The sequence below is a fragment of the Dysidea avara genome, chromosome 15, assembly GCF_963678975.1.
Source record: "Dysidea avara chromosome 15, odDysAvar1.4, whole genome shotgun sequence".
In the NCBI taxonomy this organism is placed as follows: Eukaryota; Metazoa; Porifera; class Demospongiae; order Dictyoceratida; family Dysideidae; genus Dysidea; species Dysidea avara.
The window spans coordinates 6,757,671-6,892,985 of record NC_089286.1 but is presented as its reverse complement, the minus strand read 5'-3'; the positions used below and the strand labels follow the sequence as shown (position 1 = coordinate 6,892,985).

At 37.6% G+C, this 135,315-nt stretch overlaps 5 protein-coding genes and 2 long non-coding RNA genes across 8 annotated transcripts in view; 3 read left to right on the top strand and 4 right to left on the bottom strand.

Moving 5' to 3' along the window:
* Positions 1–11,835: 11,835 nt before the first annotated feature.
* Positions 11,836–15,639, bottom strand: LOC136245238 (uncharacterized). Its single transcript, XM_066036728.1, has 5 exons — positions 15,635–15,639; positions 14,369–15,564; positions 13,920–14,042; positions 13,618–13,859; positions 11,836–11,901 (listed from the first exon to the last, which is right to left on the bottom strand). Exons 1-5 carry the CDS (start codon positions 15,637–15,639, stop codon positions 11,836–11,838), a joined length of 1,632 nt encoding a protein of 543 aa, XP_065892800.1.
* A 5,301-nt stretch (positions 15,640–20,940) lies between these two features.
* Positions 20,941–23,670, top strand: LOC136245500 (uncharacterized). The gene is made up of 6 exons (XM_066037036.1): positions 20,941–21,490; positions 21,546–21,719; positions 21,774–21,962; positions 22,083–22,215; positions 22,269–23,116; positions 23,175–23,670. Exons 1-6 carry the CDS (start codon positions 20,999–21,001, stop codon positions 23,628–23,630), a joined length of 2,292 nt encoding a protein of 763 aa, XP_065893108.1. The 5' UTR covers positions 20,941–20,998; the 3' UTR covers positions 23,631–23,670.
* A 34,084-nt stretch (positions 23,671–57,754) lies between these two features.
* LOC136245846 (unconventional myosin-XVIIIa-like) lies at positions 57,755–66,930 on the top strand. The gene is made up of 12 exons (XM_066037317.1): positions 57,755–57,865; positions 59,523–59,680; positions 59,908–59,994; positions 60,666–60,767; positions 62,679–62,849; positions 63,782–64,051; positions 64,968–65,084; positions 65,143–65,307; positions 65,395–65,451; positions 65,520–65,605; positions 65,657–65,744; positions 66,341–66,930. Exons 1-12 carry the CDS (start codon positions 57,811–57,813, stop codon positions 66,803–66,805), a joined length of 1,821 nt encoding a protein of 606 aa, XP_065893389.1. The 5' UTR covers positions 57,755–57,810; the 3' UTR covers positions 66,806–66,930.
* A 3,239-nt stretch (positions 66,931–70,169) lies between these two features.
* LOC136245095 (P-selectin-like) lies at positions 70,170–99,893 on the bottom strand. Its single transcript, XM_066036612.1, has 5 exons — positions 99,738–99,893; positions 86,148–86,522; positions 85,340–85,723; positions 78,293–78,679; positions 70,170–71,028 (listed from the first exon to the last, which is right to left on the bottom strand). The coding sequence occupies exons 1-5, from the start codon at positions 99,811–99,813 to the stop codon at positions 70,331–70,333; spliced, it is 1,920 nt and encodes a 639-aa protein (XP_065892684.1). The 5' UTR covers positions 99,814–99,893; the 3' UTR covers positions 70,170–70,330.
* On the bottom strand, positions 71,036–76,241 carry LOC136245096 (uncharacterized). Its single transcript, XR_010695735.1, has 3 exons — positions 73,748–76,241; positions 72,549–73,404; positions 71,036–71,774 (listed from the first exon to the last, which is right to left on the bottom strand). It is a non-coding gene; the product is annotated as an uncharacterized lncRNA (long non-coding RNA).
* A 26,254-nt stretch (positions 99,894–126,147) lies between the features above and the next one.
* LOC136245623 (uncharacterized) lies at positions 126,148–128,292 on the bottom strand. Its single transcript, XR_010696021.1, has 2 exons — positions 128,135–128,292; positions 126,148–126,386 (listed from the first exon to the last, which is right to left on the bottom strand). It is a non-coding gene; the product is annotated as an uncharacterized lncRNA (long non-coding RNA).
* Positions 128,293–131,497: 3,205 nt separating this feature from the next.
* The window catches only part of LOC136245058 (uncharacterized), a 29,312-nt gene continuing 25,494 nt past the window's right edge, over positions 131,498–135,315 (top strand). Inside the window, exons 1-3 of one of the 2 annotated variants that reach the window (XM_066036568.1) lie at positions 131,498–132,497; positions 134,450–134,554; positions 134,785–134,931. In XM_066036568.1, coding sequence (XP_065892640.1) covers positions 131,625–132,497; positions 134,450–134,554; positions 134,785–134,931 — 1,125 coding nt within the window. In that variant the 5' untranslated portion in view covers positions 131,498–131,624. The remainder of the gene's footprint in view (positions 132,498–134,449; positions 134,555–134,784; positions 134,932–135,315) is intronic. The other variant, XM_066036567.1, reaches the window with a different exon arrangement.

Here is a 135,315-nt window from a genome sequence, read left to right as displayed (position 1 = left end):
TCGTTTGGTGCTGAAATCACGACTGTAGGGTAATCATGTATGGTGAAATCGATGATGTGAATCTTGAGGTGATTGAGTGAATACTGAAGCGATAACAGGGCGATCAATGTTCGGAATGCACAAAGGAACGCAAGGCATACACCTGCGGTTGCGTCTAACCGCATGCGATAAAAAAAAAATGAAACTTCCCCTTTGATGTCGGCAAACCTCGATCACGAAACAATCGGCATGGATTTGCTTCACTGCTTGTGTGGTAGTTACTAGTGACACGATGAGTTCAACTCCAGAGTTTCAGAGGGATAGCGTAAATGACGGGTGGATTACAGGAAGGCCGAATTTGACAACGTTCGTTCTTGTAAAATCCTCACGTAGTGGTCGCGTCATTTATTGTCTGCGGCGCGCGTTTCTGCTTTACTGGCCGCGCGACTCACTACCGTGAGTCTTGATAATAAATCAATAATAAAGCCAACTACGTGTAGCATATGCGAGATCGAGATACTCTAATAGAACAGTCACCCTAATAGAGCATTCAGCTACGTTTATAATTTACTCCATTAGGCCACTCCAATTGGTAATTATGTTTCTGGTCCACCGCCCGCATCCTTTTTTGGAGAAAGTGAAATTTCAGAAATACAAGGGTAAAATGCCCACATCAGCTTTTTGAAAAACCTGGCAAATATTGGGCTGCAACAAGTATGCTAAATCTAACTATCTAATTGCCATAATTTGTATTTTATCAGTGAAAACCTGCAAGAAATGGGCAGAGTGCATAGTACAGATCGATATACTCTAATAGAACAGTCACAAAAATACTCTTATTGAGCAGTCACTTCATTGTTGCTTTGTTGCTGAATTCCGCCCGCCCGCACCTAAAACAGATTTTCAAAGGACCAGAAACATAATTACCAATTGGAGTGGCTTTATAGAATTATATTACATTGCAAGTTATTCTGTAGGGAGTTCAGCTACAACCAAGTCACCCTGTAGTCAGATCAGCTAGAAGAAGGTACCTAATAGAGAGTTCAGCTACAAAGAAACCATCATGTAGAGAGTTCAGCTGCAAACAAATCACCCTGTAGAGAATTCAGCTACAAACAAATTGCCCTGTAGAGAGATCAGCTAGAAGAAGTTACCTTGTAGAGAGTTCAGTTACAAAGAAACCATCGTGTAGAGAGTTCAGCTGCAAACAAATCCCACAGTAGAAAGTTCCACTATGAACATATCACCCTGTAGAGAGTTCAGTTAGAAACAAGTCATCCTGTAGAGAGGTCAGCTAGAAAAAGTACCTTTCATTGGGGCACTATGTACATTGTCCCTACTCTAGCTTAAAATCCCTAGTGTTTACTTATAACTTGTTAAAGTGATGATTGCTTTATTAGGATAAATAAATTTTGTTTGACTAGTTTCTGAAAACCTCAGAACCCTTGGAGCTAACCCTGAATGAACTCTTACTGATATATATACCCTTTCCTCTAACTCCACTAGGGGGGCCCTCCTGAAAAATCTCAATCCTTAGTGAGACTTTGTCTAGTTCACGATATTGTAATAGTTCTTCAACTGCCTGAAAAAAACAATTAACTGACAGGAAATTTTTAGAGAGCAGCTCACATCTTCACTCTATTCAGACGATTCCCATGTGCATTTCCATTATTGTTATCTTGGAGCACAATAGGGATATAACACTTCTTATTGTTTTACTGTGATTTAATATCGTGCACTACTCCAGCTTCTTTCAGTACTTTTTATGGATGTTTTATGGCCCCTACTCTAGTTGAAAATTCCAATTTTTTTGAAATACTTACATTAGTAAGAGTCCACCAGGGTTAGTTCCAAGGGTTCTGAGGTTTTCAGAAACTGGTCAAACAAAATTTATTTACCCTAATAAAGCAATTATCACTTTAATGACCAAATTCTCAGCAATTCCTTATTGAATCACATCATACTAACTGTACGATACACAGAACTACTTAGTAGTCATATATCCAGTATTCTCTATAATCTAAGGAGCTCAACCATGTTTTTTTATGTTCATTTAATAACGACAACAAAGTTATTATACAGTTAGGTAAAATTTTTGACCCAAATCAGCTTGGACAAGCAACTAAATCCTAACTGATTGTCTGCAGTATTATACTCCACTATACTCCACAAGTGTAAGGAAAGATTAAGAATTTTAAGTTCAATTGAGAACCATTGAAATAACAAGTAAGGAGGTCGCCTAGACCTAAAGATATATTAGTGGACTTCAAAACTTAATTCTTATACTTGTTGTTTACCTTTTTGTAACATTATTATGACTGGTGAATCCATGCATACTGCATGAGATGTGAAGGGAATGGAGCCAGGCTTATTGCTTTCATCTGAATACATGCCACAACTGTCAGTACTAAAATAGCAAAGTTGCCATTATGCTTCATTTTCAGTTATGTTCAGCCGATTATACAGCATTACAAAATGAAGAATACAAGGAGTAGGACCTGTGGGATCAATCCAGTCACAATGGTAAACTCAAACATAGGGAAGCCGCATCACCTGGTGCACCCACAAATGACACTTTGTAATGTCAGCAAAGATAACTGGAACACAAAGGAAGACACAGGTAAGTCCATGAAGTATGCATTGTATGTACTGCAGTATGCCATAAAGCACCTGTTGGGCTGAAGTGATGTCAAAACATCAAGCCTATGGCCTTAGCTGTTATTGACTGAAAGCGTATCAGTCAGTCAGTCAGACTGTACAAACTTCCACAAAATTAAAAAATTTAAATTGTAGCAAGCCTTTGGAAGTGTTTCAAATCATAGTGAAGACACTATTGGGCTAATCAATACTACTAAGGTGCCATGAAAGTATTGGTAATATCTTGGCCAGAAAAGTACAAATCTACTGTGACTGTGTCCATTTTCAGTAATAGTCCATCTTGCTAAGAAATGTACAAAATACATTCTACATTGCAAGGCTAAATTGTATCTATGTTAAAGCATCCATATTGTGAAATATGCATGCCTCTATAAAAATTATAATTGTGAAATTAAAAGCGGTAGCCAAGACATGGTTGCAAAAGTGTGCATGTGGAAGTTGTGGTAGAAAATTAAAACCCACAATTGAGTGTTGAAAGTGTCTGTATAAAACAAACCAGTAAGTTTAACAATGGATCATCGTAAGTATAGCCAAAGTCATTCATTTTAATTTTTGTAAAGGGTTCTACTAAACTAGTAGGTACCCTTGTATTGTCAATGTGTTTGTATGTGTGAGAATTGGTAATACCCTTGGTTACTGGTGGGTCATATAACAATATCAATACGATATGGACTAAAATTGGCCAATATTGATACTTTTTGATACGATTGATTTGCATGTGTAAATTTTTCTTACATGATTAGATAGTAGGTATATGGCTATGACTATATATACACAATAGGGATTTTCCCATCCACATACACAGAGTAATAGTGATTTGCGAATTGCTGAAGGTAATGAAAAGCTTATACTGATGTGTTGAACAAGTTAAACATACATTTCAAAAGTTAATACAAATCACATGGTTAGGACTGAGCGATTGTGACATTTTACTACCTTCACTATTGTAGGATGCAGCATAATTATCATGATTATGATAACTATATCACGATGTTACAACTTTACATGGATAAATAGCACTGTATGCAATACTTTGTATATAAATTATTTATTTTAACAATATACAATGAAATTGTTACAACTGTTTAGCAAACAAACACCAGAGTGCAGGGGGGGGGGGGGGGGGGGGTGGGTCTTTGGGGTCTCGAGACCCCCCCTCCCCCCCCCCCCCCTTCAGGTTGAACCTCGAACAGGAAATCTAAGACAGAAAGTGCACGGAGGAAAGCAACAGATCGCGAAAGATCGATATACCCTAATAGAGCAGTCCCTAACTATTTGATATAGCATCACGTGATGATAGCTCACGTGATATGGATTGTTTAAAGTTCAGCAAATGGCGGAAGACACACGCTTACTGTGCGTAGAAGAGCTGGCAGCTGCAAGGGAGCAATGGCATTTGTAAACTGATGTTGTTGTAAAGGTACGTCTGATTTGTATATAAAGAGTGTTTTAACTTCCGGTACTTTTCTTTTGTGGTAATGAGCCTTATCCACAATGACGTTTTATGACATCACGAGAATAAAGATGGCCGTGATAGTTGGGGACTGTTATACAGGCGCCTATGGAGAAAAATTTTAATTGCTCATATTTCAGCCAGAAAAGAAGATAGCGAGTTCTAAACAACAGGCACAGTCAAATTTTATATAAGACATTACGATGAACGAGTTTTGTCGCGTTTCAATTTTTTTTCTAAATAGCGTACGTTTACAATAGCTTTTGTTACTTCATAACCATACCTGTCGGTTAATGGTCAATATCTCCATGCCTAGCTAAACTGTGAGCGATCGAAAATTTTTCTCCATAGGCGTCTGTATAACAGTCCCCCAACTATCGCGGCCATTTCTATTCTCGTGATGTCATAAAACGTCATTTTGGATAAGGCTCATACACCTGACTCCGCCTTTGGTCAATATGGGCACGTGATATCACTCGGCTGTTCTTGAGACCTCACCCAGAAGTCCCCGCACTCGACAGTGTGGTTTACAAAGTGACACAGTAGTTCGCTACTGCAGTAGTTCTTCAGCAAGACCAACTTCACTCGCACTTGCACAAGGTTCACTTTTGGTGCCACTTCTGCGAAGGTGCTGGACGGAAAGCAAGAAGTGTGATCGAAAATTATTCGTCATGACTATACTGTGTGCCAGAAAGTTGTGCAAGCTATAAGTCTACAATAGCATAGTATAGCAATAAGCTGCACAAACAGCAATGTAGGTTTCCAGTTAGTTATAGCTAGATACACATATCATGCTTGTTAAAGTTTTCCTAAGGGCACATTTTATGTATGAATGCTACGTACAGACGTATATATATTAGTCCGGTAGTCAAATGCAAAAAAAAGCCATGTACCCGAAAAAAAATGGTATAAAAGAAGTTTTGGTATCATTCTGTGTGAAATTTAATGGAGAATAACATATTCAAAATCCCAAAAAATCCATCTTGGGGAATTTTCTTTTACTGTTGTTTAATATTTGCATGTAATTTCTGTAAGAAACGGTTGACAGCTGGTGTTTAATAGAATAGTAATCACCAGCTACAGCTTACTTGTTGAGTTGATATCTGAGGAAAAATGGATCACAAGCACAGTGCTATGGTTGTGCATATGCATTAGTTTGGAATTGGCAAGTCTAAGTGATAGCTGGTGAAAATAAGTTTGTACATGTACATGCAGTGCTTAAAGGACCCTCTGTGTAAAGTACACTCTACATTTAACCTACTTATGAAGGACAGTTTCTGAAATTCCTGTGAACCTCTATGATTACAATTTTACCTCTAAAAAGGAATAACAGTAAAATTTCAATCCTCTTGCTTCCTCCAACAACTTCATCTCTTATATTTTGTCTTAAAGAAACATGACAATATCAAATCTCACGTATATGGCCAGCACATTTGTGAGGTTGAACATGCCACTTTTAGATGCACCCATCACAATTAGCTCACGAAGTCATTATCTTTTATAAGCTTTAGGGTTTTCTTTTGTCCACTAAGTGAGGGATGAGTATTTGGTAGTTTTAGGTTTGCTTCATGGTTGCATGTCTTGGATTTTCATTGCTTTGATCAGCTATCCACTGTATTTGTAGGGCATGTTCTTCTATTGGTATATACACTAGGGCTCCACTGTTAGTGGATTTAGTGAGTACGGAGTCCCTTGTCTTAGTAATGTTTGGATGTTGTCTCTTTGATGGTCCTTATGAATATTTTAATATCGGTATCATGATTATGGTAAATTTTATATCGATACATCTGTATAATCACACACATTCCTACTGGAAAACTGAACAAAGTATATTGTGATAGCTGTACATGGCAGATGACATTAATGATTTTAATTCAAAAATGGCTGGCACAAAGTTTGTCAACAGTAGTGTGAGTACCTCTCCGACACTGGATGTCTCAAGGTAAATACCCACCCATGCCGCTAAGTGCACGTCTTTCAAATGTGTTAATTCACAATCCATGAGAAGTCTTCCTTAATGGCTAACGATCTTAAAACCTCAGTGCCAGACTCAAAATAACCCAGTTGGAATATTCTCAATTCTGCATTTTGGATTATATCAATCCACCCTGTAAAAGGAATGATTTAGCTAAGCATCTGCAAACACTGTGTCACTATACCTGAAGGAATGCCATTACACTGTTTCAGTCTACTGTGCAAAATATCGAAAGACCTGACTGGTGCATCAACAGATGAACACAAAGGCAGAGACACTTGAAATGACAGTGGCAAAGACACCTTCAGCACTGACACATCTCTCAAAGGAATTGAAACTGGTAGCCTCTTAGGTTTAGGCTGCCAGTGTTTGTTACTATGAAGTCTAAGCTTTCTGTGACCTCTCCTATCATTCATCTGCAAAAAAATCCAGTGCAAACTATAGCTATATGCATAATAATAAAGCAACAGTTCTGAAAAGGAAATACTTGCATTCACTTGAAGATTCAAGGATTTCGCCTACATCAGTACAAGTCAGCAGCCTTAAAACTATCCTATTTTGTTTGTATACATATGAATTACAGGAAATACTTAAGAAAGAAAGTTAGTAGCCTTTAGAAAATGACCTGTAGGCCTCAAAACTTAATACCTCAAAATCGCTTGTTTCGCAGTTGCGCTGCAATTTGATGGCATAAAAGGTAAAACTAAGGGTTTTAAGTTGCATGATTTTGTCCGCCAATGTCTCAGCTTTCAAACAGTGTAGTTTACATCGAAAAATATCGCTCCCACACTGCTCTACGAACCCCAAAAGTCGAGGGTACAACTAAAAAGCCATTTTTTGCATAAACCGCGTCAAACGCTATTTGTTCAAAATTTTGACGATTGTATGCAAGTAATACAACAGTATTGTTCTTACCACCACGGTAAATCCTCTTCATGTTCACAACTAGTAGCTTATCTACCCGTTCTTTTCCTTTCTTCCGTCGGCGAGGTGAAACCTTACATATCAAAGCGAAAGTGTTAATTATTACAATGCTGACGGCTCGCGATTTTTGTATTGAAGTGTGTCCGGTTTCCAATCCCGGATAAGGTATATATTATCTATGCAAAGACCTAGGGATTATTTTCACTAACTCATTGTCATGGAGAAAGCATTATGAAATGATTTCCTCTAAAGCCTACAAGTCACTTGGACTGCTACGCAGAGTATTCAAAAATTCGCATTGTCCTCAGGCTAGAAAATCCCTATACATATCATTAGTGAGATCTAAATTGCTATACTGCTCCACATTGTGGAGACCTTATTTGTTGAAAGACATAGAATTAATTGAGAAGGTACAAAGGTGTGCTACTAACTTCATACTCTCTGATTACACTTCAGACTACAGGACTAGATTGACCCAACTTGGTATGTTGCCATTGATGTATATTTATGAAATATCTGACATCCTCTTTTTCATCAAATCACTTAAAACTCCTACAGATAAGTTCAATATCCTGAACTATGTCAGCTTCAATACTGGTTCTACTAGATCTTCTGGAATCAAACTACACCACAAGACAGCCCATACCAATGCAGCTATGAACTCCTATTTTTTTCGCCTACCTAGACTATGGAACTCTTTGCCAATAATTGATCATACACAATCACTAACTGTAATAAAACAGAAATTGAAGAAATTTTTATGGAATCATTTCCTAGCTAACTTTGACAATTCACCCTGTTGTTTCCATTACCTTTGTCCCTGTTCCCGTTGTTCCAAAAATCGTGCATCTAACAATTTTAACCACTTGTAACTAAGTATGTAGATGTTGTGTATAGTTATTTTTTAATGTATGTTAGGCTATCAGTGTAGGTCACTGGTAGACCCTCAGAATTATTATTCTGTAAAGCATTATTATTATTATTATTATTATTATTAAGTCATTCACTGTTACACCCAACAGCGCCTATAATTTTATTTATGATTATTCCTTGCACGTGACATCTGTTGTTCAAATCATAGATAATAGACACCCCATACTGGATTGGAAACTTCTAAGCGCCACCTAATCTATCCGCGCTTCGCGCCCCTTATACTGTACACAGTACCTGGAGTATATTTTGTAAGAACATGTTTTGTTAACTGGTGAGTAGTAAACCTACCGCTATGGAATATAAGGTTTGGCCTATTCATAATGGGTGTACTGATGTGTAGCTATTAGCTATAAGTTTGATGAGCTGGGTGGAGGATAACCATAAACTTCACATAATTGAACTCGGCAAATCCGGCCTACGTCTGTACGTAGCATTCATACATAAAATGTGCCCTTAGGCAAACTTTAACAAGCATGATATGTGTATCTAGCTATAACTAACTGGAAACCTACACTGCTGTTTGTGCAGCTTATTGCTATACTATGCTATTGTAGACTTATAGCTTACACAACTTTCTGGCACACAGTATAGTCATGACGAATGATTTTCGATCACACTTCTTGCTTTCCGTCCGGCACCTTCGCAGAAGTGGCACCAAAAGTGAACCTTGTGCAAATGCGAGTGAAGTTGGTCTTGCTGAAGAGCTACTGCAGTAGCTAACTCCTGTGTCACTTTGTAATTCACACTGTCGAGTGCGGGGACTTCTGGGTGAGGTCTCAAGAACAGCCGAGTGATATCACGTGCCCCAAAAAAATCACGTGAGCTTGGGCTAAGGTCTGTTCAGAGTTCTCTGCCAGACCTGGGATTTTCTTGTTTTGTATGCTTTGTAACTGATTGATAGTGATCTACAAACAGTTTTACGGTCGTTAGAATTAAGATTGCTGACTACTAGTTCAGAATTCGCCGGAGTGGCTTTTATTAGAATTGTCATTGTGCCCGCCAGAAAATGCCAAAAGATCGAAAGAAAGAGCGGCGAGGCAAAGATAAACCTTATGTTAAAGGTACCCAGAACGAAGCTGCAACTCATGATTCTGACGACGAACCGGAAACGTGTTGCGTGTGTGAAGAGGTTATAAAGGAGTCTACACAAGATGGCCAGCCTGGTGATGAAGCAGTTTACTGTGAAGGTGGTTGTGCAGCATGGTTCCATCGGAAATGTTCTGGACTCTCAAAATCTGCATATGCAATGGCTGGTGAGTCTGAATCACCATTCTACTGTGTGTATTGTATGCAATCTATGTATAAAAAGGAATTTATTGAATTAAGAGAACAAATTCACACTCTAACTTTTAAAATTACTGAACTTCTGGAGTCTCTACATAGTCAAAACACAAATCAAATTGCACATTCACCTACTAGTGTTACTCCAGCCTTGCCCCCTACATCCAAAACCTGTCCTACCACCCCAAAACTAAGTAAAAATCTAACAACTGATAGCCGAAAATATAACATTGTGCTGTATGGCTTAAAAGAATTCCCAAAGGGGACTAGCAGATCTGCCCGTATGAAGCAAGAACTAGACCAAATCGTAGAAATCCTTACTGGTATTGGAAGCAATATTGGACCTCAAAACATCCAGGACAGTTTCAGACTTGGAAAGTATAATGAATCAGCCAATCGTCCTTGTCCTATCTTGGTTAAGCTGAACAGATCTTATGATGTTTCTAACCTTCTGAGTGCCAGAAAGAATCCTCCTAAAGGCCTAACCATAAAACCAGATCTTTCACCAGAAGAGAGAGTTGCGGATACGATATTGATGAAAGAGAGATGGAGATTGATACAAGCTGGGAAAAATAGAAAAGACATCAAAATTGTTAGCAACAAATTGCTTCTCAAAGGAAAGTTGTATGGAAATGTAGTAAACTCAGAATTTATCCCTAGCTCTCAGGATAATAATGCAGGGGCAACACAACCACAGGCAGCTAACACCCAGGCAAATAACTCCTCTACTATGGACACAAATAACTCAGACAATTGACTAGCTTCATTAAACTGTAATCCAGTAAATCATTGTAACTTGCACAATAGTAATAATCAACCCCCCGAAATTAATAATTCCCCACTTAAAGTAGTAATCACAAACTGTCAAAGTATCTCCGGAAAGAAGGCTGTTCTAGATAATCTGATTCATGAATATAAACCTGGCATAATAGTTGGCACAGAATCATGGCTAAATCCTACCATTTCATCATCTGAGATATTTGCACCACAACACTTTGAAGCATTTCGACGAGACAGAAATGATGGTTATGGCGGTGTCTTTCTGGCATGTAGTAAGATGTACAATTGGGAAAGCTTAACTCTTACAACCAATGTTGAAGCAGTTGCTTGCAAACTTCAGCTAAATCATCACCTACTTATAGTACTGGCTGTGTATAGACCACCAAATAGTGATGCTGCATATCTTCAGTCATTGTGTAATCTTATACAGGACATAATAACTGACTTCCCTGGGGCAATTATTTGGATTGGAGGAGACATAAATCTCCCTAACATTGACTGGCTTACAAATTCACATAATGGAAATAATTACCCTGTGTCTTTTTGTAACTTAGTACTGGAACTGTTCTGTGATTCAGGTATCTCACAAATGGTATCCTTTCCCACTAGGGGAAATAACACTCTGGATATTTTTGCTACAAACAGGCCAAATCTTATAAATAAATGTATCCCCATCCCAGGAATCAGTGATCATGATGCAGTTTATGTTGAATCATTCATTACGGCAAAGTACAGGTGTCCAGCTAAAAGAAAACTTTATCAGTGGGCAAAAGCTGACTTCCAACTGTTATCACAAGTTATTACAGAATTTACTTCAAGTTTCACTAGCTCTAATACAACCACTTCATGTGTACAGAAGATGTGGAATGACTTCAAAGCAATGTGTATGGATTGTATGGAGCTTGTGCCTTACACATATCCTAGTTCTAGATTCAACCAACCATGGGTCACCACCAGAACCAAACGTATCTGTAGGAAAAAGAAAAGGTTATATAATAAAGCCCCGTTCTACTAGGTTAGCAAGTGATTGGTCCAACTACAAAAACATAAAAAAGTTATCTCAGCATGAATGCCGCAGAGCATACTACAATTATGTGTCAAGAATATCTGACCCTAGAGTGAACAACAAAAAGTTTTGGTCTTTCATTAAAAATTGTCATAAAGATACTACTGGAATCACAACCCTGACAGTTGAAGGGAACACAATCACAGATGATACAGATAAGGCTAATGCTCTTAATGATCAATTCAAGTCTGTGTTTACAATAGAAGATACTTCAGTAACACCAGAAGTACCAGGCCTACCTATTCCAGATATGGACTGTATTGAAGTTAATGTTGAAGGTGTGACACAAGTACTGTCTAACTTGGATGCTCAAAAGGCTGGTGGCCCTGACAATATTCCAACCAGATTTTTGAAAGAATTCTCTTCAGAACTAACACCTTGTCTTACAATATTATTCCAAGGATCCTTAGAACAAGGAATTATCCCTGATGATTGGAGGAAAGCTTTTGTAGTACCTGTTTTAAGAGAGGGGATCGCTGTTTACCAGCAAATTATAGACCAATTTCTCTTACCAGTGTTGTGTGCAAAACCCTAGAACATATAATATCTTCAAATATCTACTCTCATTTAAATAAACACAATGTTCTTGCTGACCAACAACATGGCTTTAGATCCAGAAGATCTTGTGAAACCCAGTTAATTGAAACAATTGATGACTTTGCCACTACTCTCAACCTATCAGGACAAATAGATGCAATTTTCTTAGATATTTCCAAAGCCTTTGATACCATACCTATAAACAGACTCTGCAGCAAACTTAGTCACTATGGTATTTGTGGAAATATATTAAGATGGATTAAAAGCTTCCTGACGAGATCCCAACAAGTTGTTGTGAATGGTGAATATAGCCAACTGTGTAAAGTAACTTCAGGAGTGCCACAGGGGTCAGTGTTGGGACCACTCTTGTTTCTATGTTACATTAACGATATTGCACACAATATTTCATCAAAAATTCGGTTGTATGCAGATGATACTTTACTCTACAGAAGTATTCATTCTGAACAAGATGTGGTAGCCCTTCAGAATGATTTGGATACTTTATCACAATGGGCTGATGTTTGGCAGATGTCATTTAATCCTTCAAAGACTGAATTTTTGAGAATTACCAATAAAATGAATTATGTTCAATCATCCTATTACCTATCTAATACCTTAATACCATCAGTAAGTCATACAAAGTATCTGGGTGTCATTATCGACAAAAATCTTAAATGGACACAACATGTTAACATGATCACTGCAAAAGCAAACTCAGTAAGAAGTCTTTTACAACGGAATCTAGCAAAGTGTCCTGCAACAGTTAAATGCTACTGCTATAATACATTTGTTCGTCCCATTCTAGAATATGCCAGTACAGTGTGGTCCCCATACCATGAACATAACATCTATAAATTAGAAATGGTACAGAGAAGAGCAGCAAGGTTTGTGATGAATAACTATAATAGAACAGCTAGTGTGACAGAAATGTTGAACAGTTTACAATGGCACACATTGGAGAAGCGAAAAATAATTTGAGAGCCTCACTAATGTATAAAATAATTAATGACATGGTAGATATTAATGTGCACCAACAGTTTAGACCAAGCAACACCACAACTAGAGGTCACCTTCAAAGATTTCTGCAGTTGCCAACAAGGGTAGATACTTATATGAACTCCTTCTTTCCTTTTACAATAAAATTATGTAACCAACTAGATGATCATATTATCCAAGCTCCATCTCTTGATTTATTTAACAATTATATAAATTTGTGAATAAGTAGCTAACTACATATGTACAAATATACTCATGATTGATTATTATTATTATGATTATTATTATTACTGAGCAGTCAGCCCTGTTGGTGTGCTCAGATTTGCCCGAATACATGTAACACAATTACAATAATGATTGTAGTCCAGTTCTAAAAATGTCAGCATCTGCAACTTCAACAAGATCTACTGGTAAGGAGTTCCAATCATTAATTGTTCTTGAAAAATAACTATTTTGGTGTGCTGTGGTAGATACATGTGGTAAGATGTAGTGGGGCAGTGGATGGTACTATCTCGTGGATCGTGATGTTGGTAGGTAGTATGGAGGAATTGTAAGTGATATTTGTTGATAAAAAATTTTGTGTAAAGTTTGTAGTCGAGATAATTTGCGGCGAGTCTGGAGAGTTGGCCATGAAAGCTGATTTAACATTGAGGTGACAGAACTAAGTCTACCATAATCATTCATTACCCAGCGTGCTGCTCTTCGTTGTATTTTTTCTAGCTCTACAATATCTCCAGTTTGGTGAGGGTCCCAGACGTCAGATGTATATTCTAGTTGTGGCCTGACCATTGTTAGATAAGCAGATTCTTTAACTTGTTCTGAACATTTGTTTAAGTTACGTTTCAGGAAATTAAGTGTTTTAGATGCTTTAGTAACAATACTAGAAATGTGTGGTGACCAAGATAGTGATGTATTAAGGATTACTCCCAAGTAAGTATGTTGATCAGATAGATTTAAGATGTGATTATTGAGGGTATAGACGTGATTGAATGGTGTCAAGGATCTTGTACAACGTATGACAGTACATTTACTAACATTGAATCTAAGTTGCCAGGTGTTTGCCCATTCTGATAACCTATTCAGGTCTTCTTGAAGCATGTTGGCATCTTCTGCACTGTTAATAACTCTGTAAAGTAGACAATCATCAGCAAACAAGTGGAGTGGTGAGTTGATATCTTTAGTAATGTCATTAATGTACAACAGAAACATTAATGGTCCGAGCACTGTGCCTTGTGGTACTCCAGAAAGCACCGGTACTGGACTTGAGGATTCGCTATCTAACACAACACACTGAGAGCGGTGAGTAAGCCAAGTTTGGATCCAATTGTAACTATTACCATTAATTCCATAGAATCTTAATTTGGTTAGTAGTCGCTGGTGTGGTACTGTGTCAAATGCTTTGGAAAAGTCTAATAGGATGATGTCTATTTGTTTTTGGTGGTCTAAAGCAAAGGAGATATCTTCAGATAGTGTGATGAGTTGGGTTACACATGAATGGTTAGCTCTGAATCCATGTTGATTTTCAATTAATATGTTGTTCTGATTTAGGTGGTTCATGATAGAGTGATATATATGATATGCTCCATGACTTTAGCACAAATGGAGGTTAATGAAATAGGACGATAATTAGCAACATTACTACGACTACCCTTTTTATGTACAGGACATATATTAGCTTTTAGCCAGTCATTTGGTAAAAGACTTGTAGATAGAGATTGAGTAAAAATTATATTTAATATCGGTGTTATTTCATCTGCACAGTGCTTTAAGATGTAAGGTGATATACGGTCTGGTCCACTGGCCTTGTGTTCATCAAGTGATGTAAGTAATTGGTATATTCCAGCTTGAGAAATAGATATATCAGGCATGTTGGGTACATCAGTATGATTATCCATAGTTGGTATTGTTGACAAGTTTTCTTCTGTAAAAACTGATTTAAAGTGACTATTCAAAGCATTAGCTTTATCCTTTGCACTATGAATTGGTTGATCGTCTACGAATAATGCAGGTATATCAGGTTTGTCTTGACACTTGACTTTGATGTATTTCCAAAATTGTCGTCGGTTACCACTAAAGGAGTTATCAAACAGTCTTTTATAGTAGTTGTTATGTGCTTCTTTCAATTTAGTGTTTATGGAGTTCTTTGTTTTACGGTAAGCATCCCAATCATGTTGCAAATTACTTCTTTTAGCTTTGTTGTATAAGCGTTTTCGTTCTTTCATGTCTGCTTTAATTTGCCTATTTATCCATGGTAGTCTATTACGTGAGTTGTTCACTTTGTGTGGAACATGATCAATAACTGCTTTGTCAACTGCCATCTTGAATTCCTGCCATAGTTGATCGACAGTTCTAGATTGAGGATCACTGTTCAGAAAATTATTACTAAAGGTTGCAAGATTATTTTTTATTGACTGGAGGTCACCTTTATGATATAGTGCAACACTGTGTTGATTTTTACCTGTTGTTGGCTTTCGAGTTATGTGAAGGTCAAATATGATTGCATCATGATCAGAGATGCCAGGTACAGTATTAAGATTAGAAATATTCGGATGTGTACAAAAAACTAGATCCAATATATTATTCTGGCGCGTTGCTTGATGTACAAACTGCTCAAGACCAACATCATTGATTATTTCTAAAAATAAGCTATTCAGCCTACTGCCATAAGTTGGTATACTAATTTGGCCATAACCACTATTCCAGGTAATACCTGGGAAATTGAAATCTCCCATTAGCAAGATGTTAGGTAGAGTCTTAGATTGGTTCAACAGGTTAGATAATGATAGATGGAGTTGCTCTATTGGATACAAGTCAGATGTTGGAGGGCGATAGAAAGCACATATGTGGATAGGACTTTGGTTGGGAGGTGTTAGTTTAATCCAGATCAGTTCGGCTTCTGTGTCCAAAGATGGTTCTTCTAGAACTTGCAGCTGCTTCTTTATGCACAAAAAAACTCCTCCGCCACCCAAGGTTCGGTCTTTCCTGGACACATTGTATGTATCAGGAAATATCTCAGATGTATAGAACGATTGGTCAAGATGAGATTCGCTACCACATATTACATCAGAATTGTGCTCGTTCACAAGAGCTAAGAAACTGGCTTTTTTTGCATCACTTCGCAAGCTACAACAATTCAGATTTAAAATTTTTAGTTGATGAGTAGTCAATTGGGTATTATTAATAGGTAAAAGGTCAGAATTATCACTCAAAAGATTAATATTAAGATTATTTGTATCAGGAACTATTCACTTCTCCAACAGGGGGAGCATTACTTGCACTAGTTAGGTTACGATATCTTCTAAGTACAATTTCACCGTTGAGTATTATTAAATTCTTCTCACCCCTTTCTCTCCTTTGCTTTAGTTCTTGTACTAATTTCTTGTGCTTGTCACGCTGAAATTTGGTCATGTCAGTAGAAACATAGATATTCTTATACTGGGAGTGACGTCGGAGATAATAGGAATGAGAAACTATGAATTCTTTATGAGACAAATCATCTAATACAATAAGTAATTGTCTAGTTTTGTCTTCAGTAGGTTTGCCCAGTCGTAGGATTTTGGTGACTTTTACGCCAGTGTCAAAGACAGTTTTACAAAGGTCTGTAAACCATTTCTCATCTTGCAATGGGCTTGTTTCAGGTAAATTGTAAATTATCACATTGTTTTTTCTACGTTCTCTGTCATCCAACTCTTCAGCAACAGTAAGAAACGTTGATGCTGGTGACTCAGGTCGTACAATAGATTGGTTCTCCACACTGATTAATTCTGAGGTTGTCTCAACTTCACTACGTAGAACATTGTTTCGAGACTTTAAATCATCAACTTTCATGGACACCTCAGAAACCAACCGGTGTAGGTTTGCTTGTTCAGCTTGTATTGTTCTCAAAGAAGGAATGTCGACCTGCTGCTCAAGGTTGGCATGGTGGGCATATACAAGTTGCTTCATGCGACTATTACAATGGTTAGCCTCACAGAAATACGACAAATTATTGATATTTGCACACACATCACTAAACTTATCATATAATTCATTAGAAATACCCTCACATTCTGCATGAGCCCATATTCCACACAGGTCACATTGGACAGCATTACTTTCTGAGAGGCAAGCTTCACTACAGTGTGGACATCGCGTGCCAGGAAGGGACGCCAAAACATCATTTCTATTGACTGGGGACGAATCTCCTTGGTACTTCTTTGCCTGATTAGTCTCAGGAGACACTGACCCTGGGCTTAGTTTTCTTTTTCCACCATCAGCCATCGTTTAAAGATGCTAGTTCCAATTGACGCGTACTATCTGTCATAAACGAAACACACAAGAACGGGACAGCAACTAAACAGTCAAACCTTCTCGGGTACCGTTACGAAAATCACCATGGTACCACAGCTTGTAGATTTGTGATGGTCAGGAAAGAGAAGTTCGAAGAGGAGAAAAGTAACACCGCCACGATCACGTGAGACTAGGCATTGAGCTTGTACATTAACAAATATATATATATAGTCCAGTAGATAAAACTTGTAACCCGGAAAAAAATGGTATATAAGAAAGTTTGGTATCATTTAAAAGCTCTTTTCTCATAGAACAACATATCCAAAGTCCCAAAAAATCCCCCTTGGGGAATTTGTTTTATATCAGTTTAAAATTTCCAAGTGTTTTCAATCAGTATGTGCAAAGAACAAGCAGCTGCTAACAATCGTGACTGGATCTGCAAGAACCCCACATGTCAGTACTAGTTCATTTTTCTGTATTTACATTTTCTTTAGATAGCCAAGGAATGGTAAACTGACGTTTCAGCTCTAGAAGCCAAGCACTTTTGAAGTGACAGTGCTACAAAGTGGTAATAACAGAACTAAAATCAATTTGTACAGTGACAATAAAGAATATAACCTACAGGCACTTACTTAAACGGTCACAACTTACGATTGCAGTACTCTATCAAGATGCAACTTGCATCATCAGATTCTCCATGAACAGGCAAATCCATTGCTGGGTAAGTTTTGTTTTCCAGGCCCTTCCTACAACCATCGCTAGGCAAAATTGACAACGTGAGAACAAAACTATGGTGATCCGTTTGTTCAACACAAGGTAGACTAATGCTCATACTTTTTGTCTCCTTGGGGGTACAGACATGAAACAAAGATTTACAAACTCCTATTGCTTTGGGGATCACGATGCTATCAAGGTTTTTGCTGTTAGCACCTTCCTTCATTGAGAAAGAAGCGCTCACAAAATTCCAAAACATTTCACCCAATGGCATTGCATTCATAAATCAGGGGGAAATCGCAGCTATTTTACATGATTACACATGAAACTACAAATTGTGACTATAAACTATAGCTACATGTATAACAACTATGATATGACTATAACAATGAGAGTACAATTATGGGGAAAAGAAGAAGTCATCCTCCAAACCTTGTGAGCCCGATATCATAAAAATAATCCTAGCATTGTTTGTTCAGCATTAACACACTGAAAGTTGTTGATGTAAGTTTCTCCTAGCCTCTTTGAATGGAACTACAATCAGTAATGGGTCTAAGAATTGATCTCGGAATTGATGGTGCAAAAGGTGTCCTTACCCCAAAAGATTCCACAACTAGTGGAATGAAATGATCTCCTCTTAAAAGCTATATATATTACTCTAAACACTGAGTTCAATAGCAGAGACTTGTTCACAAATGATTGTAGTAATTGTGTTGACAAATTGTGACCAAATCTGCAAGAATCCTACATGTTAGTGTAAACCTAATTTTACAGTAGCTACCTATAGAATGCAGGAGTTATATTTGATCCTGATTATCAACATGGCTATCCTGCCTATTTTGGTGTCTCTGTCTGAAGTACTACTCAGTCTGCATATATTTTCCTTCTCTGCTTCCTGTGTTGCCCATGGGGTGGCTGCTGCAGCTGGATTGGTGGCTAAGGATACTACTGAAGCATCTGGCTCCTATGAAAAAGTAGCTAAAGAAAATTCTGATCTTTTAACTAGCAAACTGATGTGGACATGGTGTGGCTGGCTAATAGTTTTACTCAATAGGATGCCTCACTCTGCTGCTGTCGTTTACACCAGATATAGGTAGTCACCTATCAGTTGCAAGCTTTCTTGCACCTTTTCATTTGGAAACAACTCCTGTCTATTAGATGCTAAAAGACATACTGTAATTATGGTTGATTTTATTCTGCAAAGTTACAGGGAAAGCATTAGCTAAGACTTCTTAGTATAGTGATAATTGGAAAGCTGTTTTTCAAAATGATAGCATTGTGCACAGTTCTCCTTCACTATACCAGCAACAAAGAAAAGCTGCACATTACATACATAGGTAATCCTGCAAACTAACATGTTATGTATGTGTAAGTTAGACAGTTTATGCCTCCGCCTCCCATTCAATGATAAGAAGCTACTGCTTGCTCAATACTGATGCTAGCTCCTAATCTCACATCCTCCTGATTACTTGAACTGTGCATTAGTTAATTATAGAAATTTTGGTTTCACAAACCTTACTTGGATCTCTGAGATCAATGCATACTGAGATGTAGTACAGGTGTTTGGTTATTCAGAGTATATGTATCTCAGCCTTCCCTGGTGCCATCAGCTTTTAAACTACGTAGCAAAAGCTAATTACCTGCAGCTTTCTTTACAACAGCTGTGTCGTTATCAGTATCAGGATTAAGAAAACACTTTCAAAACTGCGACACTCTCTTTAAAGGGTTTGATGCTACAGTATGTGCCTTCATCCTTTATATTGCTCACAGTTTACCTCTAAAGACTGATTTAAATCACAGGTCCTATGGTGCCATCTTTTGCCATAAAATCATTCTGGTCATTTGATATTGAACATGTACTGAGTCTCACTTACATACTCTGATCTTGAGAAATATTACACACCCTTGCTCTGCAGTTTTATTTGAAAATGACAAAAAAAAGCATGATCAATATTTTGATCATTGTGTAGCTATAACAAGATCAGTGCTTGTGGTTACATACATAACTACATTTTTTATGAATGCATCTCACACACAGAGGCTAAAGTTTAATGCAATCATTCACTTATTCGTAACAGGAAGTGAATATCTGTACATTGATGTACTTATCAATATTATTCCCCTCCTCTCCCCTTACAAGAATAATAGAGGGTGATAGTAGCTAGCCATGGCTTCTGAGCCTATGTACATATTATGGTCATAGTGATAATCTCGTTATCGTGTTCTACTGTATTTAAACAATGCCCCTACAGTAGCCCAAGTATATAAGTGCATGGGGATATGATGGCAAATGATGCAATGTGCGTAGGGAATCTGATTGTATAATAGTAAAATCCCTTACTATGGTTTCTGGGAGGTGAAGCTGATCATGCATTTATAAAAGAGAAACTCTGAAGCCCTCATCTGCTCTTTTGAAAGACATTCTGACATCTCTTAATTCAGGTATTGGTTGGATTGCTGTATGATATTAAACATGCAATGGAAATTTTATGTTTCCTGTAGTTTCAGATGTATCAAAATTCTACATACAAGCAAGGTTTGCGAAGGCAACTGTGATGATGCATTCTTGAAGCTCCCAAACATTCAGAATGGCGAACTCAAGGATAATTCAAGTAAGCTGTCCTTTCTGCATACATTTAACTGTATGTAAAGTCAATAGAGCATGACAAGTTTTATGTGTGCATACCTTTGTTGTGTCCACGATACTTTGATGTGAATAACTTTTGTAGGAACCAGCACTGTGGCAGCACTGGACACCGCAAGGACTGGTAGCTTATCCATCTATCATGTTGAGTGTGATATATTGATGAACAGTACAGAAGAGTCCAGGCTGTGCATATGTTGTAAGAAATACAAGAAAACGCTATCAGCTATGCTGTCATGTTGCCGAAAAGATCAGAAGACTCATCCCAGCAGTCATACAACTTATGCGAATTTAAGTGCGTCTGAAAAAGATGAGCGATTGAGAAATCTACACCAGGAGAGCAAAAAAGCAAAGCTTCGTGTTTGTCGATTACAAGAGAAGATTTCAACTGCAGCTACCCAAGACGGTGTAACCTTAAATGTTGATCTGCATGATGATATGAAGGCTATGATGGATGCAACCACAAAGCAAGTACATTCTATGTATCCAGAAGGATCTTTTCAATGCCTTTTTTGGGACCAACAGCAAACAGCATGCTCTATAAAGGACTCTCGGTCAATGAAGTGGCACCCACTAGTCATTAAGTGGAGCTTGTATCTCAGACATTTATCTGGAAAATCATATGAACCACTGCGGAAAACAGGGTGCATCAAACTGCCTTCACAAAGAACACTGCGTGATTACACCCACTATACATCAACTACCATCAGCTTCTCTGCAGAAACAGATCGAGAGCTTTACAACATTGTTTTTTTGAGTAACTAGCTTAACAGATATGTCTTCTTAGTCATGGATGAAGTTCATATCAAGACTGACCTTGTATATGATAAACACCAGGGTTCTTTAATCGGCTTTGTCAATCTAGGCAACACTAACAATAGACTGCTTGAATTTGAGAATGCTTTGGGTGAGACACAACATGAACAACAACTCGCAAGTTCAATGTTGGTGCTAATGGTGAGAGGCATTTTTCAGAAGTTGAACTACCCATATGCGCAGTTTGCTTGTAACAACCTCAGTGGAGAGTTGATGTTTGACCCTGTGTGGGAGGCAATATCAAGGCTTGAGAGAATGGGCTTTCGTGTTTTAGGAATTACGTGTGATGGTGCATCACCAAATCGTCGATTGTGGAAACTCCACAATGCCAAAGATGAAGTGGTCTACAAAGTACCCAACCCTTTTGCACGAGAGGGACCACGTGACTTGCATTTCATATCTGATCCTCCTCATTTGCTAAAAACAATTAGAAATAGCTGGAACAGTAACAAACGAAAATTATGGGTAAGTTGATAGCTATAGCTGCAATGAGAGTACGTTATTTTCCTTTTACATTTAGTGCAATGGTAAAGAAATATCGTGGGGGCACTTAGAACAACTTTACCTTGATGATACAGGAGGATCACAAGCAGTACCCCAACAAGGAGGAGTTATTAGACAAGTGAAAAGACTGAGGTACGAGCATGTTTATTTAACGACGTTTTCGAAGATGAGAGTGGATTTAGCTGCACAAGTAAGTTCACAAGAATGTGGTTAGCATGCTGTATACTGCATTATACATGTGTAGGCTCTTAGTGAGACAGTGGCTAAGTCGCTTGAAGAGAATTATGGTGAAGAAGTACAGGAAACAGTCAAGTTTGTTAAAATGATCGATAAGTTTTTTGATTGCTTCAACGTATCCAATGCTGTTACTGGATACCACAGCAGGAAATCATTCAAAGATCCCTACACTTCTAGAAAGGATTTTCGTTTGCAAGTATGTTATTGGTATTATTATAATGTATGCATTGGGGTGTGACATTGTTTGTAGACAGTAGACCATTTTAGAGAACTACTTAGTAGATGTTGTACTTTATTGTTTGCTTATGCATTGCAGTGGCTTGAAGAAGAATTTATGCCTTACTTGGAGAACTGGGAGAAAAGTGTCTATGAAAGGGAAGGATTTTCTCCAAAACAAAAGGAAATGATGTTAATGCCTAGGGAAACTCATCTTGGCATCACTGTCACAGGTATTGCATGCAGTAATAATATATTATTTTAATTATCAATTAATCTTTTTTAGTTAAATCATTTGTGGAACTGGTTAAATACATATTCACCATACCAGGAGTTAAATTCTTCTTGAGTGAGAGGCTTTGTCAAGATCCTCTTGAAAATTACTTTGGCTGCCAAAGGCAACATGGAGGGAGACATGAAAACCCAAATGTCAGTGATTTTTGTAAGAATAGTCAGGCACTGAAAGTAATCAATTCTGTTTGTGGAAGCATTTCAAAAGGAAATTGCCGTGGCAAGAAGCAGTCTATAGATATAGAGCAGGAGAGCAGGCCATTTAAGAAACGGTGCAAGGCTAAATGTAGGGACAAATCTTATTCTAAGCTTATAAAGCCACCAAGAGTGTTCAAAAGCAAATTGCAGTTACTGGCAGCCAAAAAGGTTTTTAAAAAGTCATTTGCTCCAAGAAAAGAATTGTTTACAGCTTCAAAATATTTGGATATTTCTGTACAGAAAGTTGTTACTGTTGATATGCCTGCCAGTTCAAGCGATAACCCTAACAGTAATGATGTGCCAGCACCAGTACTTAATGAAAAAGCAACATCAGATGTGACAGAAGCCTCCCATGAATCTTGCTCGAATGATCAGGTGAAAAGTCATAAGCATCAGCAAACTTCTGCAGAAGTAGACATTGTTGAAATGGATGAAAAGGATACACTTGCTGGCAGTCACGATAGAAATGATGTGACAGAAATGGAGATATCATTTGAGCAGAAGGCCCATTCTACTGATAATGATATGATTAGTGAGGCACTAGGACCAGGACCTGCGGAGGAAGAATTATCAAGGTGTTGTACCATTACTTTAACACGTCATGACTTCTGGACTTTAAAAGATACCGGATGGTTAAATGACCAAGTAAGGCTATTCGTGATGTAGTACTTATTTTTTATATGCTGCCATTTTCTTTTGCTAGGTGATAAACTGCTACATGAAATTAGTAGCTGAGGCCAACACAGATGTCTACGTATACAGCACATTTTTCTATCCAAAGCTTGTACGTTTTGGTTCCCAGGCAGTGTGCCGGTGGACAAAGGAAACTGATTTATTTAGCAAGAGGTTGTTGTTGGTTCCAGTGCACCTTGGAGCACACTGGTGTTTAGCAAGCATAAGCACAGCTGATCTACAGATTGTTTATTATGACTCGCTGCATGAACCAAATCCAGCATGTTTGGAAACATTAAAATCATATATTTTAGAGAAATCATCCAACTGTGCCTCTACCACGGAATGGAATTGCTCTACTTCGCAAGGTGTTCCACAACAGACAAATAATTCAGACTGTGGTGTGTTTGTATGCAGAATTGCTCGGTGCCTGGCTAACAAAACTTCTTTCAACGTTAGTCAATGTGATATGGCTAGCATTAGGTGACAAATGGCATTAGAATTACTTCTGCAAAGCTGTTGCCTTAAATTCCATTTTTATTATCAATTAATTAATTAGTATTTTGCTTGTACCATTTACTGTGTTGTTGTAATCACAAAATAAAGTTGTGTTATGCATAGCATTGCAAATGTTAATAATATAACATACTATAAGCTGCTATCATACAAGTCTCTACGTAAGCTTTTTGACCGCTGTGTACTCTTTTTTGCTGACTGCGTAAATTTCTCCATCCAAAAGCTCGCATATGAAAAGTCACATAAAGCTGCACTATTTCCTTAAGAAGTGCACTATGTACCTCCTTCTCACCAATCTCGAAATCTGCAGTGGAAATCAGCCAATAAAACTCAACATCATCACTGGAGATAACTTTTTCAACAATCTCCTCTTTTTGTCCAGCTGCTGGGTTGCTAGCAAGTAACATTTTTAGGCATTCTCTCACTTCTTCTATTGCAATAAACAATATAAATGTTGTTTCTTTAACATACCATAGCCCACCTCTATCTAGTGCTAATGTCCATTCTTCAGAACTGCCACATTCACTATGTTCTTCGGGTGTGTCCTTTGTTAAAGCTATCAGGCACAATACCATCTCTTCCTTAAGCTCATGTTTACTGCGTTCGATTTTCTTACATAAATGTCTACAAACATAGCCGGCAGCATAACGAAGAGCATTGCCTTCGCGTTTTGTTACAGCTGGTGCTGGATCAACCTTGGTTTCAGCTGTACACCCTGTCACATGATCACCAATGTATCCCCTGAACAAAATATCAGATAAATGCTGATACAGGATAGGTGTAGCAGCCACATTAGCGGAGTCCAAAAAATTTACCCAGTCCTCTCGAAATTTCTCTGAAGAGCACAACAGAACAAAGTTTCTCACGATTGCATGATTTCTTCTTACAAGAGCTCATTGCCTATTTCAGGTCTTCTAATTTCAAAACAAATGTTGTAAAACAGTTATTGTTGGCAGTATCAAGACACCAGTCCAACAGAATCTGTGCCGCTTTTCTTGCTTCAATTGCTTCTGAGGACATTATTTTAAATGAATCATCATTCAATACGCTTCTGAGTGCTTCCACAAAAGCATCTTTTGCTTTGGGACCTGCATTGAAAGAAAAAGACAGGTATGGTATAGCATAGTAAGGTATATATTATCTATGGGTATAGCTAATGAATGGCTACATCAACATAACTTGCACACAAACAAGGCCAGGCTAGGCACACCAGTGATTGAATGTTTAAGCTGTAAAAATACCCAAATTTTGCTACCAGCGCTGGTTGTTTATTATTAGCTATAATGACAACGAACCAGCATCGTCATTTCCATCGGATTCTCCGCTCTTCCGCTTCGAGCTCTTCTTTCTAGCACGAGTTCCAGCATTCGCCATTTTATAAAACACGGACTGAATTACGGAATTACGTTTCACTAAACTCGCGATACTACAACGCTGAGTGAACTTGTTGATAGGTGTTGATTGCCTCCGTTTCCAATCCCGGGTAAGGTATATATTATCTATGGTCTTTGCAACTGGATGATTCATTGATTATATGGTCATTTATGATGTACTGAGAGTTGAATTTTAATACGATGGAAGCTCATGAATCAAGACACACATTCAAACTTTACGCTGACCTTCCTGGTTATCTAGCTAGTTCCAGCCCCCCTAGTACCATCCCAACCAATCTTTCCTCCACCCTCAGCAGGCCTGACTTGGTATTGGTTTCTAATGATTCCATTTGTTTGTTCGAATTGACAGTACCAACTAATACCCAGCAACATCTTCTTGCTGCTAGAGCTAGAAAGGAAGATCGATATAGCTCCTTGCAATATGACCTCCAGCTTTCTGGGTTAACTGTCAATCTTGTTCCAATTGAAATTGGTTGTTTAGGCCATTTTTTGCCAGAAACAATTGCTCAAATGGCTACTGCTTGTGAAGTGCCAAAGAAAACCATAAGATCCTTGTTTGAGCAGGCAGCTCGCATTGCTGTGTCCTGTTCTTACAGAATTTTTAATTCTAGAGCCTCCCCGGGCTGGGATCTTTTAGACCACCTTAGGTAAACTTTAAGTATTACATATGTGTAGATATAGTTGTTTTTTTTTGTGTGTGTGTGTGTGTATTGTAATTTAATTTACCTTTAGTTAATGTAAGTCTTGCCAGGGCTCCTGTACTGATCCATCAGCACATGGTACCCCTGTGTCTAGGCCCCTGTATGCTTGTAATGTATATTTTGTCTTAATCATTAAGACGTTTATTCTCTCTCGTGCGGCCCAAGAAGCCGGCGCGTAACACCCGTGAGTATATTGACGGAAGAAAGAAAACGCAATTTTCGCACCTCTGTAGCTCTGTGCTGCCTTGATGAAACAAGACAAATTTTGCTGTGGACACTCCCTCCACCTTCAGCACTCCACATTCCAAATTAGAGCGAAATCGCTTCAAGTGTTCCCGAGATATGCGACTTCAAAAATTGGCCTAGTTTCTTCGTTTGTTTTTTTTTCTTCCTTTTCGCACACTTACAAAAATTGCTATAAAACGTGAACGTTATATCCGATTGCCTTGAAATTTGGCACACAGAAGGGGGATATAAAGGCGCAACTCTGTACCAACTTTGGCTAGGATACGATAAACAGGAAAAGCGTTATGATCGATTATTTACGAAAAATAATACCAATATGTTGTCACGCCTACAGGATAAACCGCGTATGGGAAGAAGCTGAAAATCGGTGGGTGAATAGGTTAACTATTGAACCTCAAACCTTTTGTGGTTTGAAAGAAATCGAGCTAAAAACCAGGACGATATAACGAAAAAACCAACAGTGTGTAACAATTACGCAATCGAGATTAGCTAATAAAAAACGACTACTTGCCACGCCTACCAGATAAACCGCTAGGGGGAATGCTTTGAAAATCGCTGTATAGAAGGAGTAATCATCTTAGAAAGGCTCTTCAATGGTGTAGAAGAATCAGATTTAAAGCCACGGAGTTATAACACGAAATCCAACTTGGTGCAGCAAGTGCGAGATCGAGATACTCTAATAGAGCAGTCATCCTAATAGAGCTTTTTTTTTCTTTTTTTGAAGATATAAAGAAAATAAGATTAGAACATACAAATAACAGTTAAACAATTAAATCAAAAACTGAGTCTCTGATTGCACCAAGCGTCCAAGGCCACAGGAGCACTTTTGATGTAACGACCTTGTGAAGATCGTGCTCCTCTAATGCATTGGATTGCTGAACGCAGTAAACAAAATGACAATCTACATCTAATTCATCCTAGTACTGTGGCATAAGGGTCATTCCATTTGTCAGACAATAAACTCGCCAATCGCTTGTAAAAAACACTGGCTTCATGGCCCATTCCCCCGGAAGCAGAGAACACTAGAGGGGTAAAAGAACTGTGTTCCACTTCACGGATTCGCAACTCATAAGCTCTCTTCTTTGTTATTTCGTGTTTCCTGTAACATAACTGAAGGGTGGTTCCACTGTTGGATGGTGCAAGTGGGTTAAAAACTCTGACGTCCATATAACATTTTTCATAACGACCACCCCAAAATCCATTCATGGCAATGTCCAAGCGTGCGCCATCCTGAGTGTTGGCTGTCTTCTGTTGAAATCTTTCATCACTTAGAGGCTGCAGATGAGGCTCAACCTCCACATCATGGCACACTTCAGATAACAATTCAGCTGTGATATCCCTCACTTCGTTGTGGCGTATAGAAGGGAATCCACCCTTTGGACAAGATAGGGCATGATCAACAGAAAAGTTGGTACCACACGCACAGTGGGAAGGTGTACGAGAGGGCATCCAGCCATACCTCAAAGCAAGGCCATCTTGAAAGGCAGTCTTGTGTAGGGAGAAACCATGTTCCTGCACAGGTAGGGCAGTAAGCCAGCTTGAAGCACCCTTTTCCTGTGCTAAAGTAACAGCCCTCTGAAGAGTGGGAGTAAGCTTAGAGAACAGTTCCTTAGAAAGAATGGACAAATTGATAGTCTTGGATTGTTTAATTTCAAGCTTACGGGAGTACAGACTACAACGAGTATCGGTAGTATAGCCAAAAAAATGAGTGATCGTAAGGGTGCTGTGACATACATTGAAGCAGAAAACTCAATAGTGATCCTAATAGAGCAGTCACCCTGAAGAGAATTCAAGAGATCAGCTAGAAACAAGTAACCTGTATACAGATCAGCTAGAAACAAGTCACCCTGTAGAGAGATCAGCTACAAACAATTCACCCTGTAGAGAGATCAGCTAGAAAAATCAAGACACACGGTAGTGTGTCTTGCGGCCCAAGAAGCCGGCGCGTAACACCCGTATTGACAGGAAGAAAGAAAACGCAATTTTCGCACCTCCGTAGCTCTGTGCTGCCTTGATGAAACAAGCCGTTTTTTGCTGTGGACACTCCCTCCACCTTCAGCACTCCACATTCCAAATTTGAGCGAAATCGCTTCAAGCGTTCCCGAGATATGCGACTTCAAAAATTGGCTCAGTTTCTTCGTTTTTTTCTTCTTATTTTTCTTCCTCTTTTCGCACACTTACAAAAACTGCTATAAAACGCGAACGCCAAATCCGATCGCTTTGAAATTTGGCACACAGAAGGGGGGTATAAAGGCGCATCTCTGTACCAACTTTGGCTGGAATACGATAAACAGGCAAAGAGTTATGAGCGATTATTCACGAAAAATAACACCAATATGTTGTCACGCCTACAGGGTAAACCGCGTATGGGAAGAAGCTGAAAATCGGTAGGTGAATAGATTAACTATTGAACCTCAAACCTTTTGTGGTTTGAAAGAAATCGAGCTAAAAACCAGGAAGATACAACGAAAAAACCAACAGTGTGTAACAATTACGCAATCGAGATTAGCTAATGAAAAACGACTGCTTGCCACGCCTACCAGGTAAACCGCTTGGGGTAATGCTTTGAAAATCGCTGTACAGATGGAGTTATCATCTTAGAAAGGCTCTTCAATGGTGTAGAAGAATCAGACTTAAAGCCACGGAGTTATAACACGAAATCCAACTTGGTGTAGCAAGTGCGAGATCGAGATACTCTAATAGAGCAGTCATCCTAATAGAGCAGTCATCCTAATAGAGCAGTCACCCGAAGAGAATTCAAGAGATCAGCTAGAAACAAGTAACCTGTATAGAGATCAGCTAGAAACAAGTCACCCTGTAGAGAAATCAGCCACAAACAATTCACCCTGTAGAGAGATCAGCTAGAAAAAGTTACCTTGTAGGGAATTCATGCAACTATAGAAAGAGATAATTCAGCTAGAAGAAATCACCTTGTAGAGTTCAGCTACAAAGATACCACAATGTAGAGAGTTCAGCTACAAACAAATCACCCTGTAGAGAGATCAGATAGAAGAAGTTAACTTGTAGAGAGTTCAGCTACAAAGAAACCATCATGTGGAGAGTTCAGCTGCAAACAAATCACCTGTAGAGAATTCAGCTACAAACAAATCTCCATGTGGAGAGATCAGCTAGGAGAAGTTTCCTTGTAGAGAGTTCAGTTACAAAGAAACCACCATGTAGAGAATTTGTTTACAAACTAGTGACCCTGTAGAGACATCAGCTAGAAGAAGTTACCTTGTAAAGAGTTCAGCTACAAAGAAACCATTGTGTAAAGAGCTCAGCTGCAAAAAAAATCACCTTTACAGAATTCAGCTACAAACAAATCACCCTGTAGAGAGATCAGCTAGAAGAAGTTACCTTGTAGAGAGTTCAGCTACAAAGAAAACATCATGTGGAGAGGACAGCTACAAACAAATCACCTGTAGAGAATTCAGCTACAAAGCAATCTCCCTGTAGAGAGATCAGCTAGAAGAAGTTTCCTTGTAGAGAGTTCAGCCACAAACAAATCACCCTGTAGAAAGATCAGCTAGAATAAATTACCTTGTAGAGAGTTCAGTTACAAAGAAACCACCATGTAGAAATTTCAGCTACAAACTAGTGACCTTGTGGAGACATCAGCTAGAAGAAACTACCTTGTAGAGAGCTCAGCTACTAAGAAACCATTCTGTAAAGAGCTCAGCTGCAAACAAATCACCTGTACAGAATTCAGCTACAAACAAATCACCCTGTAGAAAGATCAGCTAGAAGAAGTCACCTTGTAGAGAGTTCAGCTACAAAGAGACCACCATGTAGGGAGTTCAGCTAGAAGAAGTCACCTTGTAGAGAGTTCAGCTACAAAGAAACCACCATGTAGGGAGTTCAGCTAGAAGAAGTTACCTTGTACAGAGTTCAGCTACAAAGAAACCATCATGAAGAGAGTTCAGCTGCAAACAAATCTCCCTGTAGAGAGTTTTGTTAGAAGAAGTTACCTTGTAGAGAATTCAGCTACAAAGAAAACATTCTGTAAAGAGCTCAGCTGCAAACAAATCATCTGTACAGAATTCAGCTACAAACAAATCACCCTGTAGAGAGATCAGCTAGAAGAAGTTACCTTGTAGAGAGTTCAGCTACAAATTTAAAGAAACCATCATGTGGAGAGTTCAGCTGCAAACAAATCACCTGTAGAGAGTTCAGCTACGAAGAAACCACCATGTAGGGAGTTCAGCTAGAAGAAGTTACCTTGTAGAGAGTTCAGCTACAAAGAAACCATCATGAAGAGACTTCAGCTGCAATCAAATCTCCCTGTAGAGAGTTCAGTTAGAAGAAATTACCTTGTAGAGAGTTCAGCTACAAAGAAACCATCATGAAGAGAGTTCAGCTACAAACAAATCACCCTGTAGAGAGATCAGCTAGAAGAAGTCACCTAGTAGAGAGTTCAGCTACAAAGAAACCTCCATATAGAGAGTTCAGCAGCAAACAAATCACCCTGTAGAAAAATCAGCTACAAACAAATCACCCTGTAGAAAGATCAGCTAGAAAAAGTCACCTTGTAGAAAGTTCAGCTACAAAGAAACCACCATGTAGGGAGTTCAGCTAGAAGAAGTTACCTTGTAGAGAGTTCAGCTACAAAGAAACCATCATGAAGAGAGTTCAGCTGCAAACAAATCTCCCTGTAGAGAGTTCGGTTAGAAGAAGTTACCTTGTAGAGAGTTCAGCTACAAAGAAACCATTCTGTAAAGAGCTCAGCTGCAAACAAATCACCTGTATAGAATTCAGCTACAAATAGGGACCCGCAGATTATGCTGGTATAATTATGCGCATAATAGGTGTCTGAAAGCATTGAGCATAATGCTAGCATAATAGGTAGAATATTTGTGAATTCTTGCTTATCAAAATAGCTATCACAAAAAATCGATATACTCTAATAGAACAGTCAGTAACTCTAATAGAACAATCATATAACTGACTGTTATATTAGAGTATATCGATCTTTTCTGTGATATGCATTTTAACAAGTAAGTTTGTGCTTCAGCCACTTATTACGTATCCATAAATTGGAAATTATTACTAGAGCATGGGAACTGAAGCATAAATAATTGGGCATAATTTGAGCATAATGGGTAAGTATTGAGCATATATTTAAGCATAATAGGTAAATTTTTTAGCAGTGCAGCATAGCATAATAGGTAAAATTATGAGCATAATCGGCGGGTCGCTAGTTACAAACAAATCACCCTGTAGAGAGATCAGCTAGAAGAAATTACCTTGTAGAGAGTTCAGCTACAGTAAAAAGAAACCACCATGTAGAGAGTTCAGCTGCAAAGAAATCACCCTGTAGAAAATTCTGCCACAAACAAATTGCCCTGTAGAAAGATCAGTTAGAAGAAGTTATCTTGTAGAGAGTTTATCTACAAAGAAACCACCATGTAGAGAGTTCAGCTAGAAGAAATTACCTTGTAGAGAGTTCAGCTACAAAGAAACTATCATCTAGATAGTTCAGCTGCAAACAAATCACCTGTAGAGAGTTCAGCTACAAACAAATCTCGCTGTAGAGAGATCAGTTAGAAGAAGTTACCTTGTAGAGAGTTCAGCTACAAAGAAACCATTCTGTAAAGAGCTCAGCAGCAAAAAAATCACCTGTACAGAATCCAGCTACAAATAAATCACCCTGTAGAGAGAACAGCTAGAAGAAGTTACCTTGAAGAGTGTTCAGTTACAAAGAAACCATCATGTAGAGAGTTCAGCTACAAACTAGTGACCTTGTAGAGACATCAGCTAAAAGAAATTACCTTGTACAGAGTTCAGCTACAAAGAAACCATCATATAGAGAGTTCAGCTGCAAACAAATCACCTGTAGAGAGTTCAGCTACAAACAAATCTCCCTGTAGAGAGATCAGCTAGAAGAAGTTACCTTGTGGAGAGTTCAACTTCAAAGAAACCATCATGTAGAGAGTTCAGCTGCAAACAAATCACCTGTAGAGAGTTCAGTTACAAACAAATCTCCCTGTAGAGAGATCAGCTAGAAGAAGTTTCCTTGTAGAGAGTTCAGCTACAAACAAATCACCCTCTAGAAAGATCAGCTAGAAGATGTCACCTTGTAGAGAGCTCAGTTACAAAGAAACCACCATATAGAGAGTTCAGCTACAAACTAGTGACCTTGTAGAGACATCAGTTACCTTGTAGAGAGTTCTGCTACAAAGAAACCATCATGTAGAGAGTTCAGCTACAAACAAATCACCTGTAGAGAGTTCAGTTACAAACAAATCTCCCTGTAGAAAGATCAGCTAGAAGAAGTCACCTTGTAGAGAGTTCAGTTACAATGAAACCATCATGTAGAGAGTTCAGCTGCAAACAAATCACCTGTAGAGAGTTCAGCTACAAACAAATCTCCCTGTAGAGAGCTCAGCTAGAAGAAGTTTCCTTGTAGGGTTCAGCTACAAACAAATCACCCTGTAGAAAGATCAGCTAGAAGAAGTTTCCTTGTAGAGGGTTCAGCTACAAACAAATCACCGTGTAAAAAGGTCAGCTAGAAGAAGTTACCTTGTGGAGAGTTCAGTTACAAAGAAACCATCATGTAGAGAGTTCAGCTGCAAACAAATCACCTGTAGAGAGTTCAGCTACAAACAAATCTCCCTGTAGAGAGATCAGCTAGAAGAAGTTTCCTTGTAGAGGGTTCAGCTAAAAACAAATCTCCCTGTAGAGAGATCAGCTAGAAGAAATTACCTTGTAGAGAGTTCAGTTACAAAGAAACCACCATGTAGAGAGTTCAGCTTCAAAGAAATCACCCTGTAGAAAATTCAGCCACAAACAAATTGCCCTGTAGAAAGATCAGTTAGAAGGAGTTACTTTGTAGAGAGTTCAGCTACAAAGAAACCATTCTGTAAAGAGCTCAGCTGCAAACAAATCATCTGCACAGAATTCAGCTACAAACAAATCACCCTGTAGAGAGATCAGCTAGAAGAAGTTACCTTGTAGATTGTTCAGCTACTAACAATTCACCCTGCAGAGAGGGAAGCAAGAAGAAGTCACCTTGTAGAGTGTTCAGTTACAAAGAAACCACCATGGAGAGTTCTGTAATAAATATATGTATTATATATATAATTTGTACATTTACTGATAAAATCAGAAATATTTACAGTACATCTGCTTCATCTTTTCTTCTTCCTGTGGTAAAGAAAAAAAAGACAGGTTAAAAAAGTCCCAAAGTCGGCCTATCCTTTGTGGTATACAAATACAAAAAGAAATGAAATCTAATCCAAAACAGCCAAGCTGTAAAAAAAAACAGTACGGCCCTCAAAATGGCTATGGTGAAAAAAGATGTGAAATCCAAGGTGGCGGCCAAGAAATGGCTGTGATGGTAGGTTAATGGTAAAAAATTTAATAACGGCAATTTAGGTGAATTTTTTGCCAAGACCAAGCGGCACAAAAATTCATCTGAATTGTCGTTATTAAAATTTTTACCATTAACCTACCATCACAGCCATTTCTTGGCCGCCACCTTGGATTTCACATCTTTTTTCACCATAGCCATTTTGAGGGCCGCACTGTTTTTTTACAGCTTGGCTGTTTTGGATTAGATACGAATTTAGAGAGGTTAAATGACAGCTTGACAGTTGTGGAGGACTCGAGGGGGGGACTGGTGATGCCAGTGCTGGTACGTGGTGTTGTATGGCTTCTCGTATGGATGTATGTATTTCTGTGTATATAGCTTTGGCTGATTGTTTCAACCTGAGCTAGTTGGCCCCAAAAGTGGGGGGGCCAAAACATACTTTTGAAAATAGTGTTGGGGCCATAGCTCCCCCGGTTCCGATGCCCTTGGTAGGAATTATTCACATAATGAACTGTCTTAGAAGTGTAGGCTTGTTCTGTGGATCATGTTCTTCCACAATATTCTGTGCAAATATTTTGAATTTATTATACATTTACATGTGATGTTATAACATCACAATTATTTATATTACATATCAACATCACAATGTTCACAGACAATCACGATTAATCCCACAATTGATTTAATCTCCCAGCCCTACACATGATGTGTTGATTTATATATTTAAGCAAAAATAGCTTATTTATTTTTGTGTTGCAGCTCCTTGATCATTGATTTGATTCTTAATACATTACTAAGGTCTGTAAGAAAATTCATGTGAGCATTTTAGGTGTTAAGCATAACAACAAATCCCACTATTGATGTTAGTACAGTTGTGTGAGAGTACTATCTATCTTACTTGTTGACCTTAGTAATATCACTATAACTACCCTAACTACTTCTATTTGAGATGTATGAGCATCCTGGGGCAAGCCTGAGATATGAATAATTATGATGCAGGTAGTTAAGGTCTTTGCTATAAAGCTACATGTTGAAGGATGGCTAGCTGGATTGATAACGCATTTTTCTGTACTCAAATATGATGATGATCTCTAGCTGGCTACTGTACTTATTATTTAGGTAGCTATAAACTGTTGATTTTTACAGTACCATGACTGTTATTGTTGGGGTCCGGTACTTGGTGTGTCTCACTAGCCAGTAGCTGTTGTTCCCTTCTTCTTTGGGGTAAATAGGTAAATTAAAGCATCTTCAATTGCAGCATATTTGCTTCTGTCATATTCCCTTCGTCTGGCTAATCTTTCTCCTCTTTGTTCAGAAGTTTTGTGATTTCTTCTTGCCCTATACTGTACCTTCTACTTAGTCTTTCTTCTTGTTCCACTCATGACACAATAAATTATCCACCAGATGGAAGACCAGTACTATATGGTGTAGTGTTGTGTATTGGTTCACTGTACAAGCATCTTGCTAATGTGAAACTTTTTAGAATGCTCGAATGATTGGGTTCTGGAGAGACACACCTTCTGAGTGCTGTATTTGCATACACAAGTGTAGGCAGCACTTTAAGTGTTATTGGAGCATGAGCCCCACACTAACAAGAAAACTCCAGAAGCTTGTATGGTCAACCATTCCACCATTTATGATAATCAATGGAAAACCCCACACTATAGTGAGAAAACTCTGAAGACTCGTATGGTCCATGCTGTATTAGTCTCCCGACATGCCTCCCTCGTGCTGTCTTTTTCAGATACACATGTTGCGATGCTTTATGTATTAAAGATCTTGCATAACATGGTTCTATGTTCCAAAACATCAGTTTCTTGCACTTGTGGCCAAGTTATCTATACAACAGGTCATTATTCAGTTTTCATACAAGGTGAATTTAAAGAAGGATGATAATTCCTTATTGAATCACATCATACTAAGTGTACAATACACAGAACTACTTAGTAATCATATATTCAATAATCCCTGTAATCAAAAGAGCTCAATTATGTTTTTAAAATAATAATCACAACAAAGTTTTTACACAACAAAGTCAAAATTTGGTCCAAAGCAGCTCAAAGAAGCAACTAAATTCTAACCAATTATCTGCAATAGTATACAAGTATAAGGAAAGATTAAGAATTTTAAATTTGATTAGGGTTCATTGAAGTAGTGAAACAAGTATAACTTCAGGTGTAGGCCATTTCCCTTTTTTCGCTGCTTTTGTTTCTATGATCCCTAATCCTTATACTTGTTGTTTACATTATTATGGTTGGTGAACCCACACATACCACCGTAGGGAATGGAAAGAGCCTATTTAACTGAATGCTTGCCCCAACTATCAATTACTAAAATAACAAAGTAGCCTTTACGCTTTGTTTTCAGCCATGTTCAGCCAGTTACACTGTGTTACAAATGAAGAACACTAGGAGAAAGACCATCTACAATCAATCCAGTCACAACAGTAAGCTTGGACAATTCCCATTCAAACTTAGGGAAGCCATCATGCGGTGCTACCACAAATTGGCACCTTGGGCTGCCAACAAAGAGAAATGGGACACAAAGAAAGACACAGATAAGTTCACGAAACATGTGCTGTGGTATGCCAAACGGCACCTGTCGGGCTGAAGCGACGTTGAACAGTAAATGTTGAATAGTAAAAACATCAAGCCTGTAGCCTTAGCTATCTAAAACTTGTAAGTATTACTTAGAAAAACTTTTTCTTGTTTGTTCACACCCAGACACATACAGACAAACACAAAATCATTACTTTCCATCTGATGTGAGCTAACCTTATTGGAAGTGTATAGTAGTGAGGTGTTAAATTGTTAGTGTCACACTTGTAACACATTAGGAAGCTGGGTCACTAAAAACTATAGCCTATAGGTGTAACTGTCAGTGATGTGATAAACGAGCTTATAATAGTGAACAAGGTAGGAGGGTGTTTGTACACTGTACTAAGTTTACTCCATCAAACATGAATAGTATTAGAATGTCCCTTTTACAGATGGAGTATCATCAGTTCCACTGTCACAATAATAATCATTTCCGATGAATGCTGAAATTGAACCATTGAACCAGTGAGAAGCACAAGGACAGTAAATGCCTCCAGGTGTTGTTTTAGTTGGTGATCTCTGATAACCAGTGACATAAGCCCAAATATGCTGTCCATTATTTCCATGGGTAATTTGCACTCCTTCCATAAATATTTCAGGATGTTTTTGATCATATATATATATGGGCAAAATTCATCAGGGGCTGCTACTTGATAGCCTATCATTCTACCACATACCTGACTGTATGGTATTCCATGAGTAGAAAACTTAGCAGAAGCACATCCAATACCAGTCAAGCCACCACAAGAGCGTATTGGGGTTTCATATAGCTGAAACTCTCCAGGACATGATGATGTTTCAGAAGACATGTTGACATAAGCCACTCTGGTCCACCCTTGGCTACCACAACGTTTGTTCTCCATGTCACAGTAGACCTTCTCAGTAGAGTCTGCCAGTACATAGTAACCAGAAGGTGTATCTGGGAACTTGGTGAGGATCTCTTCACAAGAAGTGTACTTCAAATCATTGGTATAGACCTCATCCTGGCATTGTTGTGATAAGCAGAGCAGACCACTAGCAAGCACCACAAGTAGTTGAAATAACAACATTTTGTCTTTCTCACTTCAAAGCGCTGACACGCAGCCTAGCTAGCATGCCTGCTTTTATACTCACAGAATAGCCACTACAAGATGTGGGCTAAAAATGTTATATAACTTAAGGCACATTAAATGAATCAAAATGAGGTATGCCATAAAGATTATTCCTAGAAATCTAGTTGACAGTTATTGTTCACTTCAAAGTATGTAGGAGATATGTGACAGAACAAGACAAGACACTGAGTCTCATGTTTCCTCTCTCTCTAGCCAATATTCTGACTCTCCTAAACCATTTTGGAGGTGGCTTAACTCTTCCAAGGGTGTTAGATCTCCTATACCTACTTTACTACACAATAATGCCAAGGTGACTGAGGATTCTCAGAAGGCTGAGGCATTTAATACTTATTTTAGTTCAGTGTTCACAGTGGATGATGGCTCTGATGTTTCAAAGTTAAACGAATCTTTATTCATTCACCCATCAATCATAGATTCTATAAAATTTACTACTGAAGACATATATGAGGAATTGACTAATTTACACTGTGACAAGGCCTGTGGCCCAGATCTGCTTCCATCGTGATTACTGAAGCTGGGTGCTGAATTTATTGCTCCTTCATTGGTTCAACTGTTTCAACAGTCACTGTCAACGGGTAAATTTCCATTAGATTGGATTAGTGCCAATGTTGTACCAGTTCATAAGAAGGGTGATAAACACCTTCCAAGTAATTACCGTCCAATTAGTCTGACATCCATCGTTGTCAAAATTATAGAGAGAATTATTCATCGCCAACTTATTGCTACTCTAGAACATCACGATATCCTTGATGATTGTCAGTTTGGTTTTCGACACAAACATTACACTGTTTCACTACTATTAGAAGCAGTTAATGACTGGGCTGTATCTTTAGAGAATCGTAACAGTACTCACTGTGTATTTCTTGGTCTGACAAAGGCTTTTGACTCTGTTTCTCATCCCCGATTGCTGTTAAAGTTAGAAGCCCTAGGAATTTCTGGTGACATTTTAAATTGGCTTAGAACTTTTCTTACTGGACGCCGCCAGCGAGTTGTTGTCACAACGTTGAAACCGGGTCACTACTGCTGACCCGGATGACCCACTGACCCGGATAGCAATCCGGATTTGACCCGGATTAATTAAAGCCGAGACGTGTTTCGGCTAGTCTCGAGCGAGCGAACGAGTCTACACTTTGAGCGTTCGATTCGTGTTGAGTGAATATTGCAACTTCAGCCTAGCTGTAGGTTGAAGACCAAAAAAAAAAAAAAGGTCTTCACCTACTGACAATAGCTACCCCTCACCATAGATACCCTCGGTTTCGTGCTACATACTACACTTACTAACAAATGGGCGTGGCTGAGCGTATGTTTGTAATGCGAAAAGTGGGCGTGGCTCACGAAAGAGCTACGCGATAGCGTTTATAAGTTTCCACGTCGTCAAACGAACAATTTCGTTTCTCACGTGATCCAATCCGGGTCAGAAAAAAAAAAAAAAAAAAAAAAATCCGGGTCAGACCCGGATAAATTGTAAACCGGGTCAGACCGGGATGACCCGGAGAAAATGTGACCCGGATGACCCGACCCGGTTTCAACGCTGGTTGTTAATGGTCAGTTCTCTTCTTAGGTTCCTGTTACCTCGGGTGTGCCCCAGGGCTCAGTCCTAGGTCCTCTATTATTCTTATTATATATCAATGACATTTCCTCTGTAGTAGCTCACAGTAAAGTCAAACTGTTTGCAGATGATGTCACTATTTATAAGGAAATATCCTCTTCCAGTGATGCTGCTTTGCTACAGGTTGATCTATCTAGCATAGCCCAGTGGGCTAAGAAGTGGCTCTTGCATTTAAACTCACTGAAATGTGATAGTATTGCAATTTCCAACAAACGTTCTCCACCCTTACCATCATATCATCTGGATTCTTCAGCTATTTCACATCATCCTGTAGTACGATACCTTGGTGTACTAGTTGTTGACTACAAACTCAATTGGAATGAACATTGTAAATATGTTTCTTCTAGATCATTAAACTTCCTTCGTCATCGTCTCTACAACTCTTCAATATCAATTAACTCCATTGCTTACAAGTGTATTGTCCGGCCTGTCCTGGAATATGCCTGTCCAGTGTGGCATCTTTACTCTAATACCAATGTCAATCTTTTGGAATCCATACAATGTAGGGCTGCCTGTTGGGCTTCCAATAGTAGGTGGAATCCATTATCATATTGCTGGAGTAAATCTTCTGATGACTGTATACAAGAGTTACACTGGCCTACCATCAAGCAGCGCCACAAGTATTTCTCCATTTGCCATGTACATGATAGTCTGCACCACAGAAGCTCTTTACCTTTTCACAATCATTTTCAGTTACCCAAAACCTCAACTCGATCTCATCCTCTATCGATCCGGCCAGTTGTATCTACTATTAATTCATATCGCTTCTCTTTTTTTGTAAACAACCCTTTTCTTTGGAACACCATACTGCATTCCATCCTACAGATTAGGAAGTCAAATCTATTCCGTGCTGCCCTTCGCCGATTTCTATTCGAATAACTTTCTCTTTTTTGTCCTGTTGTGTATTGCTCTGTTATTAGCTATCTGTCTCGTCTTAGTTATTGTATTCGTGTACATTTAATGTTACTGTATGTATGTTTAATTGTGGGGAATACGTTTGCAGGCTTGTCCTTCTGTATGACCCTGTCATTTTGACAAAATTGATAATAATAATAATAATAATTAATAGTCAATACGACATGTAACTTGTTCAACGCTGTGGGAAATTTATTCATTTCTAAGTAATGCTAATTATCAGAGGGTATAGTCATGAAGTGTAGCATTGTGCTTATTTGGTAATTTACTACTCTAGAAAGTGTTTCAGCTACTGCACCCATCTTTTGGATGGAGTAGCTAGCTACTCACTCTACTGTTTAGATTATTTAAGTATAATTCACCCTCCCCCAATTAGTATACAAACTATCATCAGGGTGATTCTACGTAGCTTTCTCCCAACAGGAAGACAAGCCCCCTTGTCTTCTTGTTGACTCTAGAGGAGAGATGTCGCTTCAGTGGCTTCCTAGGCTAAGCTGTATGTTCAGGTTTCTCTTCCAATAATAATACAGGCCCTTTAGACTTCTTATTTCCAAAGCAAAAGATTTATAGTTGTACAGCATGATTGACTACTTTACCCAACACATTTTCCAGTTGCCGACCAACATGTTCATTGTCCACATGTTCATTTTCCAAGAAACACAAAGGAGTGCTGAATGAAGCCCTATACCACCAAAGCCAGTAGATACTGTTGTCATTCTCCCAAATAATTGATGGTTAACATTTTACAAGTCCTCTCAACTTTATTTCTTGAAAAAAAATTATTAAATTACTACTTGAAACTTTGCACTCACCTAACAAATTATCCAGTTACTTCCTTAGCAACTTAGAAGGCACCATTCACTTATTGACTATTAAAACGATAAATATATTGTTGATAATCACATTTAAATACTAACTATACACACATCTGGGCATACACCACATTTACAAGTGAGCTACCAATATCCACATTGTTGGGTTAGTCCTATACCAATTTGGTAATTGGTATAGGGTTACCAGATGAGCACACGTTTGGCAAAACATGCATGTCATAATAAAGGTACCAACACTGATAGTGAACCATTGACAGTTAATCTCGTTCACATTGTGATCCACAAATATTTTATATAATATCTTCTCCTATAAACATGTGGTTATGCACAATTGTGGTGCATGGTTTAGAAAGTGTATAGCTAACATGTCTTTACATTAATAGGTTTTTACCACTATATTATTGTCTACTAGGAATTGTATTTGATCTGTGCAGTAGCTATTGATTCTATATAGTACTTATGTAGAAATGATATTATACAGTAGATGTCCTTCAACTAAGCCATAAACCTTATTATGTTGATGTAATAACTGTCAAATCAGGTTTCTATGAAAAATATAGTATTTTTAAAATTGTTAATTTAAAAGTGAAGTAGGGATTTATGCAAAAAAAAGTAGTGAAACAAGAGATAAATCATGGTGTTACAGCATAGCTCAGTGGGAAAGTCCCTACTTTGGCATTGAACAAAATAATAATAGCTAAGGCCCCTATTTGGTGATTATTAGTTTCTCATCCACCGCCCGCATCCCTCTTAAGCTACTGCATGGTAAGCCATTATTTACTCTGCGCATGCTCAGAAGAACACGTGATATCAAGCTGTTATAATTTTTGTTGATGAACGCTACAATGCGCTATATATCACCAGGAGAGCTGTTGTTTTCCTTAGCAAATTGCTGCAGTGCTAGTTGCAATCGTGCTCTATCGACTTCATCAAAGCAGGCTTTCAGTTGACTGTCGAAAAACAGTTGGCGATCACGAAAATTAGAATCAGCTGGTGAAGGAAATGTTTGTAGTAAGAAAGAAAGACAATTTGGACAAGGTCTGTACATCAGTGTGTTAATATTATAAAATAATGGCATAATGGTAATACCCTCCCGCCCGCATCATAATAATTAGAAAGGCTGGATGAGAAACTAATAATCACCGAATAGGGGCCTAATGTGTCAAAGTAGGGATTTCCCACTGAGCTGTGCTGTAACACCATAATTCATCTCTTGTTTCACTTTTTTTTTTTGCGTAAATCCCTACTTCACTTTTGAATTAATAATTTTTATACTAATTTGTTCAGTTTTTTTGTTGTAGCATAGTTAGCTACAATGTAACTTGTATTAGTCCACTTGTATTTTCTGCATCTGTAGGTATGGGAAAGGCAGATACCATCACTTATAAACAACTTGCCCATTTGCTCAATGAGAAGTGGAGTTCCCCATATTCTGTGGTGATGGGCAGGCTTTGCTGTAGTTTGGAGTTCTCCTTGCTGCACTCTTCAGTAATGTGTATCAGGGGATCATGTTCTAGATTCAAGCATTCCTGTGTGCCTCCAGCCGTTGACCTTGCTGTTGCTGATGGGTACCTGTCTTCTTTAGAACAATATTATTAATTTTATATTGTATGTGCTTGCTTCTTTTTTTTATAAAAATAACTATGTCTACTATAACAATGTAACTTGTAACTGTTATATCATACATGACTGTTGTATTAGAGTTACTGTTGTATTAGACTCATTTAGAGTATATCTCGAGTCAGCCAAGGGGTGTGCAGCTAGCTAGACCTGAGGTGATCTTGTTTGTTGTTAAGTAAATAGCTAGCTAGATTGTTAAGAGGTCGGGTCTCAGTACTGTTTTGCTATTATTCCACCAGATCTTATTTGATGGGCGTTATGGACCCGCCTATCATGCTCAAAATTTTACCTATTGTGCTATGCTGCACTGCTAAAAAAATTTACCTATTTTATATGCTCAAGTTTTATGCCTCATTTCTTATGTTTTGCTAGCTAATAAATTTGCAATTAAAGTGGCTGGAGCACATCTTTGCTCTTCAAAATTTACATGTAACAGAGAAAATCGATATACTCTAATAGAACATTCAGCTGCCTGATTGTTCTATTATAGTTATTGACTGTTCTATTAGAGTATATCGATCTTTTCTGCGATATGTATTTTGACCACCAAGGGTTTGTAGCATGGCTCAAATATTTCTTCCTATTATGTTAGCATTATGCACAATGCTTTCAGACACCTATTATGCCAGCATAATCGGCGGTCCTTAGTGGGCGTGGTCGAAAATCTATCGTGAACCCGATCCCAATCGTGAAGTTGCAGATATCTAGCTAGCAAGTGTACCTCTCACAGTAGTGCCAGGACTGAAGCGCTTCTGAAATCCAGCTCTGAAATAATTCTATGGCGTCTAAATATGCTGCTGAAAGGAAGCGTTGATACGGAAAATTAACACCTCGATATGGTTTCGTTGGATAAAGAAGACCAGCAGCCTGATTGAAGATGCCAAAAAGGCAGTGGTTACTGAACCGAAAGTCGGTTCAATAACGGCGGGGCTATTGAACCGACAGTCACGTGACACTTCCAAAAGTTGACTTTTACAGGCTATTGGAAGGGCCAACTAATTCCAAACAACAAATAAAACAGTAGAATGGATCACTATCGAATCTGGTCTGCTTTAAAAATCACGTGATCCATGCACTTTACAACTGAAACGTTTAGTTTATTTATTTATTATTACTCAACACTGCTGATGCGTTCAGGAAAAAAAAAATCACACATGTACATTACTACAATAATTAGAAACGTTAACTGAGAAAGAGTCAGAGTCGTTTAAATCAATTAGGAATTGTGGCAATGAGTTCCAGTCTTGAATTGTTCTGGAGAACGAGGGGTCCGTAACGCAGTATTTAGATTTGAGATTTGAGAAATCTTAAGAAAGATTCAAGATTTTGACTGAGATTTGAAAAGATTTTACAAGATTTTAAGATTTCAGTTAAGATTTGAAATACTTTTAAATACTATGTTGTAGTGCTGTGGAGCCGTGTTCTGTACCTGGTATGAGTCGAGGTACGAGTCTACTGAAGAGGCTACTCTTTAGCTATTGCAATACTGCATACTACCAGCAATAGAGCTTAGTATATGTGGCTAATTTGCCTAGTTAAATTGCAATTGGCGGCTTTGCCCGCTGACACGTAGCAAGTTAGCCTATAGCTAATGGAACTGTTCCCAATGCATCTATACAGTTGCCTCACATAGTAAGTAATTATGACTAAGAGCTAGCTCTCCTTATAGTGATCTCAGTAGTGATGAGAAAATGCCTAGATCTTGAGTTGTACATACTTCATTTGTACTGAGCAACCAAGATAGTGACATAGCAAAGTACCTCAGTGCTGGTCACCGTAGCTAAAGCATTCAATCAAATCAAATAGCCCTGCATGCGCACATAAGCTCAGTAAATCTCACACTAGAGTTGGCAAATACTATTATTAGCTACCACTTGGCCCTAGCTTTTCATGCCGCACATGTATAGCTGTATTATAATACTGTATGCATCAAATAATATGTCTAAAATCATCATGTTTTGCCATGTCCGTGCAAGTTGTGTACATTTTAGCTATATCATTATTTAGACATCTCTTGAAACTGCTGACAGTTGGACTGCATAATTGTCTTGATAATTGTGTACAGGAACTTCAGCATATCAGTGGTGTAGTTGACTTCAGCAAATGTGGAATAATATATCAAAGATACCACACAATTAGATTTTACACATAGATTCCACACTTATATATAATATAACTTATAGTGCAACTGTCTTTGAGACTGTCTACCTGAGTTAGCAAAGTGATATGGACACTGACCCATTGAGATATAAATTATTAGCTAGCATGCTTGTTAAAGTTTGTGCGTGTATTGTAAATTGTATGTATATACATACGTACATAAACTCAGCTAAGCGAAGGTATCAGATGCGTTCATGCATTTCAAGATATCAGGTATCAGATGCGTTCAGTGCAAGTATATCAACTTCCAAACTGGTAGTGGATAGTTCCTGAGGTTGCTGCTCCATCTCCTGTTATCTTTCACTAAACAATAATAGATGAGATAGTAATTTAATCTGCTCGAATCTGTTCAGCTAAGAGTGGGATATCATTTGGACACATTACTTGCTGGCATGGTAGAGTTAAGCTTACACATTACATAGTGCATGTTGCTACATAGCTAATTATAATTGGACTAAGCTTTCATACCTGAGCTTAATGTTGAGGGATGCTGGCACAAGATACCAGTACAAGAATATTCAAAAGCATGCAAATTCTTTGTAACCAAAACCTTAAGATTTCAGAGATTCCAGCCAGCCGTGTTGTGCCACAGCCACATACAATCAAGACATGTGCCTATGGTTATGGAGCCATAGCAGGGATTAGGATTATTAGCCTTCTCTGTATTCTTCTTGCCAGCACGTCTCTGACTCCCTATACTGACAAAGGCTTTCAGTAGCCTTCACAGCTGAGGTCCCATATGAGTGGGATAACAAATTAAACTACATAGCAAATATCACTACTCGTATCACTAAAAGCAGGGGTCCCACATGTGTAGCTAAACTTTTCATTAATTTGCTGCATGAATGTTGGCTAGTCTATATCGAGGTCTATACTATATCTAGAATATAGAGATTGAGATGTGTTGATTATAATTACTGCATGATGATTTTCAAGAATGTGAATATTGACGAGACGTGCTATAGCTACTCCTGATTTAGCTAAAGAGATGTAGCTGTTAGCTATTGGAGTCTTATCTTGGCTATTATGTCAGGAGCAATATGAATCCGTACATGCACCATGCTCACTCTTTTCACAGGTGTGAATTCAGTATGTAGACTCACCTAACAAAGATCCGAGTCAGGGTCACTAACTAGCTTGTCCCAACGCCGGAGTTCGTCAAGTAGCTAAAGGCGTTGCGAAGAAGAAACAACCTCGGGAACAACTGGCTATATCTCTGGCAATATACTTAGCGGACTGCAAGAACCGAGGGGTCCGACACTTCGTGAAATCTCGTACGCTCCCTACAGTAGAAATCAGAAATCAAGCCTCTAATCTCCGTGTTTCTCGGTAAATTGGAGAAGATTTTCCGTAAACTATAGCTTGCGTGGGCGGAAAACAGCAGAAATCAGTCTAGAAATCAGAAATCACCGTAGAAATCTGGAAATCTCGTACGCTCTTTCCGAAGTGTCGGACCCCTCGGCAAGAACCCAATAATCGCACAGTACACGTGGACGAACAGGCCTAGGTGCAAGACAACCGCAAGAATACGTGTTAACAAGCAAGAGCTTGAGTAAAATATCCAAACGTTTACTGAAATTTACTAACAAGAAGGTTAAGATTTGATTGTGGTAGTCTCAGATTCAAAGATTTCAGCGAGATTTTAAAGATTGTCACGAAGATTAGGAAGATTTTAAAGATTCCATGGATTTTAATGGATTTTGCAGATTTCACAGAGATTCAGAGATTTGAGAAGATTCTTGTAGATTGCATGGGGATTCCAAGAGATTTGAATCTCGGATAAGTTAGATTTAAAGCGTGGCGGACCCCTCGCTGGAGAAAAACTTTTTTGGTAAGCTGTAGTAGATGTTGTAGGGAGTATGAAATGGTACTGATGATATTGCCTGGTTTCTCTGGTCATTGGAAGATAATTGGATGGAATAGATAAGGGAATTTGGTTGTGAAGTGCTTTGTAAAATGTCTGCAGTCTGGATATCTTGCGTCGAGTTTTAAGTTCAGGCCAGGAGAGATGTTGCATGGAGCATGGAAGTAACTGAACTATATCTACTGTAATTTTTCAATACCCATCTTGCTGTTCTTTGAATATTTTCAAGTTTATGTACATCACTGTTATAAATAGGGTCCCATACTACTGAAGCATATTCCAGTTGTGGTCTTACCATTGCTAGATATGCTGCTGCTTTCACTTGTGTAGAACAATTGCTTAGGTTTCTCTTAAGAAAGTTTAATGTTCTGGATGCTTTTCCTGTTATTTTGGATACATGAGGTGACCAAGATAAATGTTTGTCCAACAGTACTCCGAGGTATGTATGTCTATCAGTAATTGTTAAGGTATGGTTGTTCAGTTCATAGTTGTGAATGATAGGTGACTGAGATCTGGTGCATCTTATTACAACACATTTGGATACATTAAATCTAAGTTGCCATATGTGTACCCATTCTGATAGTCTGTCATGATCTTGCTGAAGGATGGAAGCATCATTCTGGGAATAAATTACTCTATATAACAAGCAGACATCAGCAAACAGCTGTAGTGGGGATGAAATACTTCTGGTAATGTCATTAATATACAACAAGAACATCAGAGGACCAAGTACTGTTCCTTGTGGTACCCCTGATGTAACTGTTACTGGGGTTGAGGATTTTCCATTAAGAAGTACACATTGTGTCTGATCATTTGATCCAGTTAAATGTATTGTTTCTAATGCCATAGTATTGTAATTTCATAAGTAATCGCTGGTGTGGAACTGTGTCAAAAGCTTTAGCAAAATCAAGCAATATGATGTCAACTTGTTTCTGATGGTCTAGAGCATGTAGAATATCTTCTGTTAGGGTAATGAGTTGGGTAGCACATGAATGACCAGCTCTGAAGCCATGTTGGTTTTCTATTAGGATGTCATTGGCATTATGGTAGCTCATTATGTTGTGAAATTAATGATGTGTTCCATTGTTTTTGAGCATATAGAAGTAAGGGATATCGGTCTATAATTACTTGCTTCATCACGCCTACCTTTCTTAAAGACTGGACAAATGTTTGCTTTTTTCCAATCTGATGGTAGTAAGCCTGAAGATAGTGATTTTGTAAAAATGACTTGTAAAATAGGAGAAATTTCCACAGCAAACTGTTTAAGGATGAATGATGGAATTTCATCCAGACCACTGGCTTTATTTGTATCTAGGTTAGACAATAATTGACGTATACCTTCCACTGAAAATGTAATGTCAGATATATTTGGGAATAGGACTTCAAAGCTTGGATCTGCCAGATTAGGTAAATTCTCTGTATCTTCTTTCGTAAACACTGATTTAAAATAACTGTTCAAGGCTTCAGCTTTACTTTTAGCATCAGTACATGGCTTTCCATCAACAACTATAGTGGAGATTCCAACATCATCTTTATGCTTAGCCTTAATATATTCCAAAACTCTCTCTTGCTACCACCAAAGGAGCCATCAAATAGTCTGCTACAATAGTTGTTATGAGCTTCTTTGAGTTTGTTATTAATTTGGTTTTTGACTCTGCGGTAAGTACTCCAGTCTCCCTCACTATTGCTTATTTTAGCAATATTATATAGACGCTTACAAACTTTCATGTCCTTTTTCAACTCTTTATTAATCCATGGCAAACCACTATTTGATCGTATAGTTCTTTGAGGGACTTGCTTGGAGATAGTATTATCTAATCCAAAACAGCCAAGCTGTAAAAAAAGTGTGCGGCCCTCAGAAAGGCTATGGTGAAAAAAGATGTGAAATCCAAGGTGGCGGCCAAGAAATGGCTGTGATGGTAGGTTAATGGGAAAAATTTTAATAATGACAATTCAGGTAAATTTTGTGAAGCGGCACAAAAATTCACCTGAATTGTCGTTATTAAAATTTTTACCATTAACCTACCATCACAGCCATTTCTTGGCCGCCACCTTGGATTTCACATCTTTTTTCACCATAGCCTTTCTGAGGGCCGCACACTTTTTTTACAGCTTGGCTGTTTTGGATTAGATTTCATTTCTTTTTGTATTTGTATACCCCAAAGCCGGCCTATGGCCAGCTTTGGGACTTTTTTAACCTATGTTTTTTTTTCTTTACTACAGGAAGGAAGTAAAGATGAAGTAGATATACTTTAAATATTTTATCAGTAAATGTACAAATTATATATATATAATACATATGTGACCGGATTTGCAAAAAGGGGCCTTCCACACACATCCAATTTGCCAACTTTGACAATTGATAACTTCAGATTGGAAAGAGCTATTGCCTTGAAATTTGGGCAGTGGTGATTTCTTTGCAGCTGAACTCTCCACATGATGGTTTCTTTGTAGCTGAACTCTCTACAAGGCAATTTCTTCTAGCTGATCTCTCTACAGGGAGATTTGTTTGTAGCTGAACTATCTACAAGGTAACTTCTTCTAGCTGATCTCTCTACAGGGTGATTTGTTCGTAGCTGAATTCTGTACAGGTGATGTGTTTGCAGCTGAGCTCTTTACAAAATGGTTTCTTTGTAGCTGAACTCTCTACAAAGTAACTTCTTCTAACTGATCTTTCTACAGGGTGATTTGTTTGTAGCTGAACTATCTACAAGGTAATTTCTTCTAGCTGATCTCTCTACAGGGTGATTTGTTTGTAGCTGAATTCTGTACAGGTGATTTGTTTGCAGCTGAGCTCTTTACAAAATGGTTTCTTTGTAGCTGAACTCTCTACAAGGTGACTTCTTCTAGCTAATCTCTCTACAGGGAGATTTGTTTGTAGCTGAACTCTCTACATGATGGTTTCTTTGTAGCTGAACTCTTTGCAAGGTAACTTCTTCTATTGATCTCTCCACAGGGCGATTTGTTTGTAGCTGAACTCTCTACATGGTGGTTTCTTTGTAGCTGAACTCTACAAGGTAATTTTTTCTAGCTGAACCATCTCTTTCCATAGTTGCATGAACTCCCTACAAGGTAACTTCTTCTAGCTGATCTCTCTACAGGGTGACTTGTGTGTAGCTGATCTCTATACAGGTTTCTTATTTCTAGCTGATCTCTTGAATTAATAATAATAATAATAATTCTCTTCAGGGTGACTGCTCTATTAGGATGACTGCTCTATTAGAGTATCTCGATCTCGCACTTGCTACACCAAGTTGGATTTCGTGTTATAACTCCGTGGCTTTAAGTCTGATTCTTCTACACCATTGATGAGCCTTTCTAAGATGATTACTCCATCTGTACAACGATTTTCAAAGCATTACCCCAAGCGGTTTATCTGGTAGGCGTGGCAAGCAGTCGTTTTTTTATTAGCTGATCTCGATTGCGTAATTGTTACACACTGTTGGTTTTTTCGTTGTATCTTCCTGGTTTTTAGCTCGATTTCTTTCAAACCACAAAAGGTTTGAGGTTCAATAGTTAACCTATTCACCCACCGATTTTCAGCTTCTTCCCTTACGCGGTTTACCCTGTAGGCGTGACAACATATTGGTGTTATTTTTCGTGAATAATCGCTCATAACTCTTTGCCTGTTTATCGTATTCCAGCCAAAGTTGGTACCGAGATGCGCCTTTATATCCCCCTTCTGTGTGCCAAATTTCAAGGTAATCGGATATGGTGTTCAAGTTTTATAGCAGTTTTTGTAAGTGTGCGACAAGAAAAAGAAAAATAAGAAGAAAAAAAACGAAGAAACTGAGCCAATTTTTGAAGTCGCATATCTCGGGAACGCTTGAAGCGATTTCGCTCAAATTTGGAATGTGGAGTACTGCAGTTGGGGGGAATGTCCACAGCAAAAATCGTCTTGTTTCATCAAGGAAGCACAGAGCTACGGAGGTGCGAAAATTGCGTTTTCTTTCTTCCTGTTAATATACTCACGGGTGTTACGCGCCGGCTTCTTGGGCCGCACGACACACTACCGTGTGTCTTGATACACAGCTTCTTTAAAGTCATTCCACATTTCATCGAACCTGGGTCCTGTTGCAGAAAACTGTTCTGAAAATTTAATAAATCTGCTTTTATTCCTTCCACATCAGCTTTATGATACAAAAAGGCCATATGAGGGGGCTGTTGATCAGGTACATGGTTTATTGAAAAACTGAATACTACAGCATCATGATCTGACATGCCTGGTACCACTTCTAGATCGTGGATATTAGAATTAGTAGAAAGCACCAAGTCTAAAGTTTTACCTTGGCGAGTAGGTGAGTCAACATATTGTTCTAGTCCAGTATCACTTACTATGTCCAGGAATAAGTTATTTACTTCAGTACAATAATTAGGGCTAGGACAAACTTGACCTTGACCAGTGTTGAAAGAATGGCCATAATTGACCTTGACCATAATTAGTATTGAAAGAATGGTCACTACGGATAACCACGAAGTAAAAAGAGCTGGCAACATTCACTGTGAAAGTCGGGATGTTTCTAGTCAAGAAACTGGGTGCTGAAAGGATTTGTACGTATTACATTCGAGTCAGAGACTCCAGGCGGACATTATGTATGCTAAGTGGACAACTCTAAGTGGACAACTCTACTTACTAAGGTAGTGGAAAAGGCTCAAGAACAGCCTAAATATACGTACTGTATGTGAAAATTCTTGTGTTCATGGAGGACAATACAGTTGTTGAAGAGCCAACTAAAAGCTAGCACAAAATTAATGTAAGTGTTTTTTGTTGAGACACGTACAGTGAGATCACCGGCTTAGTGGATTATATTGCCAGTACAGTGCATAGTACTGGCTTGGATTGGCGTGCACATAGTGTACATGTTTGTATGTTCAGTTGAGGTGCTTGACAATAAATTTCTTTTTAGCTAATACAGTAGCTAATTAAATGTCAATTCCATATTCATTATACTAAAATGTGTTCAGTTTATCCGTATACTGTATTCATTCGTCTCAGGGTGCCTATACGAAAACTCCTGAACCAGCTGAAAATCTTGTTGCTCCTTGTAGTAGCTGCTGTTGACATACTTTTGACAAGTCACTGGTTTCATTAGTTGTAGTACTAAGCCTTGTTCTCTACAAATTAAGCTATTCTCCTCGTACATACCCCTTGTATTAAGGTAGTACCCCTTGCCTTTAATTTAGGACCTGGCATTTGTTTGACCCCGGCTTTATACAGAGAAATACGGTAGCTACGTAACTCATTAAGCATGAGCCTGACTGGTTTTTTTTTTTTTGTTTTTTTTGCAATAAATATATTAGGTAAACGTTGCACTGCTTGGTTTACTACAGTGGTATATCCCAAGTATATGGAACAGTTAATTGTTTTTTATTTTAGTAGTTTTTCAGTAAACCCACATTCACTGATGTTTTACTGAGAGTTTAAACTTAGTAAAATAATTATGTTCCATATACTTAAGTTTACTGACACTTTACTATCAGTATAACTACAGTAAGGCATCTTAACAAATTAGTAAACTAAGAACCTTCAAGCAGTGTTGAAACAAGACACAAATTGATATACATAGGTGATATTCCATTGTATTTTCCTGTTCATGGAAATTAAGAATAATTATCTTTGTTTCATTTCAGTACCATCAAGCAAATATGGGTAATGTGTGTCTGTTATGTTTCTTTTTTGTTCAAATTTCCAAGCTTGAACAGCCTTAAGCTTATTGCTGGCAAACATGGGTGGATTTAGGTTGAAAACTATACCTTTATGGATTTGCCAGTTCATGGTGAACACAATGATCCAAGTCCCAATTCCACAGACTGTTGCACTCGTGACGTAATGATTAATATAGTCACTGTACCAAATGACAGCTTTGCTGTTCCTGTATGCCTTCTAGTGTATAATAACAAAATTTGGTGAACAACTAAATTTTAGTGAATTGGCAATTCGTTACCAATCCACCAAATTTAAACTTTGCTAATATTATTTTCATAGCTATGGTTCAAACTTTTGATTGGTGTCAGTTTTGCCAAGCCAAGTATGGCTGTACAACGTACCTTCACGGTGCAAGTGGGACAAGTGTGGCTCATGACAGAAGCTGCGTGCTGCAAGACTATAGACTGGGAATTTGTACTCGATTAGTTCGTTTGTAAGATTGCAGACTGCAATACTTTCATTGATAAATGGGTGAAGCTCTAAAGACAGTAACACATGATCCCTATAAGTAGGTGTGGCTCACTAAAGATGCGGGGCTGCAGCAGGGCTAGGTTAATGCACTTTCACATGAACTAATTATTGATCCATCACACACATGAACCTGGATATTTTATAAAGCGGGGGATGACCCAACTTGTTTTCAACTGTGAAAGCAACCAGGTGCAGGGTAGCCAGCCTGCTAATGCATGAAATATAAGCTGTAGATGTTTCAGCACAAGAAGGATGGCGCAGTGCTTGCTTCATCAACTTATACATCTACAATTTTACGTGTAACAAAAATGGTGAACATTTCGCCAAATTAAAATGTCACCAATTACAAACTTTTAGCAAATCACCAAATGTTTGTTGTTATTTCACTATAACATATTGAGAGAAATTTTTAAAAAGGAACTAAAGAGAAATGCAAAATAGTTGGCCCATGGGTTTTTGCTCAGCCAGTCACAAATGGCACAATAGCAAAGCTGTAAGCAGCCATAAATAAATAGCACTGATTCAGAAACAAAAGTTGGTGCAACATAGCCCACTGATGTAATACTTTACAGGTTGACTTTTATGAGGATTAAGGGCTTAATAAAAAATAACACGGGAATGCATAATATAAATCTAGCCTGCTACAAGAGTCTATAGTCTGCTATTTAATCACATCAACAGTGTATTTTGAATTTTATTGCAGGATACAAGATGATTGAATCTTGAAGTTCCTCCACTCATGTAGTAATAGTTGATAACATCTGCTACCAAGTTCATGGTGGAACAAATTGTGAGTACCTCCATGACAAAATCTCGAGTTCTGTACTGAATGTTATATATTGTGTTTGTACGCCAGGTGGCTCTTGACTGGCCAACATTGTAGCACATGTTTATACACATCAGTTTGTACATTAAATTACACTGTCATTTATCAACCTGTTTAAACATATTAATATCATAGAAATGGAGAAAGGCCTTTCAACACTTTTATAAAGTATCTGTAGCTGCTACTTTGGTGTACTAGTCATCAGACTTTATACCTAAGTGAAATTGCATGTGTAGAATTATTATTATTAATGGATATACAAACAGGGTTACAAAAATAAAGTTTAGACACTAGGCCTTTGTTCATATCCATATCCTATGTCATTCCATCAATTGTCTGGTGAGACATTAAAGACAAATAACATTTATGACATATCCATGAAGTTTGAAACTGATGTGTAACCGAGGTTTTCAGATTCAGAGACAAGCTGTTGCGTAATATTGTATGCATGCATGTGCAAATTAATGGCTTTCTATGCATGACACTGGAGATGTACAAAGCTCTGGATTTAATTATGTTAGTACAATGCTAGCTAGCCTTTGACAAATAGTCGGTTATCTGTTTGTTGCTCCTGTGAAAGTATCAATGCCAACTTAGGATCACTTTGTGTATAGTGATGTCTACTAGTGTGGGCAACTTAGTGAATGTCATTAACCGCTGTCCACTTTCATACATAGCTACTAATTATCATGTCTAGCTAGTGCATGCACAAACAAACTCCATAGTGTGGCAAGGTGCATATGCATATTAAACACAGTATGACAACGGAGATGACATTACTGTTGTCCAATGAGGGAATATGATTAACTTTGTCACCAATGTAGTGATCTTGAAGTGCATGGCAGCACCCAGCATATCCAGACATGTTACAGAGCTTACAGCCACCTTGCCTGTGTAGATGTAACTTAAAAGACTGGTAAAAGTCTCTGCATCCACTGATGGAATTAAGTGATATCTCCATTTCTCCACTGGTGTGAACATTATCAGAGAACATAGCATGGAACACTGCTGAATTGTATATATAGCTTTGTTACCACTAACACTACTACCATCAGATGTTACAAACATCACATTATGTGCACTGGGGTCTTGTAGTAAAGACCTTAACACTTCACAGCACCAGTTAGGTTCTTCTAGCACCTCCACATAATTGGCCTGGCTGTTCAGTACATCAGACACATCCCACACTACCACTCACTATAGCTGCACGATGCTTGACTAGCTATAGCTGACACGAAGTGATTTTCAAACACAAGCACGGACACTATGTGCAAAGTATAATGGAAAAGATACATCAGTTGTAATAATCAAGTGTATAAGTTAACTGTGACAATATTTTATTTCAATTGATTTTGAACATTTGATATACAGTACATAAGTTACAGCTTTACATACAGTATTGCAAATGATTATAACTAATATCATACAGTGTATATATAAAGTATAGTAGGAAACTTTGGAGGCATAAAACTTTGGTGAATAGCTAGCTATTGATGAAAAAATACCATGTTTGTTACATGTCACTATACATTGGCATTAGTTAATGACAGCCGGAAATATACTTTGGTGGACGGAAAAACTTTGGTGAACTAAAGGACAATTCACCAAATTTACCAATGTTTTATATGCCAACGTTTTGTACTATACAGTATTATAACAATGCAGTTACTAAAGTGTGATTCTGTACAAAGTTTCATGAACTTCAAACTGTTTTCTAAATAAAATGCATCATCAAGTAAATTCATGTGCAAACTTCATTATTCACATCAACATACAGAATCCATTATAGCTTCTAAAACTTAACTGACTGTGAGAACTTAAGAATGGAGCACCCAGTAGAGATTACGTGATTGAAAATAATGGATGCCAAGCAGCAACCGCTTTACAGCTTGTTTTGTAGTATATGTTAAAGTCATGTATGCTATATTTGGGCATTGCCAGAATATCTTTACCAGTGTTGCAATAACTCTTACCCACATGTAGAATGAACCCATGACAAATAAACTATCATCAAAGTTGTACAGGTATCCCAGTATACATCTAGAGACAGAAATTCAATAAATTTATACTCAAGCACCTCAACTGAACACGATACAAACACACCACGTGCACACCAATCCAGCAGCCAGTTTACTATGCACAGTACAATTATCATCCACTGTATTGGCAATACAATACATTATATAACTGATCTCACTGTACGTGTGTCAGTACACAAAAGTCAAAACACATTTTGTTGTGGTAGTACCAGCTGTTTGGCTCTTTACCAACATGAACACAGGGATAATTCACAAACAGCTTGTATTTAGGCTGTTCTTGAACCTTTTCCACTACCCAGTAGGCTGTTCTTGAGTATTTCCCATTACCCTTGGAGTTGTCCACTTAGCATTAATGTCCTGGAGTCTCTGATCAGTGACAAACCCTTTATTGGGCAGCCTGCTTGACTCACTACGTCACAACTTTCACAATAATTGTTGCCAACTCTTGGTAATTCGTGGCCATCCGTGGTTCCACCATTCTTCACTACGTTGTACACCCCGCTTCAACACGTGTTGGTATCCCCTCGGGTAGCTATCCCACAAGTTGTAAAGTGTATGAATCACGTGATTATTAAAGCAGACCAGATTCAATAATCATCCATTTGTTTGATTTGCTGTTTAGAATTAGTTGGCTCTTCTCATCGGCCTGTAAAAGTTAACTTTAGTTAGTAAGTGTCACGTGACTGTCGGTTCAATAGCCCCGCCGTTGTTGAACCGACTTACGGTTCAGTAACCACTGCCTAAAAGAAAAGACAAGGCGCAGAGGACCTACACTCGTCGGAACCCCAAAAGGCATATCCCACTGGTGAGTTTCTGAGTTTGTTATACTATCTATGATAGGGTCCGCAACGCGAAAAATCGATATCCTCCAATCAACTACCTAACTATTGTCATCTGTTAGGCTAAGTGTAACTTGAATAACACCAGCGTGGCAGCCAAGTTTGTCACTTTCTTCTGGTAGAAAACGATACAAATGTCTTAAAATCACGTGATTTTTCGTTGCAGCAGTTCGTAGGGTTCTTCGTATGCCACGATATTCACTCTCAACATTGTTCAAGTAGTCTACCATCAACTCAAAGTATTGGTGGTTTGATTTTATTGGTCAGTTTCTGGTGGCAGCACGATCTGTGCAGCTTTTTGGCGACAGACAAAATGTTTTTTGCTCTGGAGCACAGGACAAGCAGAGCAGCAACTGCGCCGTGGGTCAGCAATGACCAGTACTAGGTAAAGTACCTGCATGCGGAGTATGGTTATAATTGAAGCTTGTTAGCCATCTGGCTGAGCCATCTATATGCTGAAATTCGGCCAAAATGACGCGATTTTTGCAAACAAACACCAGAATGGTTGATACATCAGTGAGACAGTCTCCAACAGCAAGGATACGAAGCTTAAAAACACCTAACAATACGGCTATCTCGCCCAGTAAACGTATAGAGCAATCCAATGCATGAAATAGGCACTCACGTGATCGAAATTCAAATCGTGGAAATACCCATGAAATCGCTTTCATTTCTGAATAGGAGCCATGCAGTGTGCTCCTTTTGTAAATATTTTCGTTAATTGTTCACTCAGGCGTGGTCTGGGCCAGTGCAGGTGTGTTTTATGCTGCGATGGCATCATGAGGAGAGTCTCAGACTACTGGGCTAATCGAGATGTTGAACCTAATGCACACAAACTGATTGTCACTTGATTCCAAGTGATTTTAATGTAATTGGAATAGATTATGGCTGTATTTTCCGAGATTTGAATATCGATCACCTGAGTGCCTATTCCATGCATTGGACTGTTCTATGCGTTTACTGGGCGAGATAGCCGTATTTTTAGGTGTTTATAAGTTTCGTATCCTTGCTGTTGGAGACTGTCTCATTGATGCATCAACCATTCTGGTATTTGTTTGCAAAAATCGCGTCATTTTGGCCGAATTTCAGCATATAGATGGCTCAGCCAGATGGCTAACAAGCTTCAATTATAACCATACTCCGCATGCAGGTACTTTACCTAGTACTGGTCATTGCTGACCCACGGCGCAGTTGCTGCTCTGCTTGTCCTGTGCTCCAGAGCAAGAAACATTTTGTCTGTCGCCAAAAAGCTGCACAGATCGTGCTGCCACCAGAAACCGACCAATAAAATCAAACCACCAATACTTTGAGTTGATGATAGACTACTTGAACAATGTTGAGAGTGAATATCGTGGCATACGAAGAACCCTACGAACTGCTGCAATGAAAAATCACGTGATTTTAAGACATTTGTATCGTTTTCTACCAGAAGAAAGTGACAAACTTGGCTGCCACGCTGGTGTTATTCAAGTTACACTTAGCCTAACAGATGAAAATAGTTAGGTAGTTGATTGGAGGATATCGATTTTTCGCGTTGCGGACCCTATCTATGATTTAACGAATTTTAGGAGGTAAAAGATTAAACGGTGTATGACGTAATTAAACAATGATGTAATGTCCTAGATAGCTATATGGATAGGACAAACTCAGTTCTGCGTTTTCTGCTTTTCTTTGCTGAACTGTGTTACATACTTGTGTCATGTTAGCAGAAAGGAGATATCATTTGCACAGTCTGTTCCAGTTTCATCCTTTAACAGTATTGCTCAAATTACAGAATCCCATAACAGCTTGTTACAGTACATCACTAATTTACTATGTTGCATTTTAAAGGTAACAGTGTGTAGTCAGTGTGTCATTTACTGGTTGTTGTTGTATAGGAGATGTATATACTATAGCCTGAAGAAGGAACATGAGTGAGGTAACACAGAAACAAAGGATGCAGCACATTCAGCCTGGAGGGAATGGTATGGTATATGTGTGTGCATGTTTGTGTAATTTTTATACATGTGCCACAGTGTGTATGTGTTTATTATGTGTAATGTGTTTTTATAGTGTGTAATGGGTGGATTGGTTTATAATTATGCATATAAAGTCATTTATTTTCCTTGGTTGGGTGTTAGATACCTGCACCTGAGTTAGAGGAAGAATATAATTCATCCTGGTAGCTAAAGAAGCTGAAGAATATGTATTTGTGTTTGACAATATATCATAACACAGGCTGATAACAGTGTAGACACTGTTTTCTCATCATAATGATTATATTGAATTTCATGATAGCCATTTGTAAGGTAGTTATGTACAAAGTTGGCATGTATGGTAAAAGCAATATATCAATATGGTGGAGCGAATAACATTTGATAGTCATCTATATACTGTATCATGGGTTGCTAATAACTTAGAAGAAAAGTACTTGTGGGATGTTTACAGATACACTGGTTGCAAATGAAACATTTATCTATCTCCAAAGTAGTTAACTAATATTTTTGGCCAAGAAAATGGTAGAATATTTGACATAATGGTGCACGAGATAACAGTGTATAGGCCAAGAAGAAGAGGTAAATTTTAAACTCTCCACTGGTCTAGCAGAGATTTGTTGAAATTATTTTGAATTTTATTATTAGAATATTTCAAATTAGTACCATTTCTCCTATATAATTTGACCATTTCTCATTAACTTTTAGAAAAGCTTAGCCTTCGTCTTGCTCTTTGAAATGGCCAATTCATTTTCCATTAGTTGATAGTTGGGGCACATGTTCGGACACAAAATTGATGCCTGGCACAGTTCTTTCCTTTAATGCAATCTGTGTGAGTTCACCAGCCGTAAGGAAATATTGGAATTTTAAACTTGAGAAGGAATCATAGAAATAAAAAGCAGTGAAACAAAGGAGGTCATCTACACCTGTAGCTATACTATGGGTCACATAATCCCTATACTTCAGTAATGGCTATACTAGTTACAATGCTATATGACTGCTACAAGTGTAAGTGACCTCCCTTGTATTATTACATTTCATTTCTATAATTTCTACTCAGAATTAAAATTACTAAGTAGGTGCTTTTTAGAGTATAAATAGAAAGTTTGAATAAAAGTTACATGTATGTTCAAAACAATTAAAACCCACCATTTAAGTTTCTAATTTGCTGCATCTTGGGATAAAGTATAAATTCTCAAGCTTCTAAAGTACTTACTTACCGACTTGTTGAATAATCATTAATTTCCTGTTTTACACAGAGCAAATAGTAACTCAATGGTAACGAAGCTTAGCAGGATGTTTTTGATTCTGCATTAGCATCTTAATAAACAAATCAAACAGAGCTTCGATATGATCCTTTAAACCGCTGTTCTTTTTGAGCATTTGACTGTTTTTCGACTTTTTCAATGACTTTAGTAGCGATGATTATTACTCCTACAATTTAATTTTGAACACCTCTAGAAGAGTTAACCTTCCTTTCTCTTTCTGCCATAACCACATATAGCTAGCTTACCTAAGCTAGCCAGCATGTATACAGTTTTCAGTGTGCTATTAAGTTCTTCTCAATGTTGTATAAATTCAACAATTATTATTATAGACAATAAACATAAGTGCATTTTCCACATCATCAGCTATACTGTCTCCACAGGTGATGGTGGCTCAGTTAAGTGCCAGTCAGCATATGATGCAGAAATAAACGCGGTCCACAATGGAGTCTCACAAGAACACATCGCAGCCAAAGAAGAGTTATCAAAAAAGCAAGACACAATTAAAGGCGACACAGACCAGCTGCAACAAGAGCTGAATGTGAGCTGCATAATAAATACTTCTGTTGGCTAACTCCAATCATTTGGCATGTTGTTCTTCTTTAAGAAAAATTGACTACATGCTAAAATTTTATAGTATAATTGATTTTGTGTAGTTGTAGTGTTAATTGTGTTTTACGCAAAACCACTGTATTGTGTCAAGTGCAACTTGATGTGTTTTGCCAGTACTGTTACAAGCCACACATCAATATTTTAATGGTTTAACAGGCAGTGAAGTCAGAGAACCAGCAACTAAAAGGAGACAAGGATGAACTGGAACAAACTAGTATGGCCAGCAGTGATAGTGTAGCTGAGGTAAGGGCTACATTTCTGCTTGCTTTGTGTATTAGTCACTATACCCTTTGCAAATCATAATTATTGCCTCATGTTTTCATCACTCTTTGTGATGGGGCAAGGGAATCTCTAAGTTTTCCAGAAGTGTGACTTTAAAAATTAATGATCAGTAATGTTAATATTCCAATATAGAGCAGTCTTTACACTAAGAATACTCTAAGAACTGATTAATACATTAATCTACTACTGTGTCACTATCATCACTTCATACTATTGAGAATGTCATTAACACCATTAAAATCTCAACTGGCTAGATCAGCTGGAAATTCCTACTGATGTTTGCTGTAATATTATTGTGTTTCCAAGTTCGTTAATCATGCATGTGAAAGATATACAGATGCATAACATTAATTGTTCCAACCTTGCAGATATTTGCCTTAAATTACCACAGTGATACAATTAGCATTTTGTGTAACAACTATGTTATTGAATTATTCGTGTGGCTGAATATTCTGTAAAGAACGTGATTAAGGATGAAGTATCACTTTTACTATATCATGTCAACAGTATAATATATAGAAGGGGTAGTGTGTGTGAGTGCGTGCATGCATGCGTATGTGTGTGCGTGTGTGCGTGTGTGCGTGCATGTGTGTTTACTTTGTTTTATCTTCTACATTCATTCTACTTATCAGATTTCTTCACTGAAACGTACCAAGCGAGAGTTGGAGTCAAAAATTGAAGAACTCAAAGATGAACTGGATGAAGTAACCATTAGATGTGAGAGCTTAGAACAGGTAAATAGCAATTTATGGCCTACCTATACATGCTGTTTTCACTTTCCTTTTCTGTAAACCAGTCAATCCTAGTTGGTTTTGTCTCCTGGGAGAATTTAACATATGCGTGCAGTGAACTTTTCTGTTGTGCATTTCTGATTAGAAAATAGCCAGTTTTGACACCAAGCTCATCATTTGATAACTTCTGCAAGACCCTGTAGTTAGGAAGGAGTGGAGTCCTCCAATCATGACTGTCCCAAATTATTGGTGTAACTTTTAATTAACATTCATTAGGTTCATTAATCATTATCAGAACCTTATATTTTTGACTAAGAAGTAATACTTGGTTATAACTATCTGGACCAGGCAACTGTCACGTTATTTCCTATACTAACTGTGAGTCTATCTCTGCAGAGTGTTCAGTATCTGAGACTGGTAAAAGGTATCTGATATCTCTATGCAATATCCCCTTCACTAGCTGTTGTGCTGATTCTCTAGGAATCTTGAGAGTCTTCCTGCCACTGCTGAGCATAATAATGTTGTTTGTGATTTCTCATTGTTAGAAAGGTGTACTATCAGAAATCCATTTAATGGTGTTTTGTACCAGTAGATTGTACACATCCATGTTGCTAGGAATGTACACATGCTCACTGAAGTAACTTCCAGGAGTGGGAGCATCATATGATAAACCTTTTGAAACTAATTTTCAGACCCATATTGATTTTTCTATTAGAGTATTTGACTTTTCTATTATTGATCTGTGGCTCTTTATAAATTATAATTTTGACCAGATTGTAGGGACACCAAGAGAGAGGCCCATTTGCCACCCATGATGTGATTATAATACATATGAACCTGATCACCTGAATTACTGTAAGCACTCACCTTTGTATAATGGCTGTTGTTGCAAGATTCCAAATGCTTTCCCATATAATGTATCCATTGTGGTCTGCATTAAGTGGTAACCTGTCTAATGAAAATAATGGCCAGTCAAGGATTCACCTCTGAATTACAAAACTTCAACTCTCATACAGCGGTCTACCATCACTTCCAAATTACGAGCAGTTATAGTGGTCCAGCGGCTGGTTCAGTGACTACATGACTGACATTTGACACCATTTCAAATAGCATGCAATTACTACACTTCCTGCCTTTCAATAAACTATCTGGCTTCATTGTTTAAAAGTGTTATATAAATGGCCATTAGGAGCATTCATATTAAGCTTACTTTTATTATTATTATTATTATTATTAACACTTTACAGTGAACAGCTTTAAACTTTGTGTACTGATTATTGTGGTCAGAATATTGGAACCTCCTAATAATAGTAATTTTCCTTTTTATAATAGTCATAGCCACTACAATATTGCTGACCACCTTATGCAGGTTTTTCCTTTTAACAGCCACCATCCCCTGGTCCAAAAGTAACCATTATACACAAGCTATACTGTAATTTCTTGCTGCACACATGGGTAGTTAACAAATCAATAAACTGGATTTCAACAATAATTTCAAGAAGGTGAAAACTCCAGAGACATGGGAACTAGAAGAGAAGAAAGTTACAATTTCTCAATGAAGTTTAAATTGAACTACATGCCTCTCAATCTACAACTGGTATATCTTACCATTGTAGCATGCCTCCTCCAAGTGTCAGCAGTAAACTGCTGTATGCAGTACTAAGACTTTTGCCAAAACTAAAAGTTGACATGGTTACACTGCAGATAGCTTAACTAATCTACTTATGCTAAATCGATTTCTGGTTTGCTTACACATTAATTCTGGTGACATATAAACTAAAATCACTACAGCATGGCTCCTCAGACCCTCTGCTTGCACTCCATACCTAAGTTAGTAACAACAAATCCTCTGTCCCTGAAACTGATGCATAATGCTAGACACCGAGTGCTGTTAGTTATGTATTGTTTATATAGATCAAGTCTCGTCTAGAGTTGTCACTACAGACACATCGGTTACAGCATCAGAAAGAGATGGAAGCTCGTGATGAAGAAATGGAGCAACTTCAGTCCACCATGAACAAGAAGATGAAGAGCCTTGAGATCCAACTGGAAAATGCTTTGAAAGAGAAACATGCAGCTGTAAAGGTGTGTAAAATATAGAGTAAAACTGTTGACAAAATTGTGGCATTAATAGTATGGATTCAAATAATGAGGTCCTGAAGCTGTGTTTGGGATTTGTGTACATGACATGGCTATACAATAAGGTGATTGTATTAACTATAAAATACCAGTAAGCTAAATTTGAAACCTGCATACTTGAACATACTATATGCAAGCACAATAACCAAGTGGCTTTATTATTATAGTGAGTTTTCATCGTAGCATTGCATTTATTGCAATGTTGGTTCCTTTATGTTTATTGAAATTGAAATAAAAATATGTAGGTTACAATGTTTTAAAGAGGTTGTGTGATATATATACCATTTTGCATTGGCAGTTCAAACACATCACCAGTACTACATGCAAATCATGACACTGCTACTAATCACAGAGTACTTTGCCTTATATACACACTCATGCCCATTATGTAATATTAAGACACATGATAGTGTGTTGTGTAGCAAAGTACAGCCAGTGTGAGCACATGTGGAATCTTAGATTCACCTGTAGTAAAGTTAAAGATAAGCATAAAATAAGTCCCAAAGGCAGATGCAGAGGGGCTTTGAGGTTGCCTATACACATTTACAATAATAAAGTGATCAAAACCAACCAAACTGTGAATAAGAGTGGGGCGGTCAAGTTTGTGATATCATAAACTTGACCGGCCAAGTTGACGTAGGACGTTAACATCCTACGTCAACTTGGCCTGCATGCACTTCTGCTACTTGGGATGTGCTAGCACTATATGCACATTTTTGGGGGTTAAGTGCGCATGTGCAATGGTACTTACTTGCTATTGGTTGTGGGTTCTATCTACTTCATCTGATCCCAAACCATACACAGGCTTCCTTGTCTGTTAACCTTATTTACAGTGGTAAAGTCAGTTAATGCATATGTAATCATGGTTTCCACTTCAGGCAAATAAAGAATGCAGGAGGGAATGTGTCTTCTTCAGCTCTTCATTTTCAGAGTCATCAAATAGTCCAGCCACTATATCTGATGTACAAGCACAACTAGAATATGAACAGAACTCAAAAAAATCTTCTGACATGATGAAGACATTACGCATGCAGTTGGAAGATGCTCAGATGAAAGAAGAGGCAGTCCATAAGCAACACAGGAGACTACAAAATGATTATGATGAGCTGCAAGTTCAGAATGATGAACTAATACAGAAGAAGATGGAGGTAATAGTGATGCTTGCTCTAGGGGAAGGTAGAGGGAAAATTCTTTTTGAAATATTTAAATTTTTTCCACATGATTACAAAGACTTAGTTCACTATTAAAAATGCAGAACAGTTACAGCCCATGTCGTATGAGTACACACATGCACACAACACTTACCTACACATGTACACGTGTACACATGCACACATGTATGCACACACACACACACACACACACACACACACACACACACACACACACACACACACACACACACACACACATACACACACACACACACAACATACACACACACGCACATGCACACACACACACACACACACACACACACACACACACACACACACACACACACACACATACACACACACACACACATAACATACACACACACACACATGCACACACACACACACACACACACACACACACACACACACACAACATACACACACACGCACAGGCACATGCACACGCACACACACACACACACACACACACACACACACACACACACACAACATACACACACACACACACACACACACAACATACACACACACACACAACATACACACACACACACACACACACACACAACATGTGCACACACAAAACAGAAGCTTTTGGCAGCTGTGTGAAACACTACTATTGCTGCCAAATGAAGAAAGATACCTGTAAATCTTCCTGAGGTAAGAGTAGGAGACGGTAACATCTCTCATAGATCAGGTACACAAAACTTGAAGTTCCACAACGACCCCATTGCAACTAAATGACACATGGACAGTTAGCATGTGTACACGCATCACTTGTGCACACTTGTACACTCACACTCATACAGCACACACTCACACTACAAAACACATCACAAAGTATAAAAGCAATGTCCACTGTTGTATTTATACACTTTTGTAGCTTGAGTCTAAAGTTAGTAAACTGCAACATGAGAAGTCAAAACTTAATGAGCAGTTGGAAGAAGATCAAGATGAAATGGAGCAGATTAAATCAGAAAAAGAGACAAAATTAAATCAAGTTAGTATCAACAAGTTACCGACTACTAATCATTGGTCAAAATATATTGTCTCAACAGCTGACTGCACTTCAGAAGGAGTTAGTAGAGTTGAAGAATGCACTACAAGAAGTGCAGTATAAGAAGGAAGAGGCTGAGAAGAAAATTTCTGAACTAACTATCACTATATCAAACCTGGAACACAGCAGAGCAAGGACTGCCTCCTTTGATAACTCTGAATTCAAGGTATGCACTGCAGTGGTAAATTTAAGTTGTGCCTGGCTATGTGTGTAGTTTGATGTGTTGAGTAATTCTTCTATCAATTTTGTGCAGGTCAGAGAGTTACAGCAAACACTGGAATTTGAGCAGACTTCCAATAGGAGATTAGAGGTATATGTTTTGCACATGCATATTATTTTGATGAATTTTACATATCTCTCTGATCTTTTGTAATTCAGGCCCAGGTACATCGTCTCAAGGCACTGATGGAGAAAATGGAAGGTGAAGCAGCCAACTCTAGAGCTGAATCAGATATGGTTCGCAAGTGAGTAACAGCTATTAAACCTATAGGCTCCAATGTGATGTGTCTTATTAGACTACAGAAACAAATCCGTGAACTACGTGCTGACATCACTGATGCAGAAAGGAAAGAATCTGATGAATGCAAGAAAAGAGAAACAGCTGTAAGTAAATTTAAACTAAAGAGCTTTGTGCATCTGTACATAATGAAATGGAATAATATTTTATATAGGAAGTGGTCACTGAACCGAAAGGTTTTAAGCTTTACTTTCGGTTAAATAGCCAGTACGGCTTATTGAACCGAATTTTGGTTCAGTATCCACTGCCTTTTATATAATGCAATATAGATTTGTTTATTCTTTGTAGCTAGGTACAATAGCTAGCTTATATAGTCAGGGGCTGCTCTAGGGGTTTCTGAGGTTTCTGGCCAGTCACGTTCAGATTGAGATATTCTAATAGGGCAGTAAATCTCTTTAAAAAGCAGTAAATTACTCTAATAAAGCAGTCACAGTGTTCTGAGCAGCAACGTAGCAAGCTATGTAGGTATAATTAAGGATTTTTATGTACTTTATCAGTGATATTAATATATAGTTAGTGGAGGGCAGTTATTCTCAGTATGCAGTTACTACCTTTTTTTGTTTGTTTGGTCTTTACCTTCTTGATCAGAAACCAGTCACCAAAAATCCTAGAGCCGCTCTTGATAGTTGATAAGTGCATGCCCAGTATTTTATACTTGAATATAATTGCACTGTCACAACAGGAGACTGAACTAGAAGAATTGAGAGCAGAGCATGTTTCACTACAGTCAGAACTGAAGCTAGCCCAGAAGAAACTACAAGATCTGGAGGGTGAAGATGATGATGACAGCGTAATTTGTGATAACCCATATTCACAAAATGGTCTAGTCAGTAAATCAAAATCAAGGTCACCACCAAAGTATAACAATGGACATTCGGAAAAACCTTGGAGTTTTAGAAGATCAAGAACATCAGAAGCTCAGTTCTCATCTGATGAAGATGACTATTTAGCTGGAAGAACACATAGGAAGCACAACAGCTTGGGAAAGAACTTGGAAGCACCAGATGTTGATGGTAATGATTGTGATGATGACATAGTGGATTACAATGGTGACTCATCCAAAAACATCCTCTTTGAAGATGATCCAGAGTTGGCAAAAATTAGAGCCAAGTACATTAAGAAGAAAGTTGAGGACAACGTTGATTGATTTAATAGCTAATACTGCTGATATTTTTATATTCATATATATATTGCTGTTATTCAGGTGGTGTGATTATTTGTTTGTTCTGTCTTTATTGACAGATTTAAGGGAGTGTTTTGAAATTCTTAACTATGTGTTAGCTAGGAAACTACTGATGTAATTGTATTTAACATATAATTATCAACATGAAAAGAGTTATATAAAGAGCAATGAAAAGACAAATCTCTTCTAAGTATCAATGAGAAATGCAATGTATAATTATTTGTTCAATTTTCTCTTATAAACCTACTGCCAGTAGATCAACCTTGATAATGCTGGAAGATATTACAGTAAATTATTCAACAAGTTAGGCTTCTTATTTTTGACATTGATATCCAATGGTGACCACTATAGTACAAGGATACATAAGAATTTCTTAAAAGGCTATGTAAAACTAAGCCAATGTATTTTCCATAAGGGATTCTACAAAAGTAATTTGTTCACTTAAGTGGCCTATTCGCTTCACCGAAACCATTTCCTGAACTTTATTATTCATGAAATAATAGGCTAGCATGCTCTTTGTGCAGCACAAGTAGCCTGCTGTGAAAGTAATTTTGAGAGATGCTTGTTATTTATAATTAAATTTAAAAGGTACAATGTGAACAATTGCAACAGACAGAAAGTGGATTGTTAGCCACTGTGACTAGCAGAGGTGTACAGAATGTATAGAAACATTGCAAAGTATGTAAAATTCCATGAAAAGTTGAGTCCATAATTACAACAGGCATATACACACACATGACAATTCTTACAGCAAGCATATATGTATATGATATTTCTTGTCCTAAATATAAACAAAATTAATCACAAAAACTGATCAGCACACATAGTCTAGTTGACCTAGTGTATATATATATATTTCTAAGATCATCTGGTATCACTTGCTTCTGCTCTAGAAACTCAATACCCTGTCTTCCATAAGTACTTAAGCTGCTCAAGATGATTCATATGCAATTCTGCAAACTTTAGGATGACATTATTGTACTAGAAGGTTGACTACCATGGACAGGCAATGAAGAAAACACCTTTGCAAAAGCAACTGAAGCATTGGTAAGTGCTTCTGTCAACAACTCTTGCCCTTCTTTACAACATGACTAGTTATCATGGGCACCTGTGCATGTGGTGGCTTTCATGCAGTCCTCACCCACAGCTGTAGTTGAGGTCCTGAATACTTCTCTCCATGCTTTTGCTTTAAGCCTTTAAATGCCGGTTTCATCCAACTTTCTCCTCCTTTTCATACCTTTTCGTAGATTTCTTCTTTACAGGTGACCGATCATAATCATTTGAATCACAACTGGATGCATGGCTTTCACAATGATAGTCAGACTGTTGTGCATCACACCACAGATACACATCACCACTTTTAAACTTTTATTCATCAGTCTCAAGTCCTGATCATTGGTAAGTCACCTCTTTGAAAGATTCCGTCCCTCTCTGAAAATATCCAACATTATATTTAGATCAAAGATCGGCATTCAACTCAGTGCATAAGATATGGTGTATTTTTGTCATTGAGTTGAACTGGCCTGTGTAGCGATGTAGATCCCTGACACACAGAGGCGTTCTTCTATAATCTAAAGATCTTCATGTGGTAGCAAATTTCTGGGACTGGCTGGGATAGTTCCTACAAGTAAAACATAATGAAACTTTAGTTGTACCTATCAGTGACTTGCGCAAACAATATTTGATTCTTTTACTTACTGATGGCTTGACGTATTGTATCTTCAAACTGGTTGGGAATCAAAACCATGAGTAAACCATGCCCCCATGGCAATACGGATAAGCAGCAAAGAGTTTTGTTTAATGGTGAATTATCTGAATGTGGTATGGTGACAATTGGTTGGTGTGCCCCAGGGATCTGCATTACGTCCATTGCTTTTTGCTCTTTATATTAATGATCTGCAAATTGTTGTCAAACACTCATTTCTGGATTTATATATATGCTGACGATGCGGAATTGCATTGTAGTTAGATATCTTTGCAATCTGATTTGGATGCTGCGGTATTTGGCTGTGTAGTTCTCATCTGAGTTTAAATGTTGTTACGTCTAATTCAGTGCTTATAGGAAGTCATAAGAGTATTGCAAATAAATCACTTAATGTTTCAGTTGGAGTAGCCTTACTGACTCAAGTTGACTCAGTTCAATATTTAGGAGTTACATATAACTATGATTGACACTACATTGTCCTGGACTTTACACATCTATAATGTGGTCTCTCGAGTCCAATCTTGACTTGCCTCAATTCTTCATTATGGGTCACTGCCACGGTGCCACTAGTGATACTTTGTGTACTATATATATATACTGCTTTTGTGCTACCTTTGCTTGATCATGTGATGTTGTTTGGTGTCTCCTACAGCTAAACTCTCCAAGATGATTGAAAGAGTACATTCCAAATTTGTTAAGAAGTTACCACCATCTTTTACTACTAGATTATCTTTCACTTCAACTGAACGGCAAAAATATCATACAAGTTTTTAAAGTCCATACGCAGATATTCTTCATCTTATCTACACATATTATTTTTCAATACTCCAAAGATGTGATAGGCCATGTTGGTCATAATATCATAGGTAGCGGGAGGGGGGGGGGGGGGGGGGCTAGGGGGATGAAGCCGGGTTTTTACCAAAATTGGAAAAGAAGTTTTTTTTATCAAGGATCTGTTCTGTGGCTACTGCTTTGTCGTTTTGTAAAAACTGTATTTTAATCAATGTAGACACGTATGTCTATCTGTTGTTGTTGTATACTTATTTGTTTTGTTTGTGTAATTGTAAGTTTTAGACAGCAAGTCCACTCAGTAATTAAATACTGATTTTCAGTGGAGCCCCGTAAGCAACATACAAAAAACTACAACACACATTAAATAATTTTTTGAGTTAAACCCCAAGTGGCACCTTCAAGCTCCCATGCTTAAAGTGGTATATAGACTAAAGTATATCTATTAGTATATAGGCAACTTCTCTTGTTTAACTACTTTTTGCTATTTTCTTGTTTCACTATTTTATTCTTTAATCCCTAATCCACCTTAAAAATTTTCCTTTTATTTGTTAACATCACATCAGGCTCATAGCCAGCAATGACCATTTCTAAATTGTTAATCTTGTTCAATAATAAATTATTATGTCACAGTTACACTCTAAAGCTATAACTCTTACAGTGCATTAAATGCATAACACCTGACAGTATGTACAATTGTCTTACAAAATATGGCTTCACATCAATCTTAATTTGCAACACTATTTTTGGGGACATACAGACTTAAATTGCTAACATTAAAAGATACACCAACTTTAATATGCATAATTGTTTATTTGCACTTGTGTGCATATATATTTTTCACACATTTAATAAGAATTTAATAACTTCCAATCAATCATTGAAAATTCACAGATTGAGATTCAAAACCTAACCTTGTATGCATTGTGATAATATGATAAAACAATTAGCTAAAGTACAGCTAAAGAAATCTAATAATCAGCCTTTATTGTGTTTCAGTAATGATATGGATTACCAGTATCTTTCATTTTGGAATTCACCAAAGAGAAATTCTGATGCATGGTTGCACCATTTTCAAATAGTGGGCCCTCAGTTGTGTTGAAATTAGAGATTGGCTCATACATCGGTTCCTCGGTGATGTATTCTCCAATATCATAGCAATCCACAATCTCTTTCTGTTCAGCCAATTTCTTCTGTTCTACAATATCTGATTCATCTGGAACGTTTTGGTTACCCATTACGGTGTGATAACGTGGAGGCTGATCCATTCCTGGTGCATTAACACTACTCAACCCATGCTGAACATTAAAAGGTAATGAAGGTGTCCTGGAACTTTGTACAAAGTCACTTTCTTGTGTGCCACTGTACAGTGGGTTGACCTGACTGGTGACCTGTTCATACGTATTTTTTGTAGAGGAAGTCAATAGATTATCAACATGCTTAGCTTTATTTTTACAAGGTTTTTTCTTAAACAATAATACAGCCAGTACTACCAAGATGAGCACTATCAAGACTCCGCCTATTCCTGCAGTAATGGGAATGTATAAATCATCAGATTTTTCTTCAGATTGGTGGGCATCTGTAGCATCTGTAGCGTTTGGGAGACCAGTGGAAGCTGTAGGACTTGTGGCATCTGTGGCATCTGTGGAAGCTGTAGGACTTGTGGCATCTGTGGCATCTGTAGCATTCGAATCTATATATCGCAGAAATAATTATATAATTTGGTCATGCTAGGTTTCAATCATCAATGCATTATAGTTAATGTGCAGTATAGTACCTGATAATATTGTCATTTTTGAACTATGTACGTATTACAAGTGACAGTACATTGTGATTAACACTACTTTCACAGATTATACTGTGAAGCTACTAGGCCTGCACTGATTATGCCAGTATAATTTGGGGCATAATAGGTAGCCAAAAGTATTGAGCATAATGCCGGCATAATAGGTACAATTTTTGTATTTTGGTTATTAGAGAGGCTGAAACTCTACTTTTTTGCATGATGAAGAATGGGATGGTGTGCAAACATGGTACAAATTAGATTTACAGCTACGTTGTGAAGAAAAGATTAGTTAAAGATTGATATACTCTAATAGAACAGTCACCTAATAGAGCAGTCAAGACACAATTTTATCTGAGCATATTAATGGGACACAACTGGGCATAATTGGAGCATAACAGGGGAAAATTTGGAGCATTGCTCAAAAGCATAATCGGCAATTTTAAAAGCATAATAGGCTCAGGTCTAGAAGCTATATACGCAAGCAGTATATACTCCATCCAGCTACAAGCCAAGAGAGCCATGCTACACTCTAGGCATGTGTTAACCAATAGCTAGCTACTACCATCTGTAATATTGATAGCTGCATATGACTCTTATAAGAATTACAGTTTCCTTGACACAAAACATTTCATTTATTACTGGTATCCAAATCACTTTACAGGTTTTTGCAATTGAATTCGGCGACTTTGCAATTGAATTCGTCCCGTTTGCAATTGAGTTCGTCGCTTTTGCAATTGAATTCGTTCCGTTTGCAATTGAATTCGTCGGTTTTGCAATTGAATTCGTCCCGTTTGCAATTGAATTCGTCGCTTTTGCAATTGAATTCGTCGCTTTTGCAGTTAAATTCGTCCATAACAAGAATGGCAGCTGGAGCAAACATGAAAACATGATGTAGCAGCTGCTACAAGAACTTGTTCAAGTACAACAGTAGTAAACAACTCTTTATAAGGCAATAATTCTTCCTCTACAGCCTCTCCAACAACATTCCAAACTCTAGTACGCCATTCGCGATGGGTGTGGTCACTCGCGAGCAAGCTAATTAACTTGTCAGACAGCTATCAACTTCGCGTACTACCAGCTTCAATTACCTTCTAGTGTCTCAAGTGTAACTCTCCAAGGCATAAATAGTTCATCTCTTAATGAACGGGTTGGTTTCTTGGAGCCGTTTTGTTTATGACGAATTGTAATGCAAACGCGACGAATTCAATTGCAAAACCGACTAATTCAACTGCAAAAGCGACCAATTCAATTGCAAAACCGACGAATTCAATTGCAAACGGGACGAATTCAATTGCAAACGGGACGAATTCAATTGCAATACCGACGAATTCAATTGCAATACCGACGAATTCAATTGCAATACCGACGAATTCAATTGCAAACGGGACGAATTCAATTGCAAAGGCGACGAATTCAATTGCAAAAACCTGTATAAATGGGTGGGCACAAATAACGCTTTCCTATCAGAACAGTCTAGTAGCTGTTTATAATCACATGCACTTAACAGCATAGTTAAAATTTCACAAATAATTCTTTGAGCTCATGTGCCTAATAATCAAAGATACAGTGGTCTAGTTTGTATAACAATTAAACTATGACATGGAAGAGTCTGGCATCAGTGTCCCATGCATTTCTTGACTAAAGTGTGCAGTAGTTGTTCAAAATCGTAGGTAACTACAACTATTTAATAGTTTTGCCCACAATTAGCAATTGTGCATGGGAAGGACCTAAAAATCATTTAGTCTGCAATATAGCTATCCTTTACATGTAACCATTAAGATTTTTGAAATTGCCAGCATATGCAATCTTTTATGCTTATCCATTTCTCATTAGCTATGTCATACTTTTAATTAAGTAAAACACAGCACTAAGGCTATGAATTTTACACAAATTATATAATTTTCTTTAATAGTACAGCAGATTTGTATGCTTTTGATGATAAAAGTATGAGAGTATGAAATTTTGATACAGTAGGTTACTTCAATTTTTGGGCTATAGGGCTATCTCAGATTTGACCTTTGGTGACCTTTACGGATAATTTTGTGCTGAAAATTAATTCTGTACTATCTTTGGAAACAATTCATTTCTCAAGTTAATAAACAGTTTGATTTTATTTCAGGTCAATACAATGTTTCAAAGTGAAGTTATGGCTGTTTCTATATCCACAAAATACTGTGAATTAATCTGCTCAAGAAATATACTAAGGCTTATTTTCAATTCATCATTGCTTCATTTAGACATGGTATTTGGCATACACTTCACAGAGAGTATTACCATAGAAGCCTCAGTGGCGGATCCAGGGGGGTTTCATTGGTTTCCACGGAAACCCCCTTTGAAAAATGATTGCGTAACAATTAAATGTTTTAATTATCGCGGCGTGCGTCTCGATCGAGATACTGTAATTAGAGCAGTCACAGTAGCTACTAAAGTAGTGTGTAGGAAGTTTTTAATATATTTTATGTACTATTACTAGGCTGTGACCTTTTTTTTTTTTTTTTTTTTTTTTTGGTCTCACCTTACCAAACCAGACGATGTAGTGCAAACGTTTGCGTATCTCATGTCAATATATATCTCCACCTTCTAAACTGGAAACCCCCTTTATAAATTCCTAGATCCGCCACTGAGCCTAGATGTGTTTTTCTGTTACCACACAAATCATTATAAATCACAGTACTAAATAAATACTACAGTACGTAGATATGTAAAGCTATGGTACTTTATTTCTCTCAATCTAAATGTTGTTTGAAAGCATATTTATGATACTTGGTCAGCACATTTTTAATTACTTAGGTATATGTACACTCTTGCAACTCAAAATGTTTTTAAAACACAATAAAGCTCTTGTGATTATATCAGTAATGTCCAGTTAACTCAGAATTCTGATATGTAACTCAGTATAATCATACAAGTACACAAAAAATTGGAATTTTCAACTAGAGTAAGGACCATCAGACATTGATAAAAGCACTGAAACAAGCTGGAGTAGTGCACGATATTAAAACAATAAGAGGTGTTATATCCCTACTGTGCATTTCCAATATCAGCACAGTAGGGATATAACTTGTTTTACTGTGATTTAATATCATGCACTACTCCAGCTTGTTTCAGTGTTTTTTATCAATGCACGATGGTTCCTACTCAAGTTGAAATTCAAAATTTTTGTGTAGTCTACTTGTTTGTTAACTTTTTTTGTAAAATAAAATTATTATGATTGGTAAACCCACGCAGACCGTATCAAAAGGAAGAAATGGCACCGCATGCCCCAGCTATCAATTATTGTCTGAAAAGTGAAGTATCTGTTATGCTTCATTGTCAACTATGTTCAACCCATTACACAGCATTACAAATCAAGAACTGTTTGAAAAGCACCTCTGCAATCAAACTGCTGCCACGGCCACTATGAAAAATATGGATGATTTCCACTACGAAGGGAAGCCATCATGTGCTTTTGCCAAATTGACACCTTTCACTGTCAACAAAGATGAATGGGACACAAAGGAGGACACTTGTAAGTCCATGAATAATGCACTGTATGTACTGTGATATGCTAAGTCCAGCTGAAGCAACATCGAACAGTGAAATAATCAAGCCCGTATCCTTAGCCGTTATCAAGTTTTATGCCTGTCTGAAGGCATCAGTCAGTCAAGTCATGATCAGTCAGTCACTAGAAAATCCCGTTTAATAATAACAATTAAAAAATTTCTATAGCAACTTATTGAAAACGTTTCTGGTTTATGTAAAGGCTTGTTTGGCTTAGTTTTACCTAACCAATACTACCTCATTGTTGTCAGGGAAAAGTGAGGCTGGTTTTTGGGTGATGTTTCTTCATGGGCCACACCCACACCTCTGTGGTCTCTACTATACAGTATTATCGTACTGTATGATACCGTATAACGGGTTAATTTTGAAGGGGAAATTTTCAAACAGCAGCTGCTAAAATAAATTTCGGAAGTATAATTTTTGAATGCTTTATTGTCATGCTTAGCACCACTAAAAATATTTTTTTAAGTGCGCGTTAAATTAAGTGAAGACGGTGACCACGTGTAGTGGTACAATCAAAATTGAGACATTCATTAGGTGTGATTGTATTGGGCACTATAGGAAAGGTGGTTTTGCCAAAGGAACAAGTAATCTTCAACATCGATTTGCTGTGGGTGTGGCCATTGCAGCATCAACAAAAGCAAAGGTGTTAGCCTGCTAGGTACGGAAAGAGATATCAACTATTATTAACTTGATTATCAAGTATTCATTCTGTATTTCTTCTGCCCGGGATGATAAGGTGTGGAGTTCTGTTTAATAGTGGACAGAATTCAGCCAACCTGGTACAGAGCACTTATTCGAAGAGTTGAATTTTTGCAGAAGCTGTGTTCTTTGAATAATTCGAAAATTAAGCTCATTCGAAAATAACCCGTTACACGGTAATAGGGTTAATAATGAGTCCTTATCCTTTTAGCATTACAGAAGTTTAAACTCATCTTATAATATTATTATGCATCAGCACAAATTACACGTAACTAGCTATACTTTTTGTTTACTTTTTTTTGTTGTTTCAGTGCTTTATGTACATTGTACTACTTGTATCTTTGACATCAGTAAATCAAGCATAGAATTGAAACCTTAGAAATCATCACTACCATTGTACTGTAATTGTTATTCTATTTTCCTACAATTATTGGTATGTTCAATAGAATGAGTAGGTTATTTTAGTGTATAATAGAAAACTGTACATATTGAATGGGACCATTGTCATGAAGGCATCCTTTCATAGAGAATTTTTGTAGAAAGGGCATCCCTACATGTTACATGTAGGCAAAATCCCATGCCAATTTTGGTGTTTTATGCTGGCAGCATGATTGGTGGGAATAACACACACACATGTAAACATCTAGTGCAGAAGCGTGGCTACAAGTGCTAGCTGAGAAGTGACAAAGCATAAAAGTTCATGCAGCCCATTAGGCGTAAGCATCAGCATTTCTCCACAGAAAATTGTGTGTGTGTATATATCCACACAAAAACAGCCAAGCTGTGAAAAAATGGTGCGGCCTTAAAAGCCTGGATGAAAAAAGTTGTGAAATCAAAGGTGGCGGCCAAGAAATGGCTGCAATGATGTTAATGCTAATAAATTTTAACAATGCACACAGCCATTATTAAAATTTTTTTAGCATTAACATCATTGCAGCCATTTCTTGGCCACCACCTTTGATTTCACAACTTTTTTCATCCAGGCTTTTAAGGCCGCATCATTTTTTCACAGTTTGGCTGTTTTTGTGTAGATTTCACATCTTTTTGTACTTTATAAAGCCCAAAAACCAGCCTATGGCTGACTTTGAGGTTTGTTTTTACTCACATTTCTTCTTTTCTATGTAGATACAATAAGATTATTGAAGACAGACTTATAAATGTATTTCATTGCATGATTTAATTTAATATTTGATAATATTGTTGTAATACTCTAATAGAGTGCACATTTTTTTTGAGGACTTCTAATAGAACATACATAGAATATTCTAGAACAATCTAGTACTTCTATTGGTAGATCTATGAAATTTCAAACATTTGATTTGAGCAGATTTCAACTAGAAATTTCATTTATAAATCAGAAATTAGGTAAGGAGATCAGCCAAGATAGCAGTGGTTCAGTGGTTAAGGATGCAGGTGTTAGGTATGGAGGTCCCTGGTTCGAACTCTGGTAAGTTTTTTTTTCGACATTTTTTGTACACCTTTTTTAACCCGCGGTGACTGTTCTATTAGAGTATTTCGATCCCGTGATTTTACACATGCTTAGTTTTTGCTTTATAACTTTGTCGCTGTAACTCTATTGCTATTCAAACTATCAAAAGGCACTGCTATGATGATCAGCCTATCTATACACCAATTTTCAAGTTAATTCTATACTTGGTTTACCCTGTAGCCGTGACAGAAGTTTGATCTTTTTTTACGTGAATAAACGCTCATAACTCCTTGAATATTACTCAGATTCACAATAAACTTAGTACGTGAATCCACCGTTACACGCTCTTCATTTGTGCCAAAGATCGTGGCAATCGAGTTACACATTTGCATTTTATAGCAATTTTTGCTAAGTGTGCGAAAAGAAATCGAAGCCCCCGTAGCCCCCCCCCCCCCCCCCCCCCGTACAGCATAAGAAGAAAAAAACGAAGAAATTAAAACGAAATTGTGAACGCCCATACCTCGCAAATGGCTGTTGCGAATTTAATCAAATTTTCTGTGTGGCGTACCCTACTTGGAGGACAGCTATAATGTAAAAATGGTGTGCTTTGGAGAAGGGGCCATGGGGGTATGCACACATGAAAAAGCTGCTTTCTTTCTTCCTGTAAATATACTCATGGTGTGGTCGCCGGCTTTCTTGGCCGCACGACAAACTACCGTGTGTCTTGATATACAGGTAATATGCAAAGAAATTTTGTTACCAATTACAGCAAAAACTCAAAACCCAGCAAGCCAGCAAATCTTCTTTAATATTGTCAAATTTTAGGGTGCACAGTGTATGCTTGACTTGTTTGATCATTAAAACATGTACTGGATCTAGGTAAAGAGCATTAGTTAAACAAACAAGTAAAAATGCTGAATTGATTAAAAGAGTAACATCATGGCAGACTTGAATATACATAGCTAAATACATGGAACATTTACTATATCCCGGTGTAGCTACAGGTGTAATGACAATCACACACACACACACACACACACACACACACACACACACACACACACACACACACACACACACACACACACACACACACAGGGCCGCCCAGAGAAATTAAGGGGCCCAGGGCAAAGAGTTAAAGTTTAAAGTGGGGCCCTTCACCCAAGTTGTAAGGTGAAGACCAAAAAAAAAAAAAAAAAAAAAGGTCACAACCTGCTGGCAATGACAATAACTACCCATCACCAACCATATCTCCTTATCTATAAGCTTGCTACACTGCTCCTCTGAAGAATACTGTGACTGCTCTATTAGAGTATTTAGATCTGACTGCTCTATTAGAGTATATCGATCTTTCAAACAGGTATTCAGGGGGCCCTTCATGGGGCCCCCTGGGGCCCCTTTCAGGTTGGGGCCTGGGGCAAAATTCCCCAGTTGCCCCCCCCCCCCCCCCCCTGTGGGCGGCCCTGCACACACACAATTGCCACAAAAATAATAACAAACCTCTCTGACATAATTGATGATGTATTCCATCCATTGGTACCCAGTCAACCACAATAGGATCACTTGTCACATTGCACAAGTATATTACATCTTCTCCTATAAAGCCCTCTTTACAATACACTCTGCATCTTGATAAATATGTTAGAGCACATGTAGAATTTATTAGAGACAGTTCTGAATTATTGAAAAGCAGAATTCTTGCAGGACAATTGAGTGGTACACAAGACGGTAATCCTCTACTCCATGTCTGATCAGCTAAACAGATCCCAGTTTGAGGCCCTTGTAAATCATAACCTGGATTACAGGAGAATATGCAGCTATCCCCAAACATGCCAGTTGCACCATTTGGACAATGAAGCACAGCATTTGCTGGAACTGGACATTCAGCTAAAAATAAAGGATACATAATTTAATAACAACATACATACCATACTAAATTGTACATGTGTGTTAGGAAACTATCAGGCTATAGATTAGTCGTAAGTTTCCTAGGCTTGCAATTGTGTATTGTTGTATTGCTGCTGTGTAGCTATAGCTAGTTTTGGGTTTAGAGCAATTACCAGGTTATTTGCAAAACATTTCAATGCATTTCTACGTATATATACAAGCTCAAATTATTAAAAGCAAGATAGTATTAGTATTACTGACCCATGACCATCACTGTAAGAACTTGCTTCTGGAAAGACTGGAATACAAATATTATAAAATAAAGCAGATAGTTTGGATGTTATCTTAGCATACCAGTATATAGGGTTTTCTTGAGATATAACCATATACCACATCATAATAACCATGCAGCTGTTTTTAACTGACTACTACACAAGCATACCAAACTAAGAGTTTGGGGTGTGCTCCCCAGGGGTGTACACAAGAATTTTGAAAAGGGTTTCCACTACAGCTAAATGACTGTTATATTAGAGTAGTATATATTACCTGACTATTTTATTAGAGTATCTCGATCTTTTCACAAAAATCATAACTCAGAACAATGCTATAAGTATGACTATCATGTATGTTAGAAACTATTATTTTAACATTTAAAATGTGTCCTGTTCCATGATAGATTCCAGATTCTAGAACCTGAAGTTTCAATTTCTTAATGTTCAAGTAGTGTGTAAAAGCCAAAGGGGTTACTGAAACCCCTGGGAACCCCCTTGCTATGCCCCTGCTCCCCAGCATAGTTTGCATTTAGCTATATACTGTCTGTGTTTAGTTAATTAAGGCTGATAATTGTATAACAAACTGAGCGTGAACTGAATAACCTACTAGCGTAATAAAAAAATTCATTTAATAATGAAGTAGGGTTCCAACATTAAAAAAACAGTGAGAAAAAAGATGATTGTAGCTATGAGAGAAAATCGCTAGATTAATGTGGGAAAATCTCTACTTGGCAGGAGTAATACCAAAGTAGGGATTTTCCACCCCACATTGCTACAATACCAAGTAACAAGGGATTTTCCTTCGTAGCTACTATTCTCTTGTTTCACTGCTTTTTAATGCTGGAATCCTACTTTACTTTTCATTAATGATTTTTTATTGTACTAGTTTGTTAACTTTTTGTTAGAACATAGCTATGAAATACACGTGTGGCTGTGACTGCTGTATTAGAGCATCTCAATCCCACTACTCACCTACCCAGTAGATCAAGCTAATTGGTGTGGTACAATGCCTTGTTTCCTACAGAGCTAGATCATTATTGTGGCATGTTTTGATCATTGAGTAATTGTTTTAAAAGTGCACCTTAGCTGCTACAGTCCATTAAGTGCCTCAAATAGTTTCATGGCATCTAAATACGCTCCTTCAAGGAAAGTGTCGATAGGGAAAAGCAATGCCTTGGTATAGTTTCCATGAAGAGAAGAAAAATAAGATGACCATTTAATTGAAGATGAAAGGAATGGCAAAGCACAGAAGGCAGGTTTTCGTTGGAACTACAAAAAACACATCCCACCAGTGAGTATGTTGCTGTGGCATAAAATAGTGGCCATTCGCTGCTTCATTTGACCTCTAGCCTTGTGACTGTGGTCAGGAAGGCAAGCAGTGAGACGAAATTTCGAGTTATGGTGATTTTATTTAAAAAATCAATAACCAGATGCCTGTAAATGTTTTCTTGTTTTAAATGCTGTAATTGATGCTGAATAGAGGAAGACTATTCTGTAAAGGTGATTTTTGCCACGCATAATATTTCCATAATTATTTTTACTATTTTAGATACTGCTTTTTGCTTTTCTGCTAAGACTTCAGTTGCCAATGTTCACTCTGCTACATTCAAGAGCCATGCTCACCATAATTTACATTGTACTCACATTGATTATTTGGTAATCCAAATTTGAGACATTTACTGTTTAATATAAATTTTTAGATATTGTTACACTGGAGCAAGCTTGTCCTTTGTGGAAGTATTGCCTCCCTGCGAAACAGCTGTCCTTCTTGCTATGTGCTGGTAGTGATACCTATGAACTTGGCTAGGTGGAACATCATTACTAGCCCTAAATGCGCCCTTTGTCAAGCTCCCCAACCTACAACAAACTGTATCTTGGCTGGATGTCTTGTTGCTCTTGATCAAGGCAAGTATATGTACCTGGAGACATGCTTCAGTCTTACAGTTCTCATTCATGGACTCCAACAACATTTACCTGGCTTTTTAAAACACTATGCTGACCTTCCAGGATACCTTGCTAGTGTCTACCCTCCTAGCATTATTCCAACCAATCTTTCCTCCATCCTTAGTAGGCCTGACTTGGTGTTGGTTTCCAATAATTCCATCTGTTTGTTCAAACTAACTATCTCCACCAACACCCAGCAACATCTTTTGGCTGCTAGAGCTCAGATGGAAGATTGATATAGCTGTTTACAATAACCTCCAGCTTTCTGGCTTATCTGTTAATCTCATTTCCATCAAGATTGGCTGTTAAGGCCATTTTATGCCTGCCCAAGTGGCCAATGCTTGTGAAGTGACAACGAAGACTGTAAGAGTAGGCTGCTCACATTGCTGTCTCCTACTCATACAGGATTTTTAATTCTAGAGCCTCCCCGAACTGAAATCTATCGGTTTGCCTAAACTGAACTTTTTTGCATGCCGTAATTAGCTTTTTTGTATTGTAATGCAAGTCTTGCCAAGGCTCCTGTACTGTCCACCCTGTGGGTATCAGTGCATGAGTCTAGACCACTGTGCTTATGTTTTATATTGTCTTAACAAAATAAGACATCTCTCATCATCAGCCCATAGATTTATGTATTGTCAAGTTATGCTTGTCTGAAGACATCAGTCAGTTAGTTAGTTAGTCAGTTAGAAAATTAGGAATTTTTAAAATTCCATAGAAACTTGTTGGAAAATCATTCTGAAGACATTTTGGACTATCAATACCGCAAAACTGTTTTACAGGAAACTGAGGCTGTTTTTCAAGTGATTTTGAAGGGCAAGAAAACCCAAAAAACCATGACCTCTAATATACAGTGCTACCGTACTCTATGATGCACATTTGAACATGAGCATAGGGAATATGCTAACATGCAAACCACTAGTAAATTTGGTAGATGCATGCAGTGTTCAGTAACCCATGGAATGGAGAGATATGTTGTCATGTGAGCTGCTTGTACAACAATGAGCAATATTTAGTTTAATATTTCTGTTCCGTATCTTTGGTCAGTTTGTTCTGCTCCACTTGTGGGTTAATGGAAAAGCACTATAGAGAAATGTTCACAAAAACATTTATCAGTTTTGTATAGTCAATTACTATTATGACACTTGTGCCATCTGTCGGATATCAATCAATTACTGTACGCCTGAAAATGTTCTCAGTATGAAATTTTCACAGTTGCATACTAAAATAAGATTTTATTTTCATGATTTCATACCAAAAACAGGATTTTTACAATTTAATTTTCATGCATCATTTACCTCATCTCATGTGTTTGAGCTCATGTTGCACAATGACTACGAGAAATATAACTTATTACTTTTATCCACCCAAGCCAAGTGCTTCGCCAAGCAGCATGTTGTAGTCTACTATTGATTGTGTCGTCAGAAACTGAGCTGAAAGCAATTTTGAGTGCCACTAACAGCTGGGATGATCAAGGAAAGAAATGTTGTGAATATATCAAGCTTAGCAATCAAGAGACAACTACCGTCGGCAACAAATATGGTCGTGACCAGCAATCGCTTTGTCCTACTACAGAACTACCATGAAGGGGTCCCTCACATTCTAATTCAGTTCATCATCTCTCTAACTGGGGATTCCACATATCCTTAGTAGCTAGCCATCAATACAGCAGCTAATGATGGTGAAACTGCTGGTCATAGTCAAATAGTCATTGTCTATGTCATATTGCACTAGCAAAAAAATGTTGCACATCATGAATATTATGCTGCATACGTTAACTACAAAAACTGTGAAAATTATGTACCATGAAAATTTCTGCAAATATGATATGAAAACAAGTTGGATACTTACTTATTATAAGTACTAAAATCTTGAAATTGAAGTCAAATTCCCCCAGTTATATGATAATTTTTTTAAATTATGTATGCTCTGAAATTAGGTGTATAGATTTTCAAGATAAATTTTTCTATGACTGTAATATATGCAATTCCCATCATGTCAAAATTTCTACTTTGGTAAAATTCCATTGTTTTTATTTTGGTTTTCTATTAAGTCAATTTTACTCACTATAATGCATAAATCCCTATTAAACACATCTAAAGTGACAGTAAACCTTAGTTTAAATCATTAGATCATGAGTCTTAACCCTGTGTTTAGGCCCCAGCCTATTATGCCCAGAATTTTACCTATTTTGCTTTTGAGCATTGCTCAAAAATTAAGCCTATTATGCTCAAAATTATGCTTTCAAATCAAGATTATGCTCTAGAATTGACTGTTTTATTAGAGTACATCAGCCTTTCCAGGCTGCTGTGTTAGAGTAGTGACTGCTCTAGTAGAGCACCTCAATCCTATTTCTGCAAAGTGTGAATAACCAGCAAAGAAACGGTTTAATTAGTTATATTATGTGTTTATAAATATGAAAAATGCACGTATAATACTATTGGCAGTGATTATTTGCTTTCTTTCAGGTGTGCATACTGCGCATTCTAATTAAATTTTCAAATATTGTCCCTATTATGCTGGCATTATGCTTTATGCTTTTGGTCACCTATTATGCTTTAAATTATGCCAGCATAATCGGCCGGGGCCTACCTGTGTTAGCCTGCTCATGAGCAAGCCTCATGTAATGGTATTGGTTGATTGATTGGAGAGACAGTTTCCTGCCCTTTGTATATCATTTATCTATCCAAGATTTTAAAATTAGGGCCTTTATGAATAAAGGCCTAATAAATCACAACCAAAATTATGAGTTTTTAAAATTACATCAGGTACTGAAAGAAAACATATTGGCTGTTTTTTAGCACAAGATATGTTGCTGACATGGGTGAGAGCAGATGAACATTGATAGCTTATTTCTATTACACATGTTGTTCATTTCACAAAATAGCTGCAGGCGAGCAGGCTTGCCCTGATGACTACTACGTATACTATACTAAATCATTAAATCATACAGTATGATAGTACTGTATAGTAGAGACCACAAAGGAGTAGGAGTGGCCATCACCCAAAAACCAGCCTCAATTTTCCCTGACGATGATGAGGCAGTACTGGTTAGGTAAAACTAAGCCCAAACAAGTTTTCAGATCGATCCGAAATGCTTTCAACAAATTGCTACGGAATTTTAAAAATAATTATTTAATAGAATTTTCTACTGACTGACTGAGTAACTGAGTAACTGATTGACTGATTCCTTCAGACAAATGTAATTTCATAATGGCTAAGACTACGGGCTTAATTTGTTCACTGTTTGACGTCGCTTCAGCCCGACAGGTGCCTTTTGGCATACCACAGTACATACAGTGCATTCTTCATGGACTTACCAGTGTCCTCCTTTGTGTCCCATTCATCTTTGCTGACACCAAAAAGTGTTGATTTGGTGGTAGCACATGATGGCTTCCCTTCATAACAGAAATCGTCCATATGTTTTCATAGTGGCTATTTTGATAGCAGAGGTTCTTTCCAAACAGTTCTTGATTCGTACTGCTGTGTAATGGTTTGAACATAACCAACAAAGAAGTGTAATGGATACTTCACTTTTCAGACGATAATTGATATAACTGGGGCACATTGCACCAGTTCTTTCTTTCGGTATGCGTGGATTGCAGAGATGCTTTTTGAACAGTTCTTGATTCAAAATGCTGCGTAACACACTGAACATAGATGACAACGAAGCGTAATGGATACTTCACTTTTCAGACAATAATTGGGGGGTGCGGTGCCATTTCAGATGCGGTATTCGTGGGTTCACCAGTCATAATAATTATTTACAAAAAAAGTTAACAAACAAGTATACAGAAAAATTTGGAATTTTCAACTAGACTAGGGACCATAGCACATCAATAAAAAGTACTGAAACAAGCTGGAGTAGTGCACGATATTAAATCACAATAAAACGTGTTATATCCCTACTGTGTTCATGCAAGATACCATAATGGAAATGCACAGTAAGAATATAACACTTCTTATTGATTTAATATCGTGCACTACTCCAGCTTGTTTCAGTACCTTTTATCAATGTGCTATGGTCTTTACTCTAGTCAAAAATTTCAAATTTTTCTGTGTACTTGTGTGTATAAGGCACCGTTTAGAGGTGGTGTTTTAATTTTATCATCTAGAATGTTGGCCTACGTATGTGGTAAACATTGACTGTGCATCTTATTTATTACTCAATGTGTGGAATATGTAACACTTTATTGTGGTCTTTTTGTGTTTCATTGACTGTTTCCGGTTATAAAAACACTTGCTAGCTCATATATTTATGTAATGGATGCGAAAAGTAATTGATGACTTAAGCTGGCAACCTTTAACTCAATCTCTATTATATCAGAACTTTTTAACAAGTTAAAGGTAACTGTAATAATCACATAACTGTATGTTTCATGATTTATGTAAATGACAATAAGAACAGTTGACATCCACATTTACCGGCACAAACATCATAACAAACCTCTCCGACAAGAGTGATGCACTCCACCTATTGGCGCCCAATCAACCACAGCAGGATCATTTGTCACATTACACAAATAATAGACAATATCACCAATGTAGCCATCTATACAGTATAATGGACATCGTGACAAATATGGAAGAGTACATGCAGAGTTTGTTAGAGACACGACTGAATGATCTGAAACTAAAATTCTTGCAGGGCAGTTAAGTGGTACACAAGATGGCAATCCTTCACTCCATAGTTGGTTAGCTAAACACATTCCAGTTTGAGGGCCTTGTACTTCATAACCTGGATTACAGGAGAATGTGCAGTTATCCCTAAATGTTCCTGTAGTTCCACCTGAGCATTGAAGGACTCCATTGATTGGAGCTGGACATTCAACTAAAAATTAAGAAAGAAGTTAACAACTACGTATGCAAAATATTATGCAAAAGTCACATTTTATAAACATATCAAACTACACAGTCACGTGTCAATATTATCTTTGAATACAGATTGGTTAAGGTTCTAGTATACAGGAGCTTGGTTAAAGCTAAATCTACTTGCTTTTTCCCATACACTTTTTCAGGCAAAATTCTCAAAATTTATCTTGCATTAATTAATCATTGAATTTCCTACATGTCTGTTATGTTTACTGCACACTATTTTTTGCTAAGTTATTCAAAACATTGTAGTGATACCATACATGTGTGCTAGACATATTAATATCAACATGCAAATGTAGGTATGTGTGTGTGTGTTGGCTGCATTCAAACCATAATAAAATTAGGCAATATACACAATGAATGCATACATTAAAACAAACCTGGGTGACAATAACTATGTACTCCGCCAATCGGTACCCAGTCAAGCACAGCAGGATTATTTGTTACATTACACAAGTATATGACATCTTCACCCACATAGCCTTCAATGCAGTAGAACCTACATCGAGCTAAATATGTCCGTCGGCATCGCACATAAATAACATCGCCATCTGGAAAGGTAATTGTATCAGGACAACTCAGTAGCACACAAGATGGTTGCCCACTACTCCATGTCTGGTCCGTTAAACATACTCCATTTTGAGGCCCTTGTAATTCATAACCTGGATTACAGGAGAATGTACAGCTATCTCCAAATGCGGCAAAGGCTCCATTTGGACACTGAAGTGCTCCATTGATTGGAGCTGGACATTGACCTAAAATTATATAGATGATGTAATTACATGACAAAATTTGTTCATGGTTATAAAGTTGATTGGCTGTACACTTACAATACTCAACTAAATTCTGTCTTCAGTAAAACACCATACACTTGTACTAATTAATTAATTATTAATTAATGTCTGAAATTCATTATTACGATAGGACTGTAACCAAGAGGGATGGGTATTCAAATGGCTGAGACAAATCCCTAGCTGTGGCCCTTTACTAGGAAAAGCTATGTAGTTAGCTACTGAGCAATCTCAGTCAACAGCATGCAGGCTATATACGAACAATAGATTCATAATAGGGTTTGGGACATATCCCAAACCCCATTGTATAGGTTCATAGGGGTTTGGAATATGGAGTTTGGGCATATTCCAAACCCTATATTCTAAACCACATTATGGATTCACAATGGGGTTTGGGGCATATCCCACAGGAAAGATTTGAAAAATCAGCCTTCTGTAATTGCTAAAAGTCCATTAACGACACCTAGCTACTACTTGTGACAAGCAAGTTGCAGTAGTCAACAGCAAAGCTAGTGAGTTAGTAGTTCAGCTAGCAGCTTTAGTGACTTCAGGTTTAGCTAAACCAATAACGGCTATTGTTAGTTTGTGGGTATGTACATATAGACATATTTTATTAAATATTGTAAATGATTGGGCAACATTCTGATAGAATTGTTTGGCCAAATTGAATTATTACACTTATTGCAAAATGCTAGTGGCATTTACCTCCATTTAAAACCACATGCCAAAACACTGCCTCTCCAGTACCATAGATAATAGATACCCTCCTTATTCATTCCAAAATGATGACTATTTTTATCCTTTTGTATTTCAGGGGCGTAGGAGAAAATTTTAAAGTGGTAAGGCAAATCCAAGTCTCTGAAGACCTCGTGCAATCGTATAGCCTAAATTATATTAGGTAAATTATGTACTATAAGAGTTGCCAAAAATTCTAGGGGGGTCTGGGGACATGCCTCCCTAGGAAATTTTGAATTTTAGCTAATCTGATAGTGCATTTTGGACCATTTCTGGGCATATTTCCCTGCTACTAGTTACCGTCTTCTGTCCGAACTCGCACTGGGAAAAGGTAAAAGAAATCGCTGGGTGGTGAGGTTCTTCTCCAATCATTGGAGTCGACCATTTAACAGCCAGTTTCGACAATGAAATCCTTCTACACGTGGCGGCCTTGCACCTGGCTGAGTTGGGGAATCCCTCCCTGGTAATCACGCTACGTGTTAATCGAAAACCATTCAGTTGCATGACCCTCGTGCGTGACTGTAAAGGTTAAGGCTTTCTTGCCTCAAACGATTACTTATATCGCCTAACAGTCCTTGAGTTTTGAATCCTACCGGTTCTTACCGATGCGTATTCTAGCATATGTCAAAAGTATGCGTATGCTATACTCTGCAACACTAGTAATACGATTTCCGGATATTTCTAAAAATTGGATCAAAATGTGGTGAGGCTCTTGCCTCACTTGTCGCACCGTCTCCTACGCCCTTATATTTGCTATTTATTTTCATTCCTATGGCTTCAAACTATTCTGCAAAGGCCTGGATGGAAAAATTCAACAGTAAAATTGAGGAATGATCTTTGGTATAACTAGGTAGTTATGCCTTTGCTGATTGTGACTGGCTCTGGGAAAACTGGTCTCATCACCCATGAGAGCAGATTGGATTTTTCACCAAGAACACAAAGCTACATGGATAAATGATCAAATTTCATAATCAAAATCAGCTATACTTGAGTGGTCTGCTTTTGCTGGCTGCTTTTTCCAAGCACAGTGGCAATCCATATGAGCAGTCTGGGGCCCTAATGGATCAAGCTCTGGCCAGCCTGGGGATGGCTGTAAAGCTCTGTGGTGTTGAATAAAGTTCTGTGCTATAAACGTCCTTTCAATTTTGAGACCTGACTAGTGACCCACAACTTGGCCTAATTCATTCCTACACCTTCCTTTTTAATTTTTAAACAGCCTCTTTCCCTTCTCCACCCCCACCCCCACCACCTACCCCTTTGGAGCTCACCTGATACAGTCAACACCAAGTTTAAAACTCTCTAAAATGACAGGAAACTTAGCTGTTGGGTGGATGCTCTGAAAGGTAAGGAATTGGCGTAAAACGTGTGAAATTTGGTACACATAGCCTTAACCATTGGCGAGCTACAGCACACTGAATACTTAAAACCAATACTTTAAAATAAGACAGGTTTTCCCAGACTGGGTCACAATTACCATAGTCCCCCTTACAAAAGTTCAAAAGTATGTATACACCACTGATATAACTGCATTAAAACTAGTACAGTAGATGCTTTAAAAACCAATATTAACTAGATACTTCGATGCTTTTAAGCTCCTATTTTAACAATAATATTTGAACTCAAACAACTTACCAGAAGACTGGTTAATGGCAGAGGTCTGGGGGCATGCTCCCCTAGGAAAGTTTTGAAAATTATGTATTCTGAGATTGAATCTGGTAGCACTTTTCACCATAAATCAAAGCTGGCATTTTAAACATATTATATGTTAGGATTGGAATTGATTGATATGGGCTGCTTATGCTTGTATAGGATTAGGAGCAGGCTAAGTTGAGTTATACAAAGTTGAAGCATACAACAGACATGGATGCCATTCTGGGGGCATAAAATTTCAGGCCTTATGTTTCTAGACTATTTTTACGTGTTGATACAGGTAAACTAAACCACCCCAAAAACACCTTCGCTGTAAAAAAGGCGCACCCAAGAAACTACAAGTACCTGGAACCCAATGTAAAAAAACAAAAGGAAAACAGCTCAGCTGAAGTGAAAAGTAACTGGTAACTTAAAGAGCTGATATCTGAAGTGGCCAAGAATAAAATTACTAAAGTTTAATCCATGCAAGAACACCTTGGCTATAAAACAGGTGTGTACATGAAAGTAACTGGCAACTGAAATGGCTGATATCTGAAGCGGCCAAGAATGAATGGTCATATACAACTAATTCAAAAATTTAACACTGAACCTTTATAATTCAGCTGTGTTCTATATTCACTCTTGCTGCATCGTAAAGTAATTTCTTTTAACTCTAATTGGCTGGTAATTTGGCTGCCTTTTTTAATAGTCAGTATAATAGAGCAAAAAAAGGCGGCCAAATTACCAGCCAATTAGAGTTAAAAGAAATTACTTTACGATGCAGCAAGAGTGAATATAGAACACAGCTGAATTATAAAGGTTCAGTGTTAAATTTTTGAATTAGTTGTATATGACCATTCATTCTTGGCCGCTTCAGATATCAGCCATTTCAGTTGCCAGTTACTTTCATGTACACACCTGTTTTATAGCCAAGGTGTTCTTGCATGGATTAAACTTTAGTAATTGTATTCTTGGCCACTTCAGATATCAGCTCTTTAAGTTACCAGTTACTTTTCACTTCAGCTGAGCTGTTTTCTTTTTGTTTTTTTACATTGGGTTCCAGGTACTTGTAGTTTCTTGGGCGCGCCTTTTTTACAGCGAAGGTGTTTTTGGGGTGGATATCACTCATTTTTGTCAGTGATAGACTCTACATTTGGTTTAAAAGGTAATTTTTTTGGAAATGAGCAATTAACATTAATGCAGAATATTATCTTGGAGTCAGTAAAATCCATACATAATAATGATTGTTTCATAACACCGTAAATTCGGAAGTATGAATTTACGGTGTAGTATGACTGTTCTATTAGAGTAAATCTATCTTTACTGCCTGCATGTGACGAATATATCTCATATCTGTGCATGTTAAATGCTTCAGACACCTAATTAAATTTGCAAGTGACTAATTAGTTTACAGTTGCTACACAGCTATAAATACATTTGTAATTGTTATCACCATAATCATTTATCATGTTATAACCATTTTTTTATTATTTTGGTCACAACTTCAGGATTAGAGCAGCAGAGAAAGGAATAGAGGACTCAACCATCAAGACTTGTATATGGGAGATGGAACAGTATTGTGATGGACAATGCCGGTACTAACCCCTCAAGGGTGTTGCAGTACAGTATAGATGCAAGACCAAAGCCTCGATCGTCACCTTTTGACTGTGGTCACAACTTCAGGATTGGAGCAGCAGAGAAAGGAATGGAGGACTCAATCATCAAGACTCGGGGAGATGGAATAGTATTGCCAAGGATAATGCCAGCACTAACCCCTCAAGGTTGCCACAGTGCAGTATCGATACAACCACTCCAACCAGTGCATAAGACCAGAGCCTCGATCATCACCTTTTGACTGAAATTTTTATACTTGATGAAGCAATTAAAAGAAAAAAGTTGTAGTACTTATACTTTCCTGAGGGAGCATGCCCCCAGAGTCCCAGACTCCCTTGCCTATTCAGCAGAATAATAGGATTGAGCCTTACTACCACTTTCACCTTTATTCTTGGCCCGGATGTACATATCGGCAACATAATACAGTAGCTGTAGATAATGCCCTTAGGCAGAGCTATAGGGGTGGGAATTTTTCCCTACTATCACACTATCACAGTAGTTCTTCTCGCAGTTCTTTGCCTGGCCATCATCAACTACTGTCAAAACATTAGTGTTGTCCCCCAGACCCTTCCTCAAGCATGCTTATCACACAAAAATAACTTAGTTTAGCAGTGCACAAACAATTATTGACAGCATATGTACACTTACCGCATTGTTGAACCATGTATACCACCAGAATCCACCGGATTGACAACTAACACGTGATCTATTTAGGGGAAATCTCGTGGAAAGTCCCTAATTACCTTAAGCGGACACTCGTGATACGTGGTTTTAAATTGAATGGTTTAAGAATGTAACTAGATGGTGAGGCGTACTTTAATCGGCTCGACTTTAATGAGAAACTCGAGCCCCTCGTGAAAAACTACATCGCTTGCCGGAGCAACGCTTGAAGAAGTAAGAGTCAAGAATACTGATCGAGGTACTCTATGATATATGCCGGTCTTGAATGCTAACGAAACGAGGAGTGAAGTTTGTGTAACGTGTCACATCGCCACACACTGATTCACCGTGTTTGTGCGATAGGGTTTATGGACCTGTCCACCAGATGCTGAAAGGAAATTCATTCCACCACATGTTGAAAGGAAATTCATTCCAACTTGTGAAGTTATTGATATACTCATTGTTGGGGTCCACGGGGACATCGATGATCATTTACCAGTCAGCTGTATGTAATGTCACAACAGAAGGAAAGGAACCATTTCCATACCCCGGCTATGGCATACTGATTTTCCTGGTCAGTTTATGTACACTCAACCACAGATCGAAATGTAGAACTTTGGTTGCAGGTGGAAAATAAACACCTTTTTACTCAGTTACAAGAGATTCACCCAGCTGGGATAAAATGTTGAAGTGAATGTCATTAGTACTAACTTGTTCATCAGGTATTGGACAATTCCAAGTGTCCAGATTATGCAGTTGTCCTCATGTTCAAGTTTACACGTTTAGGCAAGTTCCACAACGTCCTATAATCTATTACTATATCAGTGTGGAATAATGCTTATATAATATTTTTCATATTCCAGGCTTTAGGTGTATTGTATTTAACACCTGCTTGTTGGTTTTTGCAGGCCATCTGGTCATACTGGTTTATCCACTAGCAGTTGAATGTGATCATGGTACATATGTAAGTTGAGACCATGCAAGAACAAAGATACAGGTGTCATGAATTTCAGGTCAGTTAACGTTCAGATTCAGAGGAATTGTATTATTGCAATTGTTGTTTTTGTAGTTATCAATTATCAGTGACCAGTTTGTGATAGCGTACTTTTGTTTGACCAATGACCTAATGTTCTGGTTTACATGCTTACCCAACAGTTATGTTACGGCCCTCGTTAAAACCCGGAACGGACCGGACCGGACCGGACCTGAATTTTATTGTTGAGGAGCGCGTATCCAACTAAAATAAATTTCGGTGCGCTTGCAAGGGATACAGGGCGTGGACTCTGTTCTTCATTTGCACTCAGGGCACGATTGTCTACTGATATCCAGAGTGGCTGATGGTGATTTCGAAGCAAATATAGTCGTATAGCTACTGGTATTTATACAAGTTTGCGAAGCGGAAACGTAGCGTATTACAAGGACTGGATACTCTCACCGTAGCTAACAATGGTGGCGAGATACAAGCTAGCTACTGTAAGACTGATCACAAATAATATACCTGGACTGATCTACATACCGTACGCAAGGAAATTTATACGCGAGAGAATTTAACGAATCGGGTTTGATTAGTCAAAATTTTCTTAAGTTTAAATTTCCTTGCGTACGGTATGTATACAGATCAGTCCAGTTAGCTATATTATCTATGACCAGTCTTGGCTAGCTTGTATGTCGCCGCCATTGTTAGCTACGGTGAGAGTATCCAGTCCTTGTAATACGCTACGTTTCCGCTTCGCAAACTTGTATATATACCAGTATACGACTATATTTGCTTCGAAATCACCATCAGTCACTCTGGATATCAGTAGACAATCGTGCCCTGAGTGCAAATGAAGAACAGAGTCCACGTCCTGTATCCCTTGCAAGCGCACCGAAATTTATTTTAGTTGGATACGCGCTCCTCAACAATAAAATTCTGGTCCGGTCCGGTCCAGTCCGTTCCGGGTTTTAACGAAGGCCGTTATGTTACTCACTTAACCTGCATATGGGATATATATATTTTTTGATTATCCATCCTTTATTGGTACAGCCTGGCATATTGATTTTTTGCACATTCTCTTTTTAATTCAGTGCCTGCTGGATTGTTTCGTCAGATATCGAAACAGATGTCTTTGGTGTTGCGACTGATGTTCCAGGTCAGTTTGCATGTGTGTTTAATTTAAGGTTGACTTCAGTGCCTGCTTATTCTTTTACAGGTCTCGGTATCGAGTGTCATGAATTTCAGGTCAGTTGACGTACAGAAGAATTGTATTATTGCAATTGTTGTTTTTGTAGTTATCAATTATCACTGTATACTAGTGATGTGAATTTTCAGGTCAGTCTACTCAGATGTATCGGGTATAGTGTTGATGGGTTCAAACAAATACCCAGTGTAGACTGTAGTGGCATAAAGGGTGTTAATTTCTAGGTCAGTTTACATGTTGTGATGTTAGTGATTTTTCCTTGTACCCAGATGTTAAGTGTATTGTATTTAATGCCTACCTGTTATGTTTTTAAATTATGGTATATCAGTGTAGACAATACAACAGTAAGCCTTCTGTGTTGTAGTAACTATTTGTTTCATAATTATGCTGTTGTCCTGGAATGGCACAATTTTTGGGCAACCAGTGTGAAGTCCAGTGGTACAAACATTGTATTATGACCAAGTTGTGATAGCGTACTTTTGTTTGACTAATGTCCTAATGTTCTGGTTTGACATGCTTACCCAACAGTTATGTTATTCATTCACTTAGCCTGGGATATAATTTTTGTTCATTTTGATTATCCATGCTATTATTGATACAGCCCGGCATATTGATTTTTTGTACATTCTCTTTTAAATCAGTGCCTGCTGGATTGTGTCATCAGATATCGAAACAAGTGTTTTTGGTGTTGCGACCAATGTTCCAGGTCAGTTGCATGAGTGTTTAATTTAAGGTTAACTTCAGTGCCTGCTTATTCTTTTACAGGTCTCAGTATCATCATGCTGACATATATACAAGAAATCATCACTATTGTTGGAACTACTTTTAGTCAAGTCTTGATGTGATGTTGATTAACGTTGTTACACATTGTTGTATGTTTACCATATGGCAAGAAATGTTCATGGCCATCATGAAATTTGAATATTGTGTAAGTTGTGTGGAACAACCCCAACTCATACATGGTCACTGGCAAACCACGAACCACATTCGAGCCACAACACCACCAACCACATTCGAGCAATCCATTAAAAAATTTTGTTGCACCATTTGTGTGCGCATAATACTTAATGAAAGCCACAACACAAGCTACATGGTAAACACTACATAGAGGTGGTAACCCCTAAAGGCTTGTTACCTTTTGTATTCACCTTATCGGCCTTTGTGGTTAATCTATTAAAATTACATGTAAATAGAGAATTGAAGAGTATGCTTAAAGCACCTTCGCTAGTGATTTTGTTCTTCACACCATAAGACAACTGGCGATTTATAAACGCTCGCATTGGGGTGTGGCACTAAATGGAATTTAAAAGATTTCTGCTTAAAACGTACGCCATCCCTAGGGAACTTACGGTTCAGCACGTTGTCACAACTTGTTTATCAGGCATTAGAGTTTGTGTCCACGTCGTGCCTTTAAAAGTTATTGTAGGGATTAGAGGTTTGATTGAAGAAAATACGCATATAGGCAAACCAGGATTAGATAATGTCAGTGCTAGATGGACTATACAAACACGATTATGTTGACTGGTATAACGTGACAGTAGTTGTAACATAAGGTAGAGAAATAAAGTGAAATACGCCTATTTTTATTTTGCGATGGTTACTTTTTTATTTTAGCGAGGTCGCAAGAAAACTATGATGATGATGATGATGACGACTCCTAAAGATTTTTTTATCACGTAACGCAATACCAATCTATTGAGAGATGTTGTGTAATTTAGGACTAATATTGTGAAACCGGCCCTACACGTAAATAACTCACAGTAGTGGCCGCGCGTCTTTTAATTGGGCGTGCGCTTTGTAGTTTCTTGGCCGCGCGACTCACTACCGTGAGTCTTGATAACTTTTAAAATACACAATGTGACTATTTTATTAAGGTACAGCAGTTGACTGCTCTATCAGAGTATGTTGATCTAAACCTTTAATACCTATGCAAATCAATGTAAATCAATGCAAATCAATGCAAAATCATTTTAATTGCCTAAATAATTTATATACTTGACCAGTTTCTGGAAAGCTCAGAACCCCCTGGATCTGCCCCTGAACTATTGAAAGGATGCTGCAAGATGGGTAACTCAAACTATAACTGGGAAAATAGTGTGTCTAGCATGTTTTCTGAGCTGCAGGGACCAGCATTACATATTTGAAGACATGTCTCACAACTTACAATACTATACAAAGGACTAGCTAATTTAATCACACTATGTACTTGTATCACAACCATTACCACCAATTAACTAGATTTCAGCAATATCCTCTAACAATTAAAGCTTTACCATAGAAATTAACATATGCACACAAATGTTTGTAATTCCACTACAATAATCATACGACTCAGTTAAATTGTTCGACCACACCTCAGACCACATTTGTGAACAATGATTAGATAGCTGTACAAACTGCCTATTGCTCAAATACACTGTAGCAAGCCTTCCTCAGTTGTTATCCTCATCCTTCTGTTCCACTACTAAGTAAATTCTGGATGTGACAAATCTCAAATCGTGTGATAACTCGACATTAATCATTGCAAATTACCCTTCTGCTAATCATTGGAGCCTCTCTTATCCTGGCAGTCTGGCTGTCTGTATCTCAGAAATGTCCGTAACTAAGAATTGCATGCTAATATTCTAAAGTAACTGACTTAAATACAAGTAATGGTGTTATTGCTATCAGTTAGTGCCTCTGAATTAATGTTATTCAGTTAGTGGGCAGAGGGAAATGGCACTACTACAGAGTACTCATGGTCACTCCGCTGGGCTTTTAAAATGAGTTGTCACCTATCAAACAAGTGGTAGTTATTATTAGTAGAATAAACAAGCTACCTAGCAGATATACAGCAACCTTTAGGCTACTTTCATCTAACACAAGCTTCATTATGCTTAACAGACTACAAGCCATGTGATTAATTTGGGCTGTCTGAGCACCCAGATGTGAGGTCCGGATAAGAGAGGTTCCAATGTACTAGTTTTCTCACTGCCATCGTAGCATTCCAAGTTGTGATAAACTGCAGTTAAACAAATGCAGCTAATAACTGTGACCAGAACCCACAGTATTATAGTCTTCTTGCATGCCTAGAAAACGTCTAGTCATAATTTATAATTTACAGTGCTTTATTGTACTTTGGTAAAAAGATCAAAATGAAAGCATACTTTTATACATTTCCACATTGTACACTTGGCCGCACACTTCAAAACTGTAGTTGCTAACTGCATTATGTTTTTCCTTTGTTCCCAGTTCAAACAGCAAAAAACATTGACCAAAGCAGATCAAAGCAAGACACTAAGGGAAGATCTAGGGGAGAGGGGTTCAAAGGGTTCCATGGAACCCTCCCTCCCTCTTTAAGAGCTTTGATGAAATAGAACAAATATTAATTGTAGTGGCTGGCAAAATACTCATTTACACCATCTTCATATGTGATCCGCACCTCTAAAAATAATTCTTGCTTTATATTTTAAGCTATGACATCTACTTCTAAAGGCTTCAGTTGCATTGTGTTAAAGGTCTAAAATTAATGATAAGAGTTAACAATGAGACATTGCTGGAGAATGGTTATTTGGTATGAAATACCATATACTGTGCATGTATATTAGGGATCATGAAAGTTTGGGCAAAATATCACCCTAAAAAGCTCACCTCATTTCTCTTTCACGACAGTTGGCAGTATTGGTTATGCATAATTAAGGCCAAAAATGTTTTCTTCAGAGCAACCCTAAATCCATCCAGCAATTTTTTATGAAATTTAAATTTTTTTAAAATTTTTCACTGACTGACTGCCTGGTACCTCCAGCCAAGCATAACTCCACAATGGATAAGGCTATAGGCTTGATTTCTTCACTGTTTGATGTCGCTTCATCCCGAGATGTACCTTTTTGCCAACCACAGCAGCTACAGTGAACTTAAAATTTCTACTGCAATTTTACCTTCTAAGTACAGTGTAGCTTGGTAGACTGAAGCTACAAATCATGCTCCAGAAAAGAACCTCTATTTTTGAAAATCTGGATCTGCCCCTGAATACATTATCACATTCCTTTCATCAACAATTATGTATGACACGTCAATTGATTGATTGATTAGTTAGTTAAGTGATTGACTGACTGACTGACTGACTGACTGACTGACTGACTGACTGACTGACTGACTGACTGACTGACTGACTGACTGACTGACTGACTGACTGACTGACTGACTGACTGACTGACTGACTGATACTCTCACAGGAGTTGACAAGAGCTATTCTTCCATTACATTTTTTTGCATTTATAAACTTTATAGTGCAATGTTTTAGTTGTGATGATACAACAATAGTTAATGTACAAATTTCACTAAGGCCATTTCAACTGGTGAGAGTCTCAAGAGTATAGGGTCAGTAGGTTGGTATATACGCATAAGTAAAATATTAACGGAAATCAGGACAAAAATGAGTGAAAGATAACAAAATACAAGTAAGGGGGCGTGGTGTACTGATGGCAAATCATTTGCAGCCATAGTGTTTTCTGAGCTAGCTAGGTTTTAAGAAGATATTTGCAGGCAAACAGTATCACTTTGGAAAACACAAGGTTCATTTCTAGCTGTATTTTAGCTTTTTTTTCCATGCACTTGTGAAAATTTTTCAAACATGATAAAGTTAGGTCAGTTGAACCGTGAAACAACTAATCAAGTTGACATGGCCTAAAGGTTGTTTGGTAACAAGTACCAGACCCTACCAGAGCACACACACAGCGCAACTATACAAACATGTCACACATAAAATAATGCAAAATGGTTATACTACGTATACATACATTATAAGTTATATTTAAACACTTAGCTAGAACAATAGGGTTAGCTACCTAAATACAAGTGGGAGAATTAACCTGAAAACATTCTTAGGCTTTTAGCTACTGTTTTAGGGAAGAAAAACTACTGAGACTGGTTTATAATTTTCAGTCAAAGACAGCTAAAACCAATCCCAGATTCTATTTCAGAAGGGGAATTTTTTGTGGGGAAGCCCCTAGATCCCCTAAAGGTAGCAAGGGTATGTGTGTGCTTTACACATGCACTATGACCAATGTAATCACACGTAAGTAGCTATGACTCTGCCTACTCCTGCTCTTCACATCGTACTATGCATGGTAGCTGAGACCTCGTGAAAGACCGAACCTGAAATATATAAAGCCAGCCACCCCAGGCCTTGATATATTTCTGGATCAGTGCCTGCACTGCAACTGGCCAGTGTTAATCATAACACGACCAACCCAGAATCGACTTATATAAGTACTCCTTCCTTCCAAGAACTGTACCCGAATGGAATAGTGATGATAGCTACTATTGAAACAAATTAGCACTGACTAATCATGTAATTAACTGTGTTTGATTGTAATTGTACTGCACATCAGCATTATACCCCTGGAGGGTCCTGCTGATTAAAAAATAAGTATTACCTGTTCACGTTGCAGTGCCTTGTCACTGTGACAGGCGAGGTGACAGGTGAACACGATAAGGCTCAGTTGTGGTTTTGTCGACCCAGCGTCACACCATGGCTTCCACCCTCGCTCTTACCTAAACACGATAGCCGCCCACCCAGACTATAACATAGTCTCAGACTCTTTTATAGTCGCACAACAAATTTTAGGACTCGACAGAGTGACTAGCAGTTAATTAACCACTTCTATGTTGGCCGGGCGGCTAGAGCTCTAGAATGATGACTCGCGCAGTATGGATAATGCACTTGAACACACCGGCTGAGCTACTCTCGAGCTTTCTAATAGTAACCATCTATACTACGTACGTACCCGTAACCTAACCGAGGTACGTAGTGGTACTTCGCGTCAACCCCACTTTTAGAAGCTACCGCCACTCTTGCAAAATGGAAAAATAGCACAGTTCTCGACTCTGCCCAATATAACACTCCACCTGGCTTTGCCTCTTACTATTTTCTGTGTAGTTAAAGTTAACTAACTGTGTAACTTACATTGATGTAACTTTAGGAAAAAGAAACGCTGAATTATGCACACAGAGTCTATAGCTAGCTACATATTGTATAGATGGTTATATACGTTAGTAATTAATTGCAGCAGCAGCAGCAGCAGCAGCAGCAGCAGCAGCAGCAGCAGCAGCAGCAGCAGCAGCAGCAGCAGCAGCAGCAGCAGCAGCAGCAGCAGCAGCAGCAGCAGCAGCAGCAGCAGCAGCAGCAGCAGCAGCAGCAGCAGCAGCAGCAGCAGCATAGCTATGCTGACAAAGTTATGATTCGCTAATTTTTTGCTAAAAGTACATGCGACGACCAGCACACAATTCACAAGTCAGCAGACAAGTTTTATCGAATATATAGCTAGCTAACTAACTCCGGCCATTAAAAAATTGCTCGGTGTACATTAATTACACTAACCCAAAGTTGCATCGAATTTCACCACAAATAAGACGACTATCAAGGTAGACAAAATGCCTGGAGATACAATCATCATCCTTCTTTTCTCTACTTAATTGTATCACTTGCCTTGAATTAGAGCTAGACTCTACGTAAGTCAAACTTGACGTAAGTAATCATTATCGGAAACGGAAGTAATCGGTCACGTGTTATGCTGATGTTATAGACCTACTAGTCTATACACTAGTATATACTAAAGTATATATTTATATTAGTATTAAGTGTACAGGTAAGGAGGCTCAAGAAGCCTGTAAAGCCTGATTTTTACCAAAAAATATTGTCTATTAATAATTACAACATAAAAACAGTACAGATTATACAACAATAATTAACTAATTAGTAATCAAACAATTTAAAAAGTAGACCAGCTATAGTCCAACAAATTTTTAAAGTCATTCAATGAGGGTGTGCTAACTACGTGATGAGGTAGGTTATTTCAATCATTAATGGCACTCACAGTAAAAAATGAAGATCTCACTCTTGTAGATGATTGTGGCTTAAATAGTTTGTAATTTTGACCCTTAGGCCCTAGTTATTGATGAACTATTGTTGGTTAGTAATTCTGATGAATCTACATTAAGATTATTATGTAGCAGTTGATAAATCATTATCATATCCCCCCGACGCCTGCATTATTTTAGTGATGGCAAGTTTAATTCATCAAGACAATCATCATATGCATAATCCTGAAGGTCGTGGATCAACTTGGTTGTTCTTCTCTGCACTTTCTCTATATTTTGCTGTTCAAGGATATACTGGGCTCCCCAGACAATGTTACCAACACAGGCCAAATATATGTGTTTTTGCTGAAATGTTGAAAGGATTTTTGAATAATTGCTAAAAAACGATTGGCCTTCTTAGTAATTGTGATGTGATCATGAAACTTCAGTTGGCTAGTGGTGCATAAGGTGGTAGCTAAGTTTCATGGATATGTGTATGGCATATGCATTAATAGTAGCAACATTGGAGATGTATATTTTAACTGTTTTGCTACTTATTACATTACGCACTCAGCTGACTTAGTGCTGGAAAACTAGCTACTTACACAAGTCAGGGGCGGATCTAGGGGGTGGGCTTTGGGGGCTGAAGTCCCCCTTCACTTTTAGATCAATATGTTGAGGATTATAATGAAATTTTGTCTTAGCATAGTTATATGAACAACTACTCATAAACGTGGATTTATGCCAAAGGTTATGCAACAAGGGCCCGGATCAACATTGGAGGTGTACAAGATTGAGATACTCTAATAGAACAGTCACCTAACTACCCTAATAGAACATTCAGTGTAAGCATAAAAGTTGGTTCTGTTATGGAACTTTTCCAAATCTGCCTGTGCCTATAGTACATTGGTCTGTTTAAAAGGCTTGTTCATCTACTTGTGTAGTTATTACCGGTACTGGTATACTTAATTCAGGTACACAATTTCCATTGAAAATGCTCTCAGATTCAATCTCGTATCATTTAAATTTCAAAATTTTCTAGTTTCAATGCTATTATTCTATCATGCATGCAATTGTGAGAGGGTGCATCATGTATTTGGTTGTCTGAACCTACCCAAACCTTTCCATTAGCAAATCCTGCAGAAAGCCATGCATGCATATCTAAAGGCAGTATATAAAATATCTACAGGCAGAAATATGCATTTTATGAGGAAATGTTTCCCTATTTTACAAAACTTTCCTAGGGGACATGCCCTCAGACCCCTTAGCCCCCCCCCCCCCCCCCCCCCCCCTTTATAAATCTTAGATCCGCCCCTGCAAGTATACATACATTAGTTCTGTACATGCAAAATAAATATTGCTATTAAAGTTAGTGAGTCTATCAATTAAGTCATAATTTTTTACCCATTGCATGTGATATACCATGCTTTTTCATCAGTATGCCACAACTTTAACATATGATTCATAAGCTATATGTGCTACAATTTCAAGTCCATGATAAAGACACTTTATCTTTTGCAACATGCATAAAGGCACCTCTCTGGTCTAAGTCCAGTAAGCTTTTATTAAAATTATTAGTTTATTATGCTGAGGCAAAAGCACCACATATGATATAATGACAATGGTGAAAATAACAATACTGCTGCACTAAAGTTTCAATTTTGGGTTACTTTGAGCTACGTAGCTATAGCTATGTTGGATGTTGGTGTATTATTTAAACTGTGCATAAATGTCGGTTACATGTATATTGTTTATAAGTAACCACTTAAGGTAACATACCCTTTTGTCACCAAAACCACCAAAAATAAATTTGCTGTTTCCTATCCTCCTAGGCATATTTGCACACAAGTTGGTGCTCTGATTTCCATTATCTCAATATTAACTGCAATGGATTGGCAGCTGACCAAGCGTAACCATAATCATAAAAGCATTGCACAGCACTTTTATCTTTAAAGAATTATTGGGCTGACAAAAACAAAAAGCAACAAAATTACTGGTGGCAATTGGACGGGTAAGGTAGGAATGAATTATTTGCTTGCTATAATGTAAAGATGGTGGTAGTGTATCAATAGCTGCATGGATTCACTAGCTATTATGTCAGGAAACTTACGTAGAACCACAATAAAAATATTTGTAATTCTTACACAAATCCTGATGGGGTAAAAAATGTGATTGGTTGCAGAAGTTCATGCATTGTGCACCATATATACTTCACAAGTAAAGAACAATATTATTATTTACTGTGCAAAACATCTTACAAAGAGTATATGAGACCTGTAAGCTAAGCAAAATGACCACTGCACTTGCCAGTAATCAATATTTGCAGTACACACTGTAATTATGTAATTTATAACACAATTGCCATATGTCTAGCATCGTTCTTTCTTTTGATGTGGTATGAGTTTAATGACGATGAAAATTGTGAATAGCCAAAATACTCCATTTGTGAATAGCCAAAACATTCCATTCAACATACAAGTAGTTTGCTAACCCAATGAGGTTTAGCAGTTTAGCCAAATATTCCCACACATGTAGCTACTTTCTTTCTATATGGTACTGTAGTGAATCAGGTACCTTCCTTAGTTCCTCAATAATTAAAAAGAATTTTAGGATTATTAAATTTTGTGTTTGCTGGTTATATACTGTAAATAATGACATTTAATTTGAATGGGATTAACAGACAGGTCAAACCACCTTATTATTTTTTTATTATTATTATTATTATCAACACTTTACAGTGACTAGCACTTAAGCAACATGTGCTACAGCCTTAGGATTACCTAACCTAATTTCAAGGACTAAGACTTAAATGACTTATTACTGATAAGGTGTAACAGAAAAGGAGCCAAAGTAAGGAAAAAATCCCTCCAACCCCAGGATTCGAACTGCAGGTCACCCAATGTCTAGTCGGGGCCACACTCAGTCTTCCTCCAGGAGGGATGGATTTTCTTCCTTAAACCTAAAGTATTTAATATTAACACTTTACAGTGAACAGCACTGAAGGTCTGACAGCACATGTGTTGCAGCCTTAGGATTACCTAACCTAGTTTCAAGTTAATGACTTATAACTGATAAGGTGTAACAGAAAAGGGGCCAAAGTAAGGAAAAAAATCCCTCCAACCCCAGGATTCGAACTGCAGGTCACCCATTGTCTAGTCAGGATCATCTTCCTCCAGGAGGGATGGATTTTCTTCCTTAAAACTAAAGTATGAATCCCTCCAACCCCAGGATTCAAACTGCAGGTCACCCAATGTCTATAGTTGGGGCCACACACTAACATGATCGGTACATGTTGTTGTGTACTAATCAAGAGTACAAACCCCAACCCAAACCAAACTGAACACTTTAGCCATTGATAACATAATTATCATTCATCACAAAAACATCTTTCAATAGCAACTACTATCACTTTATGGGTCATTTTCCAGTATTCTATAACTATTATAATAACAATCATTTACCTTTGCAAAGAGCACACAGGGGTCATTTTTCCTTGACAGTGTATGCAATATTACACCTTAACCATATATCAACTAGTTGTGGTTAGGGTCACTAGGTGCACAAAGCTTGGTAGCCATGCACTTATATGCACACAACTTGCAAGGTATTTGTTTATATCCCAATTCTGTGTGATGGAGATACGATGCTGTACAGGTGCTTACATTCAAACACAGTCACCCATAATAGATATATAAGCACAGCACAGTGGGCTTTGTACAAGATGATCTCACATTAGTCTAAACTCAACATGTTATCATCCCCTGGAGACTTGCTACATGACTACAACAAATGGTTGCTGTGTTTGCACACACTTATGTGTGAAGGGTAAACAAACAAGTTCTAGGAACCTAATTAATTGTTAAATTACTTAAACTCAGTTGTATATAAATATATTTTTACTGCTACCTATAAAAGTGTAGACCAGACCACCTACAGTACATACCAAGCAATGTTTTGTCATAGCTATGTACATATGACAGTATATAAACACTTTTGAGTAAAAGTCCTTGCTAGAAAATGGTATTCTTAAGATCATTTGATCTTTGCAAAGTAATGAGGTCTTTAAAACTGATATATCAAACCAATTTATAGATTGTTTATTGTATGTGTTTAATGATTCTATCATTCAATACTCACATTGTATCTAATCAATAAAAGGTTAGCTAGTCACACTAGAACCTTATACATTCATGGTACAACAATTAAAGTATATTGCAAGGTGTCACATGTAGTTATCAATAGTAGCTATTACATACAAATAAACAAGTATTGTTGATGCACAACCATTCAAGTATGAGTTACTGTGGTGGTAAACATCATCAAAGTCTAACCAAATAACAGCATGATCAACTGCACAAACATCATGCAGATTTAGCTGGCTATATGCTATATAACGAGGACAAAGTCTGGAGCCTTTTGGCTAGGAAGCAACATCCCAGCACCCATCTCATATTGAATGACCACATATTAGAAGTATCTGAACAACACTCTTATCTGGGTCTTAATTAACAGATCGTTATCTATATCCACCATAGTAGCAAAGGCAACAAAAACTCTAAATTTGCAACCTCAGTAATTTCTCAAGAAAAGTTAAGGAATTGGCATACCTCCCAATGGTTAGACCACAAATGGAATACATGTGACACATCAGCTGTGTGGGATCCATATACTATTTCACAAATCTAACAATTATAGAAGGCACAATGTTGTGCAGCCTGATGGATTTATAGTGACTATAGTAGATTTAGCTCTCAGTCTCAGCAATTGTAAGTGAACTATTCTGGCCATCTCTTGAGACCAGTCGTAAGAGAAGGATTATGCATTTCTACATAAGGCATTGTATCATTATAGGCAATGCAAAATGCTGAGTGCGATTTTATACTGCTAGAGTCAGCAGTTTTTATTCATGAAAATAGATAGACCTTCTGTATTTATATCACACACTGACTTGGGTGTACAAGACACACCCTTGATATATACATTTGCTGTGTAGTTAGAAAGCTGTGATTGGTTATAAGTCATTCCATTTTTGTCATGCAGTAGGTTCATTTCTGTATGTGAACCATTTACATATATTCAAGACAGCGTTGAAACCGGGTCGGGCCAACCGGGTCACATTTTCGCCGGGTCATCCGGATTGGATCACGTGAGAAACGAAATTGTTTGTTTGACGACGTGGAACTTATAAAAGCTAGTCACGTAGCTCTTTCGTGAGCCACGCCCACTTATCACGTTACAAACATACGCTCAGCAGCACCCATTTATTAGCAAGTGCAGCCTGTAGCACGAAACTGTGTCCGTTGCTGTCTGCAAGCTTACATGGAGCCACGCCCACTAATCGATTATTGTACGAGTTGCATATAGTCTAGTCTTGCAGGAGGATAAGTACTTTTGTGAAGCACGAAATTGTAATATTAGGTATGCACGAAGCCACACCCAATTGCTGTCTGTAAACTCGCAGTAGCTACGTGGAACCAAAACCCACTGACTGATTTTAAATTATAAACTTATCGGCTTAGTTATCACACAACTTACTACTCGTTTACTCAACACGAATCGAACGCTCAAAACGTAGTCTCGTTCGTTCGACACTACCCGAAACATAGCTCTTATCGCACGTCTCGGCTTTAATTAATCCGGGTCTGACCCACCCGGCCGGATAGCACCGGATTGCTATCCGAGTGGGTCATCCGAGTCAGCAGTAGTGACCCGGTTGCAACGCTGATTCAAGGCCTAGCTCTCAGAGGTTGGGGGTTGTGCCCGCCAGCTGTTGGCATTCGGCTTCTTTTTCAGCTATATATATATATATATATGCTCCACCTGTTCTACAGTGTTACAAACAAAGAACAAGAATCACCTATGTAATCACATAAAGCACTGAAGGCATTCTGTGAGTTATCGCCAATCAACACCTACATGCAGGGCCGCCCAGAGAAATTAAGGGGCCCAGGGCAAAGAGTTAAAGTGGGGCCCTTGACCCAAGTTGTAAGGTGAAGACCAAAAAAAAAAAAGTCACAACCTGCTGGCAATGACAATAACTACCCATCACCAACCATATCTCTAAGCTTGCTACACTGCTCCTCTGAAGAATACTGTGACTGCTCTATTAGAGTATTTAGATCTGACTGCTCTATTAGAGTATATCGATCGTTTAAGCAGGTATTCAGGGGGTCCTTCATGGGGCCTCCTGGGGCCCCTTTCAGGCTGGGACCCGGGGCAAAATGCCCCAGTCCCCCCCCCCCCCCCCCTGTGGGCGGCCCTGCCTACATGGTAGTAGAGAAAGAAATGGGACACAAAGGAAGACCAAGGTAGGTCCATGATGCATATATTGTAGCTGCAGCAGTTAGCGAAAAGGCATGTCTTGGGCTGAAATGATGTTGAACAGTGAAGAAATCAAGCCTGTAGCCTTATCCGTAGTCAAGTTTTGCTTGGCATTAGTCAGGCAGTCAGTTAGTCAAAAATTCAGTTAAATAAATAAAGAAACTTGTTGGAAGGGTTTGGGGCTGCTCTGAAGACATTTATGGGCTTGATTATGCCAAACCAATCCTGCCAAGCTGTTATGAAGGAAAAGTGAGGTTGGTTTTTGTGTGATATTCAAAGCCCAAACCTCCATGATCCCTACTGTACAGTACTACCAAACTGTATGATTTTTCCCTGTATTGTATCAGCTGTGCTATCTTAACAGTAATTTACTGTGCAAGACAACTAGGGACCCACCGATTATGCTCATAATTTTACCTATTATGTTATGCTGCACTGCTCAAATGTTTACCTATTATTAGGCATTCCAGTATCCAAGATTTTTAAATAAAAAAATTCTCCGTATATTCCCCAATAGAACCCTGGCACAAAATAACAACTCGTGTTTAACTTGGGATTGCTCCGTCGTCCGAGCTCCAATGAGGATGAAACTCGCTGTGGGGTTTGCCCACACGCTGATCATCATGAAAATCTTAGTTTTATCGTGCGCGTTACATATAAGTAAGTTTTGTGTTGTTTTGTAATCTTTTCAAGCCATGCAATGTATGTAGAATACTTTAAAACTTTAAAAAACGTACTGTTGGGTGGAAGGTAGTCACTGGTGCTTACTTTAAAGTGCGTAGTTACTTCGCTCGGGTTAGCGATTTTCAGCTCCAGAACAATTTTCTGATGGCTGTGTCATCAGCTCAAAAGTGTAAACCACTTCAAAGTCGGCATAACAATGCCATAATTGAAACCACAACTCCACCTTAGGTATTGTTGCATCATTGTGGCACCTCCACTTTAGTTGTTTACCTTTATAAGTTGTTAACTTGATGTTTTTACTTACTTGAGATAGCCACTTGCCTATGGGTATACACCATTGTATTGAGAAGTGTGCAGTGGGTGAAACATATTTGCTCACCACAAAGCATACAAAGATTACTGAGATCCGATACTATCTGAAGTTACTCTCATTACATGTACAAACTTGCAGTTAGAAGCAACTGTAGTTTCAAGATAGTCCAGATTGTTAGATGGCTTCCTGATTCAATTGTGCCATTTTTCCCTTTAAAATGTATGGAGAGCTCCGGAGAAAAAATGTTCCTTTTTTCAGTTTTTAAGCACTGTGCATGCCAAAGTAGCTAATTCCAACCCAACAAACTATATATTTCTGAGATCAGCAATCAATACTCTATCTATTGAGCATATAAAAAGCCCATTTTTCCAAAATTTAAAAATCGGGCTGGAATGCCTACTATTATGCTTAAATTTATGCTCAATACTTACCTATTATGCTCAAATTATGCCCAATTATTTATGCCTCAGTTCTCACGCTCTGCTAATAACAGTTTATGGATAAATAACAAGTGGCTGAAGTACAAACTTACTTGTCAAAATGCATATCACAGAAAAGATCGATATACTCTAATAGAACAGTCAGCTGTGTGATTTTATTTTTTTTATTTAAAACTTTACGGTGTAAACACACCAAAGGCCTGAAGGTAACATGCACCAACAGCCTTGTACATTACCCTATGTTACTTATTTACATATTTATTTACATACATACATACATACGTACAGTTGCTAAGGAGAGTTTAGATTGAAGGTGGGTGGCTGTAACTGATAAATTCTTGAGAAAGAAGTTAAGTAACATGTACAGTTGCTCTTATCATCAAAGTTAATAACTTAATGATCATTGGTAGTAATAGGAGATTATTGTTCTATTAGAGTTACTGACTGTTCTATTAGAGTATATCGATCTTTCTGTGATAGCTATTTTGATAAGCAAGAATTCATACTATTACACAAATATTCTACCTATTATGCTAGCATTATGCTCAATGCTTTCAGGCACCTATTATGCTCATAATTATGCCAGCATAATCGGCGGGTCCCTAAAGACAACACAGTCAGACATTTATTATAATAATCACTGAATGAATAAAACAAAGGCATGCATCAAACTGCAATTTTAGGGTCTGGAGACTGTGGAGAGCAATCCCCAAGTTCAGATCTGAGCAGGAGCGCCCAGAGAAATTAAGGGGCCCAGGGCAAAGAGTTAAAGTGGGGCCCCAGAGGCAAGGAGGTTTTCATTCTGAATCACACCTTTACCCAAGCTGTAAGTTGAAGACCAAAAAAAAAAAGAAAAAGGTCATGATTTGCTAACAATGACAATAGCTACCCCTCACCAACCATATCTCCTTATCTATAAGCTTACTACACTGCTCCTCTGAAGAATTAGAGTATTATTAGAGTATTTAGATCTAACTGCTCTACTGATTAGAGTATATCGACCTTTTAAACAGGTATTCAAGGAGCCCTTCGTGGGGCCTCCTGGGGCCCCTTTCAGGCTGAGGCCCGGGGCAAAATTCCCCAGTCCCCCCCCCCTCTGGATCTGAGACAAACTATTTCTGTGTTGTTACAACAAATATACTGGCAGTTTAAAGAGACTTAAAATGATACTGTTCTATTAAAGTGCTATTATAGTATCTCAATCTACTACAAGTATTGACCAATGAAAATGCCAATTGATTATCATTTAACTATTGCAGTTTAGACACATGTCTGTAGCTTGTCTGCAAAATATCTCAGTGATTAATGATACACAAGGTACAGATCAGCTGTGCGCATGCGTGAGGTGTGATACAATAGAACATAATATACAGTTACAACGATAATATGATACAGAATCAGTGCATGTACAGTGGTGTGTGCAAGTGCAAGTTCTCAAGTCTATTCCACAGATACAACTGACTATGTGACATATGCTCAACAAATTTATAATTACAATAATTAACTCATATGTACTAATTCTGCTGTAATTCTGTCTTCTTCCTGGGCATACCAGATTACCAACTGTGTTGTCTGCCCAGTATAAATGGGGTACACTCCTTGGGTCACCTTCTAGATCAAGAAAACCACTGTAGCACAATTTTTAAAATCACATCAGACAATCATATAGCTAGCTATACATCATTATTTTGTGAATCCAGTCGTTTATAATTACACAAAAATTAAAAAGTCTATAGCTAGCTAATTAAAAGTTATACTTTGTAAAAACAATATTGAGCGTGTGGTCTCTCACCTTCCAGGCAATCCCATTCACGTTTTTCCACCTTCCACTGGTAATACCCAATCATTTTATTGGTAGGATCCAGCCAAAACATAAAAATCTAGCAAACCAGCATTATGAGATTCCTTATAGCAAGAGTGTAGCCAGGATTTTTGAAGTGGGTTTCCTACAGCAATGGAAACTTTGTATTTCAGTCATTGATATTTGGGGCATACGTTCGGTTACAATATGTGACTAATGTGTCTGGCATTATTCATATGTGATGGTAATGAATTATGTTACTGCGTGTAAGGAAATTTCTTTTTTATTATTTTTATTAAGGCTTTACAGCACAAGTGCTGAAGGTCTGTGGACACCTGGTCCTACAGCCTGTTTAAAGTTGTTACAGAAAGTGTGTTTGAAAAGCTGGAGAAAGGAGAAAAATCCATGACTGGACCTAGGCAGTCTTGAACCTGCAGCCATCCAATTAATGCTCGAATACTTACAGGAGTCTACCAGGTGGTCAGGATGTTTTCTTCTTGTCAATTTCATGTATATGTATCCAAGGAACTCTAGAGAGTGACTTATTATCTCAAAGTACCCCATGTGGAACCAAATGGATATTAGTTTATTTATTAAGGCTTTACAGCACAAGACATTTGATCAGGATCACAGATAAAAGCAATGAAACAAAGGAGATTGTCTATACTTGCAGCTATACTAGTTGACATTTAGTCCCTACTTCGGTCATAGCTATGCCATTGACAAGCTGAAGTACAAATTAAATGGTTATTGTCATGCACATCCATGTAACAACTTCCTTATTGCTACTGAGATCACTGACATTTGATAATGTGGACAAGGTTTAATACACTTACCTGTCATCTGACATAGAGTATTGTCACGGTCACCATCTACCACATGTTATAATGCTGGCACAACTTTTACAGTTAGCAAATTCTGTATTTCCACAATTACCTATAATATACAGCTGAGCTTTCAGTAAGACTTTTTCTGAAAGCCACATGTATGCCAAACTATTCCCATTTAGCATACATAATATTTCCTACATATGTGTTCAAAACTTGTTATGTTAATAAGTTTAATCAGGTGACCAACACAAGAAGATGTACGTACATATTAAGTACTAGATTTATGTGTTTTTAAAACTATTCTCAGCATTTAGCTCAGCCAAAACTGACAATCAGTTAACAGACTGTGGTGGATCCAAGGGGGGGTGCACAGTGGGGAACAAGTGTACCCCTTTGACTTATACCCATCTTTAAACCAATAATTTGCACAAGATACTCTAATAGAACAGTCAAATATTCAGTCATCGTATGCATTCTGGTATACAAAGGACAGTCACTGTTCTGTATGAATACTTGCACTTACAGCACCATACCATGGGTATGGTATACTTAGCCCAGTAGGAAATTTGTGAAAATGAGACACACTTGGTTCCAAATAACTTTTCCAGCATTATCCTCTTGTTTGCTATATATTTTAGCTGTCATTGCTAATGTAATGTCTTATATGTAATTATGTATAATGGAGTTTATATTGCAGAGGTCAATAAATACCACTGCAATGGCAATGAGACAAACTACAAACATTAATATGGTCCCAATTGTCCTTACATGTGATCAAAAGTATCTGTGAATCATTGATGTGTTTACTTTACATTATGTATCTGTATACAGGAAATCACAAAATAATAATTGTAATCAATATCTTGAGTCCCTAATGGAAGTGATGAATGATGTTGAAGATTGATCCTGCATTATACTGAGATGTTAAGTTTAATGCGTGTGCACACACACAAATACATTGCAGTTTTTTTTTTAATAGTGCAGCAATTTTAATATATCAACATTCCTTCTTGCATCAATAGAACTGATTCTTACATACTGTAACTACATTATTATTATTTAATGCAAGTGCATATATAACTAGTGGGGCAAAAAAATTATTAATTTTCAACAAGTAGAATAGGGATCAAAGATTTGATTTTGAAAAAAACTGCGTAAACAAGAAGTAATAGGGATGATAATCCACAAAATTCTATGCATCATCAGTTCAAAGCAAGTTATTTGAATAGTGTACACTCAATTTGCGATTCCTATTTCAACATTTTAACAAAATTTAACCACAAGTTGAAATAGGAATCGCAAATTGAGTGTACACTATTCAAATAACTTGCTTTGAACTGATGATGCATAGAATTTTGTGGATTATCATCCCTATTACTTCTTGTTTACGCAGTTTTTTTCAAAATCAAATCTTTGATCCCTATTCTACTTGTTGAAAATTAATAATTTTTTTGCCCCACTAGTTTCATGATTTTTTTCATGTCCATGCACATGGACTACTTCTTAAATATACGTTCAACAGTACATGATTGTTTAATAAAGAAACCCATTGTAATATCAACTGGCAATAAACAATTACATAAATAAGTTTAATAAACAATTAGTTAACAATACAGTTAACAATACAGTAAACAATACCACTTTCCTTTGACGAGTAGATAAATCCACTAGTGTGACCGTTTACTGCAACGAAGCGGTGCGAAATCTCAACACGAGTAAAACACACGCTTGACAAAACGTGGTCGACTCCAATTAAAGTGCTGAGTATACGGAGTATCCCGCTTTTTATTTTTCAATCGCGTACGGAAGGGACACACCCCTTTTCAATTCGAAATTTACCATTGTGTTCCAATAGCTTACAAGCCTTGTTATGTCGACTCTTAGCTGGTAAACAGCTGAAGAATATAATAGAAAGTATACACGAAAGGCGTACAGTAATAGTTTAAGTGACGAGGTGCGGGCCACACCCCCTTCACTGTCTCGTAATGAAGGAAGTCTAAAACCCGAGTTTCAGTGAACAATAGTTATGTTTAATGTTTAGTGTGATACAACTTGATGCATTTTAGTCCTGTGAGCTAAAGCAATGGAATTTTAAACAATTCTATATTATCATCTGTATGGCTTCTCGATCGAATGGCGTCTCGAAGAGTGATTCTTGCTCTATATCTCGCAATCGCATTAGAGAGGGAAGATTTTAATACCACACAGACCTGGGTACGAATGTTTTTTAAATACGCCATACGTTTTTAGGGCTGATATCTACTTCCTACGAGCTGTAGGCGCGCGAAACAAGAAAGAAAGAAGAAGATGGAGAATCTAACCATTTTCAAAATTTTAAAAAACACCTAAAACCATTTCCCTTACTTTTAATACTTGTTGGCTAGTGTTGTAAACACAAAAGAAAGGTCTAGAATGTTTTAGAAATAAAATCTAAAGCCCGGAAGGCTGCTTTTGGCGTGCGTTCTATTAGAGTGTTTTGAAAAATTTCTGCCTGATCCCTATTATGTACCACTACCGTGGTACATGATAAAGTCTTGAGGTTTCACAGATATGTAGAAACTGTTGTATAGAACTAAATGGTAAATACATCATGACTTTGAACCCTACACCTTCCCACCTCTACAGCTCTACTTAAAGGACTTTTTTTGAGCTCAGTATTAATCTGGCAACATTGTTCTGGGTCCCCCAATTACACATGTAGTTGTAAAGGTTCAAAGAAATGTAACAAAGTTATAGTGCCATCTATTAGTCACCACTTTATGAGAAATGATTGTATTACTATCATTAAAATACTACTCCATGCATGGTGACATCATTATGATTTACAACATGGTGTGAATCTATGTTTTACAAGATAGTAAACTCTTATACACATCATTTGAAATGTACAGCAAACTTTTCCCATTGTATAGCAATCTACTAGAAATTTCTCCCTGATAAAAGGCAAATCATCATAGTGTATATATCTTCCAATTCTTCTCTACTGTGAGTGTAGTTGCTTACTAGGGGTGGCTGGCCTCACTATCAAAGCCAACTACTTTATTATACAGGAACTTGATTGTAACTGAGTATTTGACTGACCAATTTGTGTCATGTTACTACTGATGTGTTTTGTTGCAAAAAGTCAATAAACAAGTCCACATAGAAACTGTGTAAGGTACTAGAGACCATTAAAATAATAGCAGTGAGTGTGGATCCCTGACTCCTTTTATACATATGTTCAATTTTCATTAGCTTGGGCTAGGAAGCCACCATTATTATAATCACTTTGCTGGTCTTCTATCCCAGAAACCTGTTCCTTTGTACGACCAGACAGTCTTCTTAAATGTATTTTGCTATGCTGGAAACTTGAAGGAGCAGTTGAACAGAAAGCTGCTGCACTTAATGTAAAAGACAAGACATGTTTAACAAGAGAAATTATCACCTGAATTGCTGCTATACCCTTTACCCAACATAAATAGCAATACACCTACATGCTATTAATAGCAATACACCTACATGCTATTAATAGGAAAACAGCTAAGTGATCTCCATTGCTTATACATTATAGTGATCCTTACTAGCTTGTTATTTTCCTTACGCTTGTTACACATGTACACTCAATGATGATGGATAGAATATGTTTCTGTCAAAGTCATGAGCACTGAAGTTCTAGGTTAACAACATTCTGTGTACAGGAAAAGTTCAGGTTTGTTATATGAAAAAGATAATATGTAGTTGAAAAAACCTTCATCATGGTGGGATGAGACCTATGTGTAGCTGTATACAGTAGAAGTGTATATACAAACTGAAAGAAAAGGTCAACACAGCCATGTACATAATGGATTTCAGATTCTCTGTAGTTAGTTAATATTTACAATTTAATCTTTAGCACTGTTTATTACATGGAAACATCTACTTTCACATTTTTGAATGCATGTATAGCATGGTGTTTGTTTGGTGCGTACATATCTACATGTAAACATTTTATGAAATTAAAATTGCAATGAAAGGATGTTGATCATGACATCTATTTAACTGTTGCTTTACATAGTACAGCTATTACACATAAATGGTGCATGCAGACAAATATTAAATTACAGAGAACACTTTGTGAACCTTTGTACGTACATGCAAGAAGTACAGCTGTATATGCATAAGCCATTTTTTACCTATACACAACTCTTCTCAGGTGGAGTGCAGTATTCGTGAGGTATGTGAGTGATACAAGCAATACATAACTTAAATATTATTAGAATTTATGTACACAGCTAGTTTTTGCACTCAAGGTTGGCAAAGTTGTACACATACATGCACATACAAACATTCATGTCAATCATGTGTATACATACAAGTGTTAGTAATTTTACAAGCTAGTAGAGATCATTACAATAAAAACTAAGGAGACCATCAATCGAAGTGTAAATTTATTTATGTTCCACCGACAACTTAACTATAGGTAATTTTGAACCATAATCAAATTAGACTCCCTCCCTCCCTCCTCTGTAGTTTACAATACAATATAACTGTGAGATACATACATTAAAAGTTATTCTCGTGTATTTAGTACGTATAATAATATGTAATGATGAACCATATGCTGCATGTAATGGGATATATGTTTACTTCACAATAGTGAGGACTATTATAGATAAAGCAACCTCAGTGCAAATTTTCAGATGTCATTGATTATGAGTTGTTACTCTGTGTTACTGCTGATATCATTCCAAAGTATTGCAACTGGTAGTGTCTACAATGTTATACCTGATGACCACTACTATCCTAACACTACATGTCATCATTGTCATAACCTACGGCACTACCTGCTCAATACCACCAAATACTTCACCTCTAACACTCAACTACTCTTCCTGCCAGGAATACATCACCTTCACATCTCTCTCATCATACAAAACATCCACAACATTTCACTCATTGGGAATAGTATTACTAATAATACAACACCTGATGCAGTCATCCAGTGTGAATACCTTGCTGGTGTTTCTATTACATTTCTTGAAATTACTAACTTGATAATATCCAAGTTGGTGATTCAGAACTGTGTTAGTCAATTCGTTTTACAACATGGTGGTTTAGAAAGTGCAGCAGTTTTCATCAAGGAGTGCAACTTTGTTGTCCTAAACCATTTGCATATCCATAAAGGTGATCCCTGTCATCCGTCATATGCTTTGATCACAGTAAACATCATAGGCAAATTGAGTCACATATTATGTTATGGAATTTTAATGTATAATATTGAACCAAGTACAAAAACAACAAAGGTTTATAATGCTACTGTCTCTATTAATCATTATACTCCTTTTAGTAGAGATTACTGTGACACTGTTAGTTTGATAAACTTAAATGTGAGGCAAACATCTTATGGCGTGATGCTGCAGTTAGCAAACATAGTAACTAGCCATCTATTGTCAAGCAGTCACCTACTATATTCTGAGATTAGTGGTACAGCAACAATACAAATACTTAAGTGTAAAGTAATAAATTGCTATTTTGACACGGCTTTTATTTTTCATTTTATGTACTTAAAAAGTGCCAGTGAAGCAATGATACAGTTTAATGAATGCCAGTTCATAAATAACATAGCGAGCAATGGAGCATTGGTGAGGAGTAATGCAGAAATTGTAAATTCAACAGATATGGTATGGTTTAGCTTTTTAAATTGTCTCTTTTTTAATAATGTGCTAAACAATGTACTAATATCACTGTCAAATACAAATGCAGAATTCTCTACATGTTATTTCCTCAATAACAGTAATTCTCAGTTGCTACAATCACAATTTACAAGTCAATGGTCTGGAAACCTTGTATTACAAAATTCAAACTTTTTCTATAACAGTGCAAACAATGAGATGAATTTAATTTACGTATCCAACATTTTTCTATCATTTATGAATAAGATAACTTTTTCTGAGAACATTTTTGGAACAATGATTAATCTTAATTCCCTTAGTGTGATATCAATAAACCAAGCAGAATTAAACTTTTCATATAACATAGCGCATAACATCATAGACTTTAGATGTGAAGAGTGTGTTGAATTTGTTATCATAGCAGGGGGGGAGTTAGTTTTCTATGAAAATCACATTTGCTCAATTTTTGGAATCAAACAAATAGCTTTTCCATTTTGTATTTTTCAATACTATAGTATCAAATTATTATCTGGCAAGCAGAGCAAATATTACTCGGTCATTTTTCATAATAATTTTTACACTGGCTATCACTGTTACAACAATGTTCCAATAAAAGATTGCCATTGGGTAAACAATTCAGTATTTGCAGATTCCATACCAATTGATGTCAATAATAAGTACATAAAATATGTGAACAGTTCAGGTACATACAATATGACACAGCAAAATTATGACCACAAAACCATTTGCTTGTGTCACAATGTTAGTACACACACGTATACTGATTGTAGCAAAAACCAGCTGGGCTATTTATATCCTGGACAAACACTTGGCATGTACATTTATGTCAAAAAACATAACAACAAGTCCAAAGTAAAAATTGATTTTGAATCTGATGTTGTACAATTGTATGTGTCACCTTGTATCATTGTTGATGCTTACAAGAAGATGGAAGTTATTGGCAGCATTTGTACCAGAGTGAGTAATACAATTGTATTCCCTGATGATAACTGGTGTGCAGTATATCTGAAAACTTTTGGTGACTCATATGATAATCTTAACATATTCTACATAAGACCACTTTCTTGTCCACCTGGATTTATTAAAGTAAATCAAATATGTGTGTGTTATCCAAAACTTATGAAACTTGGAGTGTTAGGTTGCAACATAAATGACCAAACTATATTACGCCCAGCTAACAGTTGGATATCAACCACAGCTTACAACAAGTCTTACATATATAAAATTTCTCTGCAATGTCCATTCCATTACTGTCTCTCTCATCCATCACATTTGAATTTATCTACTCCCAACTCACAGTGTCAATTTAATAGATCTGGTGTCTTGTGCGGACAATGTCAACAAGGCTTCAGCACTATTCTTGCTTCTAATAAATGTCAACACTGTCCCAATTACTACCTGTTTCTCATTATACCTATGGCAATAGCAGGTCTTGTGTTGGTCTTAATACTCTTTATTCTAAACCTCACAGTGACTGATGGAACTATTAATGCCTTTATTTTGTATGTAAATATTACTGGCATTAATGCATCAGCTTTGTTTAATGAGTTAACATTATCCAATACATTAACATCACTAGCTAATCTTGATTTGGGTATTCAAATATGTTTCTTCAATGGTATGGATGACTATGCTAAGATGTGGCTACAGTTAGCATTCCCTTTATATCTAATTTTCATTGCTACATTACTCATCATAACAAGTCGATACTCTACTAGAATACAGAGGCTCACTGCACGTAGAGCACTACCAGTTCTTGCTACACTATTCTTGTTGTCTTATACTAAGATCCTTCACACAGTATCCAGTGTCTTGTTCTCTTATTCCGCCATCACTCAACTACCCAGTGAACAGTATACATTAGTGTGGTCAATAGATGCTAATGTGTCACTACTTGGAGTGAGATTTATTGTTTTGTTTACAACATGTCTCTTAATATTCCTATTACAAGTGCCGTTCAGTATTATACTGTTGTTCAACAGACCTCTACAAAGATTTTATTGTATCAACAAATTCAAGCCTTTCCTGGATGCTTACCAAGGACCATACAAAGACAAATTTTACTACTGGACTGGTTTTCAGCTAGTGATACGTGTAGTGTTCCTTGGGATTTCCACACTTAGTACAACTGTGTATTTTAAAGTAAGCAATTTTATCATAGCAATAATGTGTGCTATGACTGGCATGGTACATCCCTTTAAAAGCAAATACCAGAATTATCAAGAACAACTCATATTTCTAAACCTCCAAACTTTACACATTTTTTCACTAAATAATACAAATATGAACATTGTGCATGTTGTGAATACCACTGCAGCAGTTCATTTTGCTCTTATTGTGCTGTACCACATCATCACTTACATGTGTGGTGGAGTGATCAGGTACAAGATACAACAAAGTGTGAAAACTGTTAAAAGATGGGTCACTAACAGGTCAACTGTGCAAAGTCTTGAGCTTTGCAATGTTCCGGAAGTTACTTTCAACTATCGCGAGTATCGAGAGCCTTTGGTAGACTATCAATGAACACATTTTAAAAAGTTTCCAAGTGCTTTAAGCATGTGCACTGTACAACATAATGTAATCACAGTATTGTATGTATATATATACCAGTGCATTTAGTAGAATTACTGAACTCAAAAGTAATGTAGACATCCAGAAACAAGAAACAGGACATAGCATAATATTATACGTAGCTACAAGACACTAAATTAATTGTTTCAGTATTAAGATGGCATTTCAGTTTACTTTCAGTATATAGTTACAATTACAGTTATATACGTGCATTTAGCTACATTAATATTGTAGTAAAAGTATTTAAGCATAATAAAGTAGCCATGGTCATAGTTACACATTTAAGTTATACGTATATCTGTTTCTTGAAAATGAAAAATTGCTAAACTTATAACTAACTTGGAAACCTTTAGAAATATTACCATATCCACCTACATGCTTTTATACATCTTTGGGGTACATTTCATATAGGTAATATTGGTTAAAAACTATTTTTTTACAACTTGACTAGCCTTAACCTGAAACTGAGGGGGGTGTTAAAATTAGCTTTTGTGTTCGAAGTACATATTAACATGTTGGTTGCTGGGGGCCACCCCTGGGAATAGTGGCAACCACCATTATTTATAGAGGATTAAATTACACATATGTGCTCATATATATAATACATTTATTAACCTAGCTATCCACCCTTCCACCGCACCAAGCTCTGCATTGCCTACTCTTTTTCCTAATGCTAATCACATAACATTTTCCCACAAAGCCAGTAGTGTACGTGACAATACACAAGTTCAACAATCATGCAACAAGAATATAATGATACCATAATAGCAAGTAAGATTATATCTACATGAGATCATGCATGACATGACAATATATAGATCATATAATATCTGATCTAGAGAGGATGAGTTTGGATGAATAACGGGCAACTGAGGAAATCATAGGGCGGGCAGTAAGTTCTTCCATAAATAGGGTAGATGAATGAACATAGCATTTGCAAGTGATGATAGCAAACCACTAAGACATATCAAACTGCAGCAATCGATCACCAGCAACCAAAATGACAGACCAAGCTATGTCATGAACATTAACATTGGCATAACACATTACAGCTACATAACTAGCATCTAATTCATCTGCCCTCAATCCTCAGTCACCACCTAGCTAAAATAAATAATAAGTAACCAAAGTTCTAACAAATTGTATACCTTATACGTACTGTACAAGCAACCATGCCTATATGTGCACATATATCTAATTTATATCCAAATAGTGGGCGGGTGGGTGGGAACTTTTCTTTAACCAGGCCATTCACCTTTCAAGAACGTGGCATGTCACGTGACCGCAAACCTGGTAAACCAGTTTGTTGATTACACAATACTTGAAACCATCTCAACAGTACTTCACGTGCTTAGATCATAGCGCACCCTTACGCTATAGCGTGCACTTAGGTCACAGAAATTATGTGCAAGTTCATATAGTGCTATATTGCAATATCTACAGCATGCATGTTAACTTCAATTTATTGTGATACAATAAATTACATTTTTGTGCTATATGTTGTCACGTTGTTGTGTAGCAAAGTACATTTCATTGAGTAACTGGACCTCTTCATTGTTAAAAGAGGATAATGTAATGTGTTTAGGTTTATCAGGACATCATAATTATACAGTCATGAACATTCATCCTTCAGTTAACGAGCTGCAGTTAAACCAGTAGATAAAATGCTTAAGGCAACTCTTGTTTTAAGAGATCCAGGATATCACCTTTGTATGGTCTGGTGCTACAGGGTACCTGCCTATTTTCATAAAAGTAGTGAAATGCAATGCAAGAAGGATGCCGGTCTGGTTGCATTCTGTCGTTTTTATCATTGCAATATCTTGTACATTTGGTAATGTGATTGTTCTACCACTTCTATATCTACTTCATCTACAGTATGTTGTTTGATCTGCAGGATTTAGTGCCTGCTCACCTCAGTTAAAATATTTCCTAATGCACGTAGTTAAAACTTATTAAGCTGATAACTACAGTATAATCAGGTGGTTAACACAAGAAGAGATGTATTACTATACATTTAGAATGATCCCCAGTGTTTAGCTCAGACAATTAATAAATCAGTTAACAAACTTAATTTGATACAGTTCACTATTGAAGTCTATTACAGTGTGTAAATGTCCTTCTTCACTGAGAACTGAAGTCACGCATATACATTATTATCCACACAATTACTTTCAATGTGTAGTTCTCTATACATTTGACATGATTCAGTTTGCAAATTTGGTTATGTGTTTATCCCATGCTGGCTGTTCAGCATTGGTTATTTAGAATTCCTTGAATTATGGGAGTAGCAGAATTTACATGAATGACTTGTCACCAGTGATAGTATTATAAACTAATGCATCGTCTGGTCCAGTTCTTCAGATCCTACAGCTTATAACAAACAGGCTGAGTAGGTGTGTGTGTGTGTGTGTGTGTGTGTGTGTGTGTGTGTGTGTGTGTGTGTGTGTGTGTGTGTGTGTGTGTGTGTGTTTATGTATGTTTGTGTGTGTATGTGTGTGGGGCAGCATAGCCAGGTGGTTAGGACATTGGCCTGGTAATCAAAAGGTCCCAGGTTCGATTCCCGGTTGAGCCACTTTGGTGTTGTTGTTTCATTGAGCAAGGACACATTGCTCCAGTCTACCCAGCTGTTTAAATGGGGACTTGGTGGCTTGGTGTCAACTGGGGAAGAAGCCTACCCAGCTGTAAAATCAATGGGTACCTGGGGGAGTAAATGCCTAACTGTCCTTGTCTCGCTTAGTGGTGCTGGGGTCATTGCAGAACTTTAGGTTCCTGGCCTCTCTCCATGAGACCTGGACAGTCCTCCTGTGGGTTACTATCCCTGGATTTACCTGCACAAGACTCAAGTGCCTGAGTGGTGCACAGGCATCCCAGTGCTGGTTCACTGAGCGGCAATAGCTATGTTTCGCATAGCTACTGGAGGTTTTGTTTTGCTTTTTTTTGCATTGTGTGTGTGTGTGTGTGTGTGTGTGTGTGTGTGTGTGTGTGTGTGTGTGTGTGTGTGTGTGTGTGTGTGTGTGTGTGTGTGTGTGTGTGTGTGTGTGTGTGTGTGTGTGTGTGTGTGTGTGTGTGTGTGTGTAGAAACTTTACTCACATTGATATATACAAATTACCCAGCTGTTTACACGGGATCAAGTTTGATGCCCGAGTATCTCAGTTGCTATTGTTGTTGTTTCCTTAAGCAAGACCTTTACTCACATTGCTCCAATCTATCCAGCTGTTTAATAATGGGGACCTGAAGTTATCAACTGGGAATGCAGCCCACCCAGTTGTAACATTATTATTGGAAAAATTACCAACTATATGTGTCACACAGTCAGAGTGCATGGATTAGGTAAGGTTCAGGTGGGACTTCAGGTGCCCACACCTTCACCAGTGGGACAGGGTATAGCCTCCTTCTGGTTATACCAGTCCTGCCCCAGGAATATTCATCTCGTAGCTAAGTAATGCAAATATATATACCTTGTTATATCTTGCAGTATATCAGTATAATATCTATAACATTACTAGGCTACAATTGAGGTCCTTCACATGTACTGCATCTTATTGACAACTGGTTAGAACAATCACAGTAGACACACAATTTGCATGTAGTTTTACATACAATTGGTGAGATAATTTTATTAATTTACAACAATTATTTTTGCATTAACACAACAAAATCAAAGCAAAGCCTTTGGCTGCCTGATTACACCAACCCAGTGAACCAGCACTCGTACACCTGGCAGTGGCAAAAATTATTTTTTCTAACTAGAGAGGGCCATAATATGTAAGCACTTTTGTGCTGTATATTGCCATGATTGTCCAAACAGTTAGAGTAAAGAGAGGACTTGTGTGCTTACATTTCAAAAAATTTTCTAGGGAGGATGCCCCAGACCCCACTATTTAATCAGAAATCCCTACAGTTTTTCTCTTTACTGGAACTTTGTCAAATGTGCCAAGATTGAATCTGGAAGCAATTTTAGAGAAATGGTTGAGATCTAGAAAATAACAAGCTACAGGGACAAAATATGAACTATGTATATACATACATACAAGCCTCATTTTTATTTTAAAGTGCATGGACTGTAAGAACTATAGTTGGAAGAGTAGCTATACCATGAAATGTATGGATCTTAGTCAAATCCCCAAGTTAAGATGTACAACATATTATAACTGAGCTTATACTTTTCTGTGGTCCAAGTAGATATTTTTGTCTTAAGTTTTACAACTAACTAGCCCAGTCACCATTTACAACTATAGTCAAAAGTCATTTACAACCAGCTTTTAGGTACAACTAGCCCCCTTTCGTAGCACCTGACACCTGGAATGACATAATGTGTGGGTGAATGTGTCTGTATGTTTGAAGTGTGTGATGACAGTAAGTACAATCATGCATGTCACAAAACCATTAATGCATTCATAAATGCACAAAATTATGTGCTGTTAAATACTCTTCATTAAAAAGCAATGAAATACTCTAACACAGCAATCAAGTAACTACTCCAATAGAGAAATCACAGCTGCAGTTGAATGTTTACTTTTATCCTGGACACTTTAAACCCTACTACCTAAGGTTGTTAGACAACAATATTAATCTGTGTGTTTATGGCTTTTTCCTTCAACCACAGGAGTATTAGAGTTTATCACAAAAGACCTCACTTGTCACTAGCGATGAATGTCTTGTTTAACCTAAATTAGTGTCTTGTCTGGTCTAGTTCTTCAGATCCAGAACTCGTATGAGAGGCTGAGCAGGTGTGCGTCAGTTTGTGAATGTAAATTATGTGTTAATAATACCTCACAAATTGTATAATGAAACCATATCAAATTGCATATGATTGCTTTCATTATCATCAGCAATAAGATGTTGTAAACGTGTAGTGGAATGCCTCAATTTGTAGCCTAGTGTTTAGATATAATTATACACTGCATCATGACTGAATGAAATAATAGCTATTTGAGTGAATATGTTTGTATAGTGTGTGATGACAGCAAGTGCAATCATGACAAAATTATTATTATTGTCTTCAAAGCTATATAATACAAATACACAAAAATTTAATGTTGTTGGTGTATAAGTTCCAATTCCATGTACTGTTACTGGTAGTCCATTGCACTGCTGCATGAAACTTGTTTCGTATGTCTCCTCGAGTTGACCCAGAGTATATATATATATATATATTTGTCCATACATGCATGCATGCAGTCATGCAGAGTATCGTCACTTACATATATAGTTAATGAAAGCATAGTATTTGAGACAAGGAGTTATTATTGACAAAGTGGATGGCAGTTTGTTATGGTTCACACTCAGAGTAAGAAGTTTGTCACATCATAGTACATCATCCAACTGGGGACCCATAAGAAGCTGGACATGGAGGGAGTCAAAGCTCTGACATCAAAACTTAGACCCAATATAATGGAGTGCATCAAACACTGCATGATTTGTGAAACTTTGTACTACTGCAATAGTCAATACTACTCATCACTTATGTAGCTAAATTGCAGTACGTTACAATTATATCACTTTACATTTTAGGTCAACTTTCGGGAAAGTATCTGCACTTCACAAGTGCTTCCATTACACTTTGTATTGGAAGTGTGAATATAGCAGCCTTGTAGTATCGGATATACTTTATCAATTTTTTCACTCATATAATCAAGGTAACATGAAATATGCACAGAATTATAGTATTGTATTTATCATCTATGGCTAAACGCCACCTGAACTGACCTTAGCCCATACACTACACCATAGATACTAGACTTATAATAGGGATTGGCAACGGAGGCGTAAACGGAAATAATCCGCGTTTCGCTTTCCCGTAATACTGTTAGGAATTTTCAAGTCACTACCATGCAGCTAACCGCAGCTAACCGCAATCATAGTGCCGCTATGCTACTGAGAGTGTTTCATGTGTTTCCACGAAGATTTAGTCTTTAAAGGTACGTAGCTCCATTAGGGATTCTTGCTAGCATGCGTGATGGAATTTCAGTACGGAAGTGAAACCTGCCTTTATTCTTTGTTATTAATTACTAGGCAGACAGCACAGCTGGTGTGCCTAGGATGTAAAATCAACAATAGTGAAGTGTATGTTACAATCAATAAGTGTACGTATGCTACAATTACTAGTTGTGAACAAAAAGTTACAGTATGTATCAGCGTTGAAACCGGGTCGGGTCATCCGGATTGGATCACGTGAGAAACGAAATTGTTCGTTTGACGACGTGGAAACTTATAAACGCTATCGCGTAGCTCTTTCGTGAGCCACGCCCACTTATCGCATTACCAACATACGCTCAACTACGCCCATTTGCTAGTAAGTGCAGTATGCAGCACGAAACTGAGGGTATCTATGGTGAGGGGTAGCTATTGTCAGTAGGTGAAGACCTTTTTTTTTTTTTTTGGTCTTCAACCTACAGCTAGGCTGAAGTTGCAATATTTACTCAACACGAATCGAACGCTCAAAATGTAGACTCGTTTGCTCGCTCGAGACTAGCCGAAACACGTCTTGGCTTTAATTGTAGTTAATATTAATTTGTAAATGTATGTAGTTTTATACATGTATGCTGTATACAGGGCGTAGCTGAAAAACAGCTTTGCTGATGCTACCTTCCCTGTTTAAATAAATTGAAAAAAAAAAAAAAATTAATCCGGGTCAGTGGGTCATCCGGGTCAGCAGTAGTGACCCGGTTTCAACGTTGGTATGTATGTGTTACATAAAAACACTAGACGCAAGGCACCTTCACTGCACTGCCTTACGTCTTTATGCAGTGCAGCGAAGGTGCCTTCGTCTTTATCTCTCGCATTGCGACAGTGAGAAGACAAGACTAAGAGATGAGAGTTAAGCAGCTGAGATTAATAACTTTCTCTTATATGGCGGAACAATTTTCCCTCACCCACATTGTATCTGGACAAAACTGTATGCCGAGAAGTTGTAGCTAATCTGCTAAAGCATAAATTTAACTATAGGACATCCTCACATCTCTCTGGCTTACCTGTACAGAACCACAAATTACTCACACTTCAAGCACTGACTGTTCTATTAGAGTTACCGACTGCTTTATTAGAGTGTATCTGAACCTTTGAAGTCAGCATTGATGATTACACTCCATCAGTTTAGACCACTCAAGTTCAAATGAGATACTGTAGCAGACTGGGTGTGCCCCTCCTTTTACAGCTCCTGAACTCTAGTAGGAGTAAGACCTATTATGTACACCAGACCATAAACTGAATTTGAAGTCAGTGAAGCATCATCCTTGATCTCAACAATGAGGGACATCCCATATCCATGAGGCAGTACTGTCACACAGGATCAAACAGCACAGTTCATACACCCTATACAACTTTGATTCGTGTGCCATACAACTCAAGTTACAAATAACAACACCTTGCCAGGCTATTATTTACATGTCATATAAAACTACATGATGTAAACATTGCAAATCCGACTAGGAGGTTGATTCTTGCTCTACTCTTGCATGGGCCTGTTGCAGCTTGTCTTGTGTTATACTTCTGAATCCATCGTCTGCCAGCAGGTCTGTTGGTTCTGCAACTGCTCACTCAGATGCTAACAGCTTACCTAGCATCACAATAAATCATAAATCAAAAATCAAATTAAGACTACTACATAAACACACCACAAATAATTCATTACACCAGAGAAATTTCTCCTGCCAGATATTTTATGTGGGCAGCAGGAAAGACTCCTGGTTTCTGTTGCACAAATTTTCCCAAAATACAATAAATTATGTCATCATATTTTTTGCACTAAAAGTGATAAATTTACATATACATAGTGAACCAGATTCAACTGTATTGGGCAAGTCAAGAACCTAAGCCCACAGTACTTTCAAAGTTCAGCAAAAAAAAGGCACATTCAACCATAATAATGTGAACTATACAATGTGTAGAGTTAGCCCTGTCAACACTCCAGCTGTGATCATGGAATATGGAGAACAGTGACCAGGTAATTTACTTGCAGTCCCCAAACAAAATGTCTGGCATGTAAGACTAATACCAAAGGAGATTAGATACCTTTGTGCAATATGCAATTTCATCAGATTGTTTACTGAGGTAGTTGGTAAACGTCATATTAAGTCAAGTCGTATTATTATGTGCATAATTATATTCATGAAGAGGGTAATTTATTTGAAACAAGTTCGAAAAACATTTCACCCATTGTTTTCTCATTACCACACCTATGTGTTGGTAATGCAGCACACACACAAAAGGCAAACACAAAAACACACTTTTGTACTACAAAGTCACACACACGCACACACTAAAGCAAAGCTTTTGGTAATAGTATAGCAGCCAGGCACACACACATTAAAGCAAAACTTTCAGCAATAGCATCAATGTAATTCCAAAAACCCAGTTTGAGACCATTGCTAAAGAGCACACACTAGATCATTATCTGTTATATTCTTCCCTCTGGTTCTTAGGTGGTCTTCCAACCTTGAATTTCTTGTAATTTCTCTCCTTTCATCAAAGTTCTGATGCTAAGACTATACATGTGAAATTTTCTGTTGCTCATTTTAAAATCTGCCTACACGAAAGTAACAGGAAGGATTCATAAACTATACTACCGTTTTAGCGATATATCGCGATATTTTGAAAGTATCGATATCGCGATATTTTGTTATTAACTATCATGATACCATGCCTGTACATTACTGCCATTAAAAATCCATTTGTTATGCAGTACTAGGCTAAGAATCCTTGTAAATGATAAAGTCCACCCATCTGGTTTCCCCTGCAGAGAGGTGTGAACACCATAACAACCTCAAAGCATGTGTTATAATAACTGTTACTGTAAAAATGATAGTGGCTAGTTTGCTATCACCTATAAGGACTTCCTGCAGGAATGCTGAGCAATATGCTATGTAGCACCAGCTATGATTGACTTATTTGTAAGTATCGTGAACTATTCAGTATCGTGAATAGTGGCTTTAGTATTGATCGTGATACTAAAATGGCAGTATCGCTCAGCCCTAATATGGAGTGACATTCTCCAAAGTTAACATTTGTATTGAACCTTGGAAACTCTTCAGAAAGTAGTTCACGAAGCTCAGTAAAACTATCTAACTTGTACAAATATCGCTCTGGAATGCCCTGTAAATGGGCATTCTCCCTCAAACAACGCCCCTATTGTTAGAAAATTTGATCCATTAACACTTCCAAGGTCAAAATAAAAGGGTGGGAAATGTTAACACCGTTTAGGAACGTTGTGTCACTTCAAGAAAACTACACAACGGTAAATAGCGTTGAACTCCACAGTAAACAACAAAATGACAGCGCGCTAAAACACACAAATAAGAAACTTACCCATCCAATGTACTTCATATAGCCATAGCTTCAGCTTTAACGCACGAAGAATACGTGCACTGCACGCCTGCTCGAGTACCTGTCACTCAAAGGCTCCACCATCTTTTACTTCACCAGCGAAACAGCGAAACAGCGAAACGCGCATTAATTTACGAAAATAATAATTTTGTATATAGTGCGTTGCCAATCCCTATTATAAGTCTAGTATCTATGACTGCACTAAGGAGGGAACACGTGCATATTTGAAAAATATAGTAGACATGTCATGTCTGTCTGCAATGTCTGCAAATCCTATTTATGGAAACAAAAAGGACATTAATAGGATTTGCAAACATTGCTGAATTGCCATAAGGCCCCTATTCGGTGATTATTAGTTTCTCATCCAGCCTTTCTGATTATTATGATGCGGGTGGGAGGGTATTACCATTATGCCATTATTTTATAATATTAACACACTGATGTACAGACCTTGTCCAAATTGTCTTTCTTTCTTACTACAAACATTTCCTTCACCAGCTGATTCTACTTTTCGTGATTGCCAACTGTTTTTCGACAGTCAGCTGAAAGCCTGCTTTGATGAAGTCGATAGAGCACGATTGCAACTGGCACTGCAGCAATTTGCTAAGGAAAACAACAGTTCTGGTGATATATAGCGCATTGTAGCGTTAATCAACAAAATTATAACAGTTTGGTATCACGTGTTCTTCTGAGCATGCACAGAGTAAATAATGGCTTACCATGCGGTAGCTTAAGAAGGATGCGGGCGGTGGATGAGAAACTAATAATCACCAAATAGGGGCCTAATGTAAAGTTTAATTTTGAAGTAGCTATTAATTGAACTTTTGAATTCTGTTGTTTTATTTTGTAACATTCTTTAACTGATAAAAAATCATTTTTTTTACAAATGACGAAACTCAAAATGAATCACCCACTGACTCCTTCAAACCTCTGAGGCACATGGCATTGCTACCATATAAGAAGAACATAGCAGCAGCTATCATTTGGCATTTCTCTGCTGAAAATTTCAGTGCTTGTACCTATATGCATATAGTTAAGAGAGGAAACTTGTATAATGTGGACCATTAATTACTGTCAAATTGTAAGACAATGTAGCTAATAGTAAGCATGAAACAGAATGACAAAGCTGACAAACTATGTATATGACACCAGTGTTGGGAGTAACGCGTTACTTAATATGTAATGTGTTAAGCAATATTATTACTTTTTGTGGTAACTAAGTAATATAACGAAATATGCTATAAAAAAGGTAATATAACTCAAGTTACTTTACTTACAAATGTAACACGTTACCTAAGTAATATAGTTACTGTAACAAATCTAATATTACATAATATTATTACTACAAGTAACGAAGTGACTACTCTCATTAGTAATCCACTGAGTAATGCCTAGCCACAACGAAGTAATGAAGCCTACTGAATGAAGCTTATTCACCAGCTTCTTACTTATAACCAAGATTTGCACATTGTCCAACAACGCAATCATGTCACGTGATAAGGTGGTAGTTTCACATGTGATGACAGCTTAAGGCTGTGGACACAAAGTAATATAATAGGTAATATTATTATAGTTACTTTATTTTATGGGTAATACATAACTGTAACTAAATAGTACAGTTGCAAGTAATAATGTAAAATGCAACTAGTTACTTTTAAAATGTAACTAGCTACTAAAGTCTTTAAAAAGTAACTTGCCCAACACTGTATGACACTAAAAGAGCCATGCACTAGGCAGAAGGGATACTCACAAGGGTGTGTACTATTGTAACTGTTTCTGTCTCCTTTTATTTGTTTTGTATTTGAATGACTTTGTTTGTGTATCTGAGGAGAGCACCCTTGTAGGCTTGTACAGGCTGTACCACCCTGATTAGATAATAGAACAAACACTATATAACACAAAGGATAGTACAAGATGTTGCCACAACACTCTCCATAAATTAATTTTAAAATCTGTACAGCCCATTCTCAATATCAACTAATGTTGTAAAACATTTTTATCATCTCTTTAATGATGATTTTTTTTCCAATCTGTCTAGTCCTTTACAACCTAACAGATGTGTATAGGATTTCCTGGATGTGGTTGTAATGGTCTACAAAGACTTCTCTTATAATCAACCAACCCCTATAGTGAAAACACGGAAGCCGTTATGATGTACAGGTTGAATGCAGAGCTGAATCCCAAGCTGTGTGGCTGTGGCTCAGGAACTTGCCCGGTCACCACCTGCATGGTCTGAGTTTTTTCTGCATTCTACAGAGTTATAGTATCATGTTTCTGACTCCCTGCTACACAGGCTTCCTGTGTGGGTCCCTATGATAGTGACTAATAATGACTAAAATAATACAGAAGTCAAGACAAGCATGCATGTCGTGCAGCCAGCTGTGCATGAATGTGCAGTTTTGTATCCGTAGCTATAAGTATATATATATATATATATATATATATATATATATATATATATATATATATATCATGGGATCTGTTGAACTGTTGATATAAATATTTAGTTGCTAATTTTAAGACATTGTTTAAAAGACTGTATTGTTAGTACTGTGTTATTTTGTTTGATTGTAATCTTTGTTTTGTTTTGTGTCATAAGTTGTGTATTGCATTTATAAGGCAATGCTCTTTTGAGCTGATGTAGTCTCCCTTTAATCATAAATCAGTTTTATTAATAGCTACATACAATTGTCTTGTCAGGGCTCCAGTTATTATTACAGAGAGAAAACCATCAATTATGAAATGATGGAAGTACATAAATTGAAGAATGTATGATAGTCCTCGGTCACATACGACCGTGTGTATGTCATATGGTCCTAAGGAAGAACCTGCGTAGGCATGGCAAGAGTGTGAATATAAAAAAAAATTACAAAAGAAACAATATAAATTAGCTAATACTATAGTCATATCCAGCCACTCTTTACTATTTCTAGCCAAAAATATCCTCTCGGAGACTAAGATACTTTGGTAACATTTCCTTACAGCAGATTTGGAGATAGTTACGGTAGTGTTAGAAAATTTGATGAAATTAAGGCCGGCTGGGTTGTATTTTGGTAAAACCCTGAGACTAGATTTGTCAACTATTAAATTATATTGTACATGTAATTATCAAATTATGACGTTATCATCATCAGATTAGCTACATAATTTATGGTGTAATCAAATGACAGCCTATAGTCGGCCCAGTGAATCAAATGACTCCGCTAAAAGAACATGGGATTCCCCAGGATGTTGCTTCTCTCATTGCATGACCAAATACGGAAGTGAAGACCGCATATGTTTCGGCTGTGCAATCACCGGCAATCACTTCCTCGATCACTATTCTCTCATCCATGTATAGCTATATAGCTAGCTATGCATGACAAATCTGCACGGAAGATCGTAGCGTAGCTAGCTAGCTATAAAACGTACTGTCCGAAGGCTAGTCTCGACTGATTTTCAGCCAAAATATATCTATATATTTTCAGCCAAAATGGACTCTGAAGAATTGCTAAAACAAGTGACTCTTACGAAAGTAGAAGTCGATGGCAGAGAACTAGGACGTGGTGCTTACGCGAAGGTTTTTACGGTGAAATATGATGGACATGTTTATGCGGCGAAAGAGATTCACTCAATCCTGGTGGAAGAAGTCGGAGAAGAGCAAAAACAGGCGATAAAGAAAAGTTTTCTACGTGAGTGCTATCAATGCAGTGTCCTGGCACACCCGAAGATTGTGCAGTTTATGGGAATCTACTATCTAAACAGGAATTCTTATCTTCCTGTTATCGTTATGGAGTTGATGGATCAAAGCCTGACGTCTTTTCTCAGGAACAAGCCAAACGTTGAAATCAAAACAAAGCACTCCATTTTGCTTGACATATCACATGGATTGGCTTACTTACACACACGTGATCCACCAGTAATCCACCGTGATCTATCTCCCAATAATGTGATGTTGACTGACAAACTGGTAGCTAAAATTGGAGACTTGGGTGTGGCTAAAATGATCCAAGCTGACAAGAATACAAGCAGACGTAGTACGCTAACAACAGCTCCAGGAACTGCTGACTTTATGCCACCAGAGTCCCTCATTGACAAACCAGTATATGATACCTCACTAGATATTTTCTCATTTGGTGGAGTTGCATTATTTGTGATCAATGAAGAATGGCCTACTCCAACAGCAATAGCAGAATTTGATCCCATGACGCGTTGTGTGAGAGGATTTACTGAAACTGAACGTCGTCAGCGTTATATAGATATGATGGTTGGGGTAGCTGATGAGTTAAGGTCACTGGTACAAAGGTGTCTGGATAATGATCCATCAGTACGTCCCAACATAAACATCTTGTCAGAATCATTAAAGGTAAATCACAACGTGTCTATCATCTATCCATCTTATAAAGCTATAAAGTTGTCTGTCCATCTGACCATCCTTATCCTGATGGCATCCAGCAATTTTTTCATCACCCAATGCATATATCAAAGCGAGGTTTGCACCAAAAAGAGCACCCATCATCTAAGAATTATATTATTTTAAATGAAGCTTCTAGCTATCATCATTCATTGTTTACAGCATGTTAAATGCAAGGATGTAGAGCCAAACGTGCTTGAATTCCCTACAACTTATAATTAAGCTTGCCTTTATAAACCACAAATTACATTTAGTCTATGTGGTAGAGCATACATAATGTATGCTTATATGTTTACCACACAGGTGTAAACAATGTGCACAGTTCTAGTAGTACCTGTCCTATTATGCATTATTTGATAATATTTAACTTATATTGGTAGCAAGACATTACATAATTAGCACTTTAATACCGTAGCATTGGTACTTGACTTGCAACACAGAACTTGTCATAGTAATAATAAATAGTTAAGCACTATGCAGTACCATCTCCCCATAATGTAATGGAAACAAGTATTAAAATCCATGTAGCTATGTTGCATGTATACTGATGTACATGTCACTTTTAAAAAACATGAGGCCATCACTGAGCATCAGGTAAATTTAAACAGCAGAACTGTGTGTAGCTACATAAGCAGACAACTGTACTATTGTGCATACCTATAATATGTCTACCACACAGTTATGTGGTGTTAGTATAGTACCTGTCATGTAGTCCACCATACATGTAATAGTACATATCAGATTCTACATGACATTTAACTTACTGACAATGAAATGAATTTGTACTACATAATGTAGGATGTAGCATCATGTAGTGCTTACCTGTGATGCAGGCTGAGTTTTGTATGTAAACAATACTACACTTCCTCCGGGGGGTGGGGGTTCCTGGGGTTCCAGAAACCTCCTTGTAAAATTTTAACTTGTAGACTTGCAGCACCAGACTATCTTAGTTTAACTGCACAAATATACATGATAAATGGGAACAGGGCAGGGAAGTATAGCTACAGTGTATTAGGAATCTTACTATGCTTCAAACATCATTATGTATTGAAAAACCCTTTACTGCTCAAGATACTCTAATAAAGCAGTCAGATGTATTCTAATACAGCAGTCTAACTATTCTAATATAACATTCATAGCAGAATACACGTAAGACTAACTTGAAATTTAAAAGTATTCCATTTCAGTTTGTGAAATTGAATATGTAGCCATTTGGATCACTACAATACCTGACCGGTCATAAAACATAACTGATTAACATTTAGTACATAAATATAATATTAAAAATGGTTTATACTACCCACAAAATCACAGACCTTGAAACATTTTACATTTTAATGTGTTCAAAAACTGTCAGCAGCTGGCTTCAGACCCATACACTCACTACCAAATTTGGAAACCACCCTGGATATACCCCTGCTATTCCCTTTACTACACTACAACCTATACATATTGCTATCACTTTCATAAAGTAGAGTAAGCTACTACTGACTATTATCAACAGTTAATAACAAAAACACATAAATTAAATGCAGTGGAAGTGCAGACCTGTGAATGGAGCATTAATCGCTCAACTTAGAACCAAATTCATACATATAATACAGTATTCACTCAGTTATCTAAACGCTTGGTTATCCAAACAGTAAATGACTGCTCTATTAGAGTATTTTGTCTAAGAGGCATGTTATATTAGCGTATAACAGTACTCTGTATGTAAATGAATGGGCTTTGATTATTTGAACTTTGTGATCATCTGAATATGTCTTGGTCCCAAGAGGGTCAGATAAGGAGCACTGTATACATACTTGTGCACAATACAGATTTCCTTCATTACCCTCTGTGTGCTACTGTGCATGTATGCAGTTTGGTTTATGTGATTGGGTATATTCTTGTGACATCTGTAGATCATTGCTGTCAACCCAAGAAAAAAGCTACCTTGTGGAATGAGGCATAGCTATAGCTTTCCTAATGTCTTATCGCCCACTCTTCCCTATCGTCCCAATTATGAGGTACGTACTTTTGTCATGTCTATATATTAAAATTTTTGTACAGGGAATGTCAATAGTTAAACTGAATGGTGCAACAAAACAAAGTATGCCTACTGTTTGACCATGAATGGATAGTGCACCAATACAACTACACACTCACACCATAGCCATGCTTCCTACTCAGTTGCTTGGCTTGCTTTTCACAATATCTCTGAGTGGGCATATATACATGCATTGATTTTATTTTTCAGAATACTAAGAGAATTCCACAAGATCATTCTCATCATCCAATCCCAAGCATTTTCCCAGATTCACCAAATGCTGTGCATTCTCTGCTTTTGTTCCGTCGGAAGATTTCTATGCCAAACACTCATGTAAAGCAGGATTCTATACCTCTGGCAAGTTACTGTGTATGTTTTACTAATCCTGTGAATATCATAGGTGGTGGAAAGGGGGAGGGTCTAGAAGCCATATACACCTTAGTTGACTAAATGGGGACTATGGTACCTTCAGAATGAGACCTGACCAAATTTGTATTCTGAATGGGAGCAGAGCTGAAATGCGTGTATATAAAGTACATAGTAGTTTTTTAAAGAAAAGTATGGGGAGGGGAATAACCTACATACCTCTGAAATGCCAGCAAACACTTAATTTACTGAGAGATATGATTTGTGCCAACCAGCTTTTGATTGAAAAAGTCAAGCTCTGTTTTTAATTAGTAGGACTATGTAATTATAAAGTGTAATTGCTCCATTTATGCCCATATTAATGAACATAGAAAG

Bases quoted from the DNA above. Each gene is read 5' to 3' on its own strand.
- LOC136245238 (XM_066036728.1), bottom strand. The intron at 14,043-14,368 runs GTATATCACCTT...CACTATCTGAAG, and splicing joins CAAGGCCAGTGGACCAGACC to ATATCTCCTTTGCTTTAGAC. The intron at 11,902-13,617 runs GTTAGTAAATGT...TACTTTACACAG, and splicing joins CCTGGCAACTTAGATTCAAT to TTGGCTATATTCACCATTCA.
- LOC136245500 (XM_066037036.1), top strand. From the start codon at position 20,999: ATGGATGAAGTTCATATCAAGACTGACCTTGTATATGATAAACACCAG. The intron at 21,720-21,773 runs GTAAGTTCACAA...ATACATGTGTAG, and splicing joins GAGTGGATTTAGCTGCACAA to GCTCTTAGTGAGACAGTGGC. The intron at 23,117-23,174 runs GTAAGGCTATTC...TTCTTTTGCTAG, and splicing joins CCGGATGGTTAAATGACCAA to GTGATAAACTGCTACATGAA.
- LOC136245846 (XM_066037317.1), top strand. From the start codon at position 57,811: ATGAGTGAGGTAACACAGAAACAAAGGATGCAGCACATTCAGCCTGGA. The intron at 65,085-65,142 runs GTTAGTATCAAC...TTGTCTCAACAG, and splicing joins AAGAGACAAAATTAAATCAA to CTGACTGCACTTCAGAAGGA. The intron at 65,745-66,340 runs GTAAGTAAATTT...CTGTCACAACAG, and splicing joins GCAAGAAAAGAGAAACAGCT to GAGACTGAACTAGAAGAATT.
- LOC136245095 (XM_066036612.1), bottom strand. From the start codon at position 99,813: ATGATGATTGTATCTCCAGGCATTTTGTCTACCTTGATAGTCGTCTTA. The intron at 86,523-99,737 runs GTTAGTGTAATT...ATATAATTTTAG, and splicing joins GAAATTCGATGCAACTTTGG to GTCAATGTCCAGCTCCAATC. The intron at 71,029-78,292 runs GTTTGTTATTAT...TGCGATATATAG, and splicing joins TCATCAATTATGTCAGAGAG to ATTCGAATGCTACAGATGCC.